Source organism: Rhipicephalus microplus, chromosome 6 (genome assembly GCF_043290135.1).
Source record: "Rhipicephalus microplus isolate Deutch F79 chromosome 6, USDA_Rmic, whole genome shotgun sequence".
Classification (NCBI taxonomy): Eukaryota; Metazoa; Arthropoda; class Arachnida; order Ixodida; family Ixodidae; genus Rhipicephalus; species Rhipicephalus microplus.
In genome coordinates this window covers 170,618,645-170,723,233 of record NC_134705.1, presented here as the reverse complement: position 1 = coordinate 170,723,233, position 104,589 = coordinate 170,618,645, and the positions used below count along the sequence as shown (strand labels likewise).

At 43.8% G+C, this 104,589-nt stretch overlaps 2 protein-coding genes across 6 annotated transcripts; both read right to left on the bottom strand.

Annotated features, from left to right (window-relative positions):
- Window positions 1-4,414: 4,414 nt before the first annotated feature.
- On the bottom strand, window positions 4,415-25,775 carry LOC119167166 (uncharacterized). Of its 2 annotated transcripts, XR_005109173.2 has the most exons (7): window positions 25,537-25,775; window positions 23,801-23,980; window positions 22,716-22,895; window positions 20,972-21,053; window positions 7,930-8,112; window positions 6,839-7,015; window positions 4,415-5,128 (listed from the first exon to the last, which is right to left on the bottom strand). XR_005109173.2 is itself a non-coding variant. In XM_075866997.1 (6 exons), the coding sequence occupies exons 1-6, from the start codon at window positions 25,537-25,539 to the stop codon at window positions 5,061-5,063; spliced, it is 696 nt and encodes a 231-aa protein (XP_075723112.1). In that variant the 5' UTR covers window positions 25,540-25,775; the 3' UTR covers window positions 4,415-5,060. The 2 variants fall into 2 exon arrangements, 1 of the variants encoding a protein (XP_075723112.1); XM_075866997.1 differs by lacking the exon at window positions 6,839-7,015.
- Window positions 25,776-27,485: 1,710 nt separating this feature from the next.
- Window positions 27,486-90,508, bottom strand: LOC119167167 (amblin-like). Of its 4 annotated transcripts, XM_075865610.1 has the most exons (7): window positions 90,289-90,508; window positions 75,508-75,579; window positions 72,230-72,304; window positions 37,955-38,038; window positions 34,477-34,659; window positions 28,522-28,701; window positions 27,486-27,642 (listed from the first exon to the last, which is right to left on the bottom strand). In XM_075865610.1, the coding sequence occupies exons 1-7, from the start codon at window positions 90,341-90,343 to the stop codon at window positions 27,599-27,601; spliced, it is 693 nt and encodes a 230-aa protein (XP_075721725.1). In that variant the 5' UTR covers window positions 90,344-90,508; the 3' UTR covers window positions 27,486-27,598. The 4 variants fall into 4 exon arrangements, with proteins under 4 accessions (XP_075721725.1, XP_075721728.1, XP_037274501.2 ...); XM_075865613.1 differs by lacking the exon at window positions 34,477-34,659; XM_075865611.1 differs by lacking the exons at window positions 27,486-27,642; window positions 28,522-28,701; window positions 34,477-34,659; window positions 37,955-38,038 and adding exons at window positions 49,831-49,977; window positions 58,581-58,760; window positions 60,159-60,332.
- Window positions 90,509-104,589: the final 14,081 nt, after the last annotated feature.

The window sequence follows — 104,589 nt, the reverse complement described above, 5'->3', positions numbered from 1 at the left end:
TGCGCATATCTGAGGCGTCCTAACAACACGTCTATGTTTTGTATGTCTTCCTTTGTACTAGAAGAGGCACACGCAAGTAACTCTAGGGATTGTAGCGTTTATCGCGCTGCGCTGACAGTAAAACGCGATGCTTAAAAAGGTGTTTCTGACGCTTTGCTACGACGACGTGGTGGTGGCACCTGCCCGTCGCTTTGCGTTTTACACCTTATCACCTCTGAGACTGGCGCGCATCTTTCTCCTCGGGTGCGCATGCCTTCGTTTTCGAAGATAACTGCCAGATGGCGCTTGTGTCTAGCGTGCCTCGATGCGCTTGTTCGCCTCCACTACATGCTCGAGGCACTCTAAAGCAGCACCTCCAGGATACCATTCACCGATTTTCTTGCGCAGAACATCAAATAAACGCTTTGTTCACTCTCTCCAGACTCAAGACTGTCGTCTTTCCACGACATTTGCAGTGTGACGGGCAGATTCGGGCCAATTTTTCGCCACTGGCAAGGAATTTCGAAAAAGTCTAAGAGAATAAAGGTACTGAACTTCGCTTGCTCCATCTATATGGTGCTACATGACTGATTTGCTATCGTTGACTTCGCATTATTTGGTGCTTTGCTAATTGCATTCACTCTTATTTCGTATCCAGAATGTGATTTTGTATTCGCAATAGCAAACAAATATAATATAGCCTTATATGTAACTTACCATTGGAAGAGCACTCCAAGAGCTCCAAAGCGGAAATACGTTCTTAAAATATAATTTAATGGTACAGAAAGTTTGGTGAGTTCGTTAGAGGACATTCTGTTTGTGCGCGCCGGAAAGTTTTCAAGAACGTTATAAAAAATCCAGCCTTTCAATGAAACAGAACGTCCATGAAGATCCTCGTCGGTGAAATTTGTGCAAAGTCACATTCCTTGTTCGTGGCTCTGTCAAAGCTCCCAATGGCCATGTGACTCGTTATGCGACGCTTTGAGTGCCCAAATGGCTATAACCGCAGCTTTTTTTTTTCTTCCACTCTATGGTGCGAAAGGTACAGTATGCTGCCGCAACACTTTCGAAATGTGCGTGAATAGCATATATGGGTACATTGAACAAGATGTGGGGCAAAGCGTATTCACTCGAAATGTCTGGCTCTAAGTAAAACGGAATTACGATTTCATGTCGGGTTAGGTCAGCTTGCCTCAAACTTTATGAAACCAATTCGTAAGCCTCGACAAGTTTATTTGCGCCTTAATTACGAAACTGGAACCCGACAATAGATAGATAGAAATCTCTTCATCCACCATTTTTTCGGCCTGCCCACACGCTTAGTTCAATCGCCTCCTGAGTGAGTGAGATTGACTTTATTAAACATATCCTGAGGAGGCTGAGAAGGTGCCATTCTGACCCTTCATTCAGCCTGGAGGTCCCGTCCAGGACGGTGCTGGCAGCCAAAGGCTTGTAGTGATGTCCCGGACCCTTTGCACCACCTGTAGTTGCTACAACCATCCCTATTGCAATTTCGAACACATGCATTGGTTGTGCCCTACCCACAGCGCAGCACAACTAAATACCCAAGAGGCTTGGCAAAGAGCCTTCAAGAGCAACGAATCACTCCCTAGTAAGTAATCGCCTCCTAGTAAGTGTACAACAATATTGGGAACCCATACAGCATTACAACATAAAAAAAGCACACGGCAGAAACCATACATAGCATGTGCTACTGAAATCGGCGAGCAGAAGCTCTCAAAGAGGAGATGTTTAGATTATCTTGCAGAGTGGTACAACGATGAGGAACAAGAGACGGGATGTGATGGCCTGGAAAGACATTTCGGCTGCAGAGATCCGCAGAGGAGTCCGAAATAAGCTCTAGGGGTAAAAACCGACTACCTATGACTTCACCTGTCGGGACGCAGATTTCGTGTGACCCTATGCCAGGCACAAGCATTAGAGGAAATTTTATCATGGTATGGTATTTAACGAAACTGCTGTAATGGGGCCCTCACAGCCAGAATCTTTTGATAATTTGGCATTTCACATATTAACATGTGAAGAAATGAACTGTCATCTGTAACAGCAAAATATGATAGTATGTAGATGTTATAAAAAAGATTGACCTCAAATTTTTTTTCTCCATTACGCTATTTATAAAGATTTCTAGTACACGTGATGCCTGAAGTTCTATATATATATATATTTATCAATAGTTCCAGCAATGATAATAAAGTTGGCTTTCCCCCTTTCTTCCTCTTTCTGTGACAAAGTGTTACTACGCTGAAGATGACTGCTAGATATGCAGGAGGGTGCATGATGACGCCTGTTGGCAATGCTTGCCCTAAAATTCAATAGAGAGAGCCATAAAAACTTCCAGCATCTACACGGAGTGGATGATGTTGAGGAAGGTGCTCTGGAGGCTATTAGGGGATACCGTGACATTAATTTTGCTTGCTACGTTCGTAACAAGCAAAATGAAATGAGAAAAAAATTGTATCCGGAATTGAATCGGATTCCAACACGGTTCTTTGCGTGTATTTCGAACTATCTACTACGAATTGTCGCCGGTATTACAAGCTCCTCCACAAAAATACCACCAGGTCTGCGTGAAACGCACAGCACAGTCGCAGCATAAGTTCAAAAGCGGCCTTTGAGAGCTTTTTTAAGCACTTTTATGGGTAACTGCTACAAGTAAACTTGCAGGTTACCCCCTACGCTAATAATCATAATTTTGTGTAGCAAGGCGTTCTTGGTAATGATAAAGATTGCCTCTATTTCTGGCTTACACCCACTCTGGGGGATTTGCCAAAAAACAAATTAGATAGAAGGAATCCCATAATATTCGTAAGTTTAATGAACTATAATCTGGCTTACACCCGCTCTGGGGGATATGCCAAAAAACAAATTATTAAATAGAAGGAATCCCATAATATTCATAAGTTTAATGAACTATATGATTAGAAGAAACGAATCTATTCACGATACTTTACATCGTCATTTTTCAGAGAAACTTGGTAGCCGCTACACAATTGCATGAAGTTTAGTGCAATTTTTCGTTGATCTACTGACGAGGAAGACGAATTATGCCTGAAGCTTTTGTAATTGATATGGGGGGGGGGGGGGGGTGTTGGACCATTTGACAACCCACTCTTTACGCAATGCGCATTCAGCGACGCCCGGTTTTTCAGCGCAGTGACTTGTTGGGCGAGTTGGTTTACCTTTGCGCTGCTTTTTTTTCTTCGCTATTCTAAAATTCTTTCTTACTCAAATTGACGCGATTCTTTCCCCGACATCACGACTGCCTAAGGTTAGTTCGCAACGGAGTTAGAAGCACTGGCGTGCCTCTGTGGTAGACTGTTCGGCTGGCACGCAGGGGACTCGGGTTAGAATCCTATTGTGTCTTTGGCGTTTTTTCTTAACTCTGTTTTTTTTATTTTGCTTGATAGTGGTCACGGACATCGGCGGTGGCAGCGGTGGACACCTACGACGCACGCTACACTTGTTTTGATCTCGTAACAGTTTTCCCTGTAAGGGGTCGTATACACTGCAGCGCGATGTAGGAGAAAAAAGATTGCATTTACTTATGTGACAAGCGTGGTAGAAGAGTCAAATACGAACCAGTCGCCATGATTTGCGAATCGCTCAACGAGTGGGTCGTTGGTTGGTTCCAACCCAAAGCAAAGGGTTCAGCCATATCAGTGTTTATTGTTATCAGCCACAGCACAAACACCGCGCACATAATGCCTTAGAGGTGAGTAGCGGTTACCAATGTTGTCTGCACATTGATGAAGGGTGCATGTTGTGGGTGAAGCCCTACTTCACAAAAACTATGATGGTTTATGGTATAGTGGGTATTTTTCAAGCGTACTTGTAGTGGCTGCTTCAAGACGAATTGCAGCATGCAGGCTCTGGAAAGGCCCTTTATCCACGAGTGTTGAAAATTGGGCGAGTTTGTTCGTCGTACTTGAACTGGTATAGCGCATTATGGGGAAGAATAAACGGCCGAGCAGACCGACACAAGAGGACACGCTACACTTCTTCAGATCCTCTTCTTCTTCAGATCCTGTTCAGATCCTCTTGTGTCGGTCTGCTCGGCCGTTTCTTCTTCCCTATAATGCGCTATACCAGTTCAAGTGCCCTTTATCCAGCTTTCGCTGTGACTAAGCTGTGTGTTCCCCGCAGCTTTGGCGATTTTCGTTTTGCTGCAAAAACACGCTTTGGCGCCAGCTACGTGGTCATAATAATAGCTTTATATTTAGATACCAGTGATCTAAAGAGGGATTTTGATGCTGTCCTGAGCGATTCCTATAGCCCGGCTGTTTCCAAAAATAAACTGGTTGCATGACTCGTCTCGCTAGTTATGCTATAAGTGTACAAGTTTCAACACAAATTTCAGCCTGAAGCTCTCTTTACTCAGTGACACAAAGAAAAATCAAACGGAAACAGTGAGTGTGAGAAAAATAATTTTTTTATTATATACAACTGCCAGCCCTGGTGTTCAGCACCATCTTCAAAAATGCTTGTTGGTAAAGTTACTGCGTATGCTGTCCAGTATAACACGAGGGTTTTCAGGCTATAATGAAGCCAATTGTTTTTTCTCCAGAAATACAAATGTTGCCGATACTACATATGCCTTTCGTAATTATCTCCCATACGTGCCAAATATAGTGTACAATTAAATTCCGTGAGAGTTATAGAGCGCGATTCGATGTAGAAACTTTGTGGAGGTTGGTATTGTTCGAAAGACTAATCTTCAGTACGATCATGCACTTATGGCTCTCAGCAAAGCATAAACAAAAAAAAAGCCTCGCACGTTGGTTATTACAAAGGGAGCGTTTACTATACGAGCATATAAAATAAATATGATTGATGACCACGTGTCACAGCAAGAAAAAAAGAAAGAAGTAAATGGTCTTAGTCAAACGCTTCAGAACATTCATAGCGTCAAATTTATTACGTTTTTATTCACTCGTAAAGCAGTAGGGGGCTCTTTCTTAGACGCCTTCAAAAAGTTCATATGTGTCGTGGTTCTATATATAGCTCTATATACTTTTTAATAAATGTCATCACTCAAAGACGAAAGAAGCAGTAGAGTCCTATTCGTGACTTCTGGGACCCTGTTGTGCTCTAAAGATTGCTTGGCATGCTTTGCTGGCGTCGAAATCTGTCCCAGAAATAAAACAGTAAAGTCATTTGAAAATCACGAAATGAAAGGTTTTTGTTTTCGCAAATAGTCATGCGCGTAAGATCAACACCTAATGTATGGTTGTAGCCGCATGGAGGAAATAACATTTCAGGCATTCATGAGAAATGTTGCGATTATGGAAATGAAATAAATGGAAGGCAGGGCGTTTTGATATAGAGTTGTGTAATCTTTATAAACTGGTGCGTTAATGAAGTCGAGTGTGAGAACTCGACAAGTCAGTATAGTATTTTCCTGTGAAAGGGAAGAACAGTTCTGCATCCAGACCCCCGCCGGTATTCATAAAAAAAACACTTAGCCTATATTTGTTCAATAAAGGTAATCTATGGCAACGTTACTTATAAATGTATCACCAGTGACGGTGGATGCCTAGCAGGAACAATACTTGAGGAACAGAAAAGTCTAATATTTGGCTCCTGATGACCACACACTGGTATGCGAGTGTAAACATAGGGTGTGATTTTTTGCATCATTCATCATGTTCAGCTCAGTTTGAGCAATGTTGACTGTACTTTCAAGCACTTTAGGATGATGTAGAGTATGTTTTCATAAAGAATTTAAGAGAAAGATATCGAGAGAGCGAGATTTTATTAGAAGGTAGATTTGTCAGTCTGAGCTAGTTTGCTCCTGTCTGCTAATATACAGGGTGTTTAAGGAAAAGAGAAAAAGAGGGATAAAGAGGAATGATGAGAACAAGAAGATGCGACGAGTATCTACAGCATGCATCCACTTGATTGCTGGCCGGCATTGGATGAACACCACTTGGTGAAAGTTTCAATTTTTTTAGCAATGTGTGACCAAACAGTGCCGAAAACAGCTACAAGGGAAGTTACAGATTTCATCGAAAGCACTGGAGTGAATGAAAATTCAAGGCGTCGAAAGCGCTATTCTTGACTTTCATATGTCGTCCCTGTTTGCACGTCATGTTTCTTAGAATGAACAGGTGCCAGCTGGTCCAGCTCTTTGTTTAATGTTTTCGCCCAGGCCCTTGAAAGGCAGTGTTGTCCTTACTTCAGCTCGCAAGTACAGTATAAAAACATTCGTACCAACCCGCAAGGATGTTTAAATTCAACACAATGAAATTCATCTGTGGACGTCTGCAACTGTCAGCTAGTCCACCGCAGTGAATCAGAGGTTACTGTGATCCACTGCGGATCTGAAGGTCATGAGTTCCATCATGGCCGTGGCAATCATATCTCGGTGGAGGCGAAAATGTAGATAGTCATATAATGCGCAAGGTCAGCGCGCGCCAGAGAACACCAGATTTACAAAATTTCCGGTGTCTTCCACTGCGTTGTCTCTCGTAGCCATATGCTGGTTTTCTCCCGCAGAAACCCTGATATTACGCCTTTGAGTTCATCTTTCGCGACATGTTTGTTAACATTGACTGATATGGGGGTTGAACGTCCCAGAACCACCATATGATTATGAGAGACGCCGTGATGGAGGGCTCCGAAAATCTCTACCACCTGGGGTTCCTTAACGTGCATCTAAGTCTGAGCACTCGGCCCTACAGCATCAACGCCTGCATCGAAAATGCAGCCGCCGCATCCGGAATTTGATCCCGCTACCTGCGGGTCAGCGGCCGAGTACCCTAGCCACTAGACCACCACGGCGAGGCTTGTTTGTGAATACGAAACAATTGCTATGAAATAATGAAAAGAGCCTTACTTGTACATCTATGCATGCAAGTCACGCATGTCGGAAACTTGTTTCTGCTGGTGGCGCAGTAGTGGTGTGAAAGTTTCTGGCAGGTACACAATGAATAATTAAAGAACCAGTGTGGGCCATGCAAACAACGTTGTACGTATGGATTGCGGCTGCAAACAAGTTTGTGCGTAGGTCCAGCTGTGAACGATGCAAAATTAATTTGAAAACATAACTAAAGTACTGAGAGCAATAAAATAAAATGAAATATTTGAACTAAATGTTGACTTCATAGCACAATTTTATTCACCGTGGCCTGGGTGCCATAGCAAGGTTATTGTGAATGCCAGATGTTAGCCCCCTTCAAAAAAAAAAAACAGATCGGGATTTTTTTGCGACGCCAATATGGTTGATAAGTGAACTCTCTGGTCCTCAAATATTATGTTACGTCATTTTGTAAGGACGGTAACAGCACATCTTACTGAGAAGTTAAGCGACCTTACAGTTCAGTATTCTTTCGGTGATTTATACGGTGGAAGATTCGTTTAAAATGTCATGAAATTTCGGCAACGTAATACAGACACTTTAGGTGACAGATTCGTCGATCTCGGTCAATGATGAGCCTAGCCACTGATTTACGACTCTGTCACGCACCCGAAGGTCGTGAGTTCGATCCCAGCCGTGGCGGGCGCATTTGAATAGAGGCTAAACGGAAGAGATCTATGTACTGTGCGATGTAACTCAACGTTAACGAGCACCAGTTGGTCCAACTTTCCATCCACTATGTCTTCTCTCATACTTATATTTTGGTTTCGGGATTATCATTACTGGGCACCGTCTTCTGTGATGTCGACAGGACTGTTTGTGGTAGGCGCATAGATAACTGAAGTGACCGAAAATATGTTGTACACTTGAGGCTTGCTTGCCAGCGTTTACACCTAAAACAAAGGGCGCATGGAATGCTTTGCACATAAACAGCAACATACCCTAAAGAACCTTACAAAACAACAATTTTCTCACGTTTACATGGTGTGTTCGTTTGGACGAAGCCGCTTATTTCAGATTAAAGAACAACGTATCAAAAAAGAGGAGCATCTATCTGTGTGCATACGTACGTGGTACGCATCCATTAACACAGTGTCTCTCTGTGGTGAATCGATTATCGTTGCCGCCGTGGCCCGTATAAATGAAGATTTTGCATACTTTTTCTGAATAATGATAAAACCAACGTGGCAAATGCTCCGTGCCGTTTCCAGGATCGGGTGGCTGACGACAAACGTAGAGTTGTTTCGTTTGGGCTGAAAGATATATGGAAGACACATTTGCACAATCACAAGCATGCGTGCAGTAAGCCTTGAACGTGTAGAAATGAATCATGGTGGATATTAGGGGTGTTTGAAGCGATTGCCACTGAAACCACTCAACAACGTATTACTTATATTCATATGTACAAGGCAGGAAATCAAATATTACGAAAGCATTCCGTAAGTGCGGCTACAGAACTGCGCCTTTCTTCGGTTGTATTCAGTGAGTGGTATTGCTATTTCGCTATAGAGAAGCGCAGAGAACTTGTCACCACGACCCACACGACTTGTGTGATCATTCATGGATTCGCACCTGTACGCTGTGGCCTTGAAAACGGCATCCAGATTACCACAGTTCATAAAAGACATCTTAGGCTGGGTCAGAACGTATGCGTTAAAATGTAACGAAAAAAAAAATCAGAGCTGAAATATTCAGATTTTTTTTTGTTGAGTTTATGAGATACTTGCTCTCCTACTGTACCGATCGAAATTCGAGGTATATCATCATCTCTTCGTGAAAAAAAAATATTAATTTGGTGTAGCATCAAGCCATTTTGTGACTGGAACCGTCTTGAAGAAGGGAATGTTCGTGAATAATAAAAGGCTACCTCCCGAAAAAAAAAAGAGATACAATGATGCACAAGCGCTGCGTCCCGTCCGTTACTGCCCCTTTGTGAACGTCACTTGCAATAAATAATTCTTGCGTGAAAGGAGTAATCGCTCTTCCATGCTATAGTGTCCACCGCACTATTCAGTGGTTATGATACTCCGCTGCCTACCCGATTTCGATGGAAGTGAACTGGTAGAGGCCCATTGGTTTCGCGATGTTAATGCACGTTAAAGAACACCATATGATTGAAATTTCCACAGCCCTCTTTTGCGGCGTCCTTCAAAGTATTATGGTGATTTTGGTGCATAAAACCCCAAATATTATAATATTATTATAATTGACTGCAGCTAAAGAAAAGCTAGAGCATCAAAACGTCACGTAAATTGTTGCATTTTAATTTTAAGTACTCTCCACGTCTTTTGCACATTCGGCTAAGACGACTCTAACCAGAAAGGTAACCTTAAACGCGAAAGTGCTTTATGCCGGGGTCATCCAAGATTTCATTGACGTACTTCGGTCATGGAAATGACGTCTAAAAATAGCGTGATCAGAAGTAAAAAAGTCCCGTAAACGGGGGTAAAACTTATTATATTACTTATTATATTTTCGTGTGCGGCAACAGCTGCTGGGCACGCTAACCACGGCACCACGGTCTCATTTGTTGTAGGCTTTCAAAATACGCCTTTTATATCTACCACTGCCCTTTCACAGTATACTAAAGTGTAATGCATTAAAACCATGGAATCCGCGATTAGTTCTTCTAACGCGTCGTTTTTGCGAGTCCATCCTCATCGGTGCATTTCTGATAGAAGAATTGCAATTTTGTCAATGTCTTGAAACATTGCCGGGTAGCGACCTTACCCAAAGTGACAGCATGGCTCATAGTATTCATAGATACCGGAAATAGTTCTGCAACGCATAGAGCAACGCACTTGCCTCACTTGGGTGTAACTACTCGTACTCTACACGCTCTACCGCTGAAAAATTGTGGCTGGTCAACAAAGTAGGCACAACGCACGTTGTGTTTTCTTCTAATCGAATGCTTTATCTTTAGTTATCACCGTGGTCCCGGTAATTCTCGGTTACGAACTGGGTGGGTGCTATCAGCGCCATATATGCACCTCGTGATAGAATTGAGGTGAGGGCCTGGTTTTTACAAAGGACAACGTAACCGATCCAGATGGCGATAAGAGTTGTGTGGCGCAAATACTCCAGAAACCCTCAATTTTTGAAGGAGTGCAAGGAACACTGAAGGAGCTTATCACCCGCGAATCGTTTAGCATGTAGTTAGTAGGTGTCGTTAATTTCACAGCGGCTCCCCTACGCCCTTAATCGCTGCTTAATCGTTGACATAATCACTGCCGTTTCAGGTATAGAGCGCACATTTGTGCCCCATCCGATGGACTGTTAAGGAAAGGGATTCCGAGGGTCTCTTTATACTTATATTGATATGAATGAAGAGGTTGGCGCACTGATAAGCCACCGACTACCCAGGAGGGGTAGAAGATAAAATAAGCGGGGTTGAATCGATTCACATATAACAGGCTTATCACAGTATCACTGAGACAAAAAAAATACGCAGCCCATACAATATGCAACTTGCGTAACACAATGACAGTGGGGTATGACGTTTAAAGAAAAAGAAGAAACAGCGTCCGTCTATATGAAGTTCTTAAAATAGCAGGTTGCGCGTACATCATGTAGAGGATTCGTCACGTAAATACTTCATCCTAAAACTTTCATGTTGAAAAATCACCGCGTCTCCCTGAATAACAAACGCCTCTAATATACACACGTTTTTCGAATACACTTCGGAGTTGAAAATAAAATGAACGTCGCTACAAATCAAATAGTTGTGCTACCTTCAGGTAGCCTCACTTTCTCTTAGGCCTCTTGTCAGTAAAGTCCATTCTATTCCTATGTGCAGTGTAAAGTTGAAGCACTTACCATGCACGAAAATAACACAGGAAAGAACAAGAGGCGCGCTGCGGCAGTACATAGTAATATATTATTTACTACGCAAATAGAGCAGCGGTCATATATTTGCTTTCGAGGAGGATTACTGTGGAAATCTTTACATCGAACTGTTTTCATATATTTTGTATCTGAGTATTGCCATTACATTTTCAGGTAGCACAAAGTTTTCAGGTAGCACAAAGCGCAAGTGCTATGAACTGAAGACAATACGTGCGCAGTCGGCGGCCGTAGAAATCGAATGAGGGCACTCGAGACGCTCTGGGCATCAGTTGCGTAGGTTACCTTTTACTTCTGCTGAAGTCGGTATCTTTTCTGTATCCGCTTACGTGGAGTACACGTTGCGTGGAAACAACAATTGCCGGCTCTACAATAGGTTTTGCAGTGAAGCTGTATACTTATCCCGCAACATCATCGTCGCCTTGTGCAAAGAAAAAAATTCTGTAAGTAATAAAAACGCGGGCAGATTCTAAATTTTAAATGTTATCGACACCGCACCTCTATGCTGCAGCGACGAGGGTAATATAATATCAATAGGTCTAAGTCTATTCGACGTTCCTCTCTAGAGTTTGCTCTACACGCTGAACAATATTCGCTTCAACCTACAGATTTTGGACTCCTCCCAATCAAAGAAGTGGTAGACGAGTAGGCTGATGCAAGAGATGCCGATCAACATCGACGACTTGGATTACCCACTGCAATGCATCCTGTCTATAAAAGCGTCGAGTCAGATGATTGCGCACCATCAAACATGCATGACTAGTCTGCAAAATCTTGCGCACTTATTGTTTATCGCTTTTGCTGAAGGTGAGACGCTAATCCCTTTTGCCCGATTCTAATGCGAAAAACCATCCAAGTGACGCCGCAATAGCTAATCGTTCGGGTAGTTAGTTACAGCATCATGGTCCAAACGCCTTCCCAGAGACTAAAGTAGACTGGAGCCATATATCGTTTATTTTCGTGATTGGGCTGATGTCCTAAATAAAGCAAGTGGTTGTCAGCTTTCCTCACTGAGGCTCTGCTCGTAGGAGTCAGGAAATGAATAAAAATCAGCCTTCCGTTGTCTCTTGTTATGGCTCCAAGTGAGAGAAGGCCCATCAACCCAATCATTTTTTTTTCATTCCTTGCAGAATATTCACCTTGTGTCGAAACAACGCTTTTCTATCAAATGAGAACACCTAACGTGCACAAGAATACATATAGAACCACATTCGAAAAAGTACCGCGACGTATTTGAACTACACACAAGTTCCCACATGCCAGCGGGCATGCACAAGTGAGAACCAAAGTTTATTAGATAGTTAAAAACTTCAGCGGGACCTGAGTTGTGAAACGTAAGTATGACGGGATCAAGTAGAAGCTTACCCGCTGAGATTACCGTCCTGGTGCCTGCGACTTTGTTTAACTGCTACAACAATTAAAACCTCTAAGTCAGGTTTGCTTTCCGGCCGTCATAGCCCTGGCGAGCAGCTTTCTCGTCTTCGATGACATATGGTGAAACTTTTATCATCGAGGAACATTATTGTGGCGAGGCAGCTTGGCCTTAGTATATTGCGAGGAAAAAGCTACACCAGTTGATGAATTTGCCCCGCGTGCCAGCCATGGATTTGTAACATTTCTGGCTGATCGCATTGATTGATTGATATGTGAGGTTTAACGTCCCAAAACCACCATATGAGTGTGAAAGACGCCGTAGTGGAGGGCTCCGGAAATTTAGACCACGAGGGGTTCTTTAACGTGCACTCAAATCTTAGCACACGGGCATACATTTCCACCTCCATTGGAAACGCAGCCGCCGCAGCCGGGATTCGATCCTGCGACCTGCGGGTCAGCAGCCCAGTACCTTAGCCACTAGACCACCACCGCGGGGGGCTTATCGCATCAGTGGAAGGCTCAGCTCACTAACTCCGAGGGCATGGATACATCATAACAGAAGCGGAGGATAGAGAAGGAAAGTAATCGAAAAAAAAACAACAACACGTGGCTGTCCATTTGTCACAGGAAACAGTGTAACACGATATAGTAATGAGTTTCTTCACGAGAGTAGTAATTATTGTCTAGCAATATATGAGAGCTCGTGCACTGTCTATTGGGTTTCGGCAGCACTGTTTGACGTGCATGCACCCATGTCGACGCCAACTGGCACATCTCCACTGCAACAACTAACACCCATGATCTTGATTTAACCTTTGTAGTAGCAGAAGTTGTTAACCTAAACCACGAAACAGCTTAGTGGGAATATGCGCAAAAATGACATAAACTAGCACATAAGTAACACTCCGTTACAGCTAACACACATTGTACGGTAACCTAATAATGAAGGAGAGACCATTCCGGCTTTTAAATGTTACTTGTACCTAAAGTTGACTACCTATTCATTATGAGAGCTGTAACTGAACCAACGGAGTGGTACAGCATTTAATGCGCTATTCATAGGTCACAGGTTCGGTACCTGATAGTGGCAAGTTATCTTCCTGTTTTTTTCACATTTACACTACAGTTAATTCTAATAACACCTCCTACACTTTCCTTGGCATTACTTGTTGTTAAGTTCTCATTAACAAATGTACGAAGGAGCGATTAGGTGGACGTTATAGGCGCGGAAATAAATGCATAAAGTATTTGACAATCGAAGTGTTGCCGTCATACTTTAATTGGTAAAATAGCGTAAGCACAGTACTGAACATGTGAACACATGGCATCAGCCTGCGGCGTTTACCTATCTGTGTAGTGTTCATTCTTGATTAATTCCAGCTTAGCATTCAAACTTGTTATTTTAACAGGTCTCACTGTGAAAAAATTCCAGCGTGGTACAGACATTACAGACTACCACACAGAGGGCCTCTACTCAAATTGAATCCGATCAGTGGTATACAGTTTTCTCATACAGTGCATAGCAGTGACGTACAATTACGGGGGGTACGACAGAGGACAACTACGTCGCGAAAAGTGGGTGTGATTGTGAGCCTATTACAGCTTTGTACGTACGACGCGAATATACAGCTGTGACTCTTAGACGGCACATTATATATATATAAAAAAAAGAATTACGTACCATTTACAAAAGCTGCGCAGGAGAGAAGAACAGGTGCTATGATAAGCATGGCTGTATTGTTCAATAGGGAGACACGAGGGCTGCATATGATGTGGGCGTGCGTAGAGGCAGCACTATGCGGAGCCTTTAGTAGACCAGCTTTACTTCTAGGGAACTTTGAATTCACATGTTTGTCGCGTTTACTTTGAGACAATCGTTCATGAGGGCATTGTGGAAGAGTTCACAAAAGTCACATACATGGTCTACAGGAGCTTTTATTTGTGCCACTTGGGATCAATCATTTGTTAGGGACGATTACTAGACTTGTTTTATGTTATGCTGAGTAACATTGGAGCAAATCTGTTTTTCTGATAACGAATAAATACACACATGATGATTCCTAAGGAAATTATCGCTATAACTTCTGGGATACTTGCTTTAACTTCTTTTGCATTTTTCCTGCAGGAAAGTCTGATGCTGGTGTTCTGAGGCAAGCAATAGCATATTCAGCGAAAGAATACATTTTCTGGTGTTCTGAGGCAAGCAATAGCATTTTCAGTAGTAGAATATATTTTCTTATCAGGGAATGAAAGGGTCGACGAAACTGTTCAGACAGAACATGAATATGCGGTAAAGATACCTAAATTCCTTTTGTATAAAACGGATACCAGGCGGGACCGTCAACAGTCCCACCTTTATTTTTAAGATAAAAAGGGCAAGCAAAGACTTCATGAATCGGAGCCTATATGGCATCCACAGAAGCGAGAAATTAAATTACGACTGTAATATGCTTTTAAAGGAAGAAAAGAAAAACTCCTATGCTGCCACGAACTACAAGGAGCTTAACAGACGGGTCAAACAACATGATGTTATCTATGTATGCTTGTGTAAGGCGGAGATTCTTTGGCCCTGTTCTTTATTCATCTGGCTCAAATAACGTATTTATGTTTTTGACCTCTTCAAAAAGTCGATAAGTTTTAGCTCCAGGGTGCCTATGCGTTGTCATTGCATAATGACATGACCTAAAGAGCTACGGCTTTGGTACTCGTGAGATGTTAGACAAAAGGTTCTATTACTTTTATAGTGAACTGAACGAATCAAACATGGGCCATAACTTAGCCTAATACACATTTCGCATATGTCTATAATGAAAAAAATAATTATGTAGTCACGTTCACATAGTTGAAAAAGTTATCAATCCATTGGCTCATATAGAAAATGCGAAACACCTTAATAATAAATATCAGTAATGATGTTCTCCCGCCCGCTTCGTTTGATGTGTTAAAAACAACTATTTGGAATTACTACAGCTGTATTATTTGAAATATGAAATTAGTGCTACAATATTTGATATTGCCGCGAACCATGCATTGGGTTTGTTTATTTGTGTTTTGTTTTTTCGGCCTGGCTGTGACGGCCTGTGCTATCGCCGTTTTAACAGCGTTTCGAACAAACGCTGCCACAGCGTTTCGAACAAACGCTATCGAACAACGCTTCAGGCATTGTTCGATAGAAACAACGCTTCAAGCGTTGTTTGTTAGAAGCGCTGTTCGAACGAACAGCGTTTCTAACAAACGCTATCACGGCGTTGTCGATACAATTTGACTATTTGAGAAACCCTCGCGCCGAGGGATATAAATTCCCGCACAGCCGATGCCGCGTCTTTCGATCGCCGACGCTCACTAGCGTGCCCGTCGTTTTGCCGGCCGCTGCTTCGCCGCCTGTGTATTCTTTCAGTTGTTAGGGGAGCACAGGTTTGCTCCAATAAACTTGTTTTCCTTATAGACAACTGTGTCGTCCTTTGCTGCGTGACATCTGGTGGAGTTGCGGGGTACATGAACCCTAAGCCATTGCCAAGCCGACAAGCAAGTCCAACACGACAAGCACGCCCAACTCGTGTCAGCCGCCGACAGCGAGGCCTTCAGCCAGATTTTGGACTGCTCCCGGATAAAAACAGGAAAGAAGACGTAAAAACCACGATGATCAACGCAGGCACCTTGACCAGCGCTACCAACCCTCCTGTCGTTCTGCAACAACCTCGTGAGACCCCATCATTCTGAGGATCTCCTGGTGAAGACCCGGAAGAGTGGCTTGAGAAGCTGGAGCGCGTCCGCATCTTTAACAGGTGGGATGACGAAGAAACGTTTCGTCATGTCTTCTTCTATTCGAAGGATGCAGCTCGAACGTGGTTTGAGAACCATAAAGGCTCCCTAACCGACTGGACTGTCTTTAAGAGCGAATGCTTCAAAACATTCGCTACGGTTGTGCGGAAAGAACAAGCCGCCCTTTTGTTGGAGACGCGAATGCAACACCCTAACGAAGGTGTTGTACTGGTCGCTGAGGAGATGAAGATGCTGTTCTGGAGAGCTGACCCCGAAATGGCAGAAGAGAAGAAGATGCGCTTTCTGATGCGGGGAGTTAAACAAGAGATCTTCGCTGGACTCATCCGCAACCCCCCTACGACCATCGCCGAGTTCGTCACCATGGCTTCGATGATCGAGAGGACCTTGGATATGCGTTCGCGGCAATACGATAGACCACTCAACACCCTTTCAGTGAACCAGGTAAACGCCCCTGGATTGGCGACGGAAGACTTGCGGGAAACCATCCGCGCCGTCGTTCGCGAGGAACTGAGGAAATTGTTCCCAGCAGCGCCGCAGCCCCAAGTCACCTCCCTCACTGACGTCGTCCGCGAGGAGGTTCAGCAAGCACTGGGGAATTCCACGCCGTCGGAAACATCTTGCGAACCACAAGCGATGACCTACTCCGCTGCTGCTCGTCGACCCCGAGCCGTCCCAACCCGTTATCAAGAGGCCCCGCGGTACCGCCGTCCAATGTCGCCCGCCCGACCCCCTGTAACCCGAAACCAGGCGCCCAGGAAGACCGAGGTGTGGCGAACGCCAGATAATCGTCCGCTGTGCTACCACTGCGGAGAGGCCGATCACGTCTACCGCCACTGCCCGTACAAGAGGCTCGGTTTGCGTGGGTTCTCCGTCGACGCACCCCGCCCGCGAGCCGGCCAGCGCCCATTTGAGATCGAAGAATACCTGTCGAACACCAGCCGTGGACCATCCCGTTTCAACCGTTCGCCGTCGCCCTACCCGTACCAATCCCCCAATCGTCACAGCAATGCTGACTTCGCCCGTGGAAGGTCCCCCAGCCCACGAGGGGGAAACTAAAAGCAGCAACTTCTGGAGGTGAAGTTGCGCAACGGCGAGAAAATGAAAACCCTCCAACGACGCAAGACCGTGATTCACGACATGCCCTCATCCCGACGACCCGACTACACCCTGACGAGACCCCCGAAAACGACGACAGCTTCGCTCCGCGACGCGTACCCGAAATGACGAAGCCTGCCGCTGAGAAGACGACGATGACGACGCATAGTGCCCAACCATCGACACGCGCAAGCCGCGATACGACGCCCCGACGCACCCAAAATTCGAGGAAAGCGGCATCCGACGTCCAGTTGTCCATCGACGGCCTTGACGTAGTCGCCCTCATCGACACGGGAGCCGACTACTTGGTCATGAGTGGGTCATTCGCGTCCAAGCTAAAAAAAGTTACGACCAGATGGGACGGTCCGCACATACGCACAGCAGGAGGCCACCTCGTGACCCCAAGTGGAATGTGCACATCGCGCGTCACCATAGACGGCACTACGTACCTTTCGGAGTTCATCATTTTGCCTAACTGCTCCCGCGACGTAATTCTCGGAATGGACTTTTTGACGGACAATGGCGCAATAATTGATCTGCAGACCAGGTCGATAACGTTTTCTTCCGATCACTCCACGACGCCGCAGCCGAACCTCGGACACCGTGCTGCTGTAAGGATCGCCGACGATCACGTCACCCTGCCACCCCGCGCAAGCTTGATGATCGCCGTCTATTGTGAAGGTGCTGCTCCTAACGTCGACGCTATCGTGAAGACTGACCAAAGGTTGCTTCTAGACCGCGGTGTGTCTGTCGCAAGAGGCATTGCGCAATTTAAGCAACGCAGATCCCACGTTTTGGTCACCCATTTCACCGAGGAGTACCAGCATCTAAACAAGGACGCTGCGATTGCGTTCCTCGAAGAAACGCAAGAAGCGAGTCAAGTGATCGCGGTCACCACCTTTGAACGCGCACGCGCAGATGCTTCCAGACTGCCACATCCTTTCGACGTGAAGCCAGCGCTGTCGCAAGAAAATCGGGACAGATTACTGGAGTAGCTCCGTCGCTACAGCGAGTGTTTTTCCTCGAACTCGAAGTTACGTAAGACACCTTTGGCGAAGCACCGGATAATAACCGAAGATGGAGCCCGACCTACCAGACAGTCACCGTACCGCGTTTCTTCAAACGAGCGCGAAGCCATCAGGACTCAAGTAGATGACATGCTCAGCGACGACATAATACAGCCATCGAAAAGTCCGTGGGCTGCGCCGGTTGTACTCGTGAAGAAAAAAGATGGCACTTTAAGATTCTGCGTTGACTACCGGAGACTAAACAAAATCACCAAAAAGGACGTGTACCCCCTTCCACGAATCGACGACGCCCTCGACCACCTCTGCTACGCCAAGTACTTCTCATCCATGGATCTGAAGACCGGCTACTGGCAAATTGAAGTGGATGAGAGAGACCGAGAGAAGACTGCATTTATAACCCCGGACGGTCTATACGAGTTCAAGGTGATGCCGTTTGGGCTGTGCTCGGCGCCCGCAACGTTTGAGAGAGTCATGGACATTGTGCTAGCAGGCCTGAAGTGGCACACTTGCCTCGTATACCTCGACGACGTTGTCGTATTCGCCCGGACTTTCGACGAACATCTCACAAGGTTGGAATCTGTACTCGAGGCCACTCGTACGTCGGGGTTAACGCTGAAGCCTGAGAAGTGCCGTTTCGCGTGCGACGAACTCAAGTTCTTGGGTCACGTCGTGAACGCCGCGGGAGTCCTACCTGACCCGGAAAAAACATCAGCCATTGCGAACTTCCCAAGGCCGAAAGATAAGAAGGGTGTGCGAAGGTTTCTCGAACTGTGCGCATACTACCGGCGCTTCGTCGCAAACTTCGCACGCATTGCAGAGCCACTCACGCGCCTGACGAAAGAAAGCACTCCTTTCAGCTGGGAAAACGACCAAGAAAAGGCATTCTGCGAGCTGCAACAACGCCTGCAAAACCCGCCCGTGCTCGCTCATTTCGACGAAAACGTCGAAACGGAAATGCACACGGACGCCAGTGATATCGGTTTGGGTGCCGTCCTCGTCCAAAAGCAAAGCGGTTACGAAAAGGTAATCGCCTATGCAAGCCGTGGTCTGTCGAAGAAGGAGAGAAACTACTCTGCCTCCGAGAAAGAGTGCCTGGCTATCATATGGGCCATTTCGAAATTTCGTCCATACGTCTATGGTAGACCGTTTAAGGTTGTGACAGACCATCATGCGCTGTGTTGGCTCGCCAATTTGAAGGACCCCTCTGGCCGTCTTGGGCGGTGGAGCTTGCGCCTGCAAGATTTTGGCGTTATAATATTCTACAAATCCGGCAGGAAACACTCCGACGCCGACTGCATGTCCCGCGCCCTTGTCGACCCACCACCACAGGACTCCGATGAAGACAGCGCGTTCTTCGGAGTCGTGACAGAGAGCGACCTAGCCGCCCAGCAGCGTGCCGACCCTGACCTCCGCGCCATGATCGACTACCTCGAAGGACGCAACGTCACCGTGCCTAGGGCGTTCAAGCGCAACTTACCAGCATTCAGCCTCAAAAACTTAATCTTAGTGAAGAAGAATTTCAACCCCGGAACGAGAACGAATTATCTACTTGTCATCCCCGCAGACCTTCGTGACGAAATTTTGGAAGCATGCCACGACGACCCGTCTTCCGGACATCTCGGAACAGCTCGCACGATTACAAAAATCAAGGCGAAATACCTCCGACCACCCCCAAACGAATGGACTAACGGAACGGCTCAATAAGACAATCGCGGATATGCTGTCTATGTACGTCGACGTTGAACATAAGACGTGGGACGAAGTCCTCCCGTACGTCACGTTTGCGTACAACACGGCTCTTCAAGAAACCACGCAGATGACACCGTTCGAGCTCGTCTACGGAAGACGGCCGACTACGATGCTCGACGCCATGCTTCCGCACGTAGAAGACGATGACCTCAACGCCGACGTCCAAGGATACCTCCAACGTGCGGAGGAGGCCCGCCAGCTCGCTCGAGCTCGTACAACGAACCAGCAACTGGTGGATGCCGGACGCTACAATCTCCGACGCCGAAACGCCGAGTACCATCCTGAAGATCGTGTGTGGGTTTGGACTCCCATTCGACGACGTGGACTCAGTGAGAAACTTCTACGGCGCTATTTCGGACCCTACCAGATTCTACGACGTGTTGGCGAAGTAACGTACGAAGTGATCCCCGATGGGGACCTCGTACATCACGACGACGCACGCGGCCCGAAGTCGTCCATGTGGTTCGCTTAAAACCTTTCTACGGACGATGACGAACTTTTAATTTGTGTGGACTGTCCCTTATGTTAGCATCGTGCACTCTTAGAGGGCGGGTAATGCCGCGAACCATGCATTGGGTTTGTTTATTTGTGTTTTGTTTTTTCGGCCTGGCTGCGCCGGCCAATGCTATCGCCGTTTTCACAGCGTTTCGAACAAACGCTACCACAGCGTTTCGAACAAATGCTATCGAATAACGCCTGAAGCGTTGTTCGATAGAAACAACGCTTCAAGCGTTGTTTGTTAGAAGCGCTGTTCGAACGAACAGCGTTTCTAACAAACGCTATCACGGCGTTTTCGATACAATTTGACTATTCGAGAAACCCTCGCGGCGAGGGATATAAATTCCCGCACAGCCGATGCCGCGTCTTTCGATCGCCGACGCTCACTAGCGTGCCCGTCGTTTTGCCGGCCGCTGCTTCGCCGCCTGTGTATTCTTTCAGTTGTTAGGGGAGCACAGGTTCACTCCAATAAACTTGTTTTCCTTATAGACAACTGTGTCGTCCTTTGCTGCGTGACAATATACATTGTGCAAGATACATTTATTCTTTGACCTGGCGTGCGTTCAAGTTCGATATCGCAGCGCATATTTCTTTCGCATTGATCCACCCTCCGGTTGCCCGTGAACTTTCTGAACTCTTTTCAGAAGGTGTGATCCGTGACGATGCTTTAGCCACCACTGCCTTGCAGTGAATAGTTGATTCTGATGGGCTAAAATAGAGGACACGTTTCATAGGTGTATACTTAGGACTGGGTGCTTATTCCGGATTTCCAGGTCCAGGATCCCCTTTGAGTATTTCACGGCATTTGAGTTGTGGATCGTCATCTGCAGAAAGAAATACCCTTACGGTATTAGATAATGACAAAAGTAGTACTGTAAAGGTTTTATAACAATTAGCTGGACAACATATGTGCTAACTTTTTTGCACCACATGCACTACTGCCACAAACTACATCCGAAGAAAGTGCGTCACGTGAGCGAAATCTCCTGCTAGCACAGCTGATATAGGAAGATTAACGACCCTGATTTTAATTGACTCGTCGCCTTCCCGATCTAATTTCGTATTAGCGTATGTGACAGAAATCGTCCTCTGTGGTAGTAAAGTGGTTACTGATCTCCAAATATTGAACGTCTGGTCCTGGCAGCGGCGACAGCGTTTCGAAGAAGGTAAAACGCGAGAGACCCTTGTACTAGATGATCCCCAGTGAAAGTTGAACAATCCTGGGTGATGGGAATCGTCAAAAGCCCCTCCACTACGACATGCCTCATCTTCATGTCGTAGTTCTGGTATGCCTGAACATTTATTACTATGGCTAAGTTTCAAGGGACTCTTTGGGGTGTTAACGTTAACGTTCAGTACGAATGAGATACATATATTCATTACCGCAATTTGAAACAAGGTGCTCTACATGGTGAACTTCTTATTAAGATGAGAAAGGTATTTCTCATGAGCCGGAGATTACATAGTGGTCGGCTTCAGCGCGTGTGTTGAGAAATAAAAAGATTGATCGATTAATATGTGGAATTTAACGTCCCAAAACCACTAAATGATTATGGGAGATTCAAGAAAAACGACAAGAGAGGAAGCCAATGAATAAAAGTGTAGCCCGAGGAGGGTGAGCTAGCCCCACCACGGTGGTTTAGTGGCTAAGGCACTCGGCTGCTGACACGCAGGTCGCGAGATCAAATCCCGGCTGCGGCGGCTGCATTTCCGAAGGAGGCGGTAATGCTGTAGGCCCGTGTTCTCAGCTTTGGGCGCACTTTAAAGAACCCCAGGTGGTCTAAATTTCCGGGGCCCTCCACTACGGCGTCTCTCGTAATAATATGGTGGTTTTAGGACGTTAAATCCCACATATCAATCAGGAGAAGAGCTTCACGTTCACAATGCGTTAAAAAAAGCACCGTGTTCCAGTGTTTGTCACTTGGAGCAATTTCAAAATCGGTAGCAAAAAAACAAAACAACCCATGGACATTGGAACTTCTTAGCAAATATTTATTTTCCAGTCAGCGTCTTTGCTTAATTCCCAGCATTGGTCATGACGTCAGCAATAGCGTGTGGTCACGTCATCTACAAAAAGCATCTCTTTGTATCTTACCAAGTACTTTCTTTTTTTCCTCAAAAGGTGATGAGAAGCACAGCTCCAGGCCAAAAGGGGTGATGAGCGGAGGAACTGAGCTTGGCGATAAAAAGTGCAAGTTGAGGTGGGATCGCTTTGGTGTCATCGAACGCTTTTAACTCAACGGTATTCAAGACAGTATACCAGAACTGACAACCTCAGCTAAATTTACATTTCAGGGTGGCTCAAAGCCCTATTGCCCCTTTAGAAATTCGAGAGTTAACCTTTTCAAGGCAGACCGTTTTGGTGATGTGCCAAGTTCAGACAACAAACTGCAGTTACACTTTTGGCCATCATTTATTTCTGGTGTTTTAACGAACACGAAGGAAACACAACTAAGGTAATCGTCGAAAAGATGTCGAATACTTACAGGAGCATCTTTGGATGCAATCGACGCATGTGTAAAACTTATTTGCACTCGTTGCGCAATAGCCCAAAGGAAGATGTTGGCAAGTGTTTCGTGTGGCGTTAAAATACCACCGGGGATAACCCTTACGGCACTTTTGAATGTACGGGCTTTTGCTGCATACTGGTTTGGGTGTTCTTCCGGCTGCGAATTCATCAGAAAAAAATTCAATTTTAAAAGAAGTGTTCGAAATAGACTGATGAAACTCAATATTGAGGATAACCACTTATTGTTGAAGAAAAGCATGAATAACCATTGCCAGAGGGCCGTGGATTAGATGGAAAGCAAACTTCATGAATTCAGCCAAGTTCTGTTATGGCTTTCATTTTGCTACAATGCGGCAATACATCAGGAGCACCTAAAACAAGTATATGCGTGAAAGTGTTCATTTTTGTCATTGATACTATAGGCGCGTTTCTAGCGCTTTTTGAACAAAAGTTCTGAACGAAATACCTTCGCTCAAACTACAAAAAGTACCACATTCTCCGCAAGAAGACGCGTACAGAACATACCATACGCTTCCATATGTCTTTTTTTGTAGAATTCAGTATATTTGTATAGTTTGTGAAAACAAGGTAGCCATGTTTTCTCAAATAGGTGATCTTGTTTTTTTTCAAACGCTGTAAAATAATAGATGGATACGAGAAAGAAAAATTGGAGATATCCCGGCAGGGATCATTACTACAAGGCTATTATTTTCACGTAGCAAGTGCTTACTGATTTAGTTCACATTGCCAAGGGGGTTGCAGTCTCGGGGCTTTGATAGTTAAAAGCACTCAGTATTTGCGCAACTCCTCAGGCCCTCTTTTCTGTGAATGTGGCTAGTCTGCGGAAACGAATTGAAGGTGTTGGAGGCCCCTGCCGTTTACATAGACCTTGGTGTACGGGCTTATTACACAGTAACCGTTATTTTGCGACACTGAAGACACTGAGGACTGCAGTGAAAGATTAGAAGTTTTCCTGTAAAAACATTAGCACTAATAGTTCTCTTATTTGTCGCATTGAGAAATATTAATAACTGGCACCTTCAAATCAAAACTTGTACTCACGCAGACACTTTGTGAGGCAGTTTTTTTCCGAATGGAATCGGTTCCTGTTCCCGCCATGACCGAGGTAAATGAACATTTTGCAGTACAGGTGTAAAATATCAAAATACCAATTCCGTGCATGAAGTGGGCCGTGACCAGGATCGGGTGGTACGGAACATCTGTAAGGTATTGCGTGTTGAGCTGCAATGCAAAAAAACAAAACAAAAAAACATTGTTAGGGTGAACCTGAAGTACACAAAGTTTGGTAAGCTCTTTTTTTCTTCATACAAGGCTGGTAAGGTATACTTTCAAAACAGGGATCTTTCAAGAGGCTCATTTGCATGAATATCTGTAACACATTGTCCGCGTCAAGAGGCGAACTTATATGAGGCTGGTGGCGTTCCCCGTTTTTTTTTATGAGTATTCTACTATTCGCAAGCACCGGGACAACGTCGTGCGGCTGGTTATTTTATGAGGTACTATTAGTGAGGTCAGCCAAGACTGTGTCAGCGTCCCTTCATAATAATTACTTACAAAGAAAACGTAAATACTAGACACCTTCACGTATGTGAATGCCTGATTGCCAGTAATGAAGCGATAAAATTTTGTCTGGCTTGAACTGGAGAATTTTTTTACATTTAGCGCTTTTGTTTGTGTTCCCTCCTGTTCCGTCTTTTCATACAAGTTCTGTGCTTAAGATAAAATATAGGTCTCATCAATAAGGACATACTTTTTTCTCTTGAACTTTAGAGGTGTTGTCATTTACATGTATCACAAGTTTGGTACAATGAATTGCGCATTGTGGGCTCAAATGTCACTTGTGCCATCATAGTGGCATTTAACATAAAACTTGATTTCTGGTTTTAATGGAATTCCAACACTGTGCATCTTGCCTACTATTTTTATGTAACATCGAATAAATGTAAGATAAGTGCTGACATTGCAATGCTGTGGTAGCTTTCACGAAAATACTGTATTCACAAGTCGAGTGCAATATTTATAGCTTACAGCCAGAAATTACCGACGGCCGGTGTGTTGCTCACACGCTTCTTTAACAGTGTTAAAACCCATGTCAACGTACGAGTGCATAATTAAAAATTTAAGAACAGAGAGTACTAGATCCTTAAATATTAGTCTTGTGCACAGCCTACCTATTTACCCCAAAGAACAGCTAATACGTGAAATGAAGAAAACAATTTACCAGATATTACGCACTGAAATAACTGCACAAAACTTTTTACCATTCGCGGACGTAGCTGCATTGCAAGAACAAGAACAACTAAACGCGTAGTGCTTGAGGTTAGGGTGCGCAGTTACGGGCTTTGTCAATAGGTCTGCGCCTTCATGTAAAACATTTCACTGAAAAGCAGGGGAGTAGCCAGAGTTCCTTTAGGAATGGGGGTGGGGCACCTTTAAGATTTTGTGGGGGCACCCCTTTAGTTACTTATTCTTTTCTCTGTATCCCAGGCGACTAATTATCTTGAGGGAGGGGGATGCCCGGGCTTTGTGTGCCACTTCCTGGCTACGCCAGTGTGAAAAGGTAAAGTGCTAGGCCTCATCGTTAATTTCTGTTTAATATGCATCGCCCCATGGTGAGTCTGAGGCTTGAAATTGTTGGGCGCGCAGTGAGCGGGAGTGTAATTAGGGCTCACAGTAAGGTGTAATCTCAGAAGTGAAACGAGTAAAAACAATAGCTAAAGAAGTCATTCTCGGTAGGCTTGAACTAGCATGTTGACAAGTGAAATACAACGGCTTACCATGCGCAAAAACAACGCAGAAGAGAAGAACAACCGCTTCGTTAAACATGGCTATATTTTTCTTAACGGGGATGGAAGAGCTGGATACGACGTCGGTGTGCGTGTAATCCACACTGTGCAGAGGTTTTTGAGGAAACAGCGTATGTATATCAAAACTTCAAAATGGGCAGCCCTTTGGTGTTTACTCAGGTATATTTTCGCATAACTTCAGCGATACTGATTCCAGGAGGAACGCGTTAAAACAGGACAAGTGTCTTTATTTTTGGATTCGTGCTTGCCAAGCGTGCGTACCTGCTTTGCTTTGAAAACAATGGCCACACATGTGTTTCTCAGATGAAAGATATAACGTTGCAGAAACAAGACTCCCAAGAATAGATACTTATGTGTCATTCTGGTATGTCTTTCGTTGTTTCATTGTTCCTATCTGGCGGGCATCTGCATGGTTTGCTGCATATTATGAGAGGAACAACCGTAGTATCAGAAGAATAATGCAATCTCTTAGTGGTTAATGAAAAGGCCTGTTGAACTGCTTTGATATACACGAGAAATTTCGGTGTGACGTAATGCACTGGCTGAACTATCTGTACGTCACGCATGACTAGGATTGGGGGTATTTACATGTAATGCCACCTCTCGGCGGTGATAGCGGCGTGCCAATACCGAATAGAAAATAGGCGAAAAAAAATCATATCTTTCGAAATATGGTAGTTATCAAAAATGACTCCAAGATATATGTAGCAGACACCTACAGTAACATGTTCGTGAAATTTCAGCATACTACTACAAAGCGCGTGGGCCCCCAGTGTGTTTAATACTTTTAATGGGCCCTACGTATTTCTAATACGAGGTGTTCAAATGTCCTGGGAAGCCAAAAGCTTTTTAGTGCGATACTAAAATTTCACCAAAATGTTCCAGTATATCTCTGCAGTATAGATCCCGGAGTCGTTGGTAACTACCCAATTTCAATATATATAATTTTTTTCGTCTATTTTCTATTCAGTCATGCCAGGACACAATTACTGCCGGCGAGAGGTGGTGCCATGCACAGATGTCCCAAAAATACTGGAAATGCACGGCCGGTTTCATTTCATGTCAAAACAAGTCAATGAGCAATACTTAAATTACGAGCAACTTTTCTATTTCTAACGAACGTTTATACTAGAGAGTTGCAGCGCGTCATAGTGTATTGTCTACGATTAGAACTAAGATTAGAAATAACTATGACTGCGTCGCACTAGTAGGGCCAAGCCTGAAGGAAAAGCGAAGCTTGGGAGCTTCCTTGTTTCTACTTATTTTCTTTCTGTCCGATACTTCTTTCTTTTAGATGCCAAGCAGCTCTTTGACTAGCCTGTGTAACGCTGTCCCTCCGTACGAACGCGCCGCGCACTGCATGTGTTGGAGCGATGCCAATTAGGTTACGGCGCTGCAGTGCGTTGACGTCATGCTCCCTTTGCAGTGCACGTTGACTTCCGTCTTTCCCTCGCCTGCCGTGCGCTCACCGCGGCGCCCGCAGCTGCCGCCTTGTGCGTTCGCCCGCAACACCTGCCGCGACTGCCGCTCGCTACACTGCCGACTCGTTGGTTCACGCACAATAAACCTGACGCGCGCCTAGCGTACGCGTTGAAACATGTCCGTACGTGTCACCTACAAGACTTACGCCAGCCAAACTAACCTCCCAGCACTCACCGCTGCACCCGCGTTAGCGCCATTCAACACGTGAGGCTCCCGTGCGCAACGAAGCTGCTTCGCATCCTTGTCACAAACCAATTTCAATTTGCTGAAGCTTGTACACTCGCACAGCTGGGTGGGTAGTTTGGGGCATTCGCAAGTGATGCGGAAAACGTCGGTTATCCCCCACGGAAAGTACATTGTACTGGCTATAGGTGTGCACTTGCGTCTAATCATCAACTTGTGACATGCAAGACGAAGTTGATCGTTGTATGCACAAATAAAAAGATCATTGTAGTATATTGAGGAGGCACAATTTTTTCCCCATCACACTGCCGTTCGATGTGTTTGTCTCTCTGTGGACGTACATTTATTTCAATTCAATTGGCCTGGATTAATATTCCATGAGAATGCGGCAGCTCTCCTTGGCTTTCAGATCTAGAACGACAAAGCAAAGTGGTTGTTCGGAATATGTAGATGAAAAGGAAGTGACAAATCGTGCTTTAAAAGCAGATGCGTCATGAAAGCTCTTTGCTGCACTTGGTTCGAAAATATGCTGAGTAATCTGTCATATTCTTAAAGTGAGCCTTTAAAGACAGAAATACACTCCGACGATATCTCTTTCACAGCATGTCAAATAAATATCCCCAACAAAACAAAATGCTTCTTCAAAAGTTTATGTTCCTGGTGAGTTGTTCATCCAAAATTTATTTTCAAAGAACTCTATTCATCGTAGAAAAACTGAATGAAGGTGCACTGAAAGTAAAACTTACTAATGAACTGGCAGCTTAACTGCGCCTTGGATATCAAGCTAGAGGGGAACTTATGTTCGTTATACTACGTTCTTATGTATTCACAATCATAATACTTGCATCTGAAATATAATACCAATATACGTATTATTACCATTTTGCTCTTGTGGTACTATTTAGACTAACTTTTTATACCATGGGTATTTTGACCACTTTTAGCTTGAGTTACAGCTCCTTTTCAAGTCTCGCCAACGGCAAACCTGACTGAAAGTACGACATAAGCTGTCATACATCGCAATAAATTGATACCCGCAGCCTGCGGAATTTACAAATTTTTTTTTACTTAATTCTTACACACCTTGCGTGCTTATAACGTAAGACTGTACGTCTAATGAAGATGTAATAGCGAACTTGATTACTTTATAAAATGTGGAATAGAAAATCCTCAAAATAGGTGTGTCAATAAATTCTAACTTAAGACGGTGCTTTTGAACTTCACGTGAAACGTCAAAACATTCAATGGAGCTTGGGGAAATGCTTATAAAAATGGAGCACTAAAACTTACTTGTGCAAGTCTTCATGCACTTTTCACAGGATCGAAACTTGTTAGATCCATTTGGACACGTTCTAGGTGAATAACGCATACAGGTAGCAGTAGCAGAATCAAAGTGCCACGATTCCTCAGAAACATTGCATCTTCCGTGTGTTGGCTTTGGGCTGCAGATAAGCTGTAGCGGCTTCTCGGCTGCAGGTTTTATTTAAAGGTTGAGAATATTAAAAGGGGGATCTTACAGTCAAGTCGACAAATACGAATTAATGGTGAAGTTACTGAATACTACGTTATTGTCAAACAATTTATTGCATAGAATTGCGAAATTTATCAGCATATTGTAATACTGATCGGTATTAATTATCATTATGGAGCGGTAGCCGACAACATTATTCATCACTTAGCCAACATTAGCCGACAACAGTCTTCAAATAAAGAACGTTGTCAAACACTGTTGCTGCCATCTGCTCATAGTGTGTGAGGAAATCAGGTAGGAAAGCTGCTGGTTTCATGAGAGGGAATGCAGCAGTGCAAGATATTGTCACGGGGTCGTGATGTAAACGAAGGAAGCAGACTGAATTTACGAGTGAGATTAAACTATGAAGCCGAACTTGTGGCTCGTAACTGAAGGTCAGATTACAGCGATGTCCACTGACACTGATAGCGGCGAGCAAACGGAGCGTCGGCCGTCGATCAACTGACAAGCGGCGCAGCGCATCGGCATTAGTAACTTGCCGTGGAATGTTCTAGCGTTATCGCTGGCGGCGACGTAGGTTCTAGAGCAATCTGTAATGTTCACTAAGTGGGCTTAATCCTAACAAAAAGATCTCCTATAGCCTCGAAGCTCTTCGAACATCATAGGCGTGGTTTGCGCTAAACGTAGTGTAACGCAAACCACGCAAACGTAGTGTAACGTAGTGAGGAACGTGGCAACATTCATACGCTCGAACTCACCGAAGTGTGCTTAGAAATGCTTCGCATTTAAAACATATCTTGTATTTCAGGAGGAAGGTTTTGAGTTGTTCTTGTTCGCGCGTAGTAAGTTTCGGATTAAGGTCGAAAGCCGGTTGAGGCGCTGGCGTCGTCGTAGTGCATTCGGCAGAATCCATGATGGCGGAAACGTTGCTGGCTTCGAGTATTTCTTCGATGTATGCAACCATCGTACATTTGCTCACGTGCTTATACTCGTTGCTGAAGTTCATGAGCATCACTCTTGCGTTACCTCCCCGCAGCTCAGCTATTCCTCTGACGAAGCAAATTTCGTGGTTGATCAACAGGTGTTCGTCGCCTTCAACGAAACCTTGCATATCTGTTGATTCTTGAGTGCCGATGAAAATGCTGACGCTGGAGCGAGGAGGAATGGTGACTTGGTCTTCCAGCACATTCAAAGCGTATACCTCCCCGACGGCGTGTGCGGCGGCAGAGCTTTTTCAGTGGATAGCGTTACTGCCTCAGATCTTAGGTCGATGACGGCGCCGTGTTGACTCAAGAAGTCCCTCCCAAGTATCACATCCCTGGAGCAGTGCTGTAGAATCAGAAAGCTGGCGGTATAAGTCCGGTTATTGATGGTGATTCTTGTTATGCAAGCCCCAGCCGGCGTTATTACATGATCCCCAGTGGTCCTGATTTCAGGGCCTTGCCAAGCAGTCTTCGCTTTCTTTAACTTCGCCGCGAAAGGCCCACTGACGACGGAATAGTCGGCCCCAGTGTCGACGAGAGCGGTGACGTTGTGGCCGTCGGATATTACGTCGAGGTCACTGGTTCGTCATCATGCGTTGCGGTTGGGTCGTGGCGTTGGATTACGGCTACATCTAATCGGTCCACTGCTTCCACGTTGCGTCATGACGTCTTCTGTCGGCTGCGAAAGTTCGACGTCAAGACCCTTTACGTCTTGCGTCGGGTGCTTTCGATTAGGTCGCGGCGTCGTCATCGGCGGCGGATCTTCAGCGGTTCGTCGTACAGCTTTAGGAAAGGAACGTGGCAGTATTTATGATTTTTTTCACAGATTCGCACTATACCTATTTTTGACGCAGCTTCTGTATTGCGTTACTTTGCAGGTGGACTGGGGGGGAGTTACACAGGTGGTAGCCTCAGATGCTAGTGCATTATTATTTGATGTAACCGATGTTTCGGGAGAGGGGGGGGGGGGGGGTCTGGTTTGTCGAAAGCGATCAGCAGTATAGCATAGAGGAAAATATACTGGCAAAGAAGGCAATAAGAATAAATTTTTGTTAGGGTATTAAAAAGTAGCAGTGGCGTAACTCAGTTATGCCAGGGTGTGCGTAGCGAGAGGTATGCTTAATGCTATTATTAAGCTTGGTTCTGTGTAGGGTCACGTTTCTTGAGGGGAGCGGTTTGTTCTTCCTTCGTCTCCTCGGCTCACTGCGTTATTCCGGTTTCGTTCTGACGATGAAGCATGTCTTCTTTCTGTCTATCTGACTCACTTTCCATATCTGCCACCAATTGGAAGTTCACCGGGAGCGAGGAAAAAGAAAGAATATGAGAATGCCCTAATTATTTCGTTCGAATGTGAGACCGTGCGTGAAAACAATAAACACTTGTGAGCGTCAGTTTTAGAAAAAATAAAGCTCTAAATAGCTACCCTGATCACGCTTTGTGTGTCTGGTTACGAAGGGTTTTAGATACAAAGACGGGCCCATTCGCAAGGTCGTGGTTAAGCAAGCAAAGAAAGTACGTTCTGATCTACTTTTGATATGTAACAAGGAAATTGTAATAATTGGCTTCTGTCGTATAAAATGGACAGTTTGTGGTAATTGGTTAAAGATGAACTATACTACCTTGCTGTATTTAATAAGATACTTGGTAACTTGTTACAGAACGTTTACTTCCGTATACAAAGGGGGTACTCCACTGATGTATACTTATTTGGGTCTAATGAAGGAATGGCCGTGCAGCTTATACCACTAACGATATTGCTTGCTATTGTAGGTCAGTCACAGGCTTAAGCGGCGTATCTATAAATGCACGAAACAGTCACTGAAAAAATTTCGGATGAGCACGGGACCGGACTTTCAAAACACCGACCTCTTGCTTCAGCGTGATGCATTATACTATTCGGCCGCTAACGCGTACATCCTCCAGCATACCAACTGCGAGCTATTGACATGCACCAGTTACGGCTAGTGGTTCGTAAATATTCGAAGTGCTTCATCTTGGCAGAGGCTTGTTCACTATCATACGGGAGGTTGCACACAGAGACAAATGACGCTCTTGCATTACATGACATCATCACATCTGTCTTTCGGTGAAAAAGTAGTAAAATCGTAGTAGGTATGCGCATATTTTGTCCGTACTTTGAGCCAGGCGGCGTGGTCTTCCACGCTCGGGCACTTATCTTTCGAGGGGCTTCAATGGTTCGGTATTACGTTGGCTCATGTGCTTTTATAACAAAAAGATAAAATATAGAATAACTGCCAGTTGGACATGCTGGTGTAAGTTCTTTTTAAAACAAGCGCCAAAAGTACAATCACTCGTCCTGTGTCCTTTTTGAAAGTTTTCATTTTTTGGCGCTTGTTTCATGATAAAAAATAGAATCGCACAAACAAAATAGGACACAAGGACTAGTTTCGTCGGAAAGCTCGTCACATGGCTCGAAACCACGCTATAGACCACACTAAGGCTACTTTGCTCGCTTCTGCAGCCGCATTTAGGATATTATACCGTCTCCAGCCCTCTTTTTTTTTGCACGACATTCTAGTTCTTGCTGTCAAACTTATTGTTTTTTTTTGTTGCAGAAAAAAAACTATGCCTCCTTTTCCTTCGCATCCGTTCTATGCGTGGCGCCGAGGCGTGACGGCTGCTGTCAAACGGAAAACATGTCATCATCATCACCCCGCCGTCCGCTTACTTTACGCCGTCCGATATTGCAATGGTAATCGGTCCACACACGTGACCAACACGATGACAAACGTTTCAAGTACTCAATACATTGGCTTCTAACTTGACACTAAAATAGCGCGAGACGTCTCACTGGCAAGGTCGTTTACACTTGCGGCGGCGATTTGTGTTTTACCAGAGGCAGTTTATCATCCAATGCGCACAGAAATACCGCGCCATTGTGGATGACACGCAGCTTTTGACAACGCAGCTTGTGAAGTCTGGGGAGTCTGGCGGCGTCTGCAAAAACGAGAGTGCGTAGGCGCCACAAGCATTGTGTGAAGCCCAATACCCTTTATAAAGCACGTGTGATGGAAAATGAAATACAGTGCAAGGAGAGAACAAAGCAAAGGGAATAGATAGCGAGTGGTGGAGAAGGAAGTTGGAGCCTGGAGTGGGAGAGAGTATGGTCTGGTAAAACGAGGAGTGTGGAGGGAATGAGCCAGAGAGTATAGAAAGGAAGTGGGTAATTGCGAAACGTGTACTACGCGCGGAGAGGAAGAGACTAGAGAAGAGAGAAGAGGAGGAGGATATATGAATAATGACAGTAAAATTTCTTAACGAGGCGGGATTCGAAGCCAGATATCAAAGTCTGAAGGCACGCATTGTATCTTTCTCGGCGATCTAGGTGCGGAACCATAAAAAAGAAGTATTTATGAGTGCCACGTGATCGTGGTGCTCATAAACAAAACAGAGTGCCAGAAAAATAAAAGTAAATTAACAAGTATGGGAAAAGACAGGCATAAGTAAATTAAAAGCGAGAGGTAGATAGGAGATCAAACAAAGATAAACAAATAGAAGGAAAGATATAGTGAAATATCGAGACAAACATTTTCTGGGCATAGCTGCTCCTCCCTATGCTAGTGTGGTTAAATGTAGGCCTTAAGTCACTAACGTTAGGCTAGCCTTGGCTGGTAGATTAAGGAAGGTGTCCCTTCTTATAATTTCGTGCGCTTTATCAGTTTTCGAAATGTAACACAAGCTGTCCAGTCTGATGCACTACTTGATGATAGACAAAAATGGTGGTTGCATGAAGCACCAGCCCAGCTATGCAGCCGAATATTAAGTTTTTACGCGTGACCATAAGAGCTGTCATGATGGCGGCGACGAGAAACGATCGATTCATGCTCCGCATTGTTCCGCTCTACACAGCAGTACACGACACTGTACACATCTGAACGAAGTTCTGCATATCACGTCACAAAGTGGGGGCAATATTGATTCTAAATTAACACTCATGTACGTCACTCATGTGAGTCACTGTAAGTCACTAAGAAGAGAGCAGAGTGGATTAGGAAACAAACGGGGGTTAAGGATATCATAGCTGAAATCAAGAAGAAGAAATGGACATGTGCTGGGCATGTAGCGCGTAGACAGGATAACCGCTGGTCGTTAAGGGTGACTAACTGGATTCCCAGAGAAGGCAAGCGGGTTAGGGGGAGACAGAAGGTTAGGCGGGATGATGAAATGAAGAAGTTCGCGGGTATTAAATGGCAGCAGCGAGCACAGGACCGGGTTAACTGGCGGAACATAGGAGAGGCCTTTGTCCTGCATTGGACGTAGTCAGGCTGATGATGATGAAGTCACTCTACAACCTAAATTGCGTACGCAGATCGCCAAACTGCATATGTACAGGTTTTTTCTGTATAGTAACCCGCCGCGGTGGACTAGTGGCTAAGGTACTCAGTTTCTGACCAGCAGGTCACGGTATTAAATCCCACCCGCGGCGGCGGCATTTTCGATGAAAGCGAGAATAATTGAGGCCCGTTTTCTTGGATGTAAGTGCACGTTAAAGAACCCCACGTGGTCGAAATTTGCGGAGCCTTTCAATACGGCGTTTCTCACAATAATGTCGTGGTTTTCTGACGTTAAACTTAAACAATTATTATCATATTTCTGTAAAATATTTTTAGATACCACTGACATACCCAGCGATGATTCTAAGCAAGCGATACTTGTTATATTTTTTAGATAGTTCAACAGGAAGGATATAACAAGGACCTGAATGCATTTATTTTAGAAACTTGCCGAAAGAATGTCAAAATCTAAAGACTTATAGCTTAAAATACTTACGTAAGCAAAGCTGCTGGCACTTGTGTTCCGAAGTAAACTTGTTTTCATTACCTCCACAGCCACCGTAAATGAACATTTTACATTTTTGCTTTCTAGTATCAAAATACCAAGTGGGCTGGTATGATCGGCATGGACCGGCGGCCGGGCGCTTTTCACAAATGAGTGAATTTTTCACCGTATTCGCTAAAAAAATAAAGTCAAGATCACGACACCTTAAAAGTTATAGTGCAGCAATTTTCTATGTTTGACTGAATAATTCATTTGGTTTGAGGTAGTGCATTTGTCATACCATGCTTTAAAAAAAGCAAATAAGCAGCATTGCTACTCATGAGAACGTACTCGCCAACAAGATTGGCAAAAAAGTGTATTATGCTAAAAAGTGAGGCAAGAGTGAACGATGGTCCCGGAACTAGATTCTCTTGTCGCTACTTTGAGCCGAAATATATATTGACCCTTCTTAGTACTTTTTAGATCCAGAAAAAAAATGCACCGCGGGTACATGCTGTTATAAATGCTCTGTAATGCATGCGGTACATGAATTTTATGAAAAACTAGGTATCACTAGCAAAAATTGTGTCTAGAAAGAAAGTTCGCAACGCGGTTGTGGACGTACTAAACTTGGATTGGGCTAATGTAGCTGAGAAAATGCTGTTGTGGTCGGGCTCCTTATCGCTTTTTACTTGTTACTCCTTCTTTAAGCGTCCAAACTCTGGGGCACTCATAAGTATACGCTTACGGATCTACGCACACCTAATGATACACCTCGTGTTATCATAAAGGAAGAAAGACAATGTATCTTTGCGCTTATGTAGACGCTGTTAAACACGCAGTCGTTATGAAAACTTCCTTTCGCGATCTCCGAGTAAGATGTTTTGTGGAGAAGTTGGCAGCATGCTCGTTCATTTTATCAGTACATGAATGTGTGCCGCAGTGGATAGGGGATAAATATATTAACCTTTTTGCAGCTGTCACATGTACTGCGATTACTAGCAGTGCTTGGACTCTATAGATGAACTGGCGAGTTTTTTTTTTTGCGCACTCTAACGAAAACTTTGTAAAAAGTTAGCAACTACAGCGCTCACGACCACACTGTGAACTAACGTTCTCCGCTAACGTTCTCCTACGACTGAAGTACGTGAGAGATAGTAAACTTTGTCACAACCACTCAGTGCATGACTCAACAAGGTAGGTAAGAGTGCGAGTTTGGTTCCCGACACCAGCTACTGCCTTCTGATGTGCGTGTGTGTTCCCACTTGCGTTGAGTCTGTGGCTGTATGTATACTTTACTATCTGAACACGTGTGCCAGCGGCGTATGTTCAACAGAGCTGTCGCATGAATTAGAGATCATTAATTACCATAACACGAGAATGCTGCATTGCTCTTTTTTATTTTAGTGCCCCGTTAGAGAACCCTCATCATCCAGGTATTCGAGAATTACATTATTCGAGAGCCCCAATCATGCAAGCATTCTATAACAAGTGTGGCCCCATAGCAGGGAGCCCTAGTTCCTGCAGCATTTCAGCAATAGCTAAGGTAACTTAATAACCTACATGCAGAAGTGATGTGTAGTGAACCTTTAATCAGAAAATTTTCTCTTCGAAGAGGTTTTCGCGTACGAGGTCTCGTATGAATATTGCTACAGAGTAGGCTTGAAACGGGTGCATAAATACGCATCTCTTCCATTACCGCTCATTCATCTTTGCCGAATCTCGCGAAGCTCTACTGCTATATACATGTACTTGTGAACTTTGAATTTCGATTAGTACATTCTCGTGCTACAATCTGGTAACCTGCTAGTTGGCTCTGTTGGCCCATCTGAAACGTGTTCACTCCAGGGTAAATTCATGGACAAGGGCGAAATTGTTGCCCAGTAGAATGTTTTCGAAACACTTTCTTTTAGCCATAACAGCTTACGCTCTTGGTTCTTTTCCAAACGTATCCTGTGGTGTACTTCTAGTTTACCGAGCAATCATGAAAGTCCTCTTAAAAATAGAAATGAATAGTTCTGGTCAAGGTTAAGAATTAAACTCCAAGCTTGAAGAGATGGCAAATATTTGGACATAGTGTGTAGCTTGAGCCGACGTTCCGACAAGCTGTCTTGTTTTCGTCGGGAATACATACTGGATGATTATGATTTCGGGAAATTATTTTGCTTGGGATAAGGCACATTTTACTACCAGTATAACCATGGTCGGTGACAACCTAAGAATAAAAATAAAATCACAAGCACCGCCCCGAAAACTGCGAGTCACCAGCCATTAATTTATCTGAAAAAGTCTTGCTATGTGGCTTCTGTTGCAACCATAAATACTTTTCGGCTGCTAATACAAATATTACGCCCAATAATATTTACACAAGTTCAACGTCCTTGCTTGAAGAACTGTGTTTGGCAGAGAGGGATGTCGAAATCTTCGCGGATATTGCGAAAAAAGTCAACGTTTATTTACCAATAACCAGTGGCACCTACTTGTGTCTTCACAAGAAAACCACCGATGTGAAATGCGCGAACGGTACTTGGCGTCCCACAAATGATCAAATGTGATTTGACGGCAATTTTCTCGCGGTGGCAAAAGTATGGCTGTAGGTGGAGCTTATATTTATTCTCAGGTTGTAACCGACTATAATGAAGCCTGGTTGATTTTCTTGACAGAAATATCTCAAATATGTCAGATTGTTTCAGCCATAGAGCTTTCCAATATAAACTGGAGGGGACTCGGGCGTTGCGATCGCTCAGAAAACATGGGAGTGATGAGTAGTACACAATTTTGTCCAGTTTTCGTGCGCGAGGGCTTTGACTGAGCTTGTGGCTTTTTTGTTAAGTTTTTGTTTTGTTTTCAATAAAAGAAAGGACCCTTGTGAACTTTGCGAGCGGATTTAAGTATGCGAGCCTAAAAAACAAAGGTTGAGAAAAGCTACTGCTGGTTGTCGCTTTGTTACTTAGCAGCTCTACGCCACACGAAAGCAAAGAAACCAGACAAACGAAAATGAAAAAATTCATGAACTACTCATCATTCCCGTGCTGGCTGAAGCACCTTGCGCTGCAGTTCCTATAAACACTGTTGCCAGACTTCCCCGAAGTGTATGTAAAAGAAGCTGTATGGTTTTGGCACCTGGTGGAGAAGATCTGAACCACACGCTTCTTCATACGTGGTCTCTGAGGTCCGCTTTCATGGCAGACCAACCGCAAACTTGACCTTAATAATGCGTCAAGGCACACTAACGCGGATGCGTGAGTGCCAGTATACATAGCAGGCACCTAAGTCAAGTTGTATGGTCGGCTAGTAACTCTTTTTCAAAAAAATTCGTTCCGTTCTTCTACAGACTAGGCTGGAAACATACGGACGACATTGTAATCATTTCAATATTTCTATCATTTACACCCCTCCACATCTTTGTGTGTGCAGGCTAAAACAGAAAGTGCTGGCTGAAGCATAAATGCAATTTTTTTGTGTGTTAAAAATGCAGGAACCCCTTTACCCAGCTTTGTGGTGTTCTTCTGTGCATATGAAATGATGGGCCCATTTTGCCGTTTTGCAGTCAGTGAGTCATTGTTGATTTCCGCTAGAAATAGATGCACAATTTTAAATAAATATGACAAGACAATACAGATATCACCATAAAAAAGTCACAAGAAAAGGCCTAATGCATTAGTTTTTTTCTGGCAAAGTAATTGAAAGCAAGCATGATCACTCGCCTCTGCAGCAGATTGACCGTAAAGTATAAAAACACAAGGAAAACAATCCCATATTGTGAATGGCCTGATTAATCTTCATGTTCAAGATGTGAGGTGTGCCATAAAAACAATTTGAGAGCATGAAAAAGTTCGTTACAACAAAAAAATCACATAGACAATACAGAGCTTTTCAAATTTAGGCTTGCAATTTATACGGCTTTGTCAGCAATACTAACTTGTGGGAATGTGCTGGTATTTTATGATTTGTTCATAAACTGAAAATGTATGACCACCTAATTTTGAACCAGTAAAGTAATTGATGTGGTTACGTATATATAGAATAACATTTTTTTGCAAGCCTCTCGTTAACAAAAAGAAAAAGAGAGCGTACCGATATCACAATTTCGTTAGCAGCCCTTTATAAATCACTACATATTTTGGCAATGTTGTCTCATTTACACATAAAAAGTTAATTTGCCTAATTTTGATTGATACTCCATTTGCGGTCATACCTAGCCCACAGACGTATGTGATGGAGGTTTGACTGGTGGATAAAATTAGAGAAAGTACAGTAGCTGTCAGCAACTTAATTACAAGTCATGTTAGTTGGTGGCATTATCACAATAAAGAAGCTCTCAATTAATATTTGTTGAGTATTTTGTTTGCTAGTGTGTGCTAATAGGAGAACTTCAATTTGCTGCATAATTTCAAATCTTCCACAGTTGCACGCGATATTGTCAGCAAGAACGAATACTTGCTGGGAATACAAGCACAAAAGTTTTACTTCCTTCTTTATTGTAAATTGATTATTTTAAAAGACCCTAAATATGCTTTGGAATTTAAACTAGCACAATAAATCTAAGACAAACAACGCACAAATATAGACTATAAATCTCGCGATACGTATCATCAAATCAGAATGTTTCGCATCTAAAGGAATTTTTCAATTTATTTCGTTTTCAAGACTTATATTTAAAGTCAATTATAGGTATGTATTTCGCACTAATCTTGACTATGAATTAAGATATCCCTCATTCCCTAAACGTGTGCAACTGCCTGTGCTATCGTTCCCTGCTGAGACACACCATGGGAGCGCACGGCCAAGCACAATAAGGGTGTACAGTTGTGTATAAATCGTAACATGCTTCTATGTTTTTAGGTGAGAGTATGGCTGGTTGTTCGAGCGCGCATCGCCTTCACTTACCTTCACGCTCACCTAGGTGTCATGTTTTGATGATATCAGCTTGAGAACTGAGAACTTAGAGAGTGAAAGCGATCAAATGTGGGCGATGTGCAGTTGCGGAAAGAGCCAAGCTCACTCTCGATAACTTGAAATGTGCCAGAATAGGCGCCACCATTCAACCTATAGGAGCAGGTGCGGCTAAGCGCTCGCGGGGTGTAGCTCATAACGAGCGTGAGAGTGCATACCAGCACGGAGTCATTTCGAGGGATGGATTAAAGAAGCGAATTTGCCTCAGTTATGGTGGTGGCTTTATTGTTGGGTCAAGTGCTTTGAAAGGGACGTTCGATATCACCTACTGAAAGAAATCCAAGTGGCCGAAACAGCCTCCAAAACTTAAGGTCTGGTAGCCATCCGACAAAGACTGGCCATAGTGAAGCCCGTCTCCCGACAACGTACCTTGAACCTAGCAATGACATTCAAGAAAGTGTTTTTTTTTGTCTTTGCGATTGAGTGGGAGCTTCTATGTGTTGAAGTTAATGCAGTCATTATGGCAGAATTAAGAGTCTCGTAATTACCGCTACGTATATAGCCAACTTGAGGAAGTCTGAGCAGAGCTCGCATATGATGGCCATAAAATCGATATATCTTGAGGTACCATTATCTCCGTATGCGGATCAGTTGAGTAGGCCAAAGTATACTTACATGATTGCTGGTATTCAGCATTCTGCCTGATAAGAAACAGTCATGCGGGGACATCCTGCGCTTGCAGCGTGTTCGCAATAAAATGAGTGGAGCTGAGTGTTGTTAAGAATGCCTTATGTGCCTCAAAGACTAGCAAACACTCTATAGAAGTATAAAGAAAAAACGTTCTTGGGGAAACACCTTATATCGAAAACAAAAGTAAGCAGCAGTGTACCGCGCTGGAGGAGTGGTATACCGTGTTCGGCTGCTGACCTTAAGGTCGCGGGTTCGATTCCAGCCGTGGCGGTCGCACTTCGATGTAGGCGAAATGGCAGAGGCCCATGTACTGTGTGATGTGAGCGCACGTTAAGGAACACCAGATGGCCGAAATTTCCGGAGCCCTTCAATACGGCGTCTCTCATAATCATGTCAAGGTTTCGACACTAATACCCGAGGCATTATTAGTAAAATTTAGCAGCAAAGTCAAATTTAAGGTGAAAAAAGTTTCATGTGATCACCCACCTGTAGCGCATATCGCGCTGGCGATGAGCACACACCTTAGAAGCATCACTCAGTTATCGCAAATCGCTTCTTCGGAATCCCGCAAGGTGGCGAAATGGTTAAGAAAGGGCAATGCGTTGTTCTCGGAATGGCGCTTTACCCTAGGTTATGTCCCCGGACCAGAAAAAATGTTGTTGAAACTGAGAAGCTTTCTTTCTGAAACATCCACTTGGATTTCCTGGTGCCTTAGTTACACAAACAGATGGCTCTCCGTTCTCTCTTTTTACTATCACTCTTATCTTGAGGATCCACTGCTTTCTGTGCACTGCCAACTTTCAGAGCCACATATGCATGATTATGCACGCAGAAAGCACCTAATGAGACCAAACGGCAAAGGTTATTCATCACTCTTATTTTAATTGTCTTCATTCACATAGTTCCAGCATGTAAAGTAGTCTTGCAGAATAACCAGCTGTACGCGAAATTATCACATCTATTATACAACGGCGCAGTGTCAATACGTCGATTTCGCATGAGCTGAGAAATGATTCAGTAGTGTTTCTATTCTATGGTGTGGAAGGCACGTGGAAAAGAGTCTGCTATGTGATCAACGACTTCTGTTGTAAGGAAGCGGTTAATAAAACTGTATTTAATAGTAACCGTATTAGGCTTTCTTGACACACCTTTATTCATCATTATCTTTAGTACCGAGTACAGCTTCAAATAAATGTCACTGCATATCATGTCTCAATGCTGAACTCTGATCATATATCAAAACTTCAAAAAATATTGGTAGGAATAAATTTTTTGAAAATGGACCACTGTTCTCATGATGCTTGCTTGGCAACTTCACACAAACACTGAAGCATAGTTCACATTTTTGTTTACTAAAGTTTATGCTCTAATGACTAGGAGGCCTAGAAAGATTTCTTAGTAAATGGAATTTACTAAGGAAGCTGTTAACCTTGAGTGACTGGTGCCTTTTGCAAAACGCATGATTGCATTTACTCTGGCAAGCTGTATTGGACACAACTGCTAAATCTTCGGTTATTTCTTTGTAATTGCTAGATGCCACGTAACCACGTCGTGCACAGCCACTCCAACCATTTGCGTATAGCCAGAAGTGGCTGAAGACCCCCTTCCTCAAATGATTTACACTTTTCATGCCACCTCCCTTGAATACAATTCTGGCTATTCTTGTGGATAGCACTTCTTTTAACCTTCTGTTTTGGCTAGCATAAGTTACGCTTCAGTGAACCGGAAGCCTGCAGGAAATGAATAAAGTGAGAATAGTGCTACGTTGCTATCGCATGAAGAATGAACCATTCTGTGATCAGAAGATGAGGAAGAACACTGGTTTGCTCGTTCTGTGTGCTGCGCTCCGATTTTATCGGTGTATATACACTGCCAAATAGTCACGTCCCGTCTGATTTTACGTAACATATTTGTGGTGGACGTGCTGGTCCTTCCCTGTACCCATCACGAAGCTCCGCAGCGGCCGCATCATCATTCCTACCATGTCACAGGTTCAAGGTACATCGTCTTCACCATACGCCTCTTCTGTGACTCCTACCTACGTTGCCCTGCTCGTGATCCTGGCGTATTTTCCGGACAGGATGGCCTTGACGTTGACAAGTGGCTCAACGTGTATGAACGGATCAGCGCCAGCTATAGGTGGGACCCAACACTCATGCTTGCAAACGTGCTTTTATACCCTGATGGTCCTCCACGGGTGTGGTTCGAGACACACGAAGCTGTCATTACGAGCTGGGACGCTTTCAAGGAGAAGATCCGTGACCTTTTTGGAACACCACTGCAGGACAGATAACTGCACGAAATCAGTTGGCTACTCGGGCACAGACGTCTACCGAATCCTACATCGCGTATATTCACGACGTCATCACCCTTTGCTTCCAGGTTGACGAACACATGCCCGAGCCTGAGAAGGCATCGAATGTGCTCAAAGTCATCGCCGACGATGCGTTCAACCTGCTTGTATTCACTAACGTCACCACCATCAACGAAGTCATCAAAGAGTGCCGGCGGTTTGAACACGCCAAGAGCCGCCGTATATCACGCAGAGATTCACACGACTGGCCAACACGGCCGCAACTTCATCGTGTGAAGCTGCTCGCCAACCACCCACCTTTGACCACGTCACCCGAATTGTTCGTCGGGAGCTTGAAGCTACCTGTCAAGCTCCCATTCAACAGCCTGTTTGTACAACTCAAGCCACTGACCCATAACACCCATCGGTAGCTTTAATTCAAGCAGTGGTTCGATAATCTCAGTCTTCAGTCAGCGTGTCCCGTGACTCACCTTGAAGTACGCCCAAACCCCTTAAAGTAACACTCGCCGATCTCCTCCATCGTTGCCCTTCCGGAACCCTACGCAATGGCGAACCCCTGACGACCAGCCGATCTGTTTTCCTGTCATCAACATGGACATAATTCTCGTTATTGCCGTCACCACAGGTCCAACCCACTACGTCAGAGGTACCCTATTTATATTCGCTCTACCACTTATGGACGTCTAGACGCTACACCGTCCAACTTTTGCTCACCGCCTCCTCACGAGCGTCTTCCCACTGACGCCCTTCTTCCGGTCGCCGCTATGCCACCAATCCCGCTCTCCGCCACATCGGCACTTTTCCTCGCCGAGCATCTCTGGACGATCGCAGCAGGAAAACTAGATAATGCAGCTTACGGAGGTGAAGTTGCAATACCACTGATATTGTCAAGCACCGAATCAACACTGGTGACTTTGCGCCCATCCACAGTCAGCCTTACCACGGGTCCGCATCAGAACGAGCAGTGATTCAGAAGGAAGTGGACAACATGCTATTCAAAGACATAATCGAACCATCGTCAAGCCCTTGGGCATCTCCAGTGGTCTTGGTAAAGAAGAAAGACGGCTCCTGGCATTTCTGTATTGATTATCGGCACCTCAACAAAATAACCAATAAAGACGTGTATCCGCTTCCACGTATTGACGACGCACTTGACTGTCTTCATGGCGCCACCTTTTTTTTCATCCCTCGACCTCTGATCCAGCTACTCACAAATTGCTGTAGACGAAATGGATCGTGAGAAAACTGCATTCGTTACCCCCGACGGCCTTTACCAGTTCAACGTCATGCCGTTTGGTCTCTGTAACGCCCCAGCAACCTTCGAGAAAATGATGGACACGCTGCTTCAATGGGCGACGTGCTTGTGTTACTTAAATGACGTGATTATTTTCTCACCCACCTTCGCCACACACCTTGAACGTCTTTCGACCATTCTATCGACATTCCGACATGTCGGCCTCCAGCTAAATTCCTCGAAGTGCCGCTTCGGTCTTCGTCAAATTACTGTGCTGGGCCACCTTGTTGACGCTTCCGGTGTACCACCAGACCCGGCTAAAGCACGCACAGTAACAAACTTTCCCGTTCCGCGCTCTATCCTTGATGGTCGCAGTTTTATGGGCCTATGCTCTTACTTTCACCGGTTCGTAAAAGACTTTTCGGCACACGCACGTCCACTCACAGACCTTCCTAAACATGGCGTCCCGTTTTGTTGGGGTCCTCTTCAAGCTGACACTTTCTCTCGACTAATCACCGTTCTAACGATACCAGCGATACTTGCACATTTTGACCCAAATGCTCCTACAGAAGTGCGGACAGACGCTAGCGGTCACGGCATCGGCGCAGTTTTGGCCCGAACTCAGCGGGGCACTGATCGTGTAATTGCATACGCAAGTCGTCTCCTTTCAAAGTTGGAGCGTAACTACTATATAACTGAACGAGAATGCCTTGCCCTTGTGTGGGCAGTATGGAAATTTCGCCCTTACTTGTATGGCCACCTGTTCCTTGTCGTGACAGATCATTACGCCCTCTGTTGGCTTTCTTCACTGAAAGACCCTTCTGGACGACTTGGTCGTTGGGCGTTGCGTCTTCAGGAGTACTCCTACTCAGTTGCCTACAAGTGTGGACGCCTCCATCTGGACGCCGATTGCTTGTCACGCTACCCTGTTGACCAACCGGATGAATCGGTCGGCGAGCCAGGCCCCAGCTTCATGTCCATGTCTAGGTTTCGTCAGATTGGTGATGAACAGCGTCGCGATCCTTCCTTGCGGTCACTCATTGCCCGTCTGGAATGTGACCCTAACGACGTGTCACTACGGATGTTCGTTCTCGTAAATGGCACGCTGTACCGTCGTAGCATCCAGCCAGATGAGCCTGAGCTACTTCTAGTCATGCCTAACCATCTCCGTTCAGCGGTCCTGCATGAGCTTCACGATGAACCAACTGCCGGCCACTTGGGTGTATCTCGCATGTACGACCGCATCCGGTGCCACTTCTTCTGGCGTGGACATGCGCGGTCGGTTCGACGCTACGTGGCCTCCTGCGATAAATGCCAACGTCGAAAACGACCTGCCGCACACCCTGCTAGACTCCTTCACCCGATCTCTATCCCTACCGAACCTTTCTTCCGTGTTGGTGTAGACCTCCTCGGACCGTTCCCTGAACCAAACTCTGGGAACAAGTGGGTCGCTGTTGCTACAGACTATGCGACCAGGTTTGCCATCACCAGAGCGCTCCCCACCAGCCCTGCTGCTGACGTTGCCGACTTTTTGCTTCACCATGTAATTCTACATCACGGCGCTTCTCGGCAATCGCTCACTGATCGTGGACGCGCATTTTCATCACGCGTACTCGATGACCTTTTGCGCTCTTCCTCAATGCAACACAAACTGGCCACTTCCTACCATCCTCAAACAAATGGCCTTACCGAACGCCTAAATCGCACTCTCACGGACATGCTCTCGATGTACGTCTCATCTGACCACCATGACTGGGATCTAGCGCTACTTCACGTGCCGTTCGCCTATAGTTCATCTCGTCATGATACAGCAGGTTATTGACCTTTCTATATGCTCTATGGCCGTAATCCGACCTTACCACTGGACACCCTACTACCGATTACTACACCTCCACCAAACGAATACGCACGTGATGCTATCGCTCGTGCCGACCACGCACATCAGAATGCCCGCTCTAGGCTGTTGGCTTCACAAGCAACCCAGAAGGCTCTCTACGACAGCAAGCATGTCGACGTTGACTACTCACCTGGTTTTCTAGTTCTTTTCTGGTACCCAGTTAGTCGTGTTGGATTGTCAGAGAAGTTGCTATCTCCGTACAAGGGACCTTATCGTATCATACGACGGGTAACGGACGTTACCTATGAGGTCATTCCAGTTTCCGGGACTAACGTGCCTGCAAACACCCCCAGTGACGTACTTCACGTCCGTAGGTTGAAACCATACCACTCTCCTTCTGAAGAACACGTATAAAGTGCACCGAGTCGGTGCTTTTACAAACGGAAGGTAACGCTACGTAGCTATCGCATGAAGGGTGAACTATTCTGTGATCAGAAGACGACGAAAAAGACTGGTTTGCTCACTCTGTGTGCGGCGATTTATCGGTGTAAATACACTGCGAAATAGTCTCGTCCCATCTCATTTTCCGTAACACACACACACACACACACACACACACACACACACACACACACACGCACACACACACACACACACACACACACACACACACGCACGCACACACGTACATGCATATATATATGTATTGTATATATATATATATATATATATATATATATATATATATATATATATATATATATATATATATTTATATATATATATATATACAATACATTTTTATGACAAGCTGCTAGTCTTTCATGACCATGATGGTTTATTGATATTGTGATTTTTAAAATAAATTTTCGGGATCTAAGTCATGGGATCAGCCACGTTCTTTTTGTTGACTTTGATTTCTTTCAATTATACCTAATACAAACAAAATGTCTAATAGTTGCTTTGCCTTTATTATCTTGAACTTCTAATTATCATTTTTAAGCGTACCCTTTTAGTCGCCCTTTCTTTCCGTTGTGTGAAAGTCCAGCAAAATGATATGTTTTGTATTAACTTTGCATAAATAAGTTATCATCACGTACCTGGTGGTTCCGACTGTTGATTGTTTTTGGCTCCTGAAAAGAAAGAAATGGCAGCATATCCACGGAGTGAATGATGTATAGTGGAGCGAAGCATCAGTCCGTCAATTCGTTCTTGCTTCCGTCCATTTATGCGTGCGTCTGTGTGGCCGCCCGTGCGTCCATCCACCCGTCCGGGCGTGCGTCTGTTCATGAGTCCGCCCGTTCATCTGTGTGTCCGTCCCTGCTTTCGCCCATGCATCCTATCCTGCGTCCGTCCATGCGTCCATCCATCCGTGAAGCCACCCGTGCGTCCATCCATGCATCTGTATGTGTGTCCGTTCATCCACCTATTCAACACTCCAAGTACCACCATCTCGCATCTCTTCATCATATATTCCTCATATAGAAGCACCGCCATCCAGCGGAGATTCCAAGGACTGAACGAGAGGAGGCACACGCACACTTTCTTACGGCTTGCGCTTCGTGTCTACTTCCCACCTTTAACCACCTCGAGTTCAAGGTATATACTAGTTCACTGTATTCATGGCACTGCGGCCCAACGCTCGCTATACCTTTCTAAAACCTACGAGGTTACGCCCAGCGAGCATAACGTAGGAACCCTTTGTTGTCTTGTGTGCGTTGTTGAACAATAAAAAAATTCGCAGCGTGCGCTTTAATTCAAAGCCGAATTCTCCTGTCCCTCATTCCCCCTTAGCAGCCATTGGCAAAAACATTGAGCACTATCTTTTATTGTTCAACAACGAACAGAAGAAATCTCTCAAAGGGCACCACCTTGGAGGTCAAAATGTTAAACTTGTTACACACTACTACAACAGCTACGAGGGAGGATCGGGTACCGCTATAAATAGCTTCGCCTCTAAAAAAATGACGCCTTCGTCTGCTTTTTTGAGTTGGCTGCTTGAAAGGAAGTAGAAGGTCTGGAGAGAGTTATTTGTGGAGAGCTAATATTCTGGTATGTCAAAAGGTTTCTTACTCTCAGGACTGCAATCAACAAGCTGAAAGATTAAGAATCCGACATCATTTGATCTCCAAACAAAGGAACACTGAGAGGAGCGGCCATTTTACCTACGCTTTTCAACATAGCCATGACAGGCCTTGTAAGAAAACTCAAAATATTGCCGGTCTACAGCATGCGATACATGCAGACGACATCACGGTATGAACAACTACAGGCAGCCTAGCGGAGAAAGAAGAGTTACAATATGCAGCTAGTCTTAGAGAATAATACACAATGAAACGGGGCCTTCAATGCTCAGTCCAAAAGTTGAAGCTCACTTGCTTCGCTAAGATAAAAGCACAGAGAATGAGCCCGAGTCAAAGGTTTAAAATCAGGCTCGGATGGAATATCATTCTAGAGAATGATGCCGTATGAATACAACGTATGTGGCTGCAAGATTATCAGATATGTCTGCGCACACAAAATCAACTCAAAACATTCATACAGCAGATGTCACAAATGATCTCGCATGATCTCACACAAGAAAGGAAAAGCTGAACAATTTATAAGAATGACCTACAAGACAGTTCTCTGATTACCATGGAATACCCCGCCGTGGTGGTCTAGTGAATATGGTACTCGGCTGTTGACCCACAGGTTGCGGGATCGAATCTCGGCTGCGGCGGCTGCATTTTCAATGGAGGCGAAAATGCTGTAGGCCCGTGTGCTGAGATTTGTGTGCACGTTAAAAACCTAAGCTGGTCGAAATTTTCGAAGCCTTCTGTTACGACGTCTCTCATAATCATATGGTAGTTTTGATTGATTGATTGATTTGTGGGGTTTAACGTCCCAAAACCACCATATGCACGTGAGAGACACCGTAGTGGAGGGCTCCGGAAATTTTGACCACCTGGGGTTCTTTAACGTGCACCCAAATCTGAGTAGGCGGGCCTACAACATTTCCGCCTTCATCAATGGTAGTTTTGGGAAGTTAAATCACACATATCAATCAATCAATTACCAAGGAATACCTCGAACGACAAGCTACTGGCGCTTGGTCTCCGCAACACGATCTAATACTTATCCGAGGCTAAGCAACTAGCAAAATAAAATCACCTTCTCCAGACCCCAACTGGCAGAGTAGTTCTAACAAAACTAAGGCACAAAAATTATTACAAAAACACACAAAAAACTAAAAAGGTACCACGAGAACTTAGAAAATGGTACACCGTATCCCCAATACCAAGTAACAATGATCCTACTGTGCATGCTGGGAGAAGAAAGCAAGGGCTGAATACATTGGCAAAATTACAAGATATCAGAGCACGACCAATTTCACTGATGCCACGTCTTGTCGGATCAATGCAAAGAAAAAAAATTGTGTTTAGTCTCAGAGCGTACAGGGCAAATTACAGCATTTGCTTCAATAGACTGAGCCTCAACAACAGAAGCAGAAGAAGTTCCCATGGCACTCACAATCGAAGCGACATGGACATGAAATGCTCCATTAACAATTATTACAGATTCGCAAAAAGCTTGCAAAAACTATTGAAAGGGCAAAATTCGTACATAGGCGCTCCAGATATTGCTTGGAACATGATGGGACCCCACAATAAAATGCGTGCAGACTGTGATTTGGGCATTATGGCACGCGGGCGTGATAGGAAACCTGCATGAGCATGAGGTGGCTCGAGGCTTTATAGATTACCGAGCCACTCTAGACTTTCAAATAAAGAACCATACACCCCTGCACATTTGTTTCGCAATAATCCTTAGTACTACAGGGAAAAAAGAAAGTTATATCCCCGTCCACAAAACAAGCTTAGCGCCGCAAAAACGGCTGCGCTAAAAAGATTACGGACAAACAGTTATATAAATCTGCACACTATCTACCAGATTTACCCCGCGGTGTACATGCCCGCGGTGTGGAGCCACCCCAACGCTCTTTCACATCACATGTGAGTTGCAGAGCGTGGGGAAGAGCACGACACAAATATCAAATGGGACGAAGGGGAGGCGCTCTTGTCTAGCCCAGCCCTCGTAGATCAGCTGTAATTGATTCACAGAGCTCAACGGATGACCCGTGCCGAGGGGGTCCTGTAATGGGGGCACCACCCTGCCGGACAGACCACGCTGTATACCCTGTACATTTCCTACAGGGCACTGGAGTTCTAGCCTGCTTGGTTTATGTATATAATATTCTTTAATATATGATTATTGCTTTATGGTTGCACCCAAGCGAATATATGTAACCAGGTTTAGACTATTGTATCTACTGGTATAGCGATAATGAATGTTTGTTATACCAATAAACCATGATGCATATTTCTTGCGTCTAGTAACTAGAGAGCACATGAATACATTCAGCGCATACTGTTTATCATTCTGCTGAAGAACGTGGTCCAGCAAATTCTTGTGAGGAGTGATTGGCAGATTGCTGTTGCTGAATTCTTGGCGCTTCAGTCGACTGATGAGCTAGACGGCATATTTCTTCAGTTTTGAGACCTAAGCCAGGGGAAAGAAAATGCATTCAAAACATTTGTAAAACATTTTCACAATTTAGTTTACTTACTGCATGTTTACAACCCATATTTCTAAACTATACATAATAAAGATCGTTTAGAAGTCATTTGCACGTTCAGTAAAGTAGTCGCGTCTTTGTGCGACGACAGTGGTCAGTGAGTGCTCCGTAATGTTAACACACGCACACACACTTTGAATGCACATAAAACAAAACTCGCAAATTTACGTTTGCTGTAGATGACAGTGCAGAAATAATCAAGCCCACGCTGTCTAACATTTCAAGAGTTTACTACGATGACTCTAAACCGAAGAAGTTGTACTGAAAATGAAGGTGTGATACATGACACCACTATATTGTTTAATGAGGTTGTTTATTGCTCTATACTTCGAAGTAATAACAGAAAGAATTGGTGTCCGAACGCAAGAAAAAATAAAAAAAACAAAATAGAGTACTTATTCTCATCATATCACAGTCACTTCTCAGGGAGAACACTAGCACAGAGCTCAAAGCTGCTTTGTTTATTCGGAACGAACAAGTTAAACTTCCTTGAATACGCATTTTTTAAATTTTTCTCTTGTGTAAATCTTGTGTAACAAAACCAATTCAAATAAAACCACACATCTGCAGTCAGTCCTATCCAGTGCTCTTGACAGCTTTTTTAACTACTGTTTTTATATTTGAATTCTAACTCTTTTCACTTCTGTGAGGGAAGAAAGATAATTAGTAGCAGTGTATGAACAAAACAATACATAGTGCATAAATATTTCTCCACTATTTTTATTCATTCATTCGCTTCGCCTTCTGTATTTTGCGGGCCTTTTTTCCCCCTCTGAATTGTGTTTGATCCTTTGCAATAACATTCTTTTATGTAGCTGAGTTCATTACTTGACGAGGATGATGAAAATAAAATGTTAAAGCTCTCAGGTGTGTATATAAACTCTTTTGTGGTTTCCGTGAAGTTGAATTCCCAAGGAGCTCAGAGAATCCAAGCTGACGAAGATACTAATTGCTAATTACCAAACCGAGCATCGTAAAGCTAAATTAGGCGTATATCTAGTTAGCGGTTACCCTAATAATAGTTATGACTGATTACTGTGTGCAACATCAAACTAAGCCTATCGAAGGTATTGGATGTGAAAGAATTATGCAAATAATGTCTTGTAAGGCCTAAATCAGACATCAGTCTTTCCATCAACACTTATTGCACCTAAATGAGAGCAATCAGTGTCGAATCAGTAAGGAGTAATTAGCCTCTTTTCTGACTTGGCTTTTCAGAGCTTTTGGAAACTTGACTCTGACTATTTGGTCATGATCAGATTTGCCTTAGGCCAATTTAGCTCCGATAAATGAAGGAATACCTCAAGTAACCTAATTATAGCATGACTATGCTTTTTTCAACTCATCTAGGCTCATTTCAGCTTAAGTTGTGGTTACCCTGAAAACTGCAAGGTGGGCAAGGAATATTTAGAATCAGGATAAATGAACCTCCTTATGCTTGACTTCATTAGGGGATACCATGTTCAACTCCGCTTGATTCGATTCGGCTATGCTTATTTAGGCTTAACTATGCTCATCTAAGTTCAACATGACTATACGCTATGAAAGTAAGCTTGGCTGAGAAATTTTAATTTTGTATGCTTGACCATAGGCTATTTGACGGCAGCTGTGCCTAGTTAGGCTAATTAGTTGGTGTAAGAAACGACGTAATTGCTGGGCTTCAACTGGTCCCGCCACAACCACTAGATAAAAGAACCGCACAGATTCAATGGAGCGAAGAGAGCGACACCTAGTTGTTCTTTTGGCAACAAGAGCCATGAGAGGCCCCGTGATTACGACGGGATGGGCATGCGCACATCAGCGGTCGTTATATCGGTAAATGGCGCGTCAATGCATTCTGTCATGGGATCCCGTGGTTTAAACATTTTTGCTCACGCTGTAGGCATGCTAGGCGATCGCCACTGTATACGAGCGGCGACTGAAGATGCCACCGGTGCCGATGATGCAGCACATGAGAGCGTGTCTCAGCAGGCACCCTTCAGCTTCGTTGGAAACGTACTGATGGTACGCATAAGATGCGTGTTAGGACCCAATTTCACAGCAAAACTGATAGAAGTGAAACGCTCCACCGTGAATATTAAATCCACTAAAGAACAGCAGCATTGACACTCGCTTTTAGCAAGCCACGAATTGAAACAGTCAGTGCTGCGTAGATTGTGGGACAACACCAGCTGTTCACTCAAAGTGGAGCGCTGTTGACGTATCCAGTACCACAGTTCACAGCGGGCAAAAAGCATGCGATATGTCAGTGTATTACTGTAACGAAAAATACAGAAAAAAAATTGTCTTGAGAGAGGCACCACTCCAATCTCCAGGATCAAGTGTGGGCCATTCAGCAAGCCTGTGAGGTGGCGAGGAGACAGGGTCTCCAGTCTTCTTTGGGCCAAGCCACGAATTGTGTTTAGAAAAAAAAATTAACGATTTGGAGTATTTCATACTCAACTATGAGAGAGCACTGAGCCGTCCCGCTAAAAGTCCCGTTGAGCTCGCGTGGCTCGGTGTTGCCAGAGCGACACTTGCTTCAATAACTGGAACTGCGCTTTAAAAAACTACCACGGCAATGAACTAAAAGGGGTTGATCTTGCTAATGCTTTTAACGACTTTTTTTTTGTCCCTTGGTCTGGAATGTGACGGTATTGACCTTTCGTACATGAACCCACCTAATAAGCAGTCGTTATTCCTAAGAGGTGTTACAACACAAGAAGTTATTTCTTCATTCTTGTCATTAAGTAACAGCAGGGCCACAGATGCAGTTGGTATTCAAACAGCGCCGGTAAAATTTGTCATAGACATAATTGCATCTTGCCTACAGTACATTTTCAATCTATGTTTGTCAACCGGCGTTTTCCCTCGTAGCATGCAGACGGCAAAGGTGACAGTAATATTCAAAAAAGGCGACAAGAATGATCTTTCAAATTACCGCCCTGTATAAGTGTTGCCTGTTTTTTCGAAAGGTTTAGAGAAGGTGATTTTAGCGTGGTTTTCTTCGTTTACTGACCACTTTGGTATCCCAAGTCCTGCACAGTTCGGTTTTCGTAAAAACAGGCCAACTGAATTAGCCCTAATGACCCAAAAGGAGTTTATATTGCAAAAATTTAAGAAAAAGAAAATGGTGCTTGGAATTTTTCTCGATTTTTCCAAGGCCTTTGACCTTATCAGTCATAATGTTTCGCTTGAAAAACTTGATCGCTATGGTATTCGTGGCGTAGCTCACTCTCTTATTACGTCCTACCTTCAGCACAGAACCCAGTTTGTAGCTATAGCCGGTGATCAATCGGAGTTGAAATCTGTAAGAACCGGCATCCCACAGGCGAGTATATTGGGTCCGTATCTCTTCATATTGTGCATTAATGACATAGTCAATGTTGATTGCTCTGTTAAGTGCGTAATTTACGCAGACGATGACACAAGTCTGTTTTTTGACGGTGACTTAGGTGCTGAAATGTCAAATCGAGCCAATAAGACGCTTGCAAGTATACAAAAGTGGGCTACAACTACAAGTAAGTATCTTAAGATTAGTGTAGAAAAAACAAAGGCAGTGATGTTTCATGCACGTAACAAACTATTTCAACTAACCCCCATTAAATTAAATAATACTGAAATAGAAATACTACCGTCTTTCAAATCGCTTGGCGTATATTTCTCTGCAACTATGTCGTGAGATCGCCAAGTGAATCACTTAGTTAGTAAATTATCTAGAGCAATAGGTACTATGCGTGGCCATTGTAACTATTTTCCTACATCCATTAATATGATGTTATATAATTCAATGTTTCTTTCCTTAGTTCAATACGGAATTCTAGTTTGGGGGACGACTTCAGCTGAAAACTTTCACAAGCTGGTGGTATTACAAAAAAGAGCAATACGCCTTGTCTGCAGGGTGCCATATCTTTGGCATACTGCTGCTTTGTTTACAAAACTTGAAACAATAAGAATTGAATCTTTGTACACATATAGGCTATGTCGCATTTATAGAATGGACAAAATTAAGAATGATAACGCTTTAACAAAATTGGCATCCTTACAGCAACATAATTCTTTTTATAAGTTTCGTCGTTCCGAGTTTTGGATTGTTAACAAAAACAGAACTACATACGGTGACCAAATGCTACAATCTTGTTTACCTACTGTGCTAAATCAACTACACAAAGAAAATGGTCTCAGTGTATCAACTCTGTCACTAAAAAAGCTACGCATCGTATTTATGTGATTGCTTGTGCTGCTAAGGGCTTATTTGTTTGTCCTCTTCTCTGTCTTTAGCACTTCGCTTATTATTTTTTCCCCTATTTTCTACTGTTTCTATAAAGACCTTGTTTATTTATTCCGACCATGGATGTTTACTGTTTTTGAGTTTTTTAAGTTGTTTCATTCATGATGTTTACCATGTTTTTGTGTGACCACTGTGAAGCTGCCCAGTGTATGAGGTGGCCAGGTTCCCCTCAAGATGCTCAATGCAGCTTTTTTGCCTGGTCATCCTCGCAACTTTGTTGTTGTGAATAAACAATTCAATTCAATTCAATTCAATAATGTTGTTACCATCACCATGAGAGGCGCCGTTTGACGCAGTGATGACATATGCTCCGAACTGCGCTTCAATCTTGCGCAAGATACTTAGTCTTTATTGCATCTCTGTGTACAATATTGTTGCCTTTTTTTTAAATTTCGGCCCATATTTGAAAGATGATGTGATAGCAGGCAAGCAGCATTTAGGCTGTTTCACATACCACGATTTCTGCGAAAAAAAAAAGTGTTCCGTTCGCAACCACCGCTAATGGCAGTTTCATTTCGCATGGACCACGAACGGTCCACGATTTCTACTTTGCGACTAGAGCAGCGACCAATATTTCTTGCCTCCGAACGTTGAGGCCGACACCGTAGAATTTTTCAAATACAATGTAACAATCTGTGCGTTATGATATTAAGAAGTTTCCATGAATGGTAACAAAGAACACTTGTTTCGACATTTAGGAACACATCTAACTACGCTTTAAAATGCGCAACAGGGGCCATTACCAGAACAAATCCATCAACGCGATTTCCACAGCTTGGTCGGCCCAGCCCTATTTCGACGGCTCTCGAACCGAAATCGCTCCCGCCGCTGCAATACGAGCGAAAATTTCCAACATGTTGAAAATTCGCCGCTGAGCACTGCGGCAGGAGCGAACTGCTCTTTTTTTTCGCTGCGAGTGAATTCGCAGCCTGAAAATCACTACTTTTTGTGTCATAAGAAGTGGCCTTTAGGCTGCAATAGAAGTAGGCAACTGTCTGGTATATAATACCTTGTTTCGAGATCCCACGGTCTGCCATATTAACTTATTTCCCTTCATTTCGCGAATGCAAGTAGGTGCGGCGGCCAAGGCCTTTTCACGTGCAGAAATATAATGAACCACGTCGCTGTTGAGTCACAAATGCTTTTTCATCAATCTAAGCGACTGCATCAGAGACGTGATTTTACGTAGTCGCCTTCACTGACGTACCTGAAACATAACACATGCTCTCGAAGTATTGAAGTCTTTTTTTTAAACTGCAGTGACCGACTCTGTAGTCATCTTCTGGTACCGAGAAACTTATGAAAAGCGGGCGCATCTTGACCTAAATCGTTGTAGCAGCCATATACCGTGCTGTACTGCGTCGTCGCAAATCCGCTTAAACCCCACACGCCAGCAACTGGTGAATTCCGCACACAAGAATTTCCATTCGAAAAATGGAAAACTATCCAACAGCAAGAAATTCTTGACAACTGGCACATTGATGCTGCGATATAGGCCGCAGATCACAGCAGAAACAAGGAACAAACAGATGCACACAGTCACAGGCACCCTGCTCGTTCCTGTCACATCGCCTCTCTGCGTCACTACCTTTCTTTGCCGTCCTCCTCTCCGGCGCTCAACTCACACTAGTGAGAGAGCGTAATCTCGACCTGAGTTGGCTCGCTTATAACACCATTGCTTAACCTAACATTGCGGAAAAAATTGCACCATGTTTCGCTTAAGGAAACCATTTCTAGAAGCGAAGCAGCGGGCGCCAACTCTTACACAGGCGGCAACGGTGGGGAGGCGCAAATCATGCAGTGGTGGACCGTTGTTTCATACTGGAGCACACTGATCACTACTAATGGGCAATAATATAGAGATACTTCGGCAAAGAGACCTGCAGTATGCTTTTAGTTGACGCGCACGCTGCGCATTTTTGAAGCGTAGCTCCTTCAAGCTTAGGCTTTTCCGGCGTCGTATACGATTTGAAGTAACCACCACTATTGTGATTTCGATGACTACGTGGCACTCGCACCGATAGTACTCGCCTTGCTCACAGATGGGATCGCGATGGTGATGGTGCTGTGGCGCTTGCAGTGCTAGTACTCGGCTTGATCACTAGATGGCACTGCAGTGCTCGCTCCAAAGGGCAAAATAGACTTTAAGCGGGTAGATCTAACTAGAAGAAGGTTTTCTGATCGGTGGCTAAAGTCTAGGCACGAGTGAAAATCAAACCCTACAATGCGAAGTACCAGTCCTCAACCTCACTATTTAAAGGAGAAAAAACAAACATGAATCTAGCTTATGGTTCATAAAGTATTACGGCTTGGTGGCGTTAGCCACCGCCCGATCTAAAAGGTACAGCCATACTAATTCATCCAACCATCCACTACGATGCGTGCTCTAGTGTGACAGGAGACCGCTAGAGGCGCAGCCATTGGCCCGAGTCTACATGTTACACTGTAAATGTCCTTGAAAGACGATAATCTCGTGTCTGGAGAGAGGGAACAAAACGTTTATTTGATGTTCTGTGCAAGAAAATCGGTGAATGGTATTCTGAATGTGCTACGTTAGAGTGCCTCGAGCGTGTAGTAGAGGCGAACGAGCGCATCGAGGCACGTTAGACACAAGCGCCATCTGGCAGTTATCTTCGAAAACGAAGGCGTGCGTGACCGCGGAGAAAGATGCGCGCCAGCTTTGGAGGTGATAAGGTGTAGGATTCAAAGCGACGGGCAAGTGCCACCATCGTGTCGTCGTAGCAAAGCGTTGGAAACACCTTCTTGAGCATCGCGTTGCACTGTCAGCGCGGCGCGATAAACGCTACAGTCCTTAGAGTCACTTGTGTGCGCCTCTTCTATTATAAAGGCAGACATACAAAACATTGACGTGTTGTTATGGTGCCTCAGATATGCGCAATATTTGCTTTTTCAGTTGACAATCGCACAACTATGACCGCTAAACCTTGAGCAATATTGGTTGGCGCTGCGGATAGGGTTAATCGTTTGGTGCCGTTTGGAGTATCGTTAGGGCGGACAAACAGACAAAAGTACAGACAGACAGACAGACAGACAGACAGACAGACAGACAGACAGACAGACAGACAGACAGACAGACAGACAGACAGACAGACAGACAGACAGACAGACAGACAGGCAGGCAGGCAGGCAGACAGACCGACAGACAGACCAAAATTTTTTTCGTCGAAGGTCCCCAAGACAGACTTTAAAATACGTTTGCTTTTAGCACACTTCCTCTTCCGCCAGCAGCCTGTGTGCTTCGCGTATGAGCGTCGAAGATGGCGGAGTGGAGGGCTCGGAAAGCGGCTGTAGTGAGAGCCCGTGAAGTAGAAGCTGCACGTAAGCGATGGCGGGAGGGTCCTGAGCTGAGGGCCCACGAAACGGACGACTGACTTGGCGAGATTTGCGGAGGCTTCACGGGTTACCGATGCACCTCTTAAGCTGCGCCCACTCATCATCATTCACCCCATGGATACGCTGTGATTTTTTTTAATGTTCAGTAATGCACATGAGAAAGGTCCCACCGGCACGACCTTGGATGTCAAGATCCAGTGAACGGTTGTGCAGCGTGAGCAGTCGGGTTCCTCAGTCTAGAAACCTGCTAGCAGACGCTGCCTGCGTAGGCGCTGCGAGGTGGCAGAAGGGGGAACGTAAAAGAGGAGAGATAGAAGGAGGGGACACGGGTGCGCAATGCGGGTGTAGACGGCGTGAGGAAAATTGCCAAAAGAAGAGAGAGGTGGAGGGAGCCTAGGTTGGGAGATGCTCCCTGCTACGGTGTTGCGAGGTGATATAGGTGAAAAGCTAGGAAAGGAGAGAGAGAGAGGAACAGATGCACATCCACAGTAAGAGTGGTCACGTCGAACGCTGGATCAAGCTCAACCATAAGCTGTTTCGCACATTAAAAAAAAAACCTAAAAACCTTCGCAGGAACGATGTAAGAGGTCGCAGATACCGATATTGCATTGAATTCGAGTATTTAAAGCCACTTCAGTGTCGCTTTAAGTGTCCAGCTGTGAACGTTGTTAGTATGGGCTTTTTATATGTGTGCTCCTTTCATGCGTGCGTCGTGCATGGACAAGGCACTCCGATTTCGGATCTGCAAGTTTTTGTTCGCATGAGATGTCAATATGCTGCCATGAATTCATTGCTTCGCCCTGTCAGCAATACTGTGATTTCTTTTAGTTGACACAATCGTCGCTTTATTTATTACATCAAATATTTTTTTGCAAAACGGATGCAAAATACAAGCATACTTACTGCTGCATCTCTTCATGCATTTTCTGCATGAAAAGAATCCATTAGCATTTGTTGCACATTGATGTTTCGGAAAACGACTGCAGGTGCCAAAATTAGCATCAAAGTACCACCGTCTACAAAGAAGTCCTCCTTTTGCACTTCTTGGCTCTAAGCTGCAGACACGTTTTGACGGCTTTCCAGCTGTCATAAAGTAGATAATATAAAAAATTAGTAATAAACAAAAGATTACAGTTGAAGTACCTTTACATATCTGCACATTAAAAAAGTTCTGCTTATATATCTGTGAAAGCTTGTAGGATCCCCACCACCCCGATGCCTATATTACCCCAGGAACAGTTCATATATTTATTTACACATACTGTAGCACTAAAGACGTTATGGTAAAAGAGGGTATACAAGGATACACAGAAATATAACTAAAACATTGACATTTACAAACACAAGCAGGTAACATAAAAACGTTGTGTGAACATTTGGGCAAAAATACGAAAAGGTACAAATACTATTTGCAAACAGATCAACGCATTTAACATATATGTGTTGTTTTGGCTACAAAACGCTTCAATGGTCATGGACGAACAGTACCAGGTAATGAATTGCAGTCTTCGATGAAATGGGGAATAAAACTGAACTTGAACCTATTAGTTCAAGCGTAGTTAGGCCTGAAATTCAGGATGTGATAGCTTCTAGTCATTGACTGTGGGGCAAACTTTACGTATTCCTTATCATTAGATAGTAAAACTGTGGAGGAAATGATGCTTAGCAAGATGTTTAATGACTACTCGGTGACGCGAATAAAGTGGAGCTCACTGCAGCTCTCACATGTACGTCTGTTTTTTCTCCTCCTCTTCTTTCTCTCTCTCTCTCTCTACACCCCCTTTTTTCCCACTATATTCTCACTTTCCGTGCAGGGTATAAAAGTGGATGCAATACCTGGTTAACCTTCCAGCCTTCCTCTCCTCTATATGTCTTACCTCTGGCTAGCAAGAGTACTCATGGTTCGCTTGAAGTACTTTTATTTATTTATTTTGTAAGCATGACACGCTAACGCTCATAGCGTTTCCTTCTTTTTTTCAAATATCATAACCAAACTCTCTCCTCAGAGCCCCTGTTTCGGTAATTGACACATCTGCATCATAATAATTTCGGCTGAAGCTGATACCTTGAGAAGCTGAAGCGCCTCATATAGGCTGGCACCTAAGAACATGCTTGTGCTTTAGTTGGTCAAGAAGAGAGTTGCTTTATAAACTTTGTGGTGGTAACTCTTCAGAGTTGAATCTGCTAAGCGCATCTTTCATCCATACTTTTAGAGAAGTTTTGGTCTTTTAGGGGGGTGCTACAAGAAACCACTAATTGTTTGCTTTTATTAGATATTGAGGAATAAACACTTTATGTGAATTAGTATTCTTTACTGTTATTTTTTACTTATTTATGACTAGCGCCAACTTTTTATGTCGCAAAGAAATTATAAAGCCATAAAGGAATAACATTATTTATAAGGTATCTTTCGTTGTGGTAGTGAAACTAACAATGGACCATGATAATCATTTCTAGGAAAAATAAAAAGAGCATACTTACGTAGACAGATGTCTTGGCACTTTTTTTCGCTTTTAAAATTGTTCTCGTTTCCACCGCATCCCCCATAGATAAATATCTTGCATAACTCTTGTTCGAAGTCGAAATACCAAGAAGGAATAAATGCACGGCAGACGCCTTTCTCTCGTGGTTCCTTACACAAACTTGGTCTCTTGCCTGGGACATTCGTAGATGGATTATAAAATGCAAGTATGAAGTTGCAAAACAAAAGTTGTCTTCTCCACAAATATAAAATGAAGCTGAATATAATCAGTTTACGTACTGAATGCCTTAGACCTAGGTTGAACGTTGCAGTCTTTCGAAGTTTGGAGATTTATTCAAAGATTGGTGAACAATATCATGCAACAGGGACTTTTCATAGATGCTATACAAGTGCTTGGCTTATGTGGGAAAGCAAGACGTTTGAGTAACATTGCAAATGTATTTTCAGTGTCGATAGCGTAGGAGAGCAACCGAAAATAAATTATCGCTATATTGTAGTATTTATTCTAGCACTAATCTTAAAATATTTGTATTTTTATCGGTAATATGATTTTATAGCTCTAGCGTTCATTAATGGTGTTTTTGTAGGCGAATTTTCACTTAGTTTCTCACATGCATCCCGCAAACTGAAACTTTAAAATTAAGTGGTGCTGCATAGTCCTGCGATGCTGGCCTTAAGGAGCGTGGGGATCTGGTGCACATGGTCCGTGCTAACTTCAATTAAATCTATTGAACTACGGTGGAACATAATTGCAGAGGTTGCAGAGTATTTTTCAGGTAGCCTTTCGTGCAGCAGTATGAATTGACTTCATGTGTTGGTTATTTTTTATGACTGCACTGACTACACGAGTGGTGTTCAGGTGCGATGTTATGTCATAGTGGATGAGATTTTTACTAATTAGGTTGTGCGTATCTGTACAAAAATCCGCCTCAGCATAAATGAATCAGCCTCTCCGATATAGTCAATAATAATAATGGGTTAAGAACAAGCATAGACAGTTTGCTTCGAAATTTTTAAAAAGTGTTCTTTACGGCAGTAAGGTAGATTCCAGTACTATTTTTTGTGATTTTGCTTTTTGTATGTTCCAGGATTCGTTTACTAAAACAGTTGTTCTGGGATACAATAGGTGGGATCAATTTAAAATGCCATATGTTACGCATCGACCCCTGAGAGATAAAAAGCGTTTCACGGTACCCCGGTTTTCTACCAGATACGGAGAAGCGTGCAGAAGTGTATATATTCTTAAAATTTTCAATGAACTGCCTGAAGAGTTTTTTTTGTAGCCAGTTCAAAAAAGCAGTTGAAGAAATTACTCTCCGAGCTGTAAAGTCACATGGCTATAGTCTACTTGTGTTACGTATGGTGTGAGTCGCTCCTTCGTTGTTATTTTTTTATTTTTTTATTTACTGCCTGTAAAAAAGCAGTGGTATTGATCATTAGTCTGATGGCAAAAATCAAAGATAGTTTTTGTGACAGTCTAACTCCATCGCTGTAACCGGCTCTGCCGGGCCTAGTCGCACAAGTCCTCGAGACTTAGACAGGCCCGTTTCTTTGTATTGGTTAGGAATGTGAGCAATAATGTATTATTATTATTATTATTATTATTATTAATATTATTATTATTGTAAAGGGGGTTTATTGAAGGACTGAGCAAGCGGGTGGTAGCTCTAAAGGAACGCAGGCGAACCCAGATGACGGTGCTTGATCGCCGATCTCGTGCCTTCTTCTTGTGCTGATGATAGCTGACCTGATGGTATCAACGTCTTTCTTATTCACTACAATTACCCCCGGCGAAAAAGTTGAAGCCATCCTGGCGATCTAACACGTGGGGACAAGCGGGTCAAAGTACGGCTTCAGACAGTTTACGTGAACGATATCACGTCCACGCCGACGACGGTCGCTCGGTAGCGTGAGGGGTTCAATGGCGTAGTTCACGGGTGAAGTACGCTCGACCACGCGGTAGGGACCATGATAATTGGAGAGTAGCTTGAGTGATACACCAGGGGCGCAGGGCGGTACATGAAGCCATACAAGTGCTCCAGGAACGAACGTCGGTGCAGAACGATGGTCTTCGTCACGGATCTCCTTCTGGCGCTGTTGGTCGGATGTAGTAAGCCGCTGGGCTAGCTTGCGGCACTCTTCTGCGTAACGAGCGGCTTCTGAGACAGGCTTGTATTCGGAGGGATCTGGCGAGTATGGGAGTAAAGTGTCGATGGTGTGTGATGGTTCGCGACCGTACAGGAGAAAAAATGGGGAAAACCCTGTAGTGACTTGCGTAGCGGTGTTATACGCGTATGTCACAAATGGGAGAACGAGGTCCCAGTTTGTTTGATCAGAAGCGACATGCGTAGCGAGCATGTCCCCCAGAGTACGATTAAACCGCTCAGTCAAGCCGTTCGTCTGTGGGTGGTAGGCTGTACTCTTCCGGTGAACCATATGGCACTGTTGAAGAAGTGCTTGTATTACATCGGAGAGGAAAACGCGCCCTCGGTCACTGAGAAGTTCTCGAGGAGGACCATGACGAAGCACAAAACGATTGAGTATGAAAGTTGCGACGTCTTGTGCTGTAGCTGTGGGGAGAGCAGCAGTTTCAGCGTACCGTGTTAGATGATCCACTGCCACGATAGCCCATCGGTTGCCTGCCGTTGTTAATGGTAGTGGTCCGTAGAGGTCAATTCCTACACGGTCGAATGGGCGGTCTGGGCATGGAAGTGGCTGCAATGAACCTGTTGCAGGATGTGGCGGGCTTTTCCGCCGCTGACATTCGTGGCAGCCGCGAATGAACTGGCGGACGAAGGTAAACATTCCGCGCCAGTAATACCTTTTTCGTAGGCGCTCGTAGGTCTTGAAAACACCGGCGTGAGCACATTGCGGGTCGGAATGAAACGACGCGCAGATGGTAGAGCGCAGCGTTCGGGGAATGACTAGTAGCCATTTCCTACCATCTGCTGAATAGTTGCGCCGGTACAAGAGGCCATCCCGAATACTGAAGTGCGGAGCCTGGCGGCGCAGGGTTCGAGTGGTTGGAAGTGTCGGTGCCTCAGATAACGCGTCAAGAAGCGAAGCGATCCATGGGTCATTACGTTGTGCAGAAGAGATGGTGTCCTCGTCAAGCGCTGACAACGTGTTGTCCGAGGAAATAGATGCGATGTCCGGGGATAGGGGAGATCGTGACAGTGCATCAGCATCGGCATGCTTGTGGCCGGAACGATATACCACGCGAATGTCATATTCTTGAAGCCGAAGAGCCCAACGGGCAAGACGACCTGATGGGTCCTTAAGCGACGATAACCAGCATAATGCGTGGTGGTCCGTTACTACATCAAAAGCACGGCCATAAAGGTATGGGCGGAACTTGACAAGCGCCCAAACGATCGCCAAGCATTCCTTCTCGGTGACGCTGTAGTTTGATTCAGCCTTGGTAAGAGTTCTGCTGGCGCAGGCAACGACATACTCGGCGAATCCAGGCTTGCGTTGCGCGAGAACCGCACCGAGGCCGACACCACTGGCGTCGGTGTGGACCTCAGTTGCTGCCGTAGGATCGTAGTGACGCAGTATTGGTGGCGAAGTGAGGAGACGACGAAGGGTACAGAAGGCTTGGTCACACTCAGAAGACCATGCCGAAATATCAGTGGTGCTGCCTATAAGTTCGGTCAAAGGCGCAATGATAGAGGCGAAGTTGCGCACGAACCGGCGAAAATAGGAGCATAACCCCACGAAGCTCCGTAACTGCTTCATAGTCGTTGGTTTGGGGAAGTCGGCGACAGCACGTAACTTAGCCGGGTCTGGAAGTATACCGTCCTTTGATACGACGTGCCCGAGAATCGTAAGTTGGCGAGCAGCGAAGTGACACTTCTTGAGGTTGAGTTGGAGCTGAGCATTCTTCAGGCACGTGAGGACGTGTTTGAGGCGCTCGAGATGTGTTCCAAAGTCTGGCGCAAAGACGACTATATCGTCGAGGTAGCAGAGACAGATTTGCCATTTCAAACCCCGAAGAACCGAGTCCATCATGCGCTCGAAGGTGGCAGGCGCATTGCAGAGGCCGAAGGGCATGACATTAAACTCATACAGACCGTCCGGTGTCACGAAGGCTGTTTTTGGTCGATCGGCATCGGCAAGGGGGACCTGCCAGTACCCTGAGCGCAAATCTAATGATGAAAAAAACTCGGCACCTTGTAAAGTATCAAGGGCATCGTCAATCCTGGGTAAAGGATACACGTCTTTTTGAGTGATCTTATTTAGGCGCCGGTAATCCACGCAGAAGCGAACGGAACCATCCTTTTTTTTAACGAGCACTACAGGTGATGCCCATGGACTTTGTGAAGGTTGAATGACGCCACGTTGCAGCATATCGTTCACCTGTTCGGTAATAACTTGGCGTTCCGTCACAGAAACACGATATGGTCGCTGTCGTAGTGGCGCATGGGAGCCGGTATCGATGTAATGTAGAGTGGTAGAAGTGCGGCCAAGTGAAGGTTGAACAACATCGAAAGATTCGCGGTACTGGTACAGCAGTTGGAGGAGTTCAGATCGTTCAGATGGTGACAGTCCGTCTGCGATCGCCGAATCGAACACTTTTGAAGCCTGTAGATGAGAGTGGTTAAGAGCAGTGACGGTGGCGAGGTCACTTTGGGATGATTCTTGCGGCACTGTAAAAATTTGTCCGTTATCAATGGGCTGTACGCATCCAAGAGACTCGCCTTTAAACAGTTTGATGGTATGCGGAAAGGGATTGGTAAGGCAGAGAGCACTGGCTCCATCAGAAATTGAGAGGGCTGAATAAGGGAGCAGAAGTGGTTTCCGACTTAGAAAGAGGCGTGATGGCTCGAAAAATGCTACTTCATCACGCATGCCGTCGGAGACCACAGGGAGCAAAGCAGCTGTTGTCGGTGGAATGTCAGTGTCTTCTTGGACAACTAGCTTGTGCGTGGCTTGATTAGTGTGGTCGTAGGGCTGCTCGAAGAACGGAAGCAGTTCAAGTTCGGAACGGGCACAATCTATAACGGCACGATTACGGGATAGGAAATCCCAGCCAAGGATGACGTCATGAGAGCACGAGGAAAGGACGATAAACTCAACAATGTAGTGGTCCTCCGCAATTTTGAGTCGGGCAGTGCAGGCGGCTATAGGTCGAACAGGTTCTCCATTTGCTGCACGTAAGAACATATCAAGCGGCGTGGTCACTTTTCGGAGCTTGCGGCAAAGTTTGGCGTCTATAACAGACACAGCGGCACCGGTATCCACAAGAGCGTATGCATGGGCGCCGTCTACAAAAACTTCGACGATATTTGACGGCAAGGTGCGAGGACTTGAACATTTCGATAGCGCAGTTCTTGCCCCTTGAACTGCGACGGCTAGTTTCCCTCATTTTGAGGGGCTGGTCGTGGACGCATGGGTGACAAGGAGCGTCGATTGGGTGAAGGTGAGCGACGAGACGAAGTTGCCGGATAGTCACGGGAAGACGTGTTTGACTGACGATCCGAACTTTCATAACCAAAAAGTGGTCGGTCCATGTAATTGCTTCGTGGTCGGACGTCTGTGTAGGCGGGCACGCGACGACGGCAGTATCGGGAGATATGGCCAGGTCCGCCGCACGCAAAACAAATGGGCCGGTTATCGCGCGTTCGCCAGGCATTTGTAGCAAGGGGCGCCGCCCACGCGGCATACGGCTGAGTCGAGGCTGTGGTAGCGAGGGGAGGAGCCCATGCGACGGAAGACTGAGTAGGAGCGGTGACATGCGGCAGTCCATTGAACGGCGAGGGCTGGTGTGGCTGCTGCCTCTTTACTGCGTCAGCATAAGTAAGAGGCGCGGCGACGACTTGCTGCTGAAAGGGAACTGGCATAGCCTCGGCAATCTGGTCCTGAAGTGCATGTCGGAGCATGGGAGCTAACGGTGTCGGTGGTTGCTCTTGCTGCTGCTGCGGGAGCTCTTGGCGCTGACAAAACGGCAGGAGGGAAAGCTGACGTGCGACCTCCTCACGCACAAAGTCTTTCATTTGTGCTAGAAGGCGGGAGTGGTCAGGTACGACGTCCAGTGCAGCGAGTGGTTGGTTAGGCTGAAATGGACGACGGGTGAGAGCTCGTTGCCGTCGCAATTCGTCGTAGTTCTGGCACAGAGTTACCACTTCAGACACCGTGCCAGGAGACTTCGCCAGGAGCATTTGAAAGACGTCGTCATCAACACCTTTCATAATGTGCTGGATCTTGGCACTTTCGCTCATTGCGGCATCGACGCGCTTGCAGAGATCGAGTATATCTTCGATGTAGGCGGTAAACGTTTCGCCAGGTTCTTGTGCCCGTGAGCGCAGGCGTTGTTCGGCGCGCAACTTCCGCACGGCAGGGCGACCGAAAACCGAGGATATTGCCTGCTTGAAAGTGGCCCAGTTCTCAAACTCGGATTCGTGGTTTGTATACCACAGTTTCGCCACATTAGCCAAGTAAAAGTTGACGGTGCTCAATTTAGCAGCGTCATCCCACCTGTTTGGTCCACTGACTTTTTCGTAGGACGACAGCCAGTCCTCGACGTCCTGGTCTTCGGCGCCCGAAAAGATCGGGGGGTCTCGCTGGTGAACCGGGCCGGGGCAAGTAGGAGCCGCGAGAGGTGCTGTCTGTTGGGCAGCGTCAACTTGCATGGTCGACGGCAGCGTGCGGGATCGGAGTTCCAGGGTGTAGGTGATGCAGTTACCCAGCACGATCCACCAAATGTAAAGGGGGTTTATTGAAGGACTGAGCAAGCGGGTGGTAGCTCTAAAGGAACGCAGGCGAACCCAGATGACGGTGCTTGATCGCCGATCTCGTGCCTTCTTCTTGTGCTGATGATAGCTGACCTGATGGTATCAACGTCTTTCTTATTCACTACATTATTATTATTATTAATGAAACATTCCTGCATAAGACAATACGTAACTGATGGCCGTTGTTGTGGTGGTTCCGTTACGACAGCTGGGGTTAGCCAATCTGTATGCTCGAGCTTATACTTACGCATGTCCAGTGTTCCAAACTCTCGCGAAGGCGTAATTAAGTTCACCTCTCTCGCCAGCCTCCGTCATATCGTGATGCAATGTGTCGTTATATGACGTTGCCGTGACATAACGGTGAAGACGTTACCCGACTTACACTGTCGTTAATAATGATGTTGGACGCGTGTCGACATTTACTATAGAGCCTTATTTGCCTGAGATTCTAGAAGAGAGGGCGTGAAAACACAGATGGATAAGAAAGAAGTCAAAACATCACAAACGCCACCTATCAAGTGTCACTATTTTTTACGTGAGTTTAAAAGAATGAAATGCTAAACGTAGCTAAATTCAGTTGTTTTAGGCAGAGACGGTTTGTGTGTGTGTGTTTATGATGTCATTCTCTTCAAAGTTTTTTTGAAAGCCTACAGGTTTACATTATTACCTGTATAACTTAATTAATTCAACTCCTTTCTTCAAGAAGTGAAATTATTAAATAAGCAAGGCACCGTACGATTCACAGCCTATTCTCTTGGGTGGGTTGCGTCAAGCTGTTGAGGAACCAACAAACCAAACAACTGAAGAGGCGCACATTGGGGAAGGAAAAAAGAGGCACGTAAACTGACCTGCGTGTGCTCGGGCATTAGGCGATCCTGTTAGATCGACCAATGTCCCATGGATAATGTCAGGCCTGCTCGATGTGTCTGGGGCGGGCTCTGACGTCACTACTTTTCTGGTGTGTTTCGTTGCACAGATGGGCCTACGCTTGCTCTTGTCGCTTGACAGACATAGATTGTCAAGCCCGATGAAAGTTTTCGTGGCGTGGTGGTGTGATTGTTGGCGACTAGAGAAGACCATCTTTTTCTGTGTCCATGAACGGCAGTATGGATATTTGATGTGCTTTGTGCACTACGTATTAGCAATCTGTATGGCTGCTAATCCGAATGACTGAGCGCTGATGCGTGGCGGATCGTTGCGGCAAATGGACCGAAGTTGGGAATGTTCTCGTTTCCTTAAGACAGCTGAAGAACGATATGACAGCGTGTCGTTCGTCAGGCTGACGTCGACAAGCGTTTTCTTCGTGACCCGACGGTACATGTGTCTGTATTACATATTTTTAGGTCATTTCAATAGCCCCATCTCTTCCATGCTCAGTTGTTGTTCTAAAGTAAAGCTCTAATGTGCGCTTCTGACTTGTTGGTGTGAGCCTTGGTATTAAAATAATAAACCCGCATAGCAGTGCGTTTTCAGAACGTGTTTTTTCTTCAAGGTTGGTAAACATTTTGGTATTGGTGACTAGCTCCGCGGACTTCTTTTGTTACCTCCGTTCACTTGATTGAGAATATAGGAAAGAATGCTGTGTCATTGCTTAGCCCATCATATTTGTGAATAGTATATTCATGCTGGTGTTTCTATCACTTTATTAGGGTATTAAATTTTGCACCCGTCTCGTCAGCATTGTAGCTTAATACGTTTTTTTTTTGAAGTTTAGATGCGTGTTTATACTTATGGTCGAGCGCTTCTTAATTGGTTTTTAGATGTTTGTGCTCTACTTCAAGTCCGTGTATTTTAGAGCCGTACCAAGAGTATACTAACACAAGAACCGGCAATGCAGTGGAAGTGCCTACAGATGGTTCACGGTTTAGTATAAACCAAGTACTAACATTTTTTACAGGCCCCAAGTTATATGACCGGCTACGCACCACTGCCCCGCCGCGGTGGTCTATAGTGACTAAGGTACTCGGCTGTTGACCCGCAGGTTGCGGGATCGAATCATAGGTGCGGCGGCTGCATTTTTGATGAAGGCGAAACTGGTGTAGGCCTGTGTTCTCAGATTTGGGAGCACATTAAGGAACCCCAGGTGTTCAAAATTTCTGAAGTCGTCCACTACAGCGTCAATATTAATCATATGATGGTTTTGGGGCGTTAAACCGCACATATCAAATAATCAAACTACGCACTACTGTGAGAAGGACAGGAGAAAAAGAGCAAACGCCTCTTCCTGTGTCGGTCACAAAAGATTTTTGTGAAACAAGAAGATTTTGTTTTCTCGTGCAATTGTTATAAGCCTGATATTGAATAACATACTTGTGGAAGCAGCATACACTCTCCTAAATAACTACGTGTCTATGAAGACAGATATTAGGAAGAGTACAAAAAAAAAAACTGCCGAATTTCGGCAAACGAGTAGGAAGAGTTTCTCTGCATTTTCTAGATTGTGTGTGTGCGTTACTGTGTAAGTAAATAAAGAATGAATAACAGTTACCTTATTTAATTTGTCACGTTCTTGATCTATTTAATTTTGCTCCTATAGATTGACCACATGTTAGATAGCGTACAATAATTGCATCTTTGGTGAAATAAATGGATCGCAGTTCAATTTCCAAACGCTTTCAAGCGCAATACGTTACTTAAACCAGCGCCTTTTCGACCAAAAACGCAGAATATAGTAGCTAAGCATGTAAATCTTGCGAAAACGTTTCATATTTTAACGGAGTACGATGGTGGCAATGAATTCACAACCTCCCATACGCGCACTCGCTCAGGCAAAACGAGCGACGTCATGGCAGCTGAGAGCGAGCCTGATTCTTGATTGATATGTGGTGTTTAGCGCCCCAAAACCACCATATGATTGTAGTAGTAGTAGTAGTAGTGGTAGTAGTAGTAGTAGTAGTAGTAGTAGTAGTAGTAGTAGTAGTAGTAGTAGTAGTAGATATGTAGTAGAGGGCTCCGGAAATTTCAACCTCCTGTGGTTCTTTGGGTACAAAACTGAGCACACGGGCCTACAGCATTTTCACCTTCATCAAAAATGCAGACGCCGCAGCCGTGATTCAGTCGCGCGATCTGCGGGTCAGCAACCGAGTACCTTAGCCTCTAGACCACTGTGGCGGAAGCTGATAATTTTCTTTTAGGTGCCATTGGTTCAGCACGCCCAATATTATTTATCCAAAAATATCAAGCGGTCTACATAAAAAACGAACGAATATTTTTTTTCGTTGTGTATAGAACGCAGCCGTGCTGATTGGCCTCATGCGGGTTTTCGAACCACTTCTGTTGGGATTTCCTTTCTCATTACGCGTTTCCATAAATTACCAGAATCTGAAGAGTTTCAATCTTTCTAATGCGTGCAACGCAATAACTCGACAGGCGCGCGTTTTGTTCGTCATTTGTTTTTGTCTTCTACTACGTTCTATGACCAGGTGAACTCAGTTCGGGTACTTTCTCTTTTATATAATGTTAATATGGCAGGTTTTAGATCCGAAAACCAACTGAAGTTTCAATAATAAAAGAAATGCTTGAGATTGGTACACATTGTCCTTCGAGCATGGGCAACAGAGTAGGGAGCAACAAATCGCTGTCTTGTCAGCCTCTTTTTCCCTGCCGTTTTGATGCGCTTCAAATAAATTTTCAAACAAGAAAGTAATACAACTGACCCAACTCGCCATATTCTAGTAAGCCAACACACGATCATGGGATACACCATAGTGGAGTGTTTCAGAAATATTGACGATCTAGTTTTCTCTTATGTGCACTGACATCGTACAGTACACGGGCCTCTACCATTTCCCTCTAGTCAAAATGCCACCGCTGTTGCCAGGATCGAACCCACGACCTTCGGGCAGCAGCTTGCTCTTCATTTGTTTAGGCGCGTGGAGTGCAATGACTCAAATGGGCATGAGAACGAGTGCAGAGTGATAGAGAAAGACATAAGAGTTTTAGAAATGGGGACGCAAGAAATCGGTACCGGCATTTGGAGCCATGGCTCGCATTCCCTGCTGACATAGATTCCGGTCACACAAAATAAAGAGCCATTTGAGCCAATTTGGCACCTAAATATAAGGCAAAACTTACAGCCCAGATGCTCCTCTTTCTTCTATTTTACTTCGCTGTCTCTGCACCTGTGTGCATATGATTTCATGTCTTCGCATACACAGTAATCATCATTGTTGTTTTACTTTTACACTGCCATGCTTAGTGATGATGACAACGAAAACATTTATTTATGGCAGCTATGTACAGGCGAAAAGCGGCCCTCAAGCCCCCCCCCCCCCCCCCGTACATACACTAGGTTCTGGTTTCATGTTTCATGTTTTAAATTCATGTTTAATCGAAAACTACTTGCAACATATCGATATGAATGCGACGTACTGAATTTAAGAAATACCTGTACGCTTTAATAGTTATTTGCACATTTACGCTTTCCATTTGCATTTAGCCGCTATGGCCTTTCAAATGGACCGGTGTTCTATCTTATTGCTGACGATTATTCAACTATTTGTAATGCCTCACTTGCACATTAGATGCAGTGTTCCAACGGTCAACAAAAAAGTACTGGCTCTCTTGGGCATTCGCGTACGATGACTTGGTGGCAAAAGTAATCTGGTCTGGTCGTTTCACGATCGTCGTAAACACAATCAGATCTTGAGAGTTCCTGTGAATAGCAGTGTACTTTGTGTACATTCTGGGGGCTGACAGAAGGGATGCTGAATGATTTATGGTTCGGCTCAATAGAATCATTTGGCAGCTTTCAATCATATACTAGCTGTGTAGTCAATATAGTGGGATACCTTATCTGGCGCTACGGATGTGCTACGCAATATTACACTTGCTAACGATACTTCCAGGCGGACATCGTGACTCTGTGCGTTATTTTCAAAGCAGTTCTGAACACTGGCGGAGCTTTGCGGTAGGATGCCCCTTTGCCCTGCAAGATACCCGGTTTTCAATCATTACAACCTGATTTTTATCTAATTTTCGTGAGTATTTTCATCACAAGATACGTTTTGTAAGACCTGCATGGGGAGAGACAATTAAATCTTTCGCCTTTTAAACCACGGCCCTTCAATTGCATGCGTTCAAAACACAGGGGTTGACAAAACAGATGTACACTATTATAATAGATTCGAATACAATTTGCTCAGCTAAACCTGTCAAACTTTTCAATCATCCACGTGCAGGGATATCGCTGAGTTTTGCAGGTTTATCACTTCAGCAAGTGCCTGCTCACAAATTATCAACTGAAATATGCTAATAAAAAGCAGGATAAAAGAGTGACGTTGATTTCGATGATCATGCATTAGTACCAGGGACAACTAAGGAAAGAACATACTTACGTGGTTTCGTAGGATGTCGCCAAGAAACAGGTCCAGGGTGCGGGAGTCCGAAAGTTAGGCCACTTTCATTTGTGTCTAAAAGTCAGGTTTTTGGGTTATCAGAATGTGCACATGAGAAAAGAAATATGAGTGTGATCACTCCCTACCCTGAAATAATGTTTTAACCCATCAGTTGCTAGCCATGACAACCATGCATGGCCGGTTGCTCGATCAGCACGTCACATTGCAAAATGGCATTGACAAAACGTGCACGTAAAAAAAACCCCTCTATTGCAGAAAATATGAGAAGCGATTTTTCAATACTTTATTGCCCACTTTAATCATCAAAGAGAAGAAGAACATATACAAACAGTTTCATACTTGCTGTGACTGAACTATTGAAGATACAGGTTTGTTCCAAAAGTGGAGAAACATAAAATAGACCAGCCATAATTATGCTTTAATGGCCAAAAAACGAATGTTCACTGATTGCGCTTGGCGTGTTGTGTGAAAAAATGCGGAACAACTGTTTCTCCTGCTCTGGCATAATTCAACACTTGACACACAGCATCTTATAGCTGACATATATGAAAATAACCACTTACACGTCTATCGGATCACATTTTTCCAACTTACTACACTCTTCTAACGGAATTAACAACAACTGAGTTACGGTTTGGTGTGCCGTTTGCTAAGAAAATTAAAAAAAAAACAAAACTAAGTGTAAAGGTCCATTGGTTGGACTTTTCAAAACTTTTGCTGGTATTACCTTAGTATTGTGATGTAAATTTCTAAACAATGTTGTTGGCATCTGCAACTTTCGTGAAGTTGGCACCGTGAAGTATCTTAAAAGCAACGAATACCACCTAAGTTATGAAAAATAGAGCTACCTTCCACGTTATGTCACAGGCTATATTCTGTGTATATTTGTATTTTTGCGGTACAACATAAGTGACAGTATGTTGCACAAACCATGACTGAAATATATAGTGGGTCGAATATAGTGGATGCCTATTTCGGGTTGTATAGCGTATCGAGAAAACAATTTGAAGAAATTAATAATATGCATGAGTTTTCCAGACCATTACTTAGGACGAATTAATTTTTCATGTTTCCGTAGTGAAAAGATGTTGCAAGAACAAAGTGACCATAAATGCTGTTCGCATGCCAAACATGCACATGCATTGGCAAATATATTTCATGTCCCTTGAGCATACTACTTTACAATGGCTCACTTATGTTTTGTTAGGTGTGCAACATTAGGAGAATTACTCTGGTGGTGTCACACTCTCAACTGGGTCCCTAGTTCTAGCAATAAAAGTGTTAATTGGTAAGTGCCTAATTTGACACACTATGCAATAGAGGGCTTAGCAAATTTATTTATCGTGAATTTGATCTCATGTGTACCAATATACACAATATAAGCTGTAATGACAACCAAGATATATATTTTCCTGTAAGACTTTATACAGGGGTACACATGCCACCTTATGGTATACTAGTTAATAATTACTAATCACCGTAATAAGTTACACATGCCCCAATAAGAAGTAGCTGTTGAGCCTGAGGAACTTGGACACCCCTTTTCCTATTTGCACGCACCAACTGTGGACTCAAAATGAGCTTTATGTCGCTTTTGTCTGTTAAGAATACAAAAAAAAAATATGCAAACGTATTTGACATTAGCCATAACTTTCCCAGCTTTTTTAAACTTTAACAAAAATCGAACTCGCCAATCTACCACTTTATTATCTGCGCTAATCTTGTCTATGAACTTTGCAAATTGATGAGACAAGAAATTGTTCATTTGAAATGAAGGTCGGCAACAGCTAGTTGTTTGCTCAGCTAATAATAATGGCTTACTCCCTTAGCCTATATTATCTAATTACTCACACTCATTCCTACGGACTTGAACAAGCCGCTGTAACAGCAGTGTCACACACCACGAAACACAAGACTGTACTATGACAGAGTGTGTGCGAGTGTGCCGCCCATTGTGCTGTGTTTATTTTTCTTCCCTCTCTCCTCTCTATATTTAATTTCCCCCATCCCCCTCCCATGCGCAGAGTAGCAAACCGGCTGCCTATAGGCTGGTTAACCTGTCTGCCAATTTTTTTCCTTTTATTTTCCTTTCTTCCTTATTTGTTGTAGTTAGTCTGAGTTCACTCTTTTTTGAGAAATGAGATAGGTAGGGCAATATCAATGGTGGGGAAGGCATGAAGTCCTATCGACAACCTAAGAATTTACCCAAGAACACCAGAAGAGCACATTTATGAAAATGCATCTGCTTATCTCCAAGTTTAACGAGGGCTTGCGATACTTTTCTAACCATGTAATGGCTTCTTCTAATGTATTTATTGGTATGCGAGCCCACTGCCATAAACAACAGCAACAAACACGAATCTGTCAAGATACGAGTGGAGCTATTTGTCTTTTGCTGCTATTGCTATCTTTTTCTCTTACCGACGAGTGCGTGGAAGCTAATTTTCGCACCGACTGTAGAAAGAAGCTAATTAATGTGCGCGTCTTAACCTTAGACCAATTTTCTTTTTTTTTACTTCAAACCGTGTGCCTTACATTCAGTGTGATTGCGATTGGGCACGGGGCGTTCTTCCGCGGTGGCTTCGTCAACCATTCAGCTAGAAATATTCGCCAGTAGACGACCGTAAGTTCGGGTATACGGTACAGGTTTTTAGGTATTGAGAATAATTTGTAGAAGGCAATAAGAATAAGTTCTTAGGAATTTTGAAAACTTACTGCTGATTACAGGTCATGTCTTGTGCTATAGTGCTTAGCTCGTGCGTGTTCAGGAACCTGTACTACCAATCGGCAGCTTTTGTGACAGGTGAAGAAGTGTCCCCTTTAGGTTTTGTAATTAAGTTACCTTACCTTGTGAACAATGAAATATTTATGGGTAGCAAAGGAAACCCACATTTGTTCTAAGATTTTTGTACATGACATAGCGCTTCGTCACGCAAATAGTTTTGCTATAATAGTAATAAATTGGGCCACCAAAAAACAGAAATTAAGTAGTGTGTGTGCACTGACCCTTGCGACACATGCAGGAGAATTCATTAGAATTATGCCAACCGAAGCTACGGTAAAATCATCTGCCGGCATTACATAAATCGAATTTGAATCCACCTCTGCTATTCATGGTTGGTGGAAATCTTTTGGACCATGCTCACGTCACTTCTTCAGGGCGAATCTGTCAAGGCTGTGAAAATGCCTGTTCTTATATTGACTGCTTACTAGTGGTTTGGTATTACAGAAGGATTAAAGCATTTCTCATACTATACCTTGCTTACCAATACCTCTGGAGGAATCCGTATTATCTCCGTTTTGGTGCTGCACTGAATTGCTGGTTAAGCCTGCAAATGAGACCAGCCTTAAATTAGAAAAAAAAACCTCGCACACAGAGAAATATTACCGACAATAATAAATCTTTGGCAAGAGATTCGAAGTACTTTAGAGGACTCAGGCATGATAATGAAGCTAGTGCACACTTAGTGGCAAGGTGCTTAGGTTCGTGCTTTTCAGATTCGAAACAATACTGAGCTAAAGTAAACAAATGAAGCGTATTATTGGTTGCGGTTTGTTTAGACTTAGTATGTTCGAAAATATTCCATATTATAAACTAATTAATCGCATATCTGACGTATTTCTTATAGATTGATTTTAAGATGACATTGTAACACTCGTGTTTAAGCTTTGTCTTCTGATTCCTGCTGATTGGGCCGTATACCTTATTTAAAAAAAACTGTCTGGCAGAAAGAAAGGCATATGTCATACAAGAAAAGAAATGAAGTCTCTATGTTTTTTTTTTTTTTTTGCTCAGCGGTGGCAGCTACGGAACAGTGCCTCGTCACTAACTGCTCCTGTCTGACTTTGCAGCCCCGGTAAAAGCGTGTTTGCGGATCGGCGCCTGCTGCCACCTTACCTTCTTCGATGCCATATCAAGAGTCCCGGGTCCATATCAAGAATCGACAACGCCCCCTTTGTGAACTACGTCATCGAGACGCACCTTCAAAAGGCACAACCCAGACACCGGAGGACCATTTGCTCAGCGGTGGCGGCTACGGAACAGTGGCTCATCACTAACTGCTCCTGTCTGACTTTGCAGGTTGGTGTAAACTGTATTCACATTTCCCTAATTTGACGCTGTTTGCCACCGCCGCCACCGCTGTTGCAAAAATTTTCTGATCATAGTAGCTTCCTTTTTGTGACCACTGGTACTGTTGAATCTGTGATTATGCTCAGTTCGAGATGTCTGAGTCTGATGCCTGCTTAGTCTGTAATGAGCCTCTTTTAGAGAGCGGCTCATATCCAACCTGCTCTGAATGCAAATATGGCTATCACCTGGGAGCATGCTCGGGAATGAGCAAAACGACCTTCAAAAAAGATGATGCCACAAAGAAAACATGGAAGTGCCAGACATGCCTGGTTTCGGCGGCCCGAAGTGCACGTGGCGATAAGAGCCACACAGGGGAGCTTAATTCGTCGTTCGAGAAAGTACTGATCGAAATTAATAGGAAGCTGGCCCAAATACCAGGCATACAGAGAAAGGTGGATGCACCAATGAAAGTAAAAGATACAGTTGACAAATTGAAGCTGTCAGTTCAGCATTTGTCTGATCAATATGATGCGGTGCTCGTTGAAATGCAAAAGCAATCAGCTGAAATAGCAGTCCTCAAAAAACGGGTGCATTCTGCCCAGTTGTCCGACACCACTAAGAACGTCCATGAGCTGCAAAAGCAGGTTAATGCTTTAGAGCAATACAGTAGACGCCAAAATATTGAAATTTTCGGCATGCCTGTCACCCAGAATGAAAATTTGCTCGGTAAGCCCAATAACTTAGCTGTTAAGCTTACCCTTCCTGAACTGATGAGCTCTGAAGTCGAAGGCATACACAGACTTCCACCAAAAACCGGCAAAGTTCCCGTTGTGCTTGTTCGTTTTGTGTAACGAGCAACACGTGACCAGTGGATGGCTAAGAAGGTCGAATTAAAAACTGCTAGCTCTAACGTGTATTTCCTTGACAATCTGACGCCACAGAACAAGACACTTCTCTGGCTAATGAAGGCGAAGGCAGAGGAATACCATTATCAGTTCGCGTGGCAAAAATTCAGCAAATTGTTTGTGCGCAAGGTGCCTGGTGATCGGGCGTTGCGCATAGACAGCGAAAGCGACCTAGATAAGATTCGTTGAAGCGTGTCTTCTATCACTTACGTTACTTCAATTTTCAGTTATCCCCCTCAATAGCTATCTTCCATGAAGCCATATATCATGACGCTCAAACTTTTAAATCAATTGTGCAGGGCCCTTCTTTTAAGGAGCCGGACAGAATGTCGATATTTCATTTAAACATACGTAGTATGAGAAACAAGCAAACTGATGTGCTGTTTGATTCTTTAGATCATACGTTCGATTTTTTGGCCTTCACTGAGACTTGGTACTCTTGCACGTCCGATGTAGTGTTCATCGAAGGATACAAGCATGAAAGCGTGCATAGACCGATTCTAGGGGTGGTGGTGTGTCGCTATATATACAAAAAGATGTTTCATATGCCGTGCTTCCCGAATTTAGTTGTGTCAGCACACATTATGAATCCATTGCCGTTCAATGTGTAATGTCCCTGATTGTCACAGTTTATCGGCCCCCATCAGGGGATATTCAAGAATATCTGTGTTTTATAACTTCGATGCTTGAATATGCGTCCTTGAGAAGTTTTCATATTGTGCCTGTAGGTGATATTAATATTGATTTGTTAATCCCGGCTGCGGCGGCTGCATTTCTGATGGAGGCGGAAATGTTGTAGGCCCGTGTACTCAGATTTGGGTGCATGTTAAAGAACCCCAGGTGGTCCAAATTTCCGGAGCCCTCCACTACGGCGTCTCTCATAATCATATGAGGGTTTTGGGACGTTAAATCCCACAAATCTAATCTAATATTGATTTGTTACTTCTTACTTTACAAAGTAGACAATTTTTAGATGTAATCAAATCATTTTCGTGTAGAAACTTTATAAGTTTGCCTACCAGAATAACAGCGGAAAGTGAAACTATGCTAGACCTATGTATAACTAATTATGATAGAAACGACGTTAGTGCTGGTGTGCTAACAACTGATCTGAGCGATCACTTGTCCATATTCTGTTTTTTTCCTGCAGCTAAGAAAGAAAAAATAGTGTTAACGATGAAGAAAGAAAAAATAGTGTTAACGATGCTCCTGTTCCATATCGCTCTTTCAATACCAATGCCTTGTCAGCATTTCATGCTAGTATTGAGAGTTTCGACTGGGAGATTATCTACAGTGAGCGAAACCCTAACATATCGCATGACCTGTTCCTGCAACATGTAAAGCGCTGTTATGATGCTGCCTTCCCACTACAATACTCTAAAAAGCACGGAAAGTCTAGAAAACCATGGAATAACTGAGGTCTTTACAACAAAATCAGAGAACGAGATAAACTATACCATAACTTCATTAGGATAAGCGACATATCTATATTACATGAATATAAAGAAGTTCGCAACAAATTAAACTCTGATTTGAAGAGAGGCCGTATTCAGTATTATCAGGCTCGATTTGCAGAGGTCTCTTTCAATCCAAGAAAAGCATGGAACTCGGTACGTACACTCATAGGAACAACAAAAGGTTCTCTTCCTTCAGCATTAACAATTGACGGTGTTGAGTTTAGAGAAGCTCGTCTGGCGGATAAATTTAATAATCATTTCTGAACCTCAGGTGCAGCAGCTCAGACAAGGGACGCAGCAAACGACTGCCAAAAATACATTTCTTCTTTCTCTGCGAACTCTATTTCTTGACTCCCTGTAGTCAAGTAGAAATACTTACGTACTTGAAGTCTTTAAATAAAAATACTGCCACTAGTTACGATGACATTAGGGTAGAACCAAATAAGCATGTCACCGAATTACTGTGTGGCCCACTACAGCATATCTGCAATAAAGCTTTTGCCACTGGTATTTTTCCTGATAGCATGAAGATAGCTAAGGTGGTAGTCATCCACAAAGGTGGCTCTCACGGCGACTTGAATAACTACCGGCCTATTTCCGTGCTACCTTTATTTTCCAAAGTTTTAGAATATAAATTAAAATCGCGACTAATGAAGTTTCTTGGTGACCATCAAATGCTTGCAAGGCAACCGTTCGGGTTCCGTGAAAAGAAATCAACTGAAATGGCACTCTTGGATATTAAAGAAAAATTACTTATTAACATGGATCATAAGCAATATACTCTTGCAATATTTTTATACTTCAAAAAGGCGTTTGATTCCATAAAGCATTTCATTTTGTTTCACAAACTCTCTTACTACGGTATTAGAGGTATCGTATTAAATTTGATCCGCAGTTACTTATCTGACAGGGTACAATTCACTAGTCTAAATGGCTACTGTTCTCAATCTCAGCCAATAAAATATGGCGTTCCGCAAAGTTCCATTCTGGGACCTTTATTCTTTCTCCTTTACATAAATGATATTGTGAACATACCGCGAACTCCTGACATAATTCTCTATGCTGACGAAACGAGTACTTTTTTTTCAAGTAAACATCTACTTGAACTTCAAAATGTAGCTAATAGATGGCTAACTGAACTTTTACACTAGTTGCATCTAAACCAACTTCAACTTAATCTAAAAAAAACTAAATATATTATTTTCAAGAGCCGTAATAAGCCTGACGATCATAATGCCTGTAGAATATTTCAAAACTGCGCTATCGAAGAGATTCCTAGTTATAAATTTCTACGTGTTGTTTTTGAACAGAATATGAGCTGGACCCCTCATGTAAATAAAGTTCATGCAAATATGGGCAGGTCAATTTCAATACTGTATAAAGTTAGCTCCTTGAGGCCTAAATGGTTAAAACTGCAGTTATATTATGCCCTCGTTCACTCTCATTTGCAATACTGTCTCCTAATCTGGGGTACCACTACTCAAACAAATTTTGATAGATTGTTAATTTTACAAAAAAGAGCTGTCCGTTGCATTGAAAACCTTAAGCGAAATGACCACACAGCGCCATCCTTTTCAAAGCTTAATATACTCAGAATAGATCAGCTATCCCAACTAAGACTTGCAATGCATACGCATAGGCAAATTTTGCATGACCCCCAAATCCTGTCCTCATCATCGTTATCTGTACATTCACAATATCACCTAAGGCAAAATAGACTCAGAACACCTATGTTCCGAACTAAAAATGGTACTCAAACACTAGCCTATTTAATGCCACATTTTCTGAATAATAATCGAGAAAGCGCCAAAATTATCCAAGACAACTGTTTGACATACAGCCTACAGAAAAAAGTTAAAGATTACCTCTTGTTTAGCTCCTAATCTTCTCTTTATATTGTGCATTTGCTGTCTTTTGATTTTTTCCTATTTTGTTCTATACCTTTTTGTAACATTGATCATCATCAGGGCTTGTATAAACATTTTCATGTCACGCATCATTAGTGTGTACCGAAGGTAACTATTCTACCTATTGTGTTTTGATCGCCTGTGTGCCTGTTCTTTTTTGTTTTGTTTTTTTGCCTTTTCTTGTTACCTGTATTTGCGCATGTACCGCGGTTTTCCCCCCCTGAGCAATGTATAGGTAGGGGGGCCTTTGTCAGGCAGTTGCATCTTCCTTTAGCCCCTTCATCCCAGACCATGACTGTCTGAATAAACTTCTTATCTTATCTTATCTTATATTTAGTTTTTCAACACGTTAAATACAGAGTATGACAGGCATTGGTATGACATGAAAAGAGTGTCAGGGAAAAATGATCTATGAATGCGTAGCGTATGTGCCGAACTGGGACATTTGTATTGCTATGACGTAACTTTCATTAGAAGACTCTAGCAGAGCACCTACTTCATTTCCCAATTTCTGCGAGAATCGAGGGCATTCACACGTAATGAGATCGTTTTTCTTGACGCATAAATATTAAAAAATGTGCTCCGGCGTAGGAGAAAAATAATATTAGGATCAGTACGAGAAATTTTATTTTGTTTTTAGAACACAGTGCGTTTTAACAGGAAGGTTGGGTTGAAAATATCCATTGTTTTGTAATAAAGTCCACTTTATTCTTATGTTACTACCGTACGTTAAAGATACCCTAATAGCATTCAAACGCTTCTTGAGAAAGCAGTCAAAGGACGGCATGTAAATAAAAACTTGGAGAAATACTATAGTGTAATAAGACTTATGGATAACATTACACACTCAGGAATGCATACACAATTTTGAATGACACATCATCCACGTCATTGTGACTGCGCCTACTGGAAGCCTTCCCGCTGTACGGTCAATTAAGACTGTCCTGTGCTTGCAGTGGAGACGTCGTATACCAGCAACCTTCTTATTCTATCTGTTAAACTAAATTTATGCCTCTCCCTCTCACATTCACCTTATATTGAAATCCAGTGCGTTACACTCAAGGGGGCCCTCGAACACTTTTGTGAACGGGCAGAAAACGCCACCAGTTGATATGGAGGCCCCAGAACACGCAAGCCAATTATTCCAGCTCAGCACACAGTCTAAAACACAAAATAAGTTGTCAAAGACAGCTGAAAATTACTTTAAATTTCTTCGAGAAATGACCCTAGAAGGTCCAAAATCACTCATCATAGCCACTGTGTCAGCCATTGGCTGATTTGAGCATGACACGCTTGGTCATTGCTGAAGCCGCCACGGGAGGCCGAGACATGTACACGCGTGCACACGCGATTGTGTTGAGAACTTACGTATTAAAAAAAGCACGTGAATTTGGCAGATCTTACGTGCCTTAGAAATGAATGTTTTGTGAAGCACGTGGATGAAAAGTGACCGTATTGTCAGTTTTTTTTTTTGTTCAGCTGAACGTTAGCAAGTGGCGGTAAAGGTATGTACGAAAAATTCGGCAGATCCAACGTACCTGGGAATTGACGTTATGCGAAGCATACAAAGGGAAAAGGACCATTTTGCAATTTTTAATTGAACGACAGGTCATGAAATAACGGTAAATATATGTACAAATGTTGCACGCGGAGACATATGTTGAAAAGTTGCAGAAGTTTATGTAACCACTTGCGCAACGATGCTAACTGGAACATGCGTATTAGCAAACTCAGAAGCTGCCCTGAAGCGCTAATGCTCGCGAGGATGCTGGCCCTGGACACTGCCATTTAAATCAACTTCACCACACAGACATATCACAATCGAGGTTAACCCGACGTGATGGCTGTGTCAAAGGAGAACATATGTAATATTTATAAAATTGGGTAGGCAGCACTACAACCACTATTGATGTTTCGCGAAGATTAGCGTCTATTTGAAAAGTAGCTCTGAGACCTGGCTTAACTCTGGGGCAAGTTGCTTAAAATCAGATTCGAAGCCGAAATCAAATCCAGATATTCGGCGTGCCAGGATGCTTAGGTTCGATTCCAGAAGGGACCTTGACGTTTATTCTTTGCATTCGCCACGTGGACGCTATACCGATGTCGAATATTTCTTAATGCTTGCGCAATGAAATTTTCCATGTGTGTTCTTGTCGCTCCTGGGTAGATACAAAGTGTCGATCGCCTGTGGCACATACCCGCCCGCGGGGTATGTGCCACTCTCTGGCAGGAAGTGTTTGACGTACGCGACGGGGCTGTGACATTATACATGTCTTGACCAGCGCGTCATATTCGTCAAACCAAGAGAGCACCCAAACGTTAGCGGTTAGATAGATAGATAGATAGGTAGATAGATAGATAGATAGATAGATAGATAGATAGATAGATAGATAGATAGATAGATAGATAGATAGATAGATAGATAGATAGATAGATGAAAGTGCCTGCAGTCCGCAATGAAATGCTTCGCACGTAAAATTCGCTAGGTACGCAAGCACTCATGACGTATTTTTTTCCCCTGTGCCATCCCTCCCTGCTTAGTATACAGCGCTTTTGTCGAGACGGGAGAAGAGTGAATGCAATTTGAGTGTGTAAATAACCTTTGTAACTTGGCTCGTACTGGTCGAATATAAACATTTGGGGGGGGGGGGATCATGAAACAATAAGCTCCTTTAGTGACTCCATTCCATGGCTACTCGAAGATTTCAGCAACTCTTACTGAAGAAAACTATGAGTAGCATGCGAAGCAGCACATCGGTCGACTTAAAGTTCCGTTTTTCACGGGCACCTTGCCCGATGTCAAGGCGTCCTCTCAAGTGGAGCATATCATCAGGTCACTGTAGTTTATTTTTCTGTTACTCGTCCTGAACTCTTTTTCGACCAAACCACGTGGGCTGACTGGAGCGCCACGCGGGGCACGTGCGTTCATCACGCAACTGCAGAATTTTGTCCCCCGAAGCCATCACGTGATTGCAGAGAGTGTAAGGGGGAGTGGTCACAGCCTCTTACACAGCCACTTATTTACATAGGCCAGAACGCGGTAGTGCGTGAGCGCGTTTTCACAGTGCTTCGTGCAGCTGTTGTGACCGCGCAGTAAGGAGGGTCACGCCGCACGTATGAGATGGATGTCTGCCATAAGTCGTTTCATATTTAAAAACTGAATATCAGCACTGAGGAAATGCTGCAGTGCTCCATCTTCTCCGCGTACTTTTCAATCTCATGACGTTCGAGTTTTTGTGGCAGCTACAAGTAGTGAAAGGCTTCCACCCAACCATCTACGTGGACAACATCATCATCTGGACAAGCGACAGAAGCGACGGCCTCATCGAGAACAAGCTTCGAGGCGGGTTCGCAAGCTAGAAGACTTTCTCGCGAAAACAAGCCTATAATGCTTCCCTAGTAAATAAGACCTCTTGTTCTACCGTCCCACTCTCATAGAGAGACCTCTCAAGGGATACGGTGGACCAGAAAGAAAAACGATGAAATGAAAATTCCCACAAAGAATGTGGCAGCGATATTTTCCAAAAGTACGCAAGAGAAAGGTCCTAACATGCTGGTTGAGGCGCTTAGAGTTAATGGTGAGACTATCAACAAAGTTGCAATCAATATTAGCTACGCCGTGCGCGTGATCCGGCAGATCAAAAACAAGAAAAGGGGCATGGGAGAGTAAAGCGCCGTGTAACTCATCCACTGTTTCGCCATCAGCCATATTGCCTACGTGGCAGCTTTCCACAACTTTTTTACTGGTAAAATAAACAATAATAAGGCCCTCACTTGAAGAGAGAGAGAGATAAATAGAGAGGAAAGGCAGGGAGGTTAACCAAGCTTGGCTCGGTTGGCTACCCTACACTTGGGGTTGGGAAAAAGGAGAATAATAGAAAGGAAAGAGATAGAACGTTCGAAACTGCCCTTGGCCTTCCGTACTCCACCAGAACAGACTTTCTCCTCCAGCTAGGACTGCCCAACACAGTTGATGAGGTCACTCAAGCACAACACTTGTCTCAGTTTGAAAAACTTGGAAAAACTCTATGTGGTCCGATACATCCTCACTCAAATAGGCCACACGTTATATATCGAACAGTGGAACAAAAAGAAAATGTCCAAGATAGTCCCACAAACAGTAGACGTTGCAGCCATCCCCTGAAACGTCCACCCGGACTTAAACAAAGGTCGTAGACTAGCTAGAGCCAAAGCGCACCTCTGATCCTATCGCAGGAAAATGGATGCGCGCTTCCTTCACGCTGCAGAATGCACCAATGGTTGACGCTTCTTCGCAGTAACGATAGATGCTAACTCCGAAACCAAAAACGTGTGTAGCACTGTAGCCCAACATGCAGAGAAAGCTGATGAGGTAGCCAAAAGACCTGGCCATTTGAATGACGGACTGTGACACCATCTTGGGTGACTCCCAGGTTGCCGTATAAGAAACTTCGCCGGAATCCACACTATGCCCAAACTCATCAACAGCTCAAACAGAAGACGCAGCTTCAAGGATTACTCATGTCTAATCTCAACACGGAGGACAAGACTCCTCTGAACCTTAGCTAGGTAGCCCACCGCAGAGCGTGAGAGGTCATTGACCGCACCCGGATGACCTTTCAAGTGGGACCCCAAGCCAAACGATATAAACTAACAAGATCAAATGATTTCACAAATACGTATCAACAGGCCAGACGAACATTCCCACCACCGCATGAAGATCTAAACAAAAGACCAGTAGTGACCCTCTCGCTAACAAAGAAACAATGACCTTCCGGAATCCATTTACCCTAAAAGGCACAATATATAAGTACACAGAACTGCACTTGTAAGTTATGCAAACAAGAAACTGCTACAGTCAAACGCATGCTATGGTAATGCGATGCCCAAAACAGTAACGAGTTGAGTTGCAAGATGATATTGCTGGAATCAGGGGCTTCTATGTGCGGCTACGGCCTTCTCAATTAACTCAGGTCCGTCCTGCAGGTGCGAGAGGCGGCGCTGAGACACGATCTCAACGTCCCATTGTGAGATACCTCAGCCTGGGTGGCCGAAAAGCCTGCAGGACAATCTAATAAAGTTACAACCAACCAATTCACGTAATAAAGCTTGTGTCATAGGGAATGCGGGATAGGCATCGGTAGCATTGTCTGATAGCGAGATATGAGCGGGATGGCTCGAGAATTTAAAATCGGATTTGGAGCCGCAATCTAAACCACATAGTCAGCATGGCAGTAAAAAATATCCATATACAGAGGTTCGCCAGAATCTGAAACTGTTTATGAAAATATCTTATAAGGGTATGATAATGCGACAACGTCAACTCTGGTTGCAGTGTTGGCTATAGGCGCTGGTGACAATGTAAAAAAAGACATTATACACTTGGTTCTATGCCTCGCCAACCAATGGGCAAATGTTGCTCCCCTGTATAATACGAAAAAAAACTGCTGTTTATGACTTGCACATCATCGCACCATACCGCATTGTTCATATTGAAAAAGTTACACAATCTCCCGCTGAAGAGAATGACATAAGGGGCCGAAGCAGCAGATGGTTTCTTTGAGTGGAAGATGGTGTACTTGATTTAGAGCTTGTGCTGGCGCTGATTAGGAAGAAGACGACGAAATGTTCGGGTATCCAAGCGCTTCTCTCTGTGCTCTCCAATTTTTTTTGCTGAAACCTTCAGTGTTGTATGGTGCCTCGGCTCCGCGTCTTGCGACCATGAACGCGGGGCCTTCCGGAGGACCGCCTGGCCACCAGTCATCTCGGCTGGCCACCGCGAGGAAGAGAGGAACTTCACTCAGTGACAGCGAGGACACAGAGCTGTACTCCTCGAAAGACGACTCATCCGAAGTTGATTTCATTCATGCCTGGAGCAAGAGGGCGAAGAGGAAGATCGTCAACGCAGCCTCGCCCACCTCTGCGAGTACAGCGACTATGAAGTCAAGGCATGAACGCTGGCCACACGTCGTCATCTTTGAGCCAGAAGAGTCATCAGGAAACCTGCGATTGCTGAACAGGCAAGCACACTCCGCTTTTTTGGAATGCGTGGTACCTAATGAAATCAAGGAAATCAGAGGAAATAGGCAAAAAATATACTCGCCATAGACGTATTCCACGTGAATGCGCTTGGACCACTCAAACAAGTGACTGAGCTAGGGGCATCAAAGTGCGGCCCTTTACACCGATTGAGAACTCATCCATAGCTGGTGTGATATACGACGTAGATTCCCGACGCTGACTTGCCTACCCCCATCAAACCGGCAAATGAGGGTACTGTAATCACTCAGGTACACCGCCTTCGGAAGTCACGCTGAGTGAAACTGGTCGTCAAAGACGATTTCTCACCATCCCATGTCATAGTCGGATATTTTCGTTATCCTGTTCGGCCTTTTGTGCGAAAGCCACTCCAATGCCACCAGTGCTTTAAACTAGGTCACGTCAAGGCCGTATGCCCGAACTCACTACGGTTTCCCCGGTGCTTAGAGCACCATTCAGAAGATGCGTGTCAGTCCACATTTCTTAATTGCGGTAACTGTAATGGCTCACACACTGCCTCATTGAAAGACTGCTCTCGAATTAAGAAGGAGCGCGCAGTATTTAAACAAATGGTCCCACACAATTCGACCCACAGAGATGGTGCCGAAACAGTCCGGTGTCAGCAGTGGCGTCGGTGCCATCGTTCGACGTCAAAGACAGCGCAAGCTCAAAACGACAGCGCCACCTCTACTGCTGCACCATTAATTCAAGCCGCAACAGGACCTACTAATTCAAAGAAGGCTTCAGAGAGGACTATCTGTACAGAGCAATGGACCATTCTTCGAAGTCATCCGCTAACCCTAAAACGTCAGCAGACCGCGCTCTCTCAGGGGTCTTCATCAACCACTGATGACACACATAAGAAAGATGGCAAAGTCATAACTATGCTTCGTTCTCTCATGGATGCCCTCCGGGAGATCTTGTTGGAAATGAGGACAACGTCTGCTCGAAGCAACTTGAATCACTCGAGTTGAAATATGGCTAACGATCACCGTCATTTCCAAGAAGTCAAGGAAGCATCTATCATTCAGGGCAACTCCAGTTGACTAAAACTACGTCTTTTCGGACTTTCGCCAATTAGTGTGCGTCAACATGTTCCAAGTCATCAGGATTTGTGAACGCAACGCGTGTGCGAGCTCCCTTTTCTCTCAGTTTTTTTCCATCTTTCAAACTCCCTCATCCCTATCCCCAGTGTAGGGTAGCATACCGGTCGCTCCAGACTGGTTAATATCCATGCCTTTCCTTTCCCTCCTGTTCCTTCCTTCCTTCCTTGTGCTGGTGCTAACACTGGCGGCGGAGTCGATACCAGTGCTCATCGTGGTGTGGCGCAGCAGAGAAACAAGAGGAAGGCTCCAAGCACACAGCTGCTTATTAGTGTTTCCTACTAGAACACGCTAATCGCTGCTGATGGGCAATGAGATGCAGAAGATGCCGAATGGACACAAATACCTGCAGTGGGCTTTCAGATACACTACGTTCTGGGAATTTTCATTGTTGAAAAACGCACAACAGATGTCTCCCACCGTGGAAGTCTAGATGCACTGCCTATATGTGCGGGGGGGGGGGGGGGGGGCAGTGAACGGTTGTGCAGCACGAGCAGTCGTTTTTTTTTTCAATGAAGAGATTTGTGAGCAGACGCTGCCTGAGTCGGCGTTGCGAGGCAGAAAGGCAGAATGTAAGAAAGGAAAGAGAGGGCGAGCGAACGCCCATGTGCAGTAAGCGTGGTAACGCCACACACCATATTGAGCTAAACCAAAAGATGCTGCACACCTAAAAATGAATATCTATTATTCAGGTTAGTATGTACCCATGTCAAGTCGCGCCATGGTATATTCCTTGAGCATCAGCGAAGTCGACGTGCCCAATTAAACCCAGATATTGTACTTAGATTGGACGAAGCCCATAGGAGCTATCTCTACCCCACTCAAACTGTTGCTTTTTTTAAATAGTTGCTATTTTCTCGAAATAGTTGCCTTCCTCAAACAGTCAAGGCCTTCAGCATGTGCTCTCATTCCCTTTCCTCGCCTCCTCCCAAAAATATTTCTTTGCTAAGGGCTTGATCACGATATACTCGTATTTATATTCAAACTGCGCTAAGTCAGTCCAACTGCTAATGCTTAACTCAAAGTGACAAAACAAAGCTTGCTTTGGTTCGATAAAACCACCTACGCCTTCGCGTGACATCGATTTCCATAAATGAGGTAAAGTTTCTCAATTTTGTTGTGTGTGTGGTCAAAAACTGAAGATTATCATTTCCTGTTTCTAGTTTCATATTCACGATCTTTAAGCAATGGCCTCTTGACGTAAAGTTACGCCAAAGCTTCCATATGACAAATAGGTTCTGACGAATCACGTAAAGTGATGGAAGTGTTGATAGGAGTAACTGACAACCACCCATTTGCAGCATGATGTCACAAGAAAATAAGTACGAATCTTCAGCAAAAAAAAAAAAACCCTCTTAGCAACTGAAGATTTCCTGGTCCGTCGATTGAACCCAGAACCCAAGCCTTTTTGAAATAGAAGCTCCACTAATTAAGCTAACCTGAATGCCCAACTGCTCATATGGTAACAAAAAATAAACAGCTCGACGTATACGCACACCCCACGAACTAATATCAACTTGAAGTGCTCGGGCAGTTAAAAAATTTTATTCTTTTTTTTCTGACAACTTGTCAATTCCCCTACGCTGGCTGTATCCTATGTAAACACGAATGCGCATGCATAGAACACATTTTTTTTTGGAAATTCTCACACACTACAGAGTTTTTCGATCACCGAAACCCGGACCATCTTAAGACGCGTTGACTGGACGCTCTAGCAAGCTCAAAACTAGGAGACCAAATTTAAGCTGTCCAACTTGCCCGCGAAGTGGTGGAACGGCCAAACTTTACCATGACCACCCGGGCGGCCTAGGCATGGCCGCTGACATGCAGGTTTTAAATAAAATTTTGCGCATTGATCCATGGGCACTTGGATATTTCGGGCTGCAAAAGGATTGTTGCGAGCCTCCATTTCCTAAGCTTCTCTATACACATCACAATCTGCTACTGTTTTCCTTTCCTGTGGGGCATAAATCTCAGACATATCAAACGAGTTGTTCATTTGAAAATCAATTAAACTGACTACGATTAAAGTAAGGTCATACCAATTACCATACATTTATTTATTTACTTCTCATTTATCAATTTATTTATTTATATGTTTATTTATTTATTACAATACTGCTGGTCTGATCTTCTGACCTTTAGCAGGAGTGGGTACAAGTGCATACAAAAAAATGATTACAATAAACACATATGAGGCATTGCGGTGATGATAACAAAAAAGAATACAACTAATTCGTACAAACAAAGCAGCAAGATATTTAAATAACTAGAGAAAAGATGAATACGAGAACAAATGGAAGAAAAAGAGAGTCAGGGTTCATGTAAAACTATGTTCGAGCTATGCCTTATGAACTGAAGGGCTTGTAGATAGAATGATAGCGACGGGCATTCCTCCACAGCTGAGGAGACTAATATGAACTTCTATAGAAGAAATGGAACGACAAGCACGAAAAAATAAAAAAATAAGAAGGGTACAGCATTGAATTCCTAATAAACGGACACGTCACGTGCATTCGATTGAATTAAGATTGAAAGTTTTCATTTCATATATAAATGTTAGAGGGGCTACTCACTAGAAACGATGGTAAGGCACATGACCAGAGCATGACACTGGAACAGAACTCCCATTTCGAGGCCCTTTAGTTTTTTAGGCGAAGTGCGCGTTCGACCTTGCAGCGTGGCACTGAAGAATTAAGACGAATATTTTACCGTAACAACGCTTGAACGGTGACGTGGCACTGCTTCTTGTATTAAAACAGCGATACTTCATTGTGTAGCAAGGTTCATAGGACAACTGTCTGTGCACGCGAATGCAGTCACTGTTACTGAGAACTTTATCTAGCATTGTCAAAGAAGCGGTATTGTTCCAATGAAAAAAAGCGAGAAAACAACAAGGAAGAGACAGACGAAGCACTCTGTCCTGTTTGTTCTGTGTCTTTGTTGTTGCGATCACGCCATCTTTTTGTTAACTTTAAATGTGTACCAACAAGCTCAAGGTCAGACGCTTTTACCATTTTGTTCGTACAGTCACACATTTCATGTCTGCGACACGGCGCCAGCTGTTTGTGAGTCTGTTCCTTGTGACAATACATCTGTCAGACCCCATGAACGAATGCAACTTGTTCAAGTTACTGGTTGTATACAGGTAGTTAATTATTTTATGAAGCTGAAGTTCTTTGAAGATATTGACGACCTTCTATTCTTTGCTAAATGCTTTACAAGTTTAAAAGAACAACAAAAAATGCAGCATACCCATGAAGCGAATGATGTTGAGTAGGGCGAAGCTTCGGAAGGTTCTATCGCAAACCGTGAATCAGTCGGTCGGTCGGTCGGTCGGTCGGTCGGTCGGTCGGTCTGTCTGTCTGTCTGTCTGTCTGTCTGTCTGTCTGTCTGTCTGTCTGTCTGTCTGTCTGTCTGTCTGTCTGTCTGTCTGTCTGTCTGTCTGTCTGTCTGTCTGTCTGTAACGCAGATCTCCGGCATGCCAGTACAGTATTCGACCATAAGACTACGCCAGTGCTTGAAACTGCGTCGCAAACTTGCCTTAGGCAGGCTTGATGTCATGAAAGGAATCGCATTATTATGGAAAATGAAGTGTTTTAGAACAGAAAAAGACAGGCCAAACGTCACCCAATGTGAGTCGTTGAGTAGGTGGCCGAATGACTGCAAAATTTTTAGGCATAAATCTCCATCTTCGTTGGTCACATCATAAAAAAATTACAAATTTTTTTGCAAGTCTGTAGCGGGTACCACACTTCATTGAAGAATGAAGAAGGCCAGCATAGTGAATGCCTTTTTATTACACAGAAATTAGAATGACTTATGGCGTAGTGGGTACCATGTGTGTGTGACTGTAGCAGTTACCCAAAGAGTGTTTAAAGAAGACTCTGAAAGGCCACTCTTCCAGCCTTTGCTGTGATCGTGCTGTGAGCATGACACGCAAATTCCTGTCGGTTTTCTTTTTTTTTTTTTAGACTGGGAAGAGCTGCCATTTGTGCTAATTTACTCTCAGGGAACTTGCACCTAGCCAAAATTATGATAAGTGCAACACGCGAAGTCGACAAAAATTTACAGCACACGTGTCTATTTTTATTTAACTCCAATCTAGTTTACGGTGTAAACACGCTTGACCATAGATAATGGAAGGCGTGCTCCTTGGGTGCAAGAAGTGGTAGAGCGGTGAGAAAAACTGGCCTCATATTTGTTCTTGCTACCATCACACTGTAAAAAATAACTTGTATGGTTCTCTGCGTCTAGCGGTCTTCGAACTGTACAGTCGAGTCAAGGTATATATGAATTGGCGTACTGGGGGACAGCTTTCTGTGAAAATGAAGGGAAGGCTACGGAGCCAAAGTGGGCATGTGCCACCGCTGTAGAATATAGTGTCACGAATGCGCCCGTGTTTCGCACGCGAATGTAATAAAAAAGGAAGAGCAATATTTTCTACAAGATGCCGTTTATAAAGAGAGGCTTCACGTGCCGAGGGGGTACCATTGTTTGTTTTTGCTTTCTGAAGAGCCATTTCGCCTTTACGTGCGTCTGAAAACGTCGCACGTTTTGCGTGTACCTCACAGCCAAAATGGCGTCTTCGACTGTAGGGGAACGCACGTCACCCTCCGGCTATTCTGATGACTCGATGAAGGAGCTTGTGTCGAATTTATCTCACAAATGGCTGTGTACGCAGGTGTATGGACTTGAATGCAGTAGGATTACATGAACGCAGCTGTCATTCGAAACGCGATCCGAACCTGACTACTTCGTGGAGGAGTACTGTTGCAGTAGCTCTGCCCACGTAGCCTTGCCTTCATTGCCACAGAAAGTTGTTTCCGAGTATAGCGAAGCTCCCACAGAAACCCATGTATCCAGTTGCTAGATACCCATCTACGTATTGAGGGGACGACTAACAGCTAACAATTTTTTTTTAAATAAGACGTCACAAACGGAAGCGGCAGCGATGTCGTGCATTCACCGTGCAAGGCAAGAGATTGAATTTTTTTTCTAATAGTTGTCCTTTTATGTACCGTCATAAATGAAGAACTTTATGGCGTCTCATGACTCGCTAATTGCGTGCGCGAGAGAAAGAAAAGGCTCACCACAAAAAATGATGCAAAGTTGTTTTATTAGCCAACCTGGTTTATTTTTTATCATCATTTACCTAGATCTCACAAACTTCAAGTAAACTTTTTACAGTCTGTTATCAATCCACTGTCCACGCAAATTAGGAAGGATCTTTCAATTCGTAGCTCGACAAATTCTCTCCAAGTAAACTTTAATGACATTTTCTCTAATACTGCTAAACACATACCGAGTAATATGTTAAGAACTTCTTTACAAGAATACCTGCTGCAAGCAAAGGCCATCATTGCGATGTATGCTTCACAGAACAATGAAAAAAGCAGCATTAGTATACTCTGTGCTGTTCTAGACGGGTCCTCTCTTCCAGTTCTAGATTTTACACCTATCTTTATTGCGAAGTTTCAGCTGTAGTATTGGCCCCTCGAAAACTGCCAACATCAAGAAATTCCGTCGTAATAATAATAGACTCTTTGTCGAGCTGCAGTGCGCTTACGGCATCCGGTGAATCGAAAGCATTAAGTGAATTCAAATCCCTAGAACCTAATCACCTATATCAGGTGTGATTAGTATGGATTTCTGGGTTTAGAGGCATAACACGAAAAATGCACTAGCGAAAGCGGCGTCAATCATCTATCAATATTACACCTACAAAATCTTTCATAGTAGCAGCTAGACTTCACAAGCAAATAATGATGCGAGAATTCTGTACACGCTGTGAAGCTTTTTTACAATGGATTGCAACTTATACATGTGACAAGCTATTCTTTTTTGGTGTTACGTTTCAGAAAAATCTAAGCTGGACTGAGCAAATAAATAAAGTTCAAACTGAGGTTGCACGGTCAGTTGGCTCACTAAAACGAATTCGATGTTATGTGGCTCTTAAACTCGTCAGACAAGTATACTTTTCTCTTGTATGTGAAGGGCATCAGCCATATGCTTTACGCTGATGATATTACAATGTGGTGTCCAGAAGGTAGCGAAAGGGAAGTCGAGACGGCGCTCCAGGAACCTGTCGATCAAACAGAGCTCTTCCCTGCTGGCACAGGGCTGAAGTGCTCTTCGAGTAAATCGGAGCTGCTTCTATACCGGCCTAATAGAAAAGGACCCAGGTTAAAAAACTGGAAGCCTTTATCAGAGGTAGACATTGTACTTCACACCGGAAGTGGCGTCCCCATTCCAAGTGTGGACGCTATTAGAATGCTAGGTATGATTATAGATTCGCACTTGTACAACGAACAAACCATCGTTAGGATTACAACCAAGACCGAGAACATGATCAGGTTGATTAATAGAACTTCGATCTGAAGGGGGGGGGGGACTCGGAGAGGACAATCTACTGAGGCTCTTTTATGCATTCCTCATGAGTCATATAACGTACGTGGCTGCCGTGCACTCTTGGTATGGATTCGAAAAGAGAAAGCTAGAAACTCTGATAAAAAAAAGCATAAAGAGGGTGTTGGGCATCCCCGTGCTGATAAGCACTGAATGGCTTATGCAGCTAGGAGTTCATTACACCCAAGATGAGATCATTGAAGCCCAAGAGACTGCACAGCTGATGCGCCTGTCGTCTACGCCGGCTGGTAGGAAGATTTTGTCCGTCCTAGGTCTCAGTCCAGCGCTCGTAGAGGATCGCCGTCTTCAACTGCCGTATGATCAGCGTACTGCCTGCCAGGTCTTTCTGTTTCCACGAAACGTTCATCCTCAGCACAACGTAGGCGGGCGCCGGGCTAGGGCAATCATACTTCTGTAGAGCATCAGAAACGATCCTCATTCAGTGTGTTTTGTCGATGTCACTCAGTACGGTCGCTCCGCTAGGTTTTCTGTTATTTCCGTCAATCACACGGGTTCTATTATCAATGCTGCATTAGTTAGGGACTCTACTCCCTGAAGAGCTGAACAGTTGGCTGTAACCCTTGCCCTTTCGGGTGAGAGTAGATCGCAAATCTTCACCGACTCAATGTCAGCGGTCAAGGCTTTCGCCTATGGTTCTGTCTGTGCTGAAGTATTTAAGCTACTTGAAAACAGGACACTTTCTCCGCATACCATTACCTGGTTTCCTGCCCATCTCGAGCCGCCTACTGGACTCTCTAGTAAACCTGAAAGACACTGCTCACTCCTGGGCGCGCGCACAAACCCTCTGCGCTGGGGAAGACGTAGGTCCACAAGTTGGCTGTGGGATGTTAAGGGACGATTTACTTACATTAAATGAAGTGGCTGAGCACTACAAGTGGAGTAGGCGGTCATTTGCTCTTCCACACAGCAACTTGTCTAGACCTCAGACCATCACGTCAAACATGCTACAGACCAAGTCTGGAGCATTCCAAGCCTATCTTTCATCTAATCCAATCTTTCCTCAGCATGGTCTCCTCAGAGGCTTTTGACTCTACTTGTCCTTGACTCTACTCATTCTCCTGAACGATATACCTCATTCTCCTGAACTTATAATGTACGCTGACGATACGAATGTTTTCTTTTCATCAGACAATCTAATATCACTTGAGGTCAGTGTAAATAATTATCTAAGCAATCTTTCAAATTGGTTAAGGCAAAATGGACTGCGCTTGAATGCAAAAAAAACAACCTATATGATATTCCGACCTGTAAATAAACCTATTAGTAACATAGCTATAAAATTCGAAGGAAATTGCATCACACATGTTAGGGAACAAACGTTTCTTGGTGTATGGTTTCAGGAGGAATTAAACTGGAATACACATGTAAATCATCTGATCACCGCATTAGCGCGAATAGTTGGTTGTTTTTTTTAGAACAATGCACTTAATCCCATTGAGGTTAAAAATAAGTATGTACTATGCACTCTTCCATTCTAAAGTAAGTTATGGGATGTTAGTCTGGGGAACGACATCACAAGGGAATTACCATAGGTTAATAACTATACAAAAGAAAATATTGCGCTGCTTTGAAAATTACAGGGGGAATCTACAAGACTTGCGCACTGCTCCACTATTCATTAAACATTCGATACTCAGAATTGATCAATTATATCATTTTAAATTACTTCAGTTAATACAAAAAACTAAGCTATATGAAGAAAGTTGCACCGAAAGACCACACTACAGTATGCGAGAACAAAAGAAGCGAGCTCCTAGAACAAGAACCAAGTATGGAAAACAAAGTATTGCTTACCAGGTGCCTCAGGTTTTAAATACCCTTGCAGATCAATTGAACTTTAAGGCTAGTAGTGCGACTTTCAAGAAACAAATAAAGAACTTATTCATAACCACCGGTCTACACTATCGAAACTACGTATTGGAGTCTCATGCCTCTACAAATGCTTAAATTGTTCATAAACTTATATGTCAATTATACGAGTGTATACCGCGGAATTCATTGTATCCACATGCATCTTATGTCTGTTTTTGAGTTGTTTCATTGATATTGTTTAGTTGTGAATTATAACGAGAGGGACCTCTAATTTTTGAAATATGTTATGTAAACTTTTTATGCTATTTATGTTTGAATTTTGTGTTTACAATTTCAGGTTGCTTGAAACTAATGTATTGATTATATATATTGTTTAAGCTTGCACTGTCACGGACTGCGGAGGGACAAGGGCCTTTGTCAGGCTGTTCGCCTTTAGCCCTTTGCCCCTGCAGTGAGCTCTGTATCTGGCTTACTGTAAATAAAAATACTACTACTACTACTACTACTACTACTACTACTACTACTACTTGGCGAGGTTAGTGACTTAACACATATGTTCTAGCAGTGCCCCTGTTACGGCGCCCAAGTCGGCTCACAGAAGAGGATTGGGGCTCTGCCTTACGAAGTTCGGAGTTGCTATCGCAACTACGGGCTCTCCAGAGAGCCCACGATGCGGCGGTGAGGCTAGGCCTGCCCGTTCCTACGTGGGAGCTGCCCGTGACGTTGCTCTAAAAGAGAACCGTTTCTCAGGACCCAATAAAGTTCTTTGCCGGTATGTCTGTACATTCTCATCTTAGCTATGGCTTATCAGTATGGGGGAACGGAAACAAAAGCGACATTGAAAAAGTGGCAGTACTACAACATCCAGCTGTTGCTTGATAAACTTTTCAAATGAATTCGTAGGGTCTTCAAAATGATGGCGCGTTACAGTATCATATACATTAGCAACTCTTACAGAGCAAAGATCTGCATTCGACTATTTAAAGAAGTCTCTACAAACTTTTAGGCTTTTTCAAACCAGTACCTCAGTCAACACACAGCATACAGTTTACGCCGCACATCAATGGTAATTAAGAACCCCAGGACAAACTATGGCATGCAAACCATCGAGTATGAAACTATGTGTTTATGCAATATATATCCTACCGTCGTTGAAGTAGCCACAAATTGTAAACCGATTCAAGAATTTCAACGTTTAATCATGAACATGTTTCTTGATTTGGATGCGGATGTGCTGTACGATTTTTATGCAATTTTCACTACATAAATAACAATGATAATCGGCGATTTCATCGTAATGCTAATAAAATTTATTGTTATTAGTGTAATTAATTACCACATTATTGATGTTTGTTGTTTTCATTGCATTTGTGCGTATGTTTTTTTGTATTTACAACATCACTTTGTGTTCATTACTGTTGTTTCGTTAGTACTGTTATTGGTGATTATATGCTTACTATAATAATGATTATGTCCTTGTTGATTCAGAATTTTCAAAGCTGAATTATTTTCAAATCCGCTGCTTCTGCTGCCCCAGTACGGTAGGGCCTGGTCAGGAGGTTTGGGTCCTCCTTTTGTCTTAGCCCGCGGGCAAACAATGTACGCGTGTTATGCCAAAATAAATAAATGAAATTAAAAAAATCTCAAGAAATTCTTTGGATTTCAACCATATATAGACGCCCTGGAAAACTTCCTCATGTCATAACAGAGGTCTGGATGTTTTAATGACTCTATTAAGCTGTAGTACTTATCCACTAAATTTTTATTTCTTCAGAGCAGGCTTGACTTCTTCCCCGCATTGATCTTTTTGTGGAGAAGAGGAAACTGTGGAACACTTTTTAATCTTTTGTAGAAAGTATTCAACATTAAGAAAGGCATCGCTATAAATGCCGTTATAAATCCTTCGATTAGCTTTGACAAAGTCAATTTTACTATGCCTAGGTGCATACACCTTTGAGTACAGCAACGGGAAAGTGTGCGTGGTCATTCAAGATTTCATTGAACAATCGAAGGAATATACTCAATAATCTCCATACCTCATTCTTCTCAGTTAAAAAATGTAGGCTACAGAAAAATTGAATCTGATTTCAAATATTTATGCCTACTTCAACAGAAAGTAATTTACTAAATTTTTTATAACGAATACCTTACAAAAAATTGATATTTCTGTTATTATTTCTTTCTCTGAAGATTATATATATATTTATATATATATATATATATATATATATACATATATATACGTATATATATATATATCTATATATATATATATATATATATATTTATATACTGCCTCAAATATAGGCGCTAATATACATCAACTCCTTTGACGTTGCACGCGTAGACGTACATGCGATTGCGTTCAGACATGTGTAATGTTCAGAATTTACTTATACTCAAATGCAGCGATATCTTTTGCAAGTTTTTTTTTTTCAATGGATTTCACGGCACCAACAAGGAGAGGGTGATGGAACAGCCAACGCACTCTCCGTAAACAGTTTTCCCATAGAGTTCCGCGAACCTACGTGGGGTTCGTGGATTGCTTCAATGTGAACCATCGCGGCAATAAGACCGTACGATCACCTGCCTACAGCAGTACAAAATCTAATTTGCATATGCATGCTTCTATCTAAGCTAACTTGAAACTTATTTGAATGTCATTGCTACATGTGCACGTGTTAGCTAAAAGCGGAGCTAGCAGGTATAAGATCAGAACCTGCCTGAGTGAGTCCGCAATCAGAAATCCGACGGAAATATCGTACTCTGATATATTTCATTTTTTTATTACTAATTGTTATCTTATGAAACCTTCCAATCTGTGGGCGATGTATTCACGTTTTAGGAGCGAAGCTCCTCATGATCTAGGGCAGTTCCGCATCCCTCCAACAGCATATCCAGAGAGACAGACAGACACACAGACGAACGGATGGACGTACAGACAGACAGACAGACAGACAGACAGATAAATGGATGGACGCGTGGACGCATGCACGGACGGACGGATTGACAAACGGAGGGAAGCATGCACGGATGGACAGATGGACACACGCACTGGCAGAAGACGGACAGATGCACGCATGAACGGACGGACAGACGCTTCGCCCACTCATCATCGTTCTCTGCAAGGATATGTTGCGATTTTTTTATGTTTGGCTAATTCATTTGCTTCACTAGGTGCGCTGCACGCTCATGTCAGGAAAAACTGGGACATTTTTACCGCACATCTAAGTACGTGTGTCAAACTTCGAGAATTCAAGCTGGAATAACCTAAAAACATATATTCTTCACCTTGTTTCTCGTTTCGACAGTCAATGGAATCGTACCTTTCCGTTACTGTTTTCCTGTACACATTGTTCCACGTCTTTAACTTGCTGCAATAAAGCTAACCTGCCGTGCCTTCGACAAAATCACCGCATATTTACGGAGCTAGTGATGAAGAATGAGGCGAAGCTTCGGAGGTTGTTTTTTTATTTTGCTATAGAAATATATGGACACTCTCAGCTGGATTTTTCCGCCGGCGTCGTCGTCACTCACCATATATATATATATATATATATATATATATATATATATATATATATATATATATATATATATATATATATATATATATATATATGAAAATGCAAGAAAGAAGAAAATCCAGGAAAAGACTCCGGGACGCGGAATCGATCTTGAAACCTCTGCGGCGTGAGTACGAGGCATCAACCACTGAGCCACCGAGGAGCGCGTACTTCAATGTGCAAACGGAAAGCTATTTATGTCTACTACCACTTACTTGCTGGTGATGTCCGTGTCGGAGGGGAAAAAATTGGCCCCAAATCTGCATGTTACACAGCAAATGTCGTCGAAAGACGATAGTCTTGCGTCTAAAGAGAGTGAACAAAACGTTTATTTGATGTTCTGCCCAAGAAAATTGTTGAATGGTATTCTGGAGGCACTGGGTTAGGGTGCCTCGAGCGTGTAGCGGATTCGAATGAGTGCATTGAGGCATGTAAGACACGAGCGCCATGTGGCAGTTATCTTCAAAAACGAAGGTGTGCGTGTCCGCGAAGAAAGGTGTGCGCCTGTCTCGGAGGTGATAAGGTGTAGAATGCAAAGCGACGGGCAGGTGCCACCACTGTGACGTTGTAGCAAAGCGTTGGAAACACCACGAGTGTTGAAGATAGGGCGAGTTGGTTCGTCGTACTTGAACTGGTATAGCGCATTACGCTGCTCAGTCTGCTCAGCCGTTTCTTCTTCCCCGTAATGCGCTATACCAGTTCAAGTTGGAAACACCATTTTAAGCATTGCGCATTTGAATGCTACATTCCTTAGAGTACTTGTGTGTGACTCTTCTATTATAAAGGCTGACATAGAAAACATCGAAGCGTTGTTGTGGCGCCTCAGATATGCACATAATTGCTTTTTAATTGACAATCGCACAACTATGAGCGCTTATTCTTGAGCAATATTGGTGGGTGCTGCAGATGGGGTTGGCCGTTTGGTGCCGTTTGAGGTATTGTTAAGGGCGGACAACAAACAAATGTGCAGACAGACAGACTGACCAAAATTTTTTTGTCGAAGGTCCCCAAAAAATACTATCGTCTTTAATATCATGTCTTTAGCATTAACAGCAAGATGGCGCAATGAAATCGCAGCTGCGCGCCCTCATCTTCCACGTGCACTTTGCCTCGCGGAGAGGAGTGGGTTGTAGTAAAAGCCTTGAACGCAAATTTGCGCACCCTTTTCTCGCGGTTCGGAGCACCTTCTGTCTTCGCAGTGCTTGAGATTCCACCGGAACGATTCTCTTGTAGTTACCGGCTACACAAAGCAACTCGCGAAGAACGCAACATAGGCAGGTAGACTTTGCGACCCGTCATTGTCGTATATCATTTGACACTTTTTAACCTATGCTAAGGAAACTACCTAACTACTTTCACTTCATAGACACATAAGCGTTCAAGGAAATAACTATCATACAAATTTACGTATCTCAGCGCTATGCGTTCTTCATATCTCCATTGCGCCAATTGTTCTTTTTGCGTTTTGCATGAAAAGAAACATTGCTGAAGTATAGGAAAGCAAGAGACCTGAATGGCACTCACCTTCGCGAAGTAGAATAACCGGAATGTTCTGCATAGAAATCATACCTGGCAATTAGCTTCCGGTGAAACTTGCTTAGCTTTCATGCCTGCTAGCATCATATTTTTATAGATTGTAGAAAATTGTATAGAAAAAACTAAAAAGTTTGTTATGAGTCTTTATTGAATATCTCACTGTTGTCATGAAGTGTACCCTCCATTGCTTTATTGTTTTGGAGAAAAAAAATTGCAGCATATCGACAGAGTGAATAATGTAGAGTAAGGTGAAGCATCTGTCCATCCATTCGTTCTTGCTTCCGTCCGTCCATGCGTCCGTCTGTGTGACCGTCCGTGCGTGCATTCGCCCGTCCGCGTGTGCGTCTGTTCGTGGGTCCGCACATCCATCTAAGCGTCCGTCCCTGCGTTCGTCCATGCATCCGCCCCTGTGTCCGTTAATGCGTCCATCCGTCAGTGCACCCATCCGTGAGTCCGTCCATGCATCCGTCTGTGTGTCCGTTCGTCCATCAATTCAACACTCCAAGTACCACCATCTCGGATCTTTTCATCATATATTCCCCATATGCACCGCCATCCAGCGGACATTGCAAGGACTAAACGAGAGGTGGCACACGCACACTTTCTTACGGCTCGCGCTTCGTGTCTACTTCCCCCCTTTAACCACCTCGAGTTTATGGTATATACTAGTTCACTGTATTCATAGCACTGTAGCCCAACGCTCGCTATACCTTTCTAAAAACAAGGAGGTTTTGCCCAGCGAGTACAACGAAGCAACTCTTTCTTGTCAGATAGTGCTCAATGTACATGCCAATGGCTGCTAAGGGGGAATGGGAGACAGGAGAATTCGGCTTTTAGGCAACGCGCACGCTGCGAATTTTTTATTGTTCAACAATGCACAGAAGAAATCTCGCACCGACACAACCTTGGAGGTGAAAATGTAAGAATGGTTACACACTACGACTACTACTACGACTACGAGGGATGAACAGGTGCCGCTACAAGGAGCTTCGCCCCTAAAAAAAATAAACCTGACATTTTCTTGTGTACTGTTGTAGTTTTTTTTTTTTGAGGCAGTTGAAATATTTATATAGAGCAGAAAAGCATAGATATCATGAACGTACGGGTGAATATTTGTAACTCGGCTGTGCATCAAAGTAATCTTGGAAGAGAACACTACTGTGGTGCAATTTAATGGGGCTGTTTTATAGATTTGCGTGTTTATTTACTCTATATAGCAACTATTCTGCATAGCTATTCCGCACGATTGCTTGTTGTCGTAGTGTTAGGCGTCACACTTCCGAGGTCGTTGGCTCTTGGCGCTGAACTCGATCCATGAATTGAGGAGCATACTGCTTTTTTGTTAAGATCTATATAAAAGAAAAAAAAATACAGCATGCAATTGCTTGGTAAAACTACGTATGAAACTAAACATACATCAGTAGGGCTTAGAAACGTTTTTTGTAGTTTGGTCACGTTGTCCACTAGTCACACTTTCGGGCGCTCAATGTGCAAAGCTAGCTTGAGCAGGAGATCGGAATTTGATTATTTTGTGACTGACACAGAATTTCTCACTATGTTTATTGCGAAAATTTTTAAGCCTCATTGGTATTGCTTCGAGAGTAATTAGCAATACACGCTTCATTGTTGTAACTTGGCATTACATATTCTGTTTTAAGAAAGTTGTCTAATGCTCAGTAATGTAAAGTGTTTGCCTTTAGCGAATGAAAACTTTAGTGCGAATGTCATTTCAATGATTTTTTTTTAATTTGGCATTTTGGGAGTGAATTATTAATGTACGTGACCTTTACATGCGATATAAAAACTACACACGAGCGCGTTCTATTATCTTTGTTAATAAGTAATATGTAAATACTGATTACTTAATTGATTGCTTACGTAAATTTTCTGACACCCAACAACATTGGTCCTATATGAGCAGGAGTTGATAGTATACCTTCAGTAACAAAAAAAAAGAAAAACTATGTCCATTAGATTCACGGTAAATCATAAAGCAGAGTTTACTGATTGTAAATTACTCGTATATGTTTTGTCACTATCGTGCGGAAAAGTGTACATCAGCCGAATAGGTTGATGTCTGAACACTGGGCCGTTAGAAAACAAGAGCTTTCTAGAGACAAGTGATCATTACCACTATATAAGACACTGCTGTCACTGTGGCTTCCTGCCACCGTTCAAAACTGTTTTGAAGAGAGAGTTAACAAAACCAAAATCGACGTTAACGCGATCTGACGCCTGTGTGACAGAAGGGCATATGTATATGTCAAATGCTTTGTTATAAAATGACATGGCCCACTCAACAACCATAGTTGACGTTGCATGGGCATTCCGTTTCCTCAGGGTGTTTTTTCAAAGCGTAATCCAGACCTGTTGTGGCTATGTGGTAGAATACCTAGTTATCATGCACAATGCCTTGGTTCGATTCCTGCTGGAATTCTTTTTATTGTTTTCGTTATTCGAGCATACAATCCCACTGTCGATTTTTACTGACGCTCTTGCTAGATCTAAATTATCAAATCACCTTACTATAAAGGCATGCGTATATGCGTGAGGTTTACGGCGCGTGGTGTACGGCTGTGTGCAACACTGTCGGGAGGAAAAAGGTTTGACGATGCACGCAACAGCAATTCCTAGTTACTCATGTTAAAATCAGACGTACATATTCGTCAAACCCCCTTCTTCTCCAGTGCCGCTCTTGGTGTACTCGAAGTAAAGAGGGTGATTACGAGAGCACCCGAACGTAGATGGATAGATAGATAGATAGATAGATAGATAGATAGATAGATAGATAGATAGATAGATAGAAACACTCAAAGTTCCTAGGGTCCGCTAAGAAATGCTTCATTAAAAATTTAAAACAGTTCGCCGACTGGCTAACTATCATTGTAACAGGCGAAAAAGCTTTTGGAGGCATTATATTGCACATCATAAAGCACATAATCAAAGCGTATATTAAAGTTCTTGGCAAAGACATATGTATATTGAGTAGTAGAAGGATGGAATGAGTTCAAAGAAGGAAGTCTATCTAGGTGCAAGTCCGGTTTGCTAGCTTACGCTGGGGCAAAGAGATTAAGGAAGTAAAAGAAACAAAGGGTTGTCAATATTCATGCCTGTTTGAACATTATCAGCTTGGAATGCGTTGAAACTACTATAAGAGGCTCAGTTTTAAGAAAAGATTTTTCTCAAAATGTTACCTAGTCGTTGCATGTTAGCAAAGCAATAAGAGCACTGCTACTGTATTCAAAATGATTCGTGTGTAAAATTGACATTCACTACTTACTACTGCATCTTTTCATGCACTCTAGACAATTTCTAAATTCATTTGCGTTTCTGGAACATTGGTGGTGTGGCAGCTTACGGCAGGTGCCTTTTAGCTCATTAAAAACCCACCGTTTACCCGAGAAACAAAATACAGTTTTTGGCTCTCTGCAGCATTCAGGTTTTTGTCGTTTCCTAGCTGCAAAAAAATAGATGATGGTGTAGACAAAAGCAAATAGTCACTCTTTTCTAAGCTGTTAATTTCTCTAATAATAT

Coding starts and splice junctions, on each gene's coding strand:
- LOC119167166 (XM_075866997.1), bottom strand. Junction 21,054..22,715: donor TTGCATCCAAAGATGCTCCT/GTAAGTATTCGA, acceptor TTCTTTCTGCAG/ATGACGATCCACAACTCAAA. Junction 5,129..7,929: donor TGTTAATGGATGCGTACCAC/GTACGTATGCAC, acceptor TTTCTGGGACAG/ATTTCGACGCCAGCAAAGCA.
- LOC119167167 (XM_075865610.1), bottom strand. CDS start 90,343: ATGGGAGTTCTGTTCCAGTGTCATGCTCTGGTCATGTGCCTTACCATC. Junction 38,039..72,229: donor GCGACATCCTACGAAACCAC/GTAAGTATGTTC, acceptor ATCTATTTCTAG/CGGAAATCAACAATGACTCA. Junction 34,660..37,954: donor GAAGAACACCACAAAGCTGG/GTAAAGGGGTTC, acceptor TTATTTTTTTAG/CGAATACGGTGAAAAATTCA.